Genomic DNA, 144179 nt, shown 5'->3' with positions numbered 1-144179 from the left:
TTGATATCAGCCATGGGCAGAGAACTCAGTCAAATCTGCCCAGACTTCTGGCCTATGGAACTGTGGGCTCCGAAATGAGTGTTGTTCTAAGCCACTAAGTTTGTGTAATTTGTTACACAATAATAGAAAACTACTACATGCATGAAAAGATAATATTACAAGAAAGCTTTCATGTCAGACATGCTACTGTATTACAAGTGGAGCTGCCTCTATCTCTAGAGCAGGTTATATGTGCACATAGTGTGAAGGAGTCTGGAGGATTTTTTTTTTTTTTTTGATTGTGTGTCTATGTTATTTTGCCCAGGCTGGACTCAACTCCTGGACTCAAGTGAGCCTCTTGCTTCAGCTTCCCCAGGAGCTGGGACTAGAGGCATGCACTGCCGCACCCTCTGGAGGATATTTTTGAGAGTCTGTGTTTAGTAATTAAGAGCTCAGGCTTTGCAGTCAAAATGAGCAGATTTATATCCTGACTGTACCTCTTACAAAGCTGCTTGATCATCTATAAACTACATAACATCTAGGAATATTGTGAAAGGTAAATAAAATTATGCTTACAGAAGCCTTAGGTAGTGACTGCACAATACATATAAATATATATTTTAAAATGAAACATTTGTGGTGCAATCATGCACACTGCAGCCTTGACCTCCTGGGCTCAAGCAATCCTCCTACCCCAGCCTCCTGAGTAGCTGGGACTCCAGGTATGTGCCACCATGCCTCGCTTTTTAATTTTTTCTTCTTCTTTTGTAGAGACAGAATCTCACTATGTTGCCCAGGTTGGTCTTGGACTCCTGGACTCAAAGGATGCTCCTACCTCAGTCTCCCAAATTGCTGGGATTATAGGTCTGAGCTGCTGCACTCAGCCAGAAATATTTATTAAGTGCCAAATTATTGTTGTTTGCTAGAGTTTCCCCCATATGGTCTTTAGAACACTCATCTTGAAAGACAGGCTGGGTGTGGTGTTTCATGTCTGTAATCTCAGCAACTTGGGAGGCCAAGGTGGGAGGAACACTTCAGCCTATGAGTTTGAGAAGAGCCTGGGCAACATGGTGAAACCCCATCTCCACAAAAAAATTTTTAAAAATTAGTCAGGTGTGGTGGCACACACCTGTAGTCCCATCTTCTCTGGAGGCTGAGATGGGAGGATTGCTTGGGCCTGGGAGTTGAGGCTGCAGTCAGTGAGCTGTAATTGTGCCATTGCACTGCAGCCTGGGTGACAGAGTGAGACCCTGTCTTGAAAGAAAGAAAGAGAGAAAGAAGAAAGAGAGAAAGAGGAAGGAAGGATGGAAGGAAAGGAGGGAGGGAGGGGAAGAAAAAGAAAGAGCAAAAGAAAAAGAGAGACAGGGGCTAGGTGCAGTGGCTCACACCTGTAATCCCAGCACTTTGGGAGGCCGAGGTGGGCGGATTGCCAGAGGTCAGGAGTTTAAGACCAGTCTGGCCAACATGGTGAAACCCCATCTCTGCTAAAACTACAAAAATTAGCTGGGTGTGGTGGCTGGCACCTGTAATCCCAGCTGCTTAGGAAGCTGAGGCAGGAGAATCGCTGGAACCTGGGAGGCAAAGGTTGCAGTGAGTTGAGATTGCGCCATTGCACTCCAGTCTGGGCAATAAGAGTGAGACTCCATCTCGAAAGAAAGAAAGAAAGAGAGAAAGAGAGAAGGAGAGAAGGAGAGAAGGAGGGAAGGGAAGGGAAGGGAAAGGGAAGTCAGAAGGCAATTGGATTTGGGAGTTTGGAGCTCAGAAAATATTAATAGATTTAGGCTAAATAGTTCAATTTTAATTTGCTGATATATCAATTAAGAATTACTAAAATTATAGTAACTGAAAAAAATCACTAGTGGGTATTAAGAAGTTAATCACCAACTTTTGTGCCTTTTCTAACCAGGGGAAAAATATCTGAGTGTGTCTTTAATTTAATCTTTTAGATGGGGGTCTCACTATGCTGCCCAGGCTGGTATTGAACTCCTGGCCTCAAGCGATCCTCTCGCATCAGCCTCCTGAGTCTCTCAGATTACAGGCATGAGCCATCATGCCCAGCTTAATTTAGTCTTATTTTCCCTGAAAAAGAACAAAGCATATTCTAGTGATTAATGCTTTTAAACCTCCTGGGAATCCCAGCTGGCAGCCATAATAGCTGTTCTAAAGCCAAAGAGGAAAAGTATTTGCTTAAAAGTGGAGTAATTAATGATGTGGGAAAATATTTTTCCTTCATTTGCTACTCAACACGGTACATTTGTATGGCAAAAGATGAAGTATTACGGTTCCATATGAATACTATGAGGCGAAAATATGTGAGTTGATATGCCTGAGTTGTATGAAAATGTTTAGATGTGTCACAGATATGCTGCAAAAATCAAGATGGCATCTTAAAACATCTAGAGAATTCTCAATATAGGCTAGGCATGGTGACTCATGCCTGTAATCCCAGCACTTACGGAGGCTGAGGCTGGAGAATCACTTCAGTCCAGGGGTTCGAGACCAGCCTAGGCAACAATGTGGGACCTTGTCTCTACAAAAAATACAAAAACGTATCCAGGTGTGGTTGTGCGCACCTGAGGTCCCAGCTACTTGAGGGGCTGAGGTGAGAGGATCGTTTGAGCCTTGGGATGTCGAGGCTGCAATGAGCTGAGATGCACCACTGCACTCCAGCCTGGGTGACAGAGCAAGATCCTGACTCAAAATACATAAATAAAAGAATAAAATAAACAAATAATAAAGAAAATTTTCAGTTTAAAACTCTTAGAAAATGATAACATCCATAAGATGCTTTGGGCATCTAAGAATCGAGAAACTAAGGCTATTGAAAGGAGATGTGGCTGGACAAGTTTTCCTAGTAACAAAGTAATGGTGGGAATATTTTTGGTGGGGGGAAAGGATATGAGAATGTTGGAGCTGAAAGCACTGGAGATGAGACATAACTGCTTGGACAACATCCTTCATCAAGTTACTTCATACTCATCTTTGAGATCTGAGCTCAAATTCAAGGAAGCCTAACCCAATCGCCTGCTGCCCCCTTTTCTCCCAACAAGATCAGATGCCCATTATAGGCTCTCATGAACCCCAGTCCTTCTTTCACAGAGCATAATACCATTGTAATAGACTCATTAACTGAGTGTAGGAGTAGGGGTTTCAGCTCACCTCAGGTGAGCAAGAAATAGAACATAATTTATACTTTGAGATCCCATTCAACCATGGTGATGGAAACAGAATTTCAGTCAATCTGGGGGTCCCAAAGGTTTTTGTTTTTGTTTTTGTTTTTTTTTTTTTTTTTTTTTTGAGACAGAGTCTCACTCTGTCACCCAGGGTAGAGTTCAGTGGCATGATCTCTGCTCACCGCAACCTCCACCTCCCGGGTTCAAGCGATTCTCACCTCAGCCTCCCAAGTAGCTGGGAATACAGGTGTGTGCCACCACACCCGGATAACTTTTGTATTTTTAGTAGAGATGGGGTTTCACCATGTTGGCCAGGTTGGTTTTGAACTCCTGACCTCAAGGGATATGCCTACCTCAGCCTCCCAAAGTGCTGGGATGACAGGCATGAGCCACCCTGCCTAGTTCCAAAAGGTTCTATAGCTACATAGGACTAAGCCTCTATAGTTGGAGTGAAGAGAAGAAAGGAAGGTGTCGGGGGTGCCCCCCTTATCTTCAGTGTTACTTGTCTATGAAGCTGTCTGTTAAGATAATTTAAAGTCCTATGTGATTCTACTTAAGTACCTAGGCTATTGGACGCCACAGCCAGAGAGACCATTGGAAAAGGCTTTTTGCTGCTAACACCTCCTCTGAGCAGTGAACACAGCCTCACTTTTTTTTTTTTTTTTGAGACAGACTCGCTCTGTGGCATAGGTTGGAGTGCAGTGGCATGATGGTCGCTCACTGTGACCTCCATCTCCCAGGTTCCAGTGATCCTGCCATCTCAGTCTCCCTACTAGCCAGGACCACAGGCGTATGCCACCATGCCTAGCTAATTTTTCATATTTTTTGTAGAGACAGGGTTTTGCATGTTGCCCAAGCTGTTTTTTGGTAAGAGATGAGAGTCTCGCTATGTGGCCCAGGCTGGTCTCAAACTCCTGGGCTCAAGTGAGCTTCCTGCCTCGGCCTCCCAAATTGCTGCAATTACAGGTGTGAGCCACTGTGCCTGGCCAGCCTCGCTATTTAAATGGGGAGAACACAGGGAGAGGAAGGAAATAGCTAGAGAGAAAAAACAATGGTTAATATTTTAAAAATAGTAGTTCAAATATATATTTACTTTGTCTGGGAATGTGTAGTTAAAGTTATGTGAGAGGAATAATTTCCCAGTGTTTACTGGTTCTATAAATCTAGTGTGGAAACTCAAACCTCTTTTTAAAAATTTTTTAAATACCTCTTTTTCTTTTGAGACAAGGTCTCACTCTGTTTCCCAGGCTGGAGTGCAGTGACAGAATCATGGCTCACTCGACCTCTCTAGGCTCAGGCTCCCACCTCAGCTTCCCAAGCAGCTAATTTTTTTTTCCAATTTTTTGAGAGCTTGAATGGAGGTTCTAGCAGGGGAGTGCAGTTACTTGTATACCCTTGACCGAAGACCAGTTCTCCTCTGTCGGGGATGTTCGTCCTCTTTGACCAAGCGCACAGCTTCGGGAGGGACGCACATGGAGCAGTGAGGGAGGAAGGGGACACCCTCCTAGCCAACCCTGGCGATCAGTGGGGTGACAGATGTTGCAGCCAGATAGCCCTTACATCCTCTTTTTTTGGTATTTTTTGTAGAGACTGGGCCAGCTAAATTATTTTTGGTATTTTTTGTAGAGACGGGGTCTCCATATGTTGCCCAACTAGTCTCAAACTCCTGTACTCAAGAGATCCGCCCACATCAGCCTCTCCATGTGCTGGGATTACAGCTGTGAGCTACCGTGCCCCGGCAAAAATAGCTTTAAGATATTATCCAAAAAGTGGAGGTGACCCAAGTGTCCATTGTCAGTTGAACGGATAAACAAAATATGGTGTATACCTACAATGGGATTTTATTCAGCCTTCTAGAGGAAAGCTGTTGTGACACACAGTACAACATGAACGAACCTTGAGGACATTACGCTAGGTGACATAACACAAGAAGACAAATACTGTGACTTCACTTGTATGAGGTACCTAGAGTAGTCAGGTTCATAGGGATGGGAAAGACTGGTGATGACTAGCAGGTGGAGGAAGAGGGCAGTGAGTTATCGTTTAATGGGTACAGAGTTTCAGTTTTGCTAGATGAAAAGAGCTCTGCAGATGGACGGTGGTGATGGCTGTACAACAGTGTGAATGTGCTTAATACCTCTGAACTGTACACCTACAAATGATTAAGATGGTATATTTTGTGTGTATTTTATATTTATTTATTTATTTATTTATTTATTTATTTATTTATTTATTGAGACGGAGTCTCGCTCTGTCGCCCAGGCTGGAGTGCAGTGGCCGGATCTCAGCTCACTGCAAGCTCCGCCTCCCAGGTTCATGCCATTCTCCTGCCTCAGGCTCCCAAGTAGCTGGGACTACAGGCGCCCGCCACCTCGCCCGGCTAGTTTTTTGTATTTTTTAGTAGAGACGGGGTTTCACCGTGTTAGCCAGGATGGTCTCAATCTCCTGACCTCGTGATGTGCCCGTCTCGGCCTCCCAAAGTGCTGGGATTACAGGCTTGAGCCACCGCGCCCGGCTTTGTGTGTATTTTACCCCAACTAAAATAATATTATCCAAAAGCATGCGTAATTCGTTGTTCACTATTTTTTCCTTCTACTAGGCGTTCTGTGAGAATGGGATCTTGTCCACCTTATTCCCTGGTATGTGCCCCACATCTAGTACAGTGCCTAGCACATAGCAATAGCTCTATAGATATTTGCCAAATGAATAAATCGTCCTAGGAGTGGGATTTGGGGGCAGAGGATGCTCCAGAAAAGCAATATCTCACATAATTAATTGCCTTGGAAACTTTGGCAGAGGAATAATTTGCTACTGATAATATTCAGTTACCATAGAGTTTGAGAATTTGTGAACATATATTTTGATTAACTACAGAAAGAGAGGAAAAAATAGGTATCATGTTACAAACCTGTAGTCACATTGTTAATTACTTGGTCTCATGTAGAAAAGGGCTTCTTTCTTTAAGCCTTTTAAAACATTGGGGATTTCTTTATTATATAATATGTATTGTATTTTTATTTAGTAGCACAAATGTCTTACATTTTAGCCTGTAAGTTGACCTAAAATAAAACATTTCAGCCTTTTAATTTAATTATGGAAAATAGAAGCAAGAAAGGATGTAGCAAGGAAGAGGGGAAAATGGAGAATTGTAGGAAGCTAGGGAGAAAAAAAGGATGATGTGAGGGAATCAAGACATTGCAATTGAAGATAATGTTGATTAAAATTAAACATTCATATTGCTTTTGACCCAGCAAGCTCATGCTTGGGAATCTATCCCACAGAGATAAAACCACTAGTTCATAAAGACATATGAACATGGATGCTATTGCAGCATTATTTGTTGTGACAAAAAGCACAAAACAAAGCCCATGGCTGAAGAATTTATGGCATATCAATACAATGAATTATTATTCAGCCGTTAAAAATAACAAAATAAATCTAAACCAATGGATTTAAACAGATGTTCATGAGGTATAGTTGAATGAGAAAAGGAAGATGCAGAAAAGTGTATATAATACGTTCTCACTTTTTTTTTTTAAATGGAGTTCACTCTGATGCCCGGGATGGAGTGCAGTGGCACAAACTTTGCTCACTGCAACATCCGCCTTCTGGGTTCATGCAATTCTTCTGCCTCAGCCTCCCAAGTAGCTGGGATTACAGGCGTGCACCACCACGTCTGGCTAATTTTTTGTACTTTATTAGTAGAGACAGGGTTTCACCATGTCGGCCAGGCTGGTCTTGAACTCCTAACCTCAAGTGATCCACCCATCTCGGCCTTCCAAAGTGCTGGGATTACAGGTGTGAGCCACCGTACCCAGCCATGTTCTCATTTTTATAAAGAAGAAAATGTCCAAACTCCCAATTTCTACACAAGATTTTGTAAGCATGGAGAAAAATACAGTGTGCATACTTGGTTGGTGATCTGGTTTGTTGTGTGTGTTAGTGGAGCAATGCCTGGTGCTGGAGGTGAGAAAGGAGAAGTAGAAGAGAAGGGGGAAATCAAGCAGGAAAAAAAAAAAAAAAAAAAAAAAAAGAGAAACCATTGCGCCCAAATAGCCAATGATGTGCATCTATGTAAAATTATATGTGGTCAGGCGCGGTGGCTCACACATGTAATCCCAGCACTTTGGGAGGCCGAAGCAGGTGGATCACTTAAGGTCAGGAGTTTGATACCAGCCTGGCCAACATGGCAAAACCCCATCTCCATTAAAAATACAAAAATTAGCCGGGCGTGGTGGTGCATGCTTGTAGTCCCAGCTACTCTGGAGGCTGAGGCAGGAGAATTGCTTGAACCCGGGAGGTGGAGGTTGCAGTGAACCGGGATCATGCCACTGCACTCCAGCCTGGGTGATAGAGCGAGATTCCGTCTCAAAAAGCAAAACAAAACAAAAAACAAATAAAATTATATGTGAAACAGAAAAAAATAAATAAATTATGCAGAAAAAGCTGACTACTTGCTTCCTGATATCAGGAGGCTTCTCTTTAGCTTTGGTTCCACCATTCGTGGAATTTATAGCAGCATGGTGGAACAGCCTTGAGTGATGCTGGCCTCCAAGAGAGATCAGGACTCTCTATCATGGTCAGCTTTCCTTTCTCCTGGGTGTGATGGGGTGGGGGTGAGGGCGTGCTGGGAACCAAGTTACTTATTAATAATAATAGAAACAAAGGTGGTCCTGAGGACCTTATCAGAGGCTCTCACGGCTAAAAACATAGATGGAAACTGAGTGAAAAGGAAAAAGTACCGCAAACAACTCTTGGAGGGCACCATATTCACTCTGGGATCTAGGACAGATCCAGGAAGTGAGCCCACCTTCATCAAAGGGGTCTGCGACATGATCTGTGAAATGTAAGATGTATATGTAACATGTACAATAGAGAAGAGGCCCATGGTGTGGAAAACATCCTGTGGTGGTCATTCAGAGCTTGGATTCTGAGATCAAGTGGCTCTGGGTTCCAATCTGCTTTTGCTAGATATCGGCTACTTTCATGAGACTCAGTACAGTGGCTTAAACGGGAAAGTCATGGCCAGGCATGGTGGCTCACGCCTGTAATCCCAGCATTTTGGGATGCTGAGGCAGGTGGGTCACTTGAGACCAGGAGTTTGAGAGCAGCCTGGCCAACATGGCAAAACCCTGTCTCTACTAGAAATACAAAACTTAGGCTGGGTGCGGTGGCTCACGCCTGTAATCCCAGAACTTTGGGAGGCCGAGGTGGGTGGATTGCCTGAGGTCAGGAGTTCAAGACCAGCCTGGCTAACATGGTAAAACCCCGTCTCTACCAAAAATATGAAAAATTAGCCTGTGTGGTGGCAGGTGCCTGTAATCCCAGCTACTCAGGAGGCTGAGGCAAGAGAATCATTTGAACCCAGGAGGTGGAGGTTGCAGTGAATTGAGATCACGCCATTGCACTCCAGCCTGGGTGATGGCAGGTGCCTGTAATCCCAGCTACTCAAGAGGCTGAGGCAAGAGAATCATTTGAACCCAGGTGGTGGAGGTTGCAGTGAATTGAGATCACGCCATTGCACTCCAACCTGGGTGATGGCAGGTGCCTGTAATCCCAGCTACTCAGGAGGCTGAGGCAAGAGAATCATTTGAACCCAGGTGGTGGAGGTTGCAGTGAATTGAGATCACGCCATTGCACTCCAGCCTGGGTGATGGCAGGTGCCTGTAATCCCAGCTACTCAGGAGGCTGAGGCAAGAGAATCATTTGAACCCAGGTGGTGGAGGTTGCAGTGAATTGAGATCACGCCATTGCACTCCAGCCTGGGTGATGGCAGGTGCCTGTAATCCCAGCTACTCAGGAGGCTGAGGCAAGAGAATCATTTGAACCCAGGAGGTGGAGGTTGCAGTGAATTGAGATCACGCCATTGCACTCCAGCCTGGGTGATGAGAAACTCCATTTCAAAAAACAAAACTTAGTCCGGCATGGTGGCACACGCCTGTAATCCCAGCTACTTGGGAGGCTGAGGCAGGAGAATCACTTGAATCCGGGAGGCAGAGGTTGCAGTGAGCCGAGATCACACCACTGTACTGCAGCCTGGGTGACAGAGACTCCATCTTCAAACAACCACCACCACCACCACCACCAAACCAGGAAAGTCGTGCAGTTCTCAGGTTCACAATCCAGACAGTGAGTGGAGCTGTTCTGGTGGCTTGATGGTGATGGACACCCAGGCTCCCTTTTTCCCTCTGCTCTCCTATCCCTTATCAGTTCACCATTACATTTGCCTTCAGGCTGTTGAAGGGAGAAACAGAACAGAGGAGGCTCCCCTCCTTTCCTCCTAACTGCTACACTCAGAAGTCGAATGCATGTCATTGGCCAGATACCAGTCACGAGACCACACCTAGCTGCAAAGAAGGCTGGGGGATGGGGTTTCGGACAAGCAGCCACCCAGCCAAAACTTCCATGACTGAGTAAGACAGGAGATAGGACTTAATCCCAAAATCACACAGCAATAGCCTTATAAGCCCAAGAAGGAGTGGCAGCGTGAACTCTGAAAGTATATAACAGGGAACCCTGATTCAGCCATAGGGGTGGGGGTGAGGAGGTTTAGGGAACTGACTTTTTCCAGAGGAAATGATTTTGAGCGGAGATCTGATGGAAGTCACTGAATGAAGCAAAGAAGAGGGTTCCAGAAGGAGGAACACTGCACAAAGACCCCAAAATGGGAAAGACAGGGCGTGTTTGAGGAATTGAAAAAAGGTTTAATTTAAGGAGAAGCATAGATGGGGTTTCTTCCCAAGGAATGGAGCCTGGCTAGTGAAAGATATTCCAGCGTGAGCACCAGCTCTCACAGATACCATTTGTTTTCTGTGGCTTGGAGACATCCCACGGTGGTTTGTCTGGCAGCCCAGAGAAAGCTGACATTGGTTTGAGAAGGTCTAATTATTCCTCGTGTAAGACTTGGGTAAATGAGTAAAGTCTTTGTGTGGGTTGCTTTAGAAGAATTTGGCAAAGTTGTGTGCCTCGTTTGTGTTATTTATAATTTTAAGAAAGCTTAGGAAACAGCCTTAGCATCTTGTCTATAATACATTGAAATGCAGTGGCTTTGAAAATCATTTGCCTTTTTGAATTAAAGGAACAGATCGGCAATTGAGTAATGGATCCACCCTGGGACGTGGGAGGTGAGAGCAAAAGTAGTTGTTGACTCATCTCCATGTATGTGTGGTAACACATGAAAATCAGTTTCATTACTTTATAGCTTCACCTCCTATTAAAGCCCTGTAAAGTGTGAGTCACAGGAAACTTGAGGTACTAGAATTTGAGAGAGCCCAGTATAAAAATTCATGAAATCTTTCTGCAACACTTACTCTACTTTTACTTATTGCAACTGGGTAATCGTTTTTTAAAATTTTAATGTGCTTCTCCTTTGCTTTCCCAAGGATACAACCTCTACTTTAGCTGGCTCCATGCATCTGTCTGATTGGAGAAGATGAACATCTGTTATGGGAGGAAAGCTGAAAGAAAGACTGGGTAATTTCGAATTTTTGGCACTCAAAACCAGGATCAGGCAGCTGGCTTTCATCTTGAAGGTAGATTTTGCACTTCAGCATCTTTATCACACCCAGAAACCAGGGCCTGGCTCAGTTTAGGAAAGGGCAGTGCAGCGTAGAGAAGATACTCCTAAGGCGAGCTGCCAGAGAAGATACAGAATGCCCAGTTAGATGTGAATTTTAGATAAACAATGAATAATTTGTTAGAATAAATATGTTCCAAATATTGCATGCAACATAATTACGCTGAAAAATTTGCTGTTTATTTAAATATAACTGGGCATCTTGTATTTTTTTTTTTTTTTTTTTTTTTGATAGGGAGTCTCACTCTGTCACCCAGGCTGGAGTGTGGTGGCGTGATCTCAGCTCACTGCAACTTCCACCTCCTGGGTTCAAGCAATTCTCATGCTTTAGCCTCCCGAGTAGCTGGGACCGCAGGTGTGTGCCACCACGCCTGGCTAATTTTTTGTATTTTTAGTAGAGATGGGGTTTCACCACGTTGGCCAGGTTTGTCTCGAACTCCTGAGCTCAAGGAACCTGCCTGCCTTGGCCTCCCAAAGTGCTGGGATTACAGACGTGAGCCACTGTGCCCGACCTGTATTTTTATTTGTAAACCTGGCAATCCCACCCCTAAGGTGTAGGACAGCTAGATAGGTGCCACTCTATCTATAGTGGGAAAATAAACCAGGAGGAAAGAGTAGAGTGTGCTAGTCACACTGGCAGGCCAGCCTTGAAAGCCCCTTTCTCTATTTGAGCAGAACCCATTCCCACTAGAGAATCAGAAAGTACCAGATCTTGCTTTTCCAGCTCCTTGAGCACAACTGAAGGCACACGCCAGTCAGGGACATCTTCCCTAACCTTGATTGATAAGATATCAGGGGCTTGGAAGAAGAAGGTGCAGTGCAGAGCAGAATACGGCAGTGACCATAGCCACATTATTCGTCACGCGTTGTCAGTGGTGGAACCTGTGGGGTCCAGCACCCATAGCAACGGAAGTGTTTCTAAATCCTTCTCGTGGGCAATTGTTCCTGGCTACAGAGCCTCAGTGCCTGGCTCTGGGTGTCTCAGGTTCTCTGCAAGCCATCCAATATCCTTTGGATAAATTCCTTTGCTCCTTAAGTCCAGCAGTGTTGGTTCTGTTCCTTGCACCTAAAAACTGAGTGATACATGAAATAAAAGCCTTTTGAGGAGTGAGGAACTGTGGAGATAACAAGAGGAGGGAGATGGGAGAACAGAGTGGGCAGAAAAGGGCCTGGAGAGCAGGTGGTATACAGTAAATCAGGGGAGGATAGGGGCCTTCTTACAGGACGCCCCGTACCATTCTTCACTCACAGAGTCACTTGGGGAGGTGGCAGCCACTTTTGATTCATAAAGACCAGTTTCCATGCTGATTGTATGGTGCTTGTACTTTACGGGATTTTAAGTATTTCGAATGACTCCTGGGTGCACACATTTCATCTTGGAGAGTCTCTGAGAGTTAGTTGTCTAAAGCCTCCCTTGATACCAGTATGTTACAGATAAAATCTAGAGTTTAGCTGAGGAGTTTGACATGGTGGAGGAGAGGTAGTTCCACAGCAAAGAACTGTGCAGTGAACAGCACTCAAGCCCGGGTTGAATGGGAAACACAGACAGACTTCACTGTGGTAGGGGGCCCGTAAGTGTTCATAGTCCAGGCAGCGCCCCTGGGCCGGGTCAAGCTAAGTTAGACTAGGATAGCCATGGACTTTCAGCCTCAAATGCCAGCACAGCCAGCATTACCCTGGAGGAAAGAGATGCTGCCTATGTTCTTGAAGTCCCCAACTCTTTTTGGCCATCATGAATTTATAAAAACCATAATCTTCCATGATCCCTTAGGGAGAGAAGCAGAGGGCAAGGTGGGCATAAGACACATACATGGACGTAGGTGACCTACATGGATGGCCAAATTATTGTATTAGATATTTAGTCACTTCTGTGGCCCATGCCTGTAATCTCAATACTTTGGGAGGGTGAAGTGGGAGGATCTCTTGAGGCTAGGAGTTTGAGACCAGCCTAGGTCACATAATGAGACCTCTGTCTCTACAAAAAATTCAATGGGTGTGGTGGCACATGCCTGTGGTGCAGCTGTTTGGGACGATGAAGTGGGAGGATTCATTAAACCCAGCAGTTTGAGGCTGCAGTGAGCTATGATCAAAACACTGCACTCCAGCCCAGGTGGCAGAGCAAGACCCTGTCTCAAAAAAAGAAAAGAAAAAAAAAGTTTTCTTTCTGCACACCTGAATAATGACATGTATTAACCTTGGTAACCCTGTTTTCTTCGCTTGCGAATGCATATCTTTTGCCCCAGCCATCATTCTCCAGACCCTGCACACGTCGCCTGTAGGGCTCACGAAGCCGATGTTCTCATGTGGAATTCGGGGTAGTGGCTCAGCTGCTGCTGCTTGTGACCTGGGAAAATCAATGGTTTCCAAGGTGCCTCAGCATCGAAGCCTATGTCCTCCTTTTCGTTCTGTTGCCTCGCTGTGGAACTCTCTCTTCTACACTTGAAAAAACCCATTAGTCCCTCAAGAGCCAGACCGAATGTCACGACTGAGAAATTTCTTAAGACCTGTGTTCCCTTTCTAGACAGAATTAATGGCAGCCCTCTTTCCCTGCCCTTTGCATTTGAAGGCTGCGTGGCTGTCTGCCTTGCTGGGCCAGGAGCATACGGAGGGCAGAGACCACATGGTTTTCGTTGTTCCACCCAGCTTCCGACATTGACCCAGCAAAGAGCTGGTCCCTGACAAATGTCAGCTGAGCTAATTGAATGAGTACTCTCCTTTGTCTTCTCCTATTTACCTACACAGTCTCATATTGAAATGGCCTTTAATTGTATTTGTCTTTGATCTAAATATTGGTAAGTGTTCGTTCCTATCCATTTATTACAGCATTTAGCGCAATAGCTTGTGCGTCATAAGTGTGCACATGGTGGTTGATTTAATTGGATGTCTTGGTTTAATGCCTTCATTCACAGGATGTGACTTTGAAGAGACCTTAGAAGTCATCTAGTACTAGCCGGGCACTGTGGCTCGTGCCTATAATCCCAGCACTTTGGGAGGTCGAGGTGGGTGGTTCACCTGAGGTCAGGAGTTCAAGACCAGCCTGGCCCCCATGTGAAACCCCATCTCTCCTAAAAATACAAAAATCACCTGGGCATGGTGGTATGCACCTGTAATCCCAGCCACTCCGGAGGCTGTACCAATGAGTGTACATCACACACGTGGGGATACTATCTCTACTAACTTGGTCTAAGTTACGACATGGTCAGGTGTCTGTTCAGTTACACAGGCATTTGGTGTGTGCTTTCTGATGTTGATAGTGGTGATGATGATGGAAGGTGTTAGCTGCCAAGGCAGTTTCACTCTTGTCTCCTTGATAACAATATTAATATATAATATTTATGAAACATCTACTGTTGTCAAGAAATTTTGTGGGGTACTGACGGGACAAAAAATACAAGGACAACAAATAAGTAGTACTCGTCCTTGAAGAACTAGTAAGTCTAAGAAGGAAAATAGATGAGTCCAACAATTATAGTACACGCAGAGAATTTTTGGGGGAGAGTTTGTTAAAGGCACAAGGAAAGCCAGGCCTGTGAGGGAACGGGCGGTGGCAAAGAGGAAGTAGAGAATACGGGGGAGGAGTCTGCTGGATGAACACCCTAGGGAAATAGTTCCAGAGAGAAGGAATGGATGTGCCAAGTGGGGAGGTGTGAGAGACATGCTTGGGGCCATTCCATCTGGCCCAGTACTGTAGCCACAGTGCTAGAAAGGCAGGGGTTAGGGAGGTGGCCAGACAACTGGTGAGGCTGGAGAGAGAGGTGGGAGTCAGGTCATATGCAAAGGAATTGGTTTTCATTATATTGGCATTAGGGATCTCTGGCAATTTTGTGGAATGGATTGAGATGTATATTAGAAAGACCTCACTAGTATCCTTATGGTTGAGGCTTAAGGAGAAGGGAGACTGGTAAGGAGGTGTTTTTAATATTTTAGGAGAGAAAGGATGACTAAGGCAGTGTTGGAGGGGTCAGGACAAGGAACAGAAAGCTACACATAAGGGGTCATGGAGATGCCTGTCAGAGGGATGAAGGGCTGGAGAATGACTTCAGGTATTGTGACTTGGGCTTCTGGGTGGATGCAGTGTTCAGCTGAGAATGGGGAGCTCACAGATCATCCAGCTGAGATAGGCAATTGCCATTTTTGTCTATTAATGTGAATTCAGAATGGAGGTTTAGCTGAAGATACAGACATGATACTGACAGTGCCCAGAGAGAGGAAGAGCAGGTTAAGGGTCCAGAAGTTTACCCCAAGGTAATGATAGGCCATGAGGGAAGAGCCAGTAAAGGAGACAGAGAAGGAAAATCCAGAGTGGAAGCACAGAAGAAGGTCAGGCCAAGGGAGGTGAAAGTTTTAAAGGGGAGAAAGTGATTAATAAAGTTAAATGTTACAGAAAGGAGTGGGACTGAAACTTTTAAAAAGCTGTTTATTTTAGCAACTTTGGGGGCCACCGGGAGAGCAACTGCAGTAAAGTGAGGAAGCCAGACCTCAGAGGGTGCAGCACCCATGGGAGATGAATGGGTGGAGACAAGCATAGACAACTTGAGCCAGGAGCTTGGCTGGGGAGAGGAGAGAGGATAACAAGCAGCGAGATTCAAGTGGTGTTGAAAAAAGTAAGGTAGGGGCTGGGCGTGGTGGCTCACACCTGTAATCCCAGAACTTTGGGAGGCCGAGGTGGGCAGATCACTTGAGGTCAGGTGTTCGAGACCAGGTTTCACATGGTGAAACCCCGTCTCCACTAAAAATACAAAAATTAGCCGTCATGGTGGCGGGTGTCTGTAATCCTAGCTACTTGGGGGAGGCTGAGGCACGAGAATCGCTTGAACCCGGGAAGCGGAAGTTGCAGTGAGCTGCACTCTAGCCTGAGCAACAGAGTGAGACTCTGTCTCAAAGTAAATAAATGAATAAATAAAATACACAAATAAAATAAAATTTAAAAAGTAAGATAGGACATTTCAACCAAGTTCAAGAATAGGGAAAAAATATACAAGGCAGGATGGGCTTGCACCTGCTGACATACTGAGAGGAAGGTGTCAAGTGAGAGGAAGGATTGGGGATCAGAAACAAAGGGGTAACTGAGGGAGCAAGGAACTTGAAGTTGACGTGGGAGGATTAGAGGAAGGCTGTTTTTCTCTTCTGAAACATGGACTAGGGGCTGATGAAGATGCTGGTTAGTGCAGCAGATGTTGACGTTGAACAGGAGACATCTGAGGGAATTCGTTCGTACCCATTGGACTCTTTATTCACAGTGAACATTATCACTGGAGAAAGCCTGACTATTGAACAGTGACTGAAAGGGCAGACTTTGGAGGCATTACTAGGGTTCAAAGGCTTTTTCTGCCATTCTATAGCTTATGACCTTGGGAAATTTCCCTAAACACCATGTGCCTCAGTTTTCTCATCTGTAACATGGAGATGACAATAATCCTCAATGGACTGTAGTAAGAATTAAGTGAGTTAAAATATGTGAAGTGCTTAGAACAGTGTCTAGTATCGAATAGGCCTCATGTAACAACTGTGGTTGTCATCATTGTCTCCATCATTTTCCGCTGAGACAGATGGTCATTTGTTTTGTTGTCTTTTTGAGATAGGATCTTGCTCTGTCACCCAGGCTGGAGTGCAGAGGTGCAATCTTGGCTCACTGCAACCTCCACCTCCCAGGCTCAAGTGCTCCTCCCACCTCAGCCTCCTGAGTAGCTGGGATTAAAGGCACACTCAGCTAATTTTAAAATTTGTTTTGTAGAGATGGGTTCTCAGTAGGTCTCACCCAGGCCATTCTCAAATTCCTAGGCTTGAGTGATCCTTGAGCTGCCATGCTCGGCTGGTTTTGAATGCATTGTTGGAAGCTGTACACATTTAGACCACCTGTTGAGTAAGCTAGGAGAAAGGGCTAAGAACATGAAAGACTGCTGAGTGATATTGGGAAGCAAAGATAAAACCAGAAGATAAAACTCTGTAGCAGTCTAAAGTTTCACAGTTGTGTGAAGTTGTCACTGAATAACCTAGAGATTGGTTTTATTTCCCCTTTACAGATGAGGAAACTTGAGGCTTAGGAAGGTTTAATAGCTTGTTTAGGGTAACACACGGGTAAGTGGCAGGCACAGGTGATTTGACACTGCACTCTACCTTTTCACCACACTGGTGTTCAAAACACACAACAAAGCAGTTCCGCCGACAAACTGTCATCAAGGCCTTTGAACCTGTGGTTGCTGGAGGAGTGATGGGGTTGTAATGCACACAGGGAAAGAAGAAAATAAGTGGGACAGAAAGAATGGTCTGACTTTGTGAAGGACTTCTGTGACATTGGAATAATGAACATTTCCTTCAGAATGAAAGAAATCTAGTTCTCGTCTCACTTACTGAAACCACAAACCCAAATTCTGACAGATTCTGATAAAGAAGACTTGTGATAAATTTATACTTTTATTCAGGATTTGCCTGGGCATTAAAGCTGCTAGGACAGACGATGTATATGAACTGGGCTATATACAGATAATGTATATATCTGTATACACCATATTATATAACGTATGTGATAGGATCCAGTAGTGCCCAGCACACCAAGGTGATCACAGGGTAATTAGCATGTGTCTGCTGAATGAATGACAGATTAAGTCATGACTGGAGGTGTGGTAAGAGGGTTGGGGAGAAAGATGTGGAGGATCCTTGAGAAATTAGTCTGACATAGGAAGCCCTATGAAAACGCTTTCTCTCGAACATTTTAAAGCATTGGCAGTACCCAGAAATTACTTAAATGTCTGTAAAACACTTACCTAAACAATTGACATCACTTGACCATATTAACTAGGGCTAACAGTCTTTCTAATTGCCACAGCCCCACCAGCTTCTAGATGGTAATGGCCCAGCGGGTTTCAATGGGTCTCCATGGTTACACTCATGCTCTGGTTTCCATGGTTACATTTCCCGGTCTCTCATAGGAGTTAGATATGTGTTTGAAATTTAAAAGGATTTTTTTTTCTTTCTTGTCAGCCTACACAGAAATCTAGGGTTCAGAGGTCCCGGATGAAAGTTTCAGTGACCTCTTGGGAGGTTACCAAGGAGGAAATGGTAATAATATTTGTGACAGCTGTGATCTATCACGGAATGAGCACTCAATTGGGAAATACTGTGGAGCTAGAATGATAACCCAGTATTTTATGAGCCTTAGTGTTTAGCTTAATTAGAGGAGGCGGAAAAACTGGGCTGAGAAAACAATATCCTATTGTTTGGATGGGTGGCTCCCAGGGCTGGGAGTAGGATGTTGTGCCGAGGTGGGGCTGGGGGGCTCTCTATTGAAGTCCCTTTAAAATGATCATTTCTTTACCATAACAGTGTTGTGGCCTCTCTGCATTCATTCCTCCCTCCGTCCTCATTTCAAATCATCTTTCTTAGCTTACTCGGCTAAAGCAGGCATCTGTTAAAAGGTATCAGCCGAGGCAAGACTTAGTTGGCTCCGGCTGTGCTTGGCGGAGGGAGACAGGTGGAACTCTAGTGCCTCCTTGTGGAATCTCTAACATTTCCGGGTCTACCTCACCTAGAAAAGAACTCGTTTGTACTCAAGATTTTAAGAAGTCTTTCTCCATTTCTTTTAATGTATCCATCCCTCCCTCCCTCCTCCAAACATCACTGAGTATCTATTATATTTCAGCTAGGCCCTAGAAATAATACTAATAAAAAAGATAGAATATTACCTTCACACAGTTCGTAATCCGTTGCAAAACAAGTCAACAGCTCATAACAGTCCCAAGAGCTAATGGAAGAATGACAGTGGGGTGACCTATTGGCTGGGAGGTCAATAGATTAAACATTTAATCTATTGACTTTTTTTTCTGAGACGGGGTCTCGCTCTGTCTCCCAGGCTGGAGTGCAGTGGCCGGATCTCAGCTCACTGCAAGCTCCGCCTCCCGGGTTTACGCCATTCTCCTGCCTCAGACTCCCCAGTAGCTGGGACTACAGGTGCCCGCCACCACGCCTGGCTAATTTGTTTGTATTTTTAGGAGAGACGGGATTTCACCGTGTTAGCCGGGATGGTCTCGATCTCCTGACCTCGTGATCCGCCCGCCTCAGCCTCCCAAGGTGCTAGGATTACAGGCGTGAGCCACCGCACCCGGCGCTAGAGGACATTTTTGAGCTGGGTGTTCAAGGATTCTGTCCCTCAAGGTTGAAAGATGAAATAATGCAATGTTTTATCAGTAGGGGGACTTTGTCATCAGAATAAACCAGAGGATAACATGTAGTAATTCCTGTCTCTATTTGGGTTCATATATGCTTGCTACCTTCCAAACAGCTCTTCAGGCAGAAGCAGGCAGGCAGAAGCAGGTACACAGACAGCGCTGGTGGAAAAACCTGAGAAGCAGCTATCAGTATTAGACCACATACGAAAGCCTCTTCGGGACGTTTGCTAGCATCCAGAGCAGAGATGGTAGGCACCTCCTTGCAGGAACAGGCTCTTCACTGGGCAGGGGGAGGGAGGGAAGGAGTGTGAGGAGGGGGGCAGAAATCAATGACTTTAAATAGGCGAGTAATGTCATCAAATTTGAATTTTACAGATTTGTTTCTCTGGCATTACATTCATAACCAAGTTCCAGAATGACTCTCCGGCCCTGGATTGGGTGACTTCCTTGTCTGTGCTTCTGATTCATAGAAAGAGGGAATATTAGGGGAACAGGTTGTAACATGACAGCTACACTTACTGGTTTATTGTGCCTTCTCCCAGAGACATTTTCTTTGCTTCTATAGGCAGATTTTGATTTAAAGCAAATATTGAATTTTCCTTTGGTCCTGTCGTGTGTGTTTCAAGTGCTTGCGGATCATCCAAGTGGAGAGAGCAGCAGCAAGCAGGCCCTCCTTACCTTTATTTTTGGAAACACATGATTCTACACTTCAGTCTTCTTACTATATCTTGGAGATGGATATACAAAACTGACTCATTCTTTTAAATAGCAGTGTAGAATAGAGGTAGAATGGAGGTAACAATGTATTTAACCAGGCCCCTTTTAATGGGCTTTAAAAGGCCACACCACAGGATGCGGTGGCTCACGCTTGTAATCCTAGCACTTTGGGAGGACAGGTAGATCCCGAGGTCAGGAGTTCGAGACCAGCCTGGCCAGTGTGGTGAAACCCCGTTTCTACTAAAAATATGAAAATTAGCTGGCGGCGTGTGCCTTTACTCCCAGCTATATGTTTATATATGTATTTATATATATTTTATATATAAAATACAAAAACTAATTCTCCTGTGTTTTCTATCAGACTTTTATGGTTTTGCTTGCTGCATTTATAAATGTTTAATCTAGCCACTTGCGGTGGCTCCACAAAGCCACCACTTTGGGAGGCCAATGCAGGTGGATCACTTGAGGTCAGGAGTTTGAGACCAGCCTGGGCAACATGGTGAAACTCTGTCTCTACTAAAAATGCAAACATTAGCCAGGTGTAGTGGTGTGCACTTGTAATTCCAACTACTGGGGAGGCTGAAGTAGGAGAATCGCTTGAACCCGGGAGGCGGAGGTTGCAGTGAGTTGATATGGCGCCACTGTACTCTAGCCTAGGAGACAGCGAGAATCTGTCCCAGGGAAAAAAGGTTTAATCTATCTGGAGCTTATTTTGATTTATAGAGATCTAATGTATTTTCCCCCCACATGTCTACCCGGTAGTCTCAACACCATTTATTTGAAATGCTATCTTTATATGTGTGTCTGTTTCAGAGTTTTCTATGGCAGATGAGTTTGTTTTTTTTTTTTTTTTGGACGAAGTTTCACTCTTGTTGCCCAGGTTGGAGTGCAATGGCATGATCTTGGCTCACTGCAACCTCCGCCTCCTGGATTCAAGTGATTCTTGTGCCTCAGCCTCCTGAAGAGCTGGGATACAGGCGCCCGCCACCACACCTGGCTAATTTTATATTTTTAGTAGAGATGGGGTTTCACCATGTTGGTCAGGCTGGTCTTGAACTCCTGACCTTAGGTGATCTGCCCGCTTCTGCCTCCCGAAGTACTGGGATTACAGGCGTGAGCTACTGCGCCTGACCAGCAGATGAGCTTTAATTCCGTCTAACCTTGTCCTTGAAGCAAGGTTCATTGTTTCTGTTGTTTTGGTTTTGATGTGGGAAAGCCTTGAGCATGTTTGTATGTGGAGGGAGAAGAGCAGGTGGTCGGGGAGAGGTGCAGAGGAGATCCGGATGCCACTATGAAGGGAAGATGGCTTATGACAATTAGTGACAGATCCAAAGAGCTGACGGGTGTGCCCACCTCAGCAAGGGAGGAAGTGCTCTGCATGTTTCCAGGAGTTTTTGGTATCATGTGAGGTAGCACCCCTTCCAGCTAACGAAGCCCTCTCTCCCAGTTTGTCAGTCCCCTCCTGGGCTCTCTTCTTCCCTACCTGCTCTGGAATTCATGTTCATCACTTCGATCTTTCCTAATGGGCCTTCTGCTCTCTTAAGTTCCCAGCCTGGGTCAATGCTGCCATTCACCTTGGCACAGTTGTGCTGACAGACATGTCACACCACTGTTTCTAACCCAGGCCAGGAACTTTAGCTCTGCCATCTGCTTCTCTTTGTTTTGGTCCCTCTCACTTGGGCTGCAGTGTTTATTCCAAACCTTTAAGCACCCTCTGTCCCCCCAGTTCCTTACTCTCAGCAAATGACCTGTCTTACCTGGATAGAATGCAGCCTCTCCACCTGGTGTCTGTGGTTGGGATTCAGCAGGTTGAGAAACTAAAATTATATGTTAAAATTTGGGTAATGTGCCTTTTTTTTGAGATGGGATCTTGCTCTGTTGTCCAGGCTGGAGTGCAGTAGCGTGATCTTGGGTCACTGCAGCCTCTGCTTCTAGGTCTCAAGTGATCCTTTCACCTCAGCTTCCCAAGTACCTGGAACCACAGGCATGTGCCACTACCCTCAGCTAGTTTTATTTTATTTTATATTTTTGTACAGATGAGGTCTCACTATATTGCTCAAGCTGGTCTTGAACTCCCAGGCTCAAGCAATCCTCGTGTCTTGGCCTCCCAAAGTGCTGGGATTATAGGCGTGAGCCATGGCTCCCAGCCTAATGTGCCTTTTTGAGAGAAAAACGTGTAGTTTTCATCAGATTCTCAACATCTGGAAAGGCTAAAAATCTCTACTCCAACAAATTGAATATGCCAGGTCTGATCTCCCTTAACTTTCTGGCCCTCCACCTCCAAGCTTATCACTGCTCATAACCATCTTTATCTGCTCTTCTCTGGGTTTGGAGGAGGTTGGGCCCCTTTTCCTGTTTATTCTGGGCCCACCTGTTATACATCATCCCGTAACTCTAGCCTTCCTGCTGGATCTGTTTTCTCTCTTAGTTACTCCAGCTCTCGCCTTCCATTGCTTCTTCTTTTCAAACTGGCTTCTCTCACTCCTAAATGTACACGTAACAATAGCAGAAACAACACCCACAGGTCCCTTTGTATTCCTGTCTCGTTCTGTCTGTTTTCAGCTCATCCCTAGCCATTCCTGGTGCCTCCCCTCTGTGACCTCAATCAGTGTCCTGTGCATATTTCTGTTCTCTGCTCACCACATTGCATAATTAGAGCTATTTCTGTGTCTCTGTCTCTCCCATTAGACTGTGAAGCTGAAGACCACGTCTTTTTTATCTTCAGACCACTCTCACACATGTGGAAGCTCGATAAATATTTGTAGACAAGAACTACTAATCAATTTAGTTGTTGTTCTCTAGATCTTCTTTTCTTACCATGTTTTTTCTTGAGGTATCAAAACTAGAATAAGAAACAGGTTTTTGTTTTTGTTTTTTGAGATGGCGTCTCGTTCTGTCGTCCAGGCTGGAGTGCAATGACGCGATCTCAGCTCACTGCAACCTCTGCCTCCTGGGTTCAAGTGATTCTCATGCTTCAGCCTCCTGAGTAGCTGGGATTTCAGGTATGAGCCACCACGCCCAGCTAATTTTGTATTTTAGTAGAGATGAGGGTTTCACCATGTTGGCCAGGCTGGTCTCAAACTCCTGACCTCAGGTGATCCACCCGCCTTGGCCTCCCAAGGTGCTGGGATTATAGGCGTGAGCCATTGTGCCCGGCCAAGAAACAGTTTTCTAGATAGACCCACCATAGGTTTGTCCAAGTGTAGCACAGTTTTCTTTTGTATTTCTTTTCTCTCTTCTATTATCCAATATTCTACTAGCTTTTTTTTTGGCTATAGCTACATCCCCTGCGCCGGCCTTTTTTTTTTTTTTCATTATGACTGAGAACTCAAAGCTCACACTCTAATAGGTATAATTTGTATTATTATTATTTTTGAGACGGAGCCTCGCTCTGTCACCCAGGCTGGAGTGCAGTGGTGCCATCTCGGCTCACTGCAAGCTCCGCCTCCCGGGTTCACACCATTCTCCTGCCTCAGCCTCCCGATTAGCTGGGACTACAGGTGCCCACCACCACGCCCAGCTAATTTGTTTGTGTTTTTAGTAGAGACGGGGTTTCACTGTGTTAGCCAGGATGGTCTTGATCTCCTGATCTCGTGATCCACCTGCCTCGCCTCCCAAAGTGCTGCGATTACAGGCGTACGCCACTGCACGTAATAATACAAATAATAATTTGTATTATTAAATGCCTTAAATTAATGTCATTATTGCTCACACTGAAGTTCAACTGCTTACTAGGCAGTATAAACAAAGCTCATTTAGGAATATTTACCTATGTAAGAAAAAAATACTTCATTTTTTTTTTTTTTTTTTCCTGAGACAGAGTCTTGTTCTGTCACCCAGGCTGGAGTGCAGTGGCGTGGTCTTGGCTCACTGCAACCCCCGCCTCCCAGGTTCAAGTGATCCTCCTGCCTCAGTCTCCTGAGTAGCTGGGACTACAGGCACGTGTCACCATGTTTGGTTAATTTTTGTAATTTTGGTAGAGATGGGGTTTTGCCTGTTGGCCAGGCTGATCTTGAACTCCTGACCTCAAGTGATCCTCCCGCCTCTGTCTCCCAAAGTGCTGGGATTACAGGTGGGAGTCACCACACCTGCTCTTCTATTCTCTTTAGAAGAATACATTTACAAGTTATCTAATGGCCATGTATGAGAGGCCAGCGGGATTATAGCATCATATTTGATTGCTAATTATATGATAAACAACCATTTATTAAATACCTACCTCTCTATAATGCCTTAAGAAATCCTTTTCAAACTAGTCTATGTCAGGCTTTTTATTGATTTTAGTTTCCTTTTTCTTCTTTATGTTTTGCCTACCCAGAATATGTTATCTTCTTTTGGTAACAATACCTCCAGTTTCCTTTAGGGAAACATTACAGTGCACACAGGGTAGAGAACTGTGGAGCAAGCTGAGGAATCCAGTGGCCTACCAGTGGCCTCAACCAATGATAATGGTTAGCTGGGAGTTGCTAACTCTAGGCCCCTTGGGCTTGAAGTGACGGCGAATCTGGTTTCGACTTTGGCTAACCTCTCTCCAAGCCTCTTGTCATTGGACATCTCATATCCAAGAGACACGATTAATTGGCAGAGTCAGGCAGACTTCCTTGCTATTGATTGGGATGGAGCTGGTCATCCTTCATATTTTTTTCATTTCCCTGTCTTCTTCTTTTTTTTTCAGATTGAAAGGCTAAATAAATCATTTTGAATTGTACTGTGATTTATAAATTGCAGCAGAATGTGCTGAATAAACTGTGACAGCTCATTTCTTATCTACCTTGTTTGTGCTAAATGTACTTCTTGATGTCAGAGGATGTGATGGAAGCAAATCAGGATGGAGGAGCAGGCATTTTAGAAACAGTGCCATCTTACTGGGCGGCACCTACCCTGGCTGAGTCATCTCTGAAGCATGTCGATGTGTGCATGGGACCCATCCCCTCTGCACTTGAAAATTCATAACCATGAGCCAGGATTAGCAGATATCGAATGAAAAGGGGGTTCACAATGGCCAGATGCTAACCCTGGTAAACCTGAGATGAATGGACAGGTTAGGTGGGTGAGACTCCAATTTGGTAAACACAATGTCGGCATTCTCATTAGAAAACTGGTGGGAATCAAAGGTTGAGACACAGCCATAGCATCAGATGTTTTTGTCATTATAGTATGTGTAATCTTTGTTTCCAATGATAACATTTCCACTTTCTTTTAGGGAACTACCTTACCAAGTTTTTGTTCCAGGTGGTTTAGATAGAGTTTAACCCAGCCTTTGGCTCCACGGGTGGAGATAGGAACTAGCCTGGGCTGCTGGGTGTTTTATCTCCTGTCCATGTGGTTAATTTAGGGTGAACAAGTGACCAAAGGTGAGCCGATCAGCATCAGTTCTTGGATTTGGCAGGAACTACTGGGAAAGAGCAGCTTTCTTTTCACTGGTTGGTTACACTGGCAGAATGCCACTTTAGGCATGCTACTATCCAGCTTGTCACCGTCTAGGAAGCCCACCTGAGGATGAAGCCCACACAGAGGAAGGCGGGCCAAGGAAGAGAGACAGAATCCTGTGACGCATTCTGGGCACCCAGATCCAGTTGTACCAAAAGCCAGGGCTACAGTCTGGACTTTTCATTACATGAGTGAATAAATCTTTATCTTATTTTTTCTTCCTTTTTTTGTTTCTTTTTTTCCTTTTGTTTTTTACTATTTTTATTTTTAAAAAATCTTTTATTTTTAGTTTTTTGAGAAGGGGTCTCACTCTGTTGCCCAGGCTGGAGTCCAGTAGCGTGAACATGGCTCATTGCAGCCTCAACCTCCCATCTCAGTCTCCCAAGTAGCTGAGATTACAGGCACACAACACCGTGCCCAGCTAATTTTTGTTTTGTTTTTGGTTTTTTTTTTTGAGACAGAGTCTTGCTCTGTCACCCAGGCTGGAGTGCAGTGGCACAATCTTGGCTCACTGCAACCTCCACCTCCCAGGTTCAAGTGGTTCTCCTGCCTCATCCTCCCGAGTAGCTGGGACTACAGGCGCCCGCCACCACGCCTGGCTAATTTTTTTTGTATTTTTAGTAGAGACGAGGTTTCACCGTGTTAGCCAGATAGTCTTGATCTCCTGACCTTGTGATCTGCCCGCCTCTGCCTCCCAAAGTGTTGGGATTACAGGCGTGAGCCACCACACCCGGTGCCCAGCTAATTTTTAAAATTTTTTGTACAGACGTGGTTTCCTATGTTGCTAAGGCTGGTCTTGAACTCCTGGCCTCAAGCAGTCCTCCTGACTTGGCCTCCCAAAGTGCTGGAATTATAGATGTGAGCCACTGTGCCTGGCCACATGAGTGAATAAACTATCTTTTCTTTGATTAAGCCAATTTGAGTTGAGTTGCTATTACTCACCGCCAAGAGTCCCAATACAGGAATCTTCTGAGGTCTTAAGAAATTAGTGAGCCTGTGTACCAAAGTTGTCCAAGTGCATCTATTAGCCAGGGGGCTACAATAACAACCACCATCATTTATGCTGGATTTTGTGCTATTTAAATATGTCATCTCATGTAATCCTGGTAACATCTTGTGAGTTATTATTGCCCCACTTTAGAGACAAAGAAATTACAGTTGAAATAGGTTAAGAAACTGTCAGGTTTACATAGCTAGTGTTTCCATAGGAATTGACTGCAGGCTGCTGTCTCCAAAGTTTATACCATGGTTAACTGGCATGGTATAACTTCGATATGTTAGTCAGGGCTTAGTTGCAAACAAAGGAGTATACTCCGATTAGTTTAAGCCGACCCAGAAATTATATAAGCAGGAATGTGTCCACCCACACTGCAGTGCTCCTCTAGAGAAGCCCGTCTCACAGTCACAGCAGTTGACACCACGGATGCTTGGGACTGGGTGCCAGACATGCCACCTCTGTTGCTGTTGAATATCTGTCCATGCACACTAACATGCCCATCAGAAGATGATTCTGGGAATGCCAGTTTCTTCCCTTTCCTCCCTTGGAATACCAATTGCACGTGGGTGCATCTGATTGGCAGAGGCCAGGCCCCATACTTGTGCTCTAGCAGCAAGGGAGCCTAGAAAAGTGAGTTTTACCTTCTGTCTTTTGAATCAAGGGGCTCAGTGGCCACAATCTGACAACTATCTAACATCTTTGATTCTAGAAATCTTAATCTCGATTTTATTAATCTTAATGTTAGACTCTAAACTGTGGTTTGACTGCAAACATTTTAAACTGTAAGAACCTCTAGGAATGTCATGTTCAGACCAAAACAAGTTGGATTCTCATACTTCAGGGTACACAGAATCACCTGGGCAGCTTGCCCAAAATACATGGCCCAACCATCTATTTGGTCCAACCCCAAACCTATAGATGGAATCAAAACTTCTGATTGGCTGGGCACGGTGGCTCACACCTGTAATCCCAGCACTTTGGGAGGCCGAGGTGGGCCAATCACTTAAGACCAGGAGTTTGAGACCAGCCTGGCCAACATGGTGAAACTCCTGTCTTTACTAAAAATACAAACAACAGCCTGGTGTGGTGGTGCATGCCTGTAATCCCAGCTACCCAGGAGGCTGAGGCATGAGAATTGCTTGAGCCTGGGAGGCAGAGGTTGCAGTGGGCCAAGATGTGCACCACTGCACTCCAGTCTGGGCAACAGAGTGAGACTCTTTCTCCAAAAAAAAAAACAAAACAAAACAACAACAAAAAACAAACAAAAATGTTAGGGCATCTATGCTTGTAATAAGCTCCCAGGGGATTCTGATGAACATCAAAGTTGGAAAGACATCGGTTTTGCTGACTAAATTGGGCATCATTTTTGTTCAACTATCACCTTCCATTCGCCTAAGCCTAGATATTGCTCATTTCTGGTAAACACTCAATAAAGATGCAGCTCCACTGTGTGTTCACATATGCTCGCTGGAAAGACTATAAATGTGATTTTAGAAAGCTCTTTATGATTTGCTGGTAGAAAGAAATACTCTGAAATCATCTTTTCATGTCATTTTCTTAGAGGCAACACAGTAGAATGGATTGATTAACATCTTACAAACTGACAGGTTAAAAGATAGTTTTAAATCTTTATTGATAAACTGTCATTTGACTGCAAACATTTTAAACTTTAAGAACCTCTGTTTTCAAATATGACAATTTTATTAGGCAATATACAAGGCTTTTAGGGAAAAACACTAATTTAAATTCAGTTAAAATGAAGACTAAAGAATAACCACAATTTCTAGATTTGCTGGACAATACTAAAGTAATTATATCTGTATCTGTTATAAAAATGAGCAATCTTAGGCTGATGATAAATTGCTTTTGTTAAGTGTGTAGTGTGAATTAGGTATTATAGTATTATTTATCCTTAGGTGAGCAAAATGTGTTGCTTTCAGCCATCACCTAAAAAGACAAAAATCATCATGTTGTATACGTAAGCAACTTCATTTGTTCTTTTGTACCTAGTGATAAAAAGGGAACGAGTTTATTTTCATCTCAGAGCTCGGATTATATGAAGACAAAACTAGGACTAAATACCTTATCATATAGCCTGTTTGGCCAACATTACCCCATCATAAAGAAAACAAATGGAAGTGCTTTAGAGAGCAGGACAGGGGTAAGTAATCAGAGATAGGAAAATGAACTTTGAAATGCTTTTCAATATTCTTGAATAGGTTCTCGAAATTTATCCAGATCTCAGAACAATGATGCACCCTTATAACTTTTATTATTTGTCTTTCATACCTAGTTCTGCAGAAGTTTGTTGCTTTTTTTTTTTTTTCTTTTTTTAGAGGCGGGGTCTCTGTCTCCCTGACTGGAGTGCAGTGGCACGTTCATAGCTCACTGCAGCCTTCAACTCTTGGACTCAAGTGATCCTCCTGCCTCAGTTTCCTGAGTAGCTGGGACTACAGATGTATACTATGCCACCATGGCCAGATAATTTAAATTTTTTTTTTTTTTTGTAGAGACAAAGTCATGCCATGTTGCCCAGTTTGGTCTTGAACTTCTGGCCCTCAAGTGATCCTCCTGCCTTGGCCTCTTGAAGTGCTGGGAGTACAGATGTGAGCCTCTGTGCCTGGCCTTTTGTTTCTTTTTAACATTCTTTCACCTACTGTTGTCTCTTCTTTGTCAGCAAATACAGAAACTGGTATCTAAAAGTAAACTCATTTGCTTCTGAAGTTAATACCTTAGCTGCCAAAGCACAGTTATGTAAGACCTCAAAGTAACATTAACTGGTTAATTCCCCCAAGGAAAATAGTCATAAGGTAGAGACCACTCTTTGCAGATTATCTATAGCCTACCAGTGCTCCCTTTTTGTGCTCCCTGCCTTTTCAATGTTCTGCATTTCTGAGGCATTCAGTCATCAGGCATCCCTGGCCTCAAGTCAGCCAGGGACAAGGACCTTATAATCTGACTATTCCTCTTAGGGACTTACCTATTTTAAAAGGTGCTGAAGAGACGGTAAAGTGCAATGAAACTGAATTATCATTGGCAGTAGAATCTTGAGCACTGTAGTGGCTGGTTGGTAGATGTTTGAGGGTGAATGCTTTTAGGCATTCACTCAACAGAAGTGACAAACCATTCTTCAAGAGGCAAGTATTGCTGGTACTGGTGTTTGTTGCTGTGCAACGTAAAGTGATTATGTATTTAGGAATATATAATGGGAAAACAGATCATGTAACAAGGGAGAGGGGATTGCTTTTAGGAACACATGTAAGTGCAGTGGTTCTTTTTTTTAAATTTAATTTCTTTTTAGAGACAGGGTTTCACCATATTGGCCAGGGTAGCCTTAAACTCCTGGCCTCAAGCAATCCTCCCACCTTGGCCTTCCAAAGTGCTGAGATTACAGGCATGAGCTACCTTGTCTGCGCGTAAGTGCAGTGATTCTTAAACTTGAATTTACAAAGAATGGCCTGCAATAATTGTTAAAAATGAAGAGTCTCTGATTCTAACCCAAAGATTCCTATTCAATAGGTGTGGGCCTGGAGATATGCATTTAAATGAACTCCTAGGTGATTCTGTTAGAAATAGTTTAAGGATTACAAATTAAGAGACAGACTGATCTACTGTATTTTTCAGTGCCTAAAAACATCCTGCTATGTCCAGAATTCTAAAGACTTGAGTAATAACTGTTGAATTCATCTGGTGCTATTCAGTTCTTAAAAAGAATATAAATAACCCTCAATAACCAGGCCCAGGAGGAAAGCAATTTACAACTTCTGAAAAAAATCTATTCTTAAATATTTATAGTTTTGATGATAAAGTATAGGTTCACTGTTCAGTTCAATGTATTAATGTTCTGATAACTAATGACAGTTATTAGTGGAGTTACATACAGGGTGTTTGCAGAGCAAGGGCCTAAGAGTGAATTCAGACACATTTGGGGAATTCTGGAAGGCCAGCAAAGTAGACCTTTGATGTAAGAACCATCTGGTCAATTCCAATGTCATGTTTATAACTTGGTTAAGAAATATTCTCCACTGGGGGCTGGGGCGGTGGCTCACGCCTGTAATCCCAGCACTTTGGGAGGCCGAGGCGGGTGGATCACCTGAGGTCAGAAGCTCAAGACCAGCCTGGCCAACATGGTGAAACCCCGTCTCTACTAAAAATACAGAAATTAACCAGGTGTGGTGGCGGGCACCTGTAATCCCAGCTATCAGGAGGCTGAGGCAGGAGAATCAATTGAACCTGGAAGGTGGAGGGTGCAGTAAGCTGAGATCGCGCCATTACTCCAGTCTGGGCGACAGACCGAGACTCTGTCTCAAAAAAAAAAAAAAAAGTATTCTCCATTAGGAAGCTTCCTTTCACCTCCCAGGACTGGCTTAGATGCTCCTATATAGGCTTCATAGTATCATTAGATACTATGAAGACCCAACCCTGAGCCATCATATTTCTCACAATATACCCACCACACTGGTGCAGTTCTTCAAACACCAAAGAACTAAAGCTTCAGGGCATTTGCATATGTGACCAGTCACTTTTCACACTGCTAGCTTTTCATTTTTTTAGGTTTCAGCTTAAATGACACATCTTCAGACTTCTTCTCACCCTAACTCGATAGAATGCCCATCCTCAGCTACTTGTTCTAGTCTCTCACTACCCTGTTTTCTAACAGCTATCAACAATGTGCAATTACTTGATCTTTTTTACTCAGATCTTTTTCTGCTCTCCCACTAGAATATAAAATCACAAATCAACAAATCTGCTTTACTTATCTGTGAATATCCTGTAAGTGACCAGCACAGAATCTTCTCCCAGGCAGGAAGATTATGCCTGCCTGGTTCACCATCGTGTCCTTAGCACCTAGCATGCACTGAGGCATTTAATAAATGTTTATTGAATAAATGAACAAACATATAAGCTCCTCAAGAAATACTTATTATAGGGAAATGATCTGAGAAAGCAAAGGTTCTCTTTTTGACCCTACATGTTCAGATTCTTATCATTCAATGCTTAGTTTTTATGTTGCAAAGCATCTCTTTTGGTCACTTTCAATTTGGGAGGTAGAGAGACCAAACCAAACCAAAGAAACTCATACTCAAACAATCCAGAAAAACCTACCCACTGTTACAGTCCTGTGATAGGAAGAACAATGGAATCTTGGTTATAACCCAGTGCCACAGTGCTCTCAAGAGCATTTCCAGTTTGTCTGTCTCGTGTTTCTAAATAAACAGACAATATCTGTATAGTTACCTTAGGATAATGAAAACCTGGCAAACGAGTTGTCTAGAGTTAGAGTTGTTGTTGTTGTTGTTTACAATAGCTTACAATGATCTGGATGGCCAGAATAAACCTTTGCAGAATATTATCTTTACCAATACTGCCTGCTTCAGAAAAGCTAATAATGTTAAAACAAAACAAAAATAAAAACTACAACTTCTCAGATATAGATAAAACTTTATTTATATGTAAAAAATTACATTCAGGAATTCTGTTCCTAAAAACATTCTCTTAGTAAAGCTCAAAATGAAAAGGTTCAAAGGGGCAGTGAACAGCTTTTTAACTGTGTACATACTGCAGTCACAAGCAATTTTTTAAGCTGCAAAAATCACCTCTCCTAAGTAGCATGAGCTTTTGAAACTGAAGACTTAAATCTTATGATGGCATCAAAAGCTAAAGCAAAATAAATCAATATTCTGAAACAGAAGACTTGGCTGTCGATGTTAATTGGGTGCTATCTCCAACCACTTTCCATCATGTTACTTCTTCCTCTTAGTTGTAACTCAACAAATAACTTTTTCTAATAATACCTATCACTGCATGGAAAAAATGAAAAGAGAAGTGATACGGGCCTCCTATTAGTAGTTTAATATTAACATTATCTACCCTCAATAAGAAACAAAAAATGCCATAATGTTTTAGGATAAAATTATTTATATAATAACCAATGATCTATTCTATAGCATGTAAGCCTTGGTACCATGCAAATCACTTCTTTTTTTTTTTGGAGATGGAGTTGCCCAGGTTGGAGTGCACTGGCACGATCTTGGCTCACTGCAACCTCTGCCTCCCGGGTTCAAGCAATTCCTCTGCCTCAGCCTCCCGAGTAGCTGGGACTACAGGCGCACGCCGCCACCACACCTGGCTAATTTTTTATATTTTAGTAGAGTCAGGGTTTCACCGTGTTGCTCAGGCTGGTCTCGAACTTCTGAGCTCAGGCAATCCACCTGCCTTGGCCTCCCAAAGTGCTAGAATTACAGGCGTGAGCCACGGCACCTGGCCAACCTCAACTTCACTTCTAAATAAATTGTTAATTCAAAGAATCATTCAGGCCAGGCGTGGTGACTCACACCTGTAATCCCAGCACTTTGGGAGGCCAAGGTGGGCAGATCACCTGAGGTCAGGAGTTTGAGACGAGTCTGACTAACATGGTGAAACCCCGTCTCTACTAAAAATACAAAAATTAGCCAGGCGCGGTGGTGGGCGCCTGTAGTCCTGCTACTCGGGAGGCTGAGGCAGAAGAATCGCTTGAACCTGGGAGGTGGAGGTTGCAGTGAGCCGAGATCACGCCATTGCACTCCAGCCTAGGCAACAAGAGTGAGACTCCATTGCAAAAACAAAAAACAAAACAAAGAATCATTCGATGTTAAAATGATAAATTAAATGTCAAGTGGTTGCTACATCTAAACAAGATTAAAAACTCTTAGATTAGGGCTTTTCTTTTTTTTTTTTTTAGAGCAAGACTTAATTTACTATGTTGTGCCCAATACAAAAAGGATTTCATTTATCTGGTAAGGCGGTCTTACTAGGGGTGTACCCACCATCTCTCGTGTTTTGTTATATCCCTCCTTACTTCCCCACCTGCTAAACCAAATAACCCCACTATTTACTTACCAGTAATGTGGTTACTATTTGAAGCATCTAAACCTATTGGAGATGACAATTTAGAGAGCTGGACAAAATCATATAATTTCAAGTATAACAAACTTAAATGGCACCTTTGATGGTACGAACATTAAAAGTATCTGCTCCATTATATGAACTTAGTGTTGCTCTTTTTTCTTCTTCATTTTTAAATTTCAAAAGAGGTCACATTCCTATGATACTTAGCCAAAAAATGTAGGAAATTAAAAAGTCCTTATTAAAATGTCTTCTGCCAGATGGAAAGGAGACTTGATTCAATTAGGTCTTTTGCAGCTTCGGAAGTGGGGAGGGGATGAAATAAAGAACACCTTTCCATCCTGTGCAATAACTACTTTATCCTTCAATATTCTTGTATTGGGATTAGTCTCTCTGTGGGGCAAAACAACCTCTGAAACTGGCCTTACATTTTGTCAAAATTATCCTCAGGTTGGCACAAAAGAGCATTAGCTCCAAAGCCAGTAAGGTAGTAACTTCTGGAAGCATTAGGCGGAAAGCAGAGGTTTCTCTCCTTTATGCCAAGGTCATGGTCACTCCAAAGTTGAGGGATGAAATAGTAAATATATAATACGGAAATATCCCTATTCTCTTTAAATGAGGAAAACAAAGAAAAGTAAGTATCCAAAGATAACACTTTTACTTTAAAAAATACAAATTTCTCAAAAATATGTTAAGAATTTACATAACGAAGAGGAGCTAGAAAATAGTTTTTCCTTTCATTGGGAAAAAATTATAACAAATAATATTAATGCAATGGAGATACTCTTGTACAAAATTTTGTGTTCAGAAAATACTGCTCATTAAAAATGACATTTTTAGTCAAAAGGTAGCTCTGTTTAATTTTGAGTACATAAGAAAGTTTTTCAATTTGCTTAGGAGAATAATTCATCTATTTATTTATTTATTTATTTAGAGATGGAGCTTCGCTCTTGTTGCCCAGGCTGGAGTGCAGTGGTGCGATCTTGGCTCACTACAACCTCCGCCTCCCAGGTTCAAGTGATTCTCCTGCTTCAGCCTCCCGAGTAGCTGGGATTACAGGCGACCGCCACCACGCCCGACTCATTTTTATATTTTTAGTAGAGATGGGATTTCACCATGTTGGTCAGGCTGGTCTCGAACTTCTGACCTCAGGTGATCCACCCACCTCGGCCTCCCAAAGTGCTGAGATTACAGGTGTGAGCCACCGCGCCCAGCTAATTCATCTTTTTAATAGCAACGCTCCTTTAGTTTGCTATGGTTTACACTGATGCCATGGAAAAACTATATTGTACTGTTATTATTAGAGGAAGAATAATTTGTACCATCATATAAATAGTTTACTCAGTTTTCATAAAGCTTCCAGGAACTAGGAATCAGAATCTTTTTCCATTAAAAATTTGTGTCTCGGCCGGGCGTGGTGGCTCATGCCTGTAATCCTAGCACTTTGGGAGGCCGAGGCAGGTGGATCACCTGAGGTCTGGAGTTCAAGACCAGCCTGGAACAATATACAGTGAAACTCCATCTCTACTAAAAAATACAAAAATTAGCTGAGTATGGTGGCGAATGCCTGTAGTCCCAGCTACTTGGGACACTGAGGCAGGAGAATTGCTTGAACCCAGGAGGTGGAGGTTGTAGTGAGCCCAGATCACAGCACTCTACTCCAGCCTGGGTGACAGAGCAAGATTCTGTCTCTCAAAAAAACAAAAATAAACAACAATAAAAGTTTGTGTCTCATCAAAACTAGAATACTAGTGGAACAATTGGGATTAATCTGCAAGAAAATATAACTTATAGAATTGCCATTTATTTAACAATAGTTTAATAGTTTAAATAAAATTTATCATCTTATAAATTTACCATCGTAAGAGGCAGTGCTTAAAGCATTACAAACTTATAATACTCCCAATTAGGAGGGTTATGATTATAAATTTTTCATTTCCATTTTTGTATTTAGGGATTATTAATTTTTTTTAAAAGGCTATTCACGATTGATATGACCCCCATAAATTAGCTAAAAAAAAGGTTATGACCCCATATATTAGCTACAAACTGTTAAGTACAGTATATAAATGAGTAAAGTCAGATTGTCCCAAAGCAAAGTTCCAGGACTCAGAAAGCTTTGGTTGAGATCATAGAGATTGAGTCTTACAGATTTCACACTGCCAACAGTTAATGGCATATCTTGTCCTGATTGCCTCCCCTAGAAATACTAACTATTAAAGTTGGAAAAACTAAAATAGTTTTCCCTTAGCACATGAGATAACCCAGAGATCTTTCTGACTTAAAAACAATTAAAAAAAGTAAACAACAAATAAAAAGCCCTGAGTACTAAAACAAGAAAACTGATTACAAAACAGGCAAAACCCACACCCTCTATTTCAAGTAAATTTGTATTCACTGGCTGCAGTTTAAAGGGAAATAACAACACATTTCCAAGTCACGGATTTACAGGAAGGACTTGACACACTGACTCCAGGGCAGGTTAGGTATATTTCACGACGAGGTCCAGGCTGTGGTAGAGATTTGGCAGTCAGTCCTGACCAGACCTTAGAGGGAACTTGTGAGACACCACAAAAATCAGGAGGAATGGAAGCCTCTTAAAATAATTATTTGAAGAAAAGCCCATAATTCCCCATACTTCCACAGAAGCTAAAGGCACGTAGAATATTCTGTTCTATATAAGAAACATTCGTTTTATGTTTCCACATGACCTTAAAAGGACACAAAGAACAAGGTAAATCTGTATGTTTTTTAATATTAAAATAATCTCTAATCTTAAGAAGCCAAAAACAAAGAAATAAAGATGGACAAAGAATATTCTTCAACTTTTCTTCATTGCACAGGGAAATCCCCCTGAGGTAAGAATAAGAAAACTCAGTAAGTTGGAAAATATTTATAAATTTAACTATATTTCCCTCAAAAATCACATTTGAATATTGATATAGGTTTCATACAAGTAAAAATCATAAAGATTTGAAGAAGCAACCTCAGCTTTTATGTAATTTCTTTTCTTTTTCTCTTTTTCTTTCATTTTTGAGACGGAGTCTCTTGCTCCTGTCACCCAGGCTAGAGTGCAGTGGCACGATCTCAGCTCACTGTAACCTCCGCCTCCCAGGTTCAAGCAATTCTTCTGCCTCAGACTCCCAAATAGCTGGGATTGCAGGTGCGTGCCACCACACCTGGGTAATTTTTTTTTTTAAATATATTTTTATTAGAGATGGGGTTTCACCATGTTGTTCAGGCTGGTCTCGAACTCCCGACCTCAGGTGATCCACCCGCCTCAGCCTCCCAAAGTGCTGGGATTACAGGGGTTAGCCACTGTGCCCAGCCTGACTTAACTATTTTTAAAATTATATCTATGTTTATTTATCTATGTTTTTATTTTATTACAGGTGTGAGCCACTGGTCCCCCCTTTTTTTTTTTCTAAAGAGATGAGGTCTCACTTTGTTGCCCAGGCTGGAGTGCAATGGCACAATCACAGCTCACTGCTGCCTTGAATTCCTGGGCTCAAGGGATCCTCCCGCCTTAGGCTGCTGAGTAGCTGGGACTGTAGGTGTGCTCCACTGCACCTGGCTAGTTTTTTGTAGATATGGGGTCTCACCATCTTAAGCAGGCTGGTCTCAAACTACTGGGCTCAAGTGATCCTCCCACACTGGCCTCCCAAAGTGTTGGGATTACAGGCGTGAGCCACTGCACCCAGCTTTATGTAATTTCTTAATCACTATTCTGAACCCTTGTCAGATTGGGCTACGGATGAATATTGGAATAGTTTTGAACCTTAACTTATAGGGGACCTTTCTAAGCAACAAACATTTCCTAGTTGGGATTTTGTTTAACATACAAACTACCAGCAAGCCTTTCTTCATCTTTAATAAAGTGTGCATATTTACTCAAGTATCAGACCACACCTTCCTTTGCCATTTCTCATACGCTGAATTTTTATTTTAACATTTTTAATAGCAATGCCCTATTAGGTTATTATGAAGGAAAGGCTATTTTTCCAGTAAGCCATATTTTTCATCCCACAAGGCTGACTTTTCAAAAATCACTGTTTACTTACAAAAATATAGAATTTTTAATCTATTATAAAAGGAAATAGATTTGAGCACAATATTAAAGACAACAGAGTATTTGTAAAAGTTCACATTGATCAGTATTAAAATATACCTCACTGAAATATACTTACTTATAAAAACATATTGCCTTTGCCATGTGAAAATCTGGTGTTTAGTTCTCTAGATTTTTTTATCAGGGCCTTTTTCTGAGCTTCATCAAACCGATTAACCTTGAGATCCTTATCACGGTCAAATGGTATTCTCTCTTGAGGCTTATTTTTGTCTTCAGCCGCCTTACTCTTTAACTTTTTATGATGTATGTCCATAAGAGATTCTGATCTTTTTGATTCCTGGAGAGAGCAGGAGAGCAGAAATAAAAACTATAGTTTGTATAGATTATTGACAGAATATGATCATGAAATGGAATAATTAGATAGTAATGGTGCACATTAAGGAGGGTTATTTACAAACCCCAATAGTTGCTTTTTTTTTTTTCCCAAATCCAAGACAGCATTTATAAAGAAAATATGTAATGAAAAGCAGTATGGTTATTTAAATACTAAACATCAGAGTACAAACCAAGAACAGGGGTGTGAAAGAAAGAGCAATCATATTGTCACTTCACAGATGTGCTCGTCTTTGAAGGCTAAATGGATGAACAGGAAGGGAAGGCACTGTCAGGCTGAAGCAAAAACAAAGGTAAAAGAAACGTAGTAAGAGCACGGATGTGGCAAAATTCAAGGCCTGTGCAGCATATGTTGGCATGTTCCATAAGCTAAGATAATTTTTGTTCCTTTCAGTTTTTTCTTTTTCCCTTAATTCCCTCATTTTTTTTTTCTTCTTAGCTAGGGTAGGTGTTCACATTTTCAGATGTATCTAGTAAGACAAGGTCTCAGCAAAAACAATTGATTTAATAAACTAGGGATTGATTATAGACCTTTGAGTATTGACTAAGGTAAAGGATAGAACAGTTCTGGATGGAAGGAGCAGGGAGGGAGATGGAAAAGGAGATGCTGGTAGTACAGACCAGCAGCCTTCAAACTGGGGTATACGTATCCCTGGGGGCTACACAGAGTAGAGTCCATGGAGTATGAAGGAATGGGTAATTTTAAGGTTATTTTTCCATGGTTCTCTACTTCTTCATGTAGTCTTTCTTACAACTGATTTGGCCTGGACTACCTCTTGTGAAGATGCCATCCCTTTCATTATAGCCCTTTCTCATTTAACAAAGGAGACTATAGAATATTATTTAGGAAAGCAAAAGTCTTCAGGGTATGAGACAAAAAATCTAAAATACCGGTATGACTGAAACTTCCTTTAATCAAGAAACTGTAAACACAGGAGGGCTCTGTGTCCTTCTGTGTCTGAAGCACATTTCTCCTAAGAGCGTAGGGTCCTTTAGAAATGGGTTTTTTACCTTTTATTGAAATGTTCTGAATTCAGATCTATTGAAAAGTGGATAATGGAAGAAAAGACAATTTTTGCTTAACAACCATACCTTTTCCAGGCCCTTCCTACTGCCAAATAATGTACTTGAGGGGGAAGGAGTGAAGAAAGTTCAGTAAAAGCAAAATAACAAGGCATTAGTAAAAAATGCTGAAAGTGACAGTATCTTATTTTACCCAGAAGGTAAAATGGCACCTAGATCAGAATTCAAAGTATCACATGAATGGTCATTAACACATTTATTTGAATGGAAAAAGCGAATCAGAGAGTCTGGTCTGGCTGATCTGACAACCAGAAATGACTCTGTCAATTAGATTATGTGACAGACATGTCTCGTAAATTAACTGAACTCAATCTGGCGCCATAAGGTTTTAGTAGAATGTACAAAAGATAAATTAGTAAATATGTATTTAAATTGACACTATTTGCATAATTCTCATTTCTGCTCAATATGCTGGGTTACTCTTAATTATTTTATAAATATTGATAAAGTCTTTAGAAACAAACTGATTAGCAAATCAAGTGCTTTCCAGTTCTTTATGTTCAACAAAATTGAAGGAGGTTAAAAAAAAAAATCATCAAATATTGCTAAGAAAAAATAGGTAATCAAGGTTGGGCGCGGTGGCTCATGCCTGTAATCCCAGCACTTTGGGAGGCCAAGGTGGGTGGATCACCTGAGGTCGGGAGTTCAAGACCAGTCTGACCAACATGGAGAAACCCCGTCTCTACTAAAAATACAAAATTAGCTGGGTATGGTGGCGCATGCCTATAAACCCAGCTACTTGGAGGCTGAGGCAGGAGAATTGCTTGAACCCAGGAGGTGGAGGTTGCGGTAAGCCAAGAGCATGCCATTGCACTCCAGCCTGGGCAACAAGAGCAAAACTCTGTCTAAAAAAAAAAAAAAAATAGGTAATCAATACATGGAGCATGGAGAAATAAAACAAGTTCCAAATTCAGAAAAATCTGCATTGTAATGATGGTCCTGCTGCTTTCAACACTGGTAACAATGGGCAAGTAATTTACGTCTCATTCCCCCAGCAGTAAAATGGTAGTAGTCATAATGATAATTTCTAAATATTTGAGGGAAGAAGGGAGGAATTAAATGATCTAATGAATACAAAGGATTTAGTACAGTGTTGGCTATATAAGAAACAATAAATCAATGCTAAATGTTAGATTTATTGAGCATTTACTATATCCTCACAACGAATTTGTAAATTAAATGTTGCTATTCTCATTATACAGACTTGGAAAGAATGAGAAAACTTATTAATAGGATCAATGTGGAAAAAAAATCAAATGAGATCCTAATGACTTGACAGTTAAGAGACTATTAATAATAGTTTTTGTAAATAGATCAATATGAGGTTTAAGAGAATAACTCAAATTGTTCAAAGAACTGAATGACATCGCTATAACAAAATAGGTTCATTCTCATTCACTTCTTTATAAAAACCTGGTTTCTTAACTCTTAGAAGTACAAAAAAATGCAATTGATGGTAAAATCTGTCTTAATTTTTTTTGTTTCTATTTTTATTTCAATAGCTTTAGGGGTACAAGTGGTTTTTGGTTACATGGATGAATTGTACAGTGGTGAAGTCTGAAGTTTCAGTGTACCAGTCAACCAAATAGTATACATTGTGTGAAACCTGTCTTATTCTGGCAATAAGTAACATTCATCCAAAGACCAGGAACTAACTAGAAAAAAAGTCTTTCATTAAAAGAATAAATTAAATCTACATTTTACTTTTTACAGAGTCTTGCTGTGTCTCCAGGCTGGAGGGCAATGGTGGGATCTCGGCTCACTGCAACCTCTGCCTCCTGAGTTCAAGTGATTCTCCTGCTTTAGCCTCCTGAGTAGCTGGGATTACAGGTGCCCACCACCATACCCAGCTAATTTTTGTATGTTTAGTAGAAAGGGGGTTCCACCATGTTGGTCAGGCTGGTCTTGAAATCCTGACCTCATGATCTGCCCGCCTTGGCCTCCCAAAGTGCTGGGATTATAGGCATAATCCACCATGCCTGGCCCTTATGACGAAAAATTTTAGATGTCAAATTAAAAAATACACATTTTTAGGGCCAGGTGTGGTGGTTCACACCTGTAATCCCAGCACTTTGGAAGGCCAAGGCAGGCAGATGACCTGAGATCAGGAGTTCAAGATCAGCCTAGCCAAAATAGTGAAACCTTGTCTCTACTAAAAATACAAAAATTAGCCAGTATGGTGGTATGTGCCTGTAGTCCCAACTATCTGGGAGTCTGATGCAAGAGAATCACTTAAACTCAGGAGGTGGAGATTGCAGTAAGCCGAGATCGCACCACTGCACTCCAGCCAGGGCAATGGAGCAGAGCGAGACTCAGTCTCAAAACACACACACACACACACACACACACACACACACAGACACACACACACACACAGAGTTTTAGGGGATACCAAGCAGAAACACTTGAAGATTGCTGGTCTCCAGCACTGACAGGTTGAAAAGAAATATAAATTGCCTGTCCTATCATAGATTTAGTGAATCAAAACTGCCAACTGTGGGTCTCAGAAACCTCGCTTTTACTGCCCAAGTTCTGACAGAGGTGATCCATGGGATGTGGAACCCACTTTTGGATCATTCTTTCTAGTAGTTTGGTATTAATAGGAGATAGGATGCCAATACAAAGGAGTGTAGTAAGGTGAATTTTAGGATGGAAAACTATATATGTAGCATTATATGTATGTATAAATGTAAAAAAGCTACGCTATCAAAACTTGATCTTTTAGCTCCATTTCTCCACATTTCTCCTTCCTTCCTTGCTTTCACATCTTTCCTTGCTAATGAGATAATAACTCCTTAGTGAGGTGGTAACGATGAAGGTTGACAGGCTAACAAGAGTTGGAAGGGGAAAGCCTAAATGTATAACAAAGACCTGGAGAAAATTGAGAACAAAGTTTGAGCAGATGTGTGGAGATGTGAGAAAGAATAGAGTTGTGGGGATCTTACTACTTCACCTAAAGCCACTACTGAGGAAAATGATTTATAACAATGAGCGAAATTGTATGTAAGGTAACAAAAAGCAAACAAAAATGGAGAAATAAAGATGTCAGGTTTCAATGTACTGATTATTCCTTATATTAGCAAATGAACCATCAATAGGGACAGAGGAATACATTAAATCACTGGACTATTACTATACAATCAATCCAAACAATTCAAGTGCTCAAACTCATGATGCTAAAAGAAATAAACTTTTATATCAGTTGTTTCAGGTGTACTGCTGCTGGTCTGATTTAGGATAATTTGCACATTGTGACACACAGGACCAAACTAGAGCCAAAATATAATAAAATAATAAATAACACCTAGAAGCAGTCAATTCACTGAAAATCAAAAGCTGAAAGCCGATTCATGTAAGAGATTAATCTGCTAAATGACTAACTTGCTGACTTACCACATTTAATCATTTAACATAAATGTTTGCATTTTCTAACAATATATAATATTTACAGCATTTTTTATTTATTAAAAAAATTTTTTTTAGAGACAGGGTCTTGCTCTGTGTAGACCCTGCAGTGGAGCGCAGTGGTGTGGTCCTAGCTCACTGTAACCTCAAACTCCTAGGCTCAAGTGATCCTTCAACTCCGGCCTCCCAAGTAGCTGGGACTTCGAGTGTGTGCCATCACACCTGGCTAATTTTTTACCTTTTTATTTTGGTAGAGATGGAGTCTTGCTATACTGCCCATCTCTTGGCCTCAGAAGATCCTCCCATCTCAGTCTCCCCCAAAGTGCTGGGATTACATGTGTGAGCCACCATGGTTGACCAACAGCAATTCATTTTTGAATAAGATGGGTTTGTAACAGCTTTTGAAAACTAATGCCAAACTTCTACTTGATTGGTTTTTGTCTTCATTAAAGTATTTTAAAGACTGCTCGATTTATCAAAAGCTATGGTTTCTAGAGTGGCTTAGTCTTAAGACTATATTAATACTTTGAATAGAAAGTATCTGGAATTTCAGCTTTCAGGGTTCAGATTAGAACCCTAATTTTTTGGATGCATTTTAAAGTAAACTGTAAACATCACTACATGTCCCCCTAAATACCTAGGCATGCATTTGAGTTCAATATTTGTTTATATATATATATTTTTAAGATGAATATACATATGATAAAATACATAAATATTAAGTGTATATTCAATGAGTTTTATAGCTCAAAATCCAATCAAGATCTGGAACCTTTCTATCACTTCAGGCATATGCTGTTTCCTAGTCAAATTCCATACTGCAATTCCAACTACTAGCATTCTGATTTTTTTCCCACCATAGATGCATTTTGCTTATTGTACAGCTCCATATAAACATAAGAAGTATGTACTTGTTTGTGTAAGATTTCTTTCACTCAGCATGACTTTGAGATTCATCCATGTTGTATTTGTTTGTAATGCGTTCCTTTTTATTGGTGAGTAGTTTCATTTATACCACGGTTTGGTTTTCTTTCTCTTACTGATCAACATTTGAGCTGCTTACAGTATTTAACTATTATGAACAAAGCGTCTATGAACATTCTTGGATAAGTTTTTTTGAGGCTATTAAGAATAACACATTCAACTCTTTGTGTGGATGTGTTTTCATTTGTCTTAGGTAAATACCCAGGAGGAAAATAGCAGGGTACGTGTCTGTTTAGTTTGATAAGAAATGCCAGTTTGGAAAAAGGCTTAGCTTATTTATCTTCAGCCATTGGTCTTTTCTTACATAACTCATTATGGCTCTAAAATACCACTTCATATGGCATCCCACACATTGTGATATGTTGTATTTTTGTCATTCAGGTCTACATTTTTCTAATTTCCATTATCATTTTTTCTTTGATACAAAGTTTAAATTTTGAGTTTTTCTGATTTCCAGTTTTTTAAAAAATTTTTATTTTTTTGAGACAAGGTCTCGCTCTGCCATCCAGATTGGAGTGCGGTGGCACAACCATGGCTTGACTCAACCAATCTGTCTGCCTCAGCATCCCAAAGTGCTGGGATTATAGACATGAGCCACAACTGGTCATAGTGGGTTTTTAAGTTATTCTGAATCCAAACTTCAATTCTTTGTGGTCAGATAATTTGGGTTGAATGATAGTAATTCCTTCGATTTTGTTGATACTTGACTTCTGAGCTGGTCAGTTTTCATAAATACTTCAAGTGAGCTAAGTTTCTGGTCAATTTCCAAAAATGTTTTAAGTGTGCTTCACTGTGGTACTGGTCAACATATATACAATAACTCAAGCTAACTATATTTTAGAGCTTATGGAATCTTCTTTAATACACTGGGAACAGAAAATAATTTTCCTAAACACCTTTCAGGGACCAATGGGTTCACTAATTTACATTTATTCTTTGAGCTGGGACATTTATCATTTTCCTTTTCATTTTGTGCAGGCACCATCCAACATTTACCTTTTTTTTTTTAAGACAGAAGATAACAAAATAATATGCCAAATGAATACTGACGGTTTAGTTTATAAATTTAGATTGAACTACATTCAAAAAACATTTTTTCTCCCATATTTAAATATTTACATCCAACATTCCAAATCTGTTTATAATTTAAACATTTATAAATGGAAGATCTCCATGAGTGAGTAAGGGTCTTGCTTTCTCTCATCAAGTGCTACCTATCTCTAATAATTAGATTTCTGCTAATTTAATATGTAAAATGTGAATTGGAAATATCCGCGAAAAACACAGAGGAATTTTATAAAAACATATATATATATGCAACAGAGTTTATTTCAGGATAGATGTATAAAAAGTGCATGGTAAAGAGGTAGACATATAAAAGAAACAGAAATAAGCAAAAGAGAAAAAAACAGAGAACTAAAAGATAGGGGAAAAAAGGCTATATATTTTGTTTCTGGCTTTTTTTTTTTTTTTTTTTTTTTTTGAGGCAGGGAGGCTTTCAAGTGATCCTCGCAACTCAGTTGGCTCATTAAAAAAAAAGTTTTTAGAAACAAGGTCTTGCTATGTTGCCCAAGCTGGTCTTGAACTCTTGGCCTCAAGTGATCCTCCTGCCTCGGTCTCCCAAGTAGCTGGGATTGTAGGCAAGAGTCATCACACCTGGCTCTATATATCTTATTTTCTTACTTACATTGTATGAAGATACCTGCTCAGCCAGTCTCTTATCTCTTCCTGATAATATATGTTCTTCATCTTTCTTACCGGATGACTTCTTTGCTTCTTGTGTTTCCTGAGGAATGAACACAGATAACACACTACTGAATCATAAAATTAAGATAAAACAAAAAATAAATATTATTTTTACTTAGATTAAGTAACAAGAGACACAACTAAGCCAGGTTTGTGAAATCCCTTCTGATTAGAAATATTAACATACTTGGCCGGGCGTAGTGACTCACACCTGTAATCCTAGCACTTTGGGAGGCCAAGGCAGGCGAATCACCTGAGATGAGGAGTTCGAGACCAGCCTGGGCAACATGGTGAAACCTCATCTCTACTAAAAATATAAAAGTTAGCTGGGCGTGGTGGCGGGCACCTGTAATCCCACCTACTCCAGAGGCTGAGACAGGAGAATCGCTTGAATCTGGGAGGCAGAGGTTGCAGTGAGCTGAAATCGTTCCACTGCACTCCAGCCTGGGAGACAGAGTGAGACTCGGTCTCATAAAAAAAAAAAAAAATCAAAATATTAACATACTTGATAAGGGATCAGTTACTGCTCTAGTCTATGATTTTCTTGAAAACAAGGAAAAAAGAAAACCACCCCACTCAACCTATTTATTGAACTCAGGATGAGTTTGACTAACAGTGGTGAGAGGTGGAAGTGAAAATAAGGTTTAAAAAGATATCCTACATTACTGTTTTCAAAAATAATAAAATCACCCTGTAGGAAAACAAACAAACAAACAAAAAACAAAGAAAAGGAAATAAAAGGTGTACATTTTGAAAAAAAAAAAAAAAACAGAAAAATTGTGTTTATTCACAGATCCTAGCACTGTGTAGCAAACTGTGGACTGTGTAGCAAACTCCAAAGAATTTACCAAAAAACTCCTGGAACTACTAAGCAAGTATAGCAAAGTTGCAGGATACAAGATCAATATACAAAATAGAGCAGCAAGAGGCTGGGCGTGATAGCTCACATCTGCAATCCTAGTACTTTGGGAGGCAGAGGCAGGCAGACTGCCTGAGCTCAGGAGTTCGAGACCACGCTGGGCAACATGGTGAAACCCCTGTCTCTACTAAAATACAAAAAATTAGCTGGGCGTGGTGGCGAGTGTTTGTGGTCGCAGCTATTCGAGAGGCTGAGACACAAGAATTGCTTGAACCTGGAAGGCAGAGGTTGCAGTGAGCTGAGATGGTGCCACTGCACTCCAGCCTGGGCAACAGAGAAAGATTCTGTCTCAAAAAAAAAAGAAGAAAAAAAAAAAATATATATATATGTATATATCAGCAAGAAACAACTAGAATTTGAAACAAAACTATCATTTACATTAGCACACACACACACACACACACACACACACGAACTGTCTAGTCTAACACATTTTATTTAGAAAAAATGTTAGAGTAATATTTTAGAGCATATGCTCCCAAGCAGGAATGGGGAAGGCCCATATAAAAACTACTGAAAACCACTCGTCTCTAAGCATATTCTTATTTTTATTTGCTTAGGAGGCCTCATGGACTAAAACAACACTGTATTTAATAAAGTAAGTTAAAAACATAGAAATAGTTCATTTCTACATTTTCCCAGAAAATAGATGTTTTACTTATAAAAAAAGAAAAGTGATGTTATGATACAATGGAGATAAAAACCTAACCATTTAATATTAAGAGGTAGTAGATATTGTCAAGACTGGAAAGTGAGGACATAACTGATCTCATTCAATTAATGTATATAAAACACTTTCAATACTTTCTAAAGAGCAATCTTCTTTTGTTTTTTTTTAGAAGGAGTCTCACTCTGTTGCCTAGGCTGGAGTGCAGTGGCGCAATCTCGGCTCACTGCAAGATCTGCCTCCTGGGTTCATGCCATTCTCCTGCCTCAGCCTCCCGAGTAGCTGGGACTACAGGCGCCCGCCACCACACCTGGTTAATTTTTTGTATTTTTAGTAGAGACAGGGTTTCACCGTGTTAGCCAGGATGGTCTTGATCTCCTGAGCTTGTGATCCACCCACCTCAGCCTCCCAAAGTGTTGGGATTACAGGTATGAGCCACCATGCCCGGCCAAGAGCAATCTTCTTTTAGGCCATATTGGCTAAATTAATGTGAGAACAGTAGAGGTATGAGAGGTATGCTGGAAAATCAAATATAAGAAACAGGATGGAGTGGAGGGAACCTATCAAGAAGGAAATATGTCTAAGATCTGTTATAAAAATTAGTCATGAACTTTACACAGGATCAAAGACAACAGAAAATGAATAGTTCTGTGATACTATATAGTTTGTGACATAAATATATGTGTGTGGTACTATATTCTGTAATGTAGTATTATATAAAATTTAAGACTTACTAATAATCCCTTTATGAGTTCACTGTAAATACTAAACAAAACATTTCAGCACAGAAAAGAATGACCAGGTCTAAAGAACTCAGTCACAGGGATTAAAATCTCTTAAGTTCAAACACTATAGCCTGGTTTCCATGTGTTCCATTATTCCATGATATTTTCCTCCAAGGAAGACTCTCTACATATCTGGCTGTAAGCCAGACATCTATTCATCTACAATGAGAAATAGGATATAAAAAAGAACAAATAAATAAGGACACAAATAAAAAGGCATGTAAGCAAGGGAATTAATTGTCTTTTTGAAGACAATCTTAAAGGCTAAATTATAAAAACTGCAATAAATAATTATTATTTCAAAACCTGCTAAGAAATAATAGGCATTCCAACACCAGCCTTTCAAGGTTTTTGTGGCTCTCTTGGATCCACATCCTTTGCTGCCTCTTCTGCCCCTATGTGTGTTGGTTCACCTCACCTTCCTACTATAACTCTCAGATTCTCTTTAATCTTAGGACAAAAAAGAAATTATGCATAATGTTGCCTACTATGCAGGCAGGGTGCTCAGGTGTGGAGACTGCAACACGCCCTCCACACTTTAACAGTACCACTGTTTATTTCACAGGCAATTCTCCAGTAAAATGGAAAGTCCTTGAGGAGCTCTTGCCTCTTTCTATCACCTGCAACCAAATACAATTCCTGATAGAACAGGAAAATTGATCATTCCAGATTGAAAAGAGAAATCCTGATAATTCTAGGTATTGATGAGTAATATAAACAGAGCTAGTTCATTCCAGATTGAAAACAGAAATCCTGATAATTCTAGGTACTGATGAGTAATATAGACAGAGCTAATGGAATGAACTAAGTGTGGAACTGCTTTAGTCAGAACTGATGAATTTATAATCATAAGGTGACAATTAGTCAAGCATTTGGGAATTGAATGGGATGTCTTACAGAAATTAAAACCTTCAGAGAGAGACTGCGCATAGTGGCTCACACCTGTAATCCCAGCACTTTGGGAGGACTGCTTGAGCCCAGGAGTTTGAGACTAGCCTGGACAACATAGCAAGGCCTTGTCTCTACAAAAATAAAAAATAAAAAAATTAGTTGTGTGCCTGCAGTCCCAGCTCCTCAGGAGGCTGAGGCAGGAGGATCACCTGAGCCCAGAAGTTTGAGGGCTGCAGTGAGCTATGACTGCGCCACTGCAGTCCAACCTGGGTGACAGAGACACCCTGTCTCTTAAAAAACAAACAAACAAAAAAACAAAAAGAAAAAACCAAAACCCACAGATGGATTAAACTGAAGGAGTAGTACTGGGGATACTGGTTTAATTCCTGATATACAATGAAATATTTTGTAACAGAAAAAGGTTCAAGAAGAGAAAATTAAAAATAATGTATTTTATGCATACAGATTTTTGGGTTTTTTTTTTTTTTTTTTTTTTTTTGAGATAGAGTTTTGCTCTGTTGCCCAGGCTGGAGTGCAGTGGCGCAATCTTGGTTCACTACAGCCTCCGCCTCCTGGGTTCAAGTGATTCTCCTGCCTCAGCTTCCCAAGTAGCTGGGATTATAGGCGCGTGCCACCATGCCCGGCTAATTTTTTTATTTTTAGTAGAGACAGGGTTTTACCATGTTGACCAGGCTGGTCTCGAACTCCCGACTTCAGGTGATCCGCCCGCCTTGGCCTCGGAAAGTGCTGGGATTACAGGCATGAGCCACTGCCGCCAGCTGGTATTTTTTGGATAACTTAATGTATTAATGACAGTGGTTCTTGTCTATCTTGACAGTAACATGAAGTTTAGTGCACCTGAGATACGGTCATTTTGAGAGAGATCCTCTAGGCACCATTTAATTTGCTTGGTTAATCTGCAGCTTTTTTTTTTTTTTTCTAAAATATTTTAAAAGATATATGATCATAGAGATAGTATGGTGTAAAAAGACCAGGGAATCTGGTCTTTTTGACCAGGTCTAAAATGAGATTGTTTTTCATCACTTACTAGCTTTGTGACCCTAGAAACGTTGACCTCATAGAGGATAGTTTCTCCATCTATAAAATAAGGTCATTATACCTACGTCTCCGAGTTTTCCTGAGGTTTAAATGAGACCGTTTATTGGGAAATAGTAAGTAAACAGCAAGCAATTGGTGTCACTTTCCTTCCTCATAATCTTGCTCCAGAGGAAAATCTGTATTATCTTTTTGGAATCATAATTAAAAAAAAAGTACCCTTAAATAATTTTGCATTGTATCTTTTCAAAATCCAGCCAACATGAACAGAAATACATGAACAAACAAACAAAGCCTCTCACCTTAGCTTTCCTTTCCCTATCAGCTGGAGTATCTGTCCAGATTGATCGATCTCCAGATGTGTCATCAGCTCTTCTCTTAAAAGTCCTTGGCCCAAGACCAAAGTCTTTCATTTCTGGAGGAAGTTCAGTCATCCATGACTCTCTTACGATGGGTTTAGATGAATCCTTTAACAGAAAAAAAAAAATGTAGCATGGAAAGTATGTATCGTGTATAAGAGGAGTACATATGTATGTACAAGCAACTATGTCATGCAATTGAAGTTTTAAAGTTACTTATGTTTTTGTCACATATGTTTGTCACATACGTTACAAAGACTTTCATCCAATTTGTTACTTTTCTTTTAGAGTTTCTGGGTTCTAACTCCTAAATTAAAAAAAAATATTATACATAAAAACAAAATATATTAAAAGTTATATAGTTTAGTGTTTATTTCTAAAATTTAGATTTTTAATCTATTTAGTGTACTTCTTAAAGTGTTTTTAAAACTTACATCATCTCCTTTGGTCAGTTTTTCTTTCATTCTCTCGGCCCTTTTTTCAAACTCTGTCGTTACGTTATAGTTAACTGGTCCTTTTGCAGGCATTGGTCCAATAATATCCTCATCTTCACTGCTGTCTGTTTCCTTTTAAAACAAGATATTATCTTTAAACCAAGAGCAGAGCTACAGGTATAAAAAATAATTCTAAATTACCTGCATTTAACTGAAACTTATCCATAAAAAATTAAAAAGTAAACCATGTATTGCTGGCTCATCACTGAACCATGAGGACTTTTTCCTCACCTTCCTCAAGTGCCTAGCACAGAGATGACAAATCCATGGCATGCAGACTCTCTCCCACCTCCCACCTCTCTTCCTGTGTCCAGGACAGACCTCACTCTCTTCCTGAAGGACATAGATGTAGACTTAGAGCTCTTCTCAACATAGTACAATAATTAGACAATTATATACTGTGTTGTGGCTTATTCTAACACACACACAAACATATTCTTAATAACTATGGATTTTGGCATACACCTCATTTGATCCTTGTAACAAAACTGTAAAATGGCACTATTTCTGGTTTCTTTTTTTTTTTTTTGGAGGAGACTTAGGCTTAGAGTGTAATTAGAATAAACAACTTGTCTGATTTTATAAAACTATTATCTAAGAATCAAATATTCCAAGATCAAGGCCAGCATTTTTTCTGTGTATATAACAGTGACCCCCTATCATTTTATCTCAACTGTTAGTGATTTAGCTTTAAGTGTTTCTAGCTTATATCTACAATAGTAAGCTTCCTGATGTTACAGACATTATGTTAAACATATTTATAACCCACTACAGATATAAATATTTGGTGACGTAAAATGTTCAGATATAAAAGCTATAATGAAAATTTAAAACTATGAGACATGAAAACAGAACAAAACACTAACTCTGAGAGTCATGGCACCAATACGGTTTTAGTGGAATAAGCTAATGATAGTCTCACTTCCATCTTAACATGAGATGGTTTCATAAAGGTGGAATTTCAGCATGTCCTGGTAGGATGATGCCTACAATTTTTAGAAATAAGTATCACTTATGTTCGGGGTAAATAAAAGCGGAGATGGAGAAGCAAACAGAAAATTAGGCCAAACACACTAAACTGAAAATCAGAAACAGAATAATATGCCCAATTCCTATTTATGGGTATTAAATTATTTTGGTGTCCTGGATGAGTTATTTCTTTAAATAAAAAAAGTTGCACATTTTATCCAGAATTACGATAGAAATTAGATACCCTATTGATTTATACTTTGGGTTGATTTTGTTGAAGGCCTCACTTGCCATTGTACTAGTCCTGTGACTTCAGGCATGTTATTTAACCTTTCTAAGCCCTGGTTTCCTTGTCTTTGACAAGAGAATTATAACAGCTTCTACCAACAACTATTGCCAAGAGAACCCTGCATTTTGTTTATCCTCTTTAAAGCCACACCCTTCTCAGGCAACTGGGACCTTCTCTAACACCTGGGGAAAAATATTGATAATTCTAGGCCAGTCACAAAAAAAAGTATAACTATTGTATGGATGTGTTTACAAAATATTACAAAGTAGTCACTTTGGTCTTCTTCTTCTTGCTCAGCTGACTGGTTTAGGCATGGACACATGACACAATTCTTGTGAAATAAACACAAAAGGCCTATAGGAAACTGGTAGAGGTTTTCCTTCCTCTACAAAAGAGGCACAGGGAAAGGACCATTCCTCTTCTGTGTCTGGACACTGCTAGCTGCTTTTAAGTCTTAGAACTTTGGCAGGCTTCTTAGTATGATGAAGGCAGTCAGCCTAAGTCTTAGAACTTTGGCAGGCTTCTTGGTACGATGAGGGAGGAATTAACATACTGTTAATTCTCTTATAGAGCAGGAAGGTAGAAAAACTGGAGCCTTTGATGATATCATGAGGCAAATGAATTAATCAAGCTTAGAATCATCTTACCTCTTGATCTCTTATTATGTATGAAACATATTTTCCTTATTTTGAGAATAGAGAACATATATCACCAAGTAAATTAATCCATTTGCTAAGTAAGTAGGTTAAGATAAAGTTCCATTTTGAGTTGGATTTTCTGTTATTTGTAGCTGAAGGCATTCAGTTGATACACTACCTCCCTGGATTGTTGTTTGGATTAAGTTAGGTTTATACTGCTGTTGCAGTGTCTGGCTTGTGCTAAGTGCTCAAGAAATGTCAAACACTAGTATCATTATGTCTTAATTTGGGGGTATATGCCGGGAATGAGGCTAAGAGAAGCCTATCTTTGAGAAACGAAAATCTCAAAACTGAAAAAAGGTCTTTTGAAAAAGGTTCAATTAAAGGGAAATTAAAAGGCAAACAATCAGAGCGAGAGTATTTCACACATGGACCTACAGTGTAACCTCTCTCAGCCTGACCCTCGCCTTCCACCAAAAGAAGCTAGGGAATGTAGAATGTGTAGCACCTAGGAAATGATGTAAGCTATGCATTTGCTAACTAGGTAGGTTAGGACAAAATTCCAAGGGTGAATAATGCTGAATTATGCTACTCCTTCGAAAATTTTTTCCCCAATTTTTTATTTTGAAAAATTTTGAACCTATAAAAAAGTGCTAAGATGAGTACAATAAACACCAATATGTCCTCACTCAGATTTACCAACTGAGTAGCACATGTCATTTTAACACATTCATTCTTTTTGGTTTGTTTTCTTTCCCTCTCCCTATGAAATAGACACACACACACTTTTATTCAGAACCATTTGAAAGTAGGTTACAGATAGTATGACAAGGCTCTAGGCAGAAGCAAATTTCCTTGCCACCTTCCTAGGGACAGTGGGTTACATTTCTCTAGTCCTCTAGTCCCCTTGTCCTCCTTTTACAGACACAGCAGAACTTTGAGGCTGCAGGCTTTATGCAGGGGGCTCAATGATTTATTGGAAAGATAATATTCCAGCAAAAAAACGAAGGTCTAGGAGGTCAGCCACATAGATATGTAGGGGAAGACCATTTTGCATAGGCTTGGACAGCAGGCATAAAGGCTCAGAAGTAGGAGCTGGCCTGCTGTATTTGAGGAGGAACAGCAAGGAGCCCAGTGTGGGCACATCAAAGCAAAAGATAAAATCAGAGTACTAATGGAGGCCAGTATAGGGCCCTAAAAGGACTTTGGCTTTGACTTAGGGAGAGGAGGAGTAATTTGGTGGTTTTGAGTGTTAGTGACATGATCTGACTTCGATCTGCCTTTGTTTCATCTGGACCCCTTCAACTTTTGTGTTGAGAAGGGGTAGTAGAGGAGAAATGGCTACATAAAGCATGAAGACCAATAAAAGGGGTGAAATTTGATGGTCACTTGGACCAGGGTGGGAGCAGAAGTGGCTGAGTCCTGGATGTCTTATGAAGATAGGAACAAACTAATTTGTTGACAGATTCACTTCTGTGACTATGTGCCTGCCACACTGCAGGTGTTCTATAAGCATTTGTTGAAAGAATAAGTAAATGACCCTGAAATTAATAATTTTAACCACTGCATTATACATCCTTTGAGTAACAACCTCAGTGTAACTGTTGAATTCTTAGTGGAAATAAACAGGAGTCTCTGGAATATATGAATTCATACATAGGAAGGCACTGCAGTATAACAGACTGAAGTGATTTAAAGTCATAAGAACTGGGTTTGTGCCATGGGTTTGATCAGTAAAAATTGTGTAATCTTGGGTAAGGTACCCAATTTTTTTGGTCTTTAGAATTTGTAAGGTGCAGATAATATCTATTTCATGAAACTGTGGAGAAGATAAAATAAGGTACACATATAGGAAAAACGCATTACAAATTATAAAGTACTCTACAAATCTCAACTCTTGTTAAGGAGAGAAACAGCCTTTATACTTTACTCCAAAGTCATTTGGTCTATCTTTTCCTAAAATTACTTATCCACCAGTGTATTTTTTTATACACAGGTACTAGAGCTTGGTTAGGAGAAAGTAAATTTCAAGGTAAAGACCATTGTTAAAAAGCTCTTCAACCTTCTCTCCTCCAGCCCACATCACAATAATTTCTTAAACTTTTCTTCATGTTCCATCCTTCTAACACTTTAAAGCCCCCCTTCAAAGATAAGAAGCATGAATAGTAACACCCCGTCAACCCTGTTATTTTCTTAACAGAATCTCAGGTTTGTGAATAGCTTTTTATTTCATCTACTTATGTTACAATCTTAAATTAATCTGAATATAACTGAGTCTTACATTACAGTTGAGTCCAGTGATTGTAGTAACTGCATGCATAAAGTTTGGAGTTTGTTACAATACATCTTATTCTTTCAATGAAAACTTTCCAAACCTTAGAGTTGAAATGGGATGATGATACCTGTTGTCCTGGATCATCTCTGCCCTTGTCACTTTTCTGTGTAGATTTAATGAAACCAGGTGGCAGTGCAGGACCTATTATGGGCCTGAAAAATAAAATGTACTTTTATCATTCTCCCTGACTTTAAAAAGCAGTTTTCAGAACAAAAGTTCACAAAAATAATAAAGCCAGATAGTAACAAATGTTGAAAATAAGAATTTTATTTAACACTTTATTTTTACTAGTATTACCTAGTATCTTTCTGCTAGATGTCTTTTAAAAACCTAATTTTCACATTTGAATTTTCTACTTATTAGTCAATAATTAGAGACCAAGCCAGTAATTCTCAATCTTTGTGACACTGGCATATGCACACTTCCTAAAAAGAACTATATTAAATAAAAATGGCAATGTTTTAAAAAAATTGTACTAAAATCTGTGATGGTCTTTTTTTATTTTGTGCCTTGGCTTTCCTTCAGTTTTGAGATTCACTATCCAGTGAAAGATACCTTAGGGGCATTATAATTATGGTCAGAACTACCAAAGTAGAAATCGAGTTCTTCAAGGACATATATAGCATGTGCAGACAATGCCAGCAATCTGTGGTCTATATAACATGGCAGTATTAAAAATCTATCCATTGTTCTCACTTGATAATACAATGAGGGACTGTAGAAGAATGCAGCTAGTTCATTAAGACACATAGAAAGGGAAAAAGGTACTGTGCTAACCACATTTCAAGCAGGGCACTGGTTCCTTAAAACAATCCTGGTCAGTGTCAGTCACTCCACTTTTAAGATGAGCAAAATCATGTCCAAGATTAACACAATTAGTAAGTGGCTGAGCTAGAGTTCAGACCCTGGTCTACTTGATGTCAAAGTGCGTTTTCTTTCCAGCTGCCCTACTGCCACATAATGAGGCAACTGTCATCACTTCAGAAGAGAGACTTGCCTGAATACTGGGTCTTAAAAAGAGACAGCCTTACTTTATGAAGGAAAAAATTAAAAAGATAAAAATAAAAAATAAAAAAATACCCTCTTTCATACTTTTAAGATACTTCATCCTTGCTTTTGTACCAATGTTTTTTCCATAGTTGTCACTGTGCCAGTGTTACCAACCCAGATGGTAATGAAGTCCTAAGCTAAAATTTCCAGGTTGCACCTTGTTCTATTAGAACCCCACAGACAGGCATCCTGGCAGGGGAAAAAACAGTACTGACAGTCAGAAACTCTGGGCTCCCATCCTGACCATTTAATAATCTCTTGTCTTGATTCACGAAACTTCTTTGAGCAGAACAATTTGCTTATGAAAGACAGGGAAGTTTGGCACTGTTAAAAAGACAAAATTAGGTATCATTTATAAGCTATGAGTACAGCATAGATTTTTTCTGAGTACAATTTTTAGCAATCTACAAATGCAATTAAAACTTAACTTTCTGGCCTCAGGGGATTGGTGGTAATAAAATTACCAGTATATAAAATCTTAAAACACAGTAAAGGAATATAACCATGGCATGTTATGATACTATAAAAGGTTTATAACTCCAATATATAAAGCCAGCTGTTTATTTTACACATGTATTTTATTATTGCCAAAATAATACTCTCAAGAAAAAAAATTGCTATACATTTAAGTAATGTGTTTTCTTAAAAGGAATGCTACATCCTAGGGGTCAGCAAACTTTCTATAAAGGGCTAGATAGTAACTCTTAGGCTTTGAGAGCCACACGTGGCTCTCTGTGGCATATCTGTCATCGTTTTTTTAGCTACTCTCAAAAATGTAAAAATCATTTTTAGTTTGGGGTCTGTAGATTGCCTATCTCTGTATATCTAAAACAACCAAAGTTAATGGAAGTTAGGAGCTGCCAAATGTGATTATAAACTTTGAATATAAAATAAACAGCCTTTTCTGCTTGTTCTTGCATATTGGTATACAGTATTATGAAGTATAAACAATTTAACGTGCAATCTTATATTTGGCATTTAAAAATTTTACAATTCTGGGAGGAAGACAGGAATAAATATTTACTCTATACTTACTCTGTGCCAGGCTCCATGTAAATTAAACACACACACACAAACACACAAAGTCTAGGTATACAATTATGAAACCTCAATCATCACAACAATTCTGTAAAGTACATGCTGTTATCCTAGCTTACAGATAACAAATTTGAGATTCAGAGAAGTTAGTCCAATTGTCTAATATGGCACATGGGGATTTGTTTCTTCTACTGATAAATAATTAAGAAAACAACTGAATTAAAAGTCAGAACATCAAGATTCTAGTCCCAGGTCTGCTACTATGTGTGTGTGACCTTACCTGTTTATAAAGTGGGGAGAGGGATGATCCACCCTGCTTACCACAAAACACTTTTGTGAATATCAAATAACAGATGTGGAAGTTTTCTGTAAACTGTGAAAGTGTCATAAACATGTAAATAATTATTTTTATTATAGGAAACAACTTCTTTTCCCTATGAATGACCCATTTCAAAATGTTATATAAATATTTCAGTAAAACCTTATTTCAGACAATTCTTTAATTCATTAAAGATTCCTTAGTTAAAATATTTAAAGAAAGACTAGCCTAAAATATTACACATTATCACCTTGGAGGAGAATCATCCTGCTTTTTAAATCCAGGAGGAAGGGCTGGTCCAAAAAACCCATCATCATCATCATCATCATCATCCTTATCCTGATTTTTCCTCTGTTTTCTGAAAACACAGTAGTATAACTTTATGCATATATGTCAAATTTTTTTTGACAAAAACACACTTTAATTTTTTTATAAAAGCATTAAATCTAGTTGTATAAACACTGCAACAATAAATTAATTTTGCCAAATAAAAACTGGATACTATGATAGTTCTTTTTATTTTTATTTTTTTATTTTTTGAGAGGAAGTCTTGCCCTATTGGCCAGGCTGGAGTGCAGTGGCGTGATATTGGCTCACTGGAACCTCCCACTCCTAGGTTCAAGCAATTCTCCTGCCTCAGCCTCCCAGGTAGCTGGGATTACAGGCAAGCGCCACCACGCCCAGTTAATTTTTGTATCTTTTTAGTAGAGATGGGGTTTGACCATGTTGGCCAGGCTGGTCTCAAACTCCTGACCTCAAGTGAGCTGCGCACGTTGGCCTTCCAAAGTGCTGGGATTACAGGTGTGAGCCACTGCACCCGGCCTATGACAATAGTTCGTAACTAGTCTTTTCCTGGAATTTATTTTTGGCCTAAAATACAGATTGGTTATTTCTTTACAGCAGTAACATATCACTATTCTATACTTTCTGTGGTATTAAAGATTCCCCTCAATGAAGTTTCAAAGTCTATTGGTCAGATGTTTCTAAGTAAAAAGTTTGTGACTGTGACTTTTATTCTCATTTAAGGAAGGGGTTTAAGTTGCTCTTTCCACCTGATAATATTTAAAATGAATTTAAAAAAAGCTTGTTACTCAATAATAAACAAAGATTTGACTTCTCATTTACATAGACCCATAGTGGTAAGGCTAGATTAGAAGAAAATCATTCAGCTGGGTGCGATGGCTCACGCCTGTAATCCCAGCACCTTGGGAGGCCAAGACGGGCGGATCACTTGGGGTCAGGAGTTCAAGACCAGCCTGGCCAACATGGTGAAACTCTGTCTCTACTAAAAAATACAAAAATTAGCCAGGTCTGGTGGCACACGCCTGTAGTTCCAGCTACTTGGAAGGCTGAGACAGGAGAATCACTTGAACTTAGGAGGCAGAGGCTACAGTGAGCCGAGATCATGCCACCGGATTCCAGTCTGGGCTACAGAGCGAGACTTCATCTCAAAAAAAAAAAAAAAAAAAAAAAAGAAAAAGAAGAAATCATTAGTTTATTTAAAGAAAACATATACCGCATGTATAATTTTAAGAAGAAATTCTATGGTTTATGTAGCCTCCTTCGTCACTTCAATGACATCTTAAGAAAAATCCTTTATGTAAGAATTTTATTGGCTGGTGTGGTGGCTCATGCTTATAATCCCAGCACTGTGAGGCTGAGGCAGGCAGATCACTTGCGTCCAGGAGTTTGAGACCAGCCTGAGCAACATGATGAAACCCCATCTCTACAAAAAACACCAAAAAAATCTACAAAAAATACAAAAATTTGCTGGGCACCTGTGGTCCCAGCTTCTCAGGAGACTGAGGTGGGAGGATCGCTTGAGCTTGGAAGGCAGAGGCTGCAGTGAGCCAAGATCACGCCACTTCACCCCGTTGTGTGTGCCACGGTGAGCCCCTGTCTCAGGGAAAAAAAAAATACACTGAAATTCTAGATATCTCTATAGCTGCACCCTACTAGAATAAATTTCTTTGTAAAAGGTATAGTTCAGGATGAAATGCCATACAAAAGGATTTCTCCCTGTGCTGTATAAATGGAAATTTGATATCCCCTTATTAGTTATCTGTTCCAGCCAACTTATACTAGCTCTGAAGTTTGGTCTATCATTTAATTTAATTAAATGACTGACCTTGCAGTTGGACCAGTGTCATCTTCTTCAGATTCTTGATTTCCTTCTTCATACAAAGAACTACTGTCTTCATCGCTGTCTGATGAATCTGAACTACTGCTTTTATAATTAGGGGGCAGAGCTGGTCCTGCAACTAAAGAAGATTTGTTGTTTGTCATCACTAGCCACTACTGTTTCAGTGAACCCTTCAAGCCGATATTTTCACTTTCTTTTCTGAAATAAACAGCACTGGCTGTCTATCATTTATTATTCGCTTTAATTTCACTTGCTGTTTTGTGTACAGTGGTTTTGTCTTTCCAGCTCTAGGAAGGCAGAAATTATGTCTTACACAATCTCTTTCATGAGATTCACAAAAGCTTTGTTAATATCTGAACTTATAAACCCGAACTTATGGCAATAGCATGTAATTTCCTTGATAACGTGCAGTTTTTGCATTGGTTGGTGCACCTGCCAAAAACAAAAAACAAAAAAAACGGCTTCATGATTTTTTTTTTCTTACAGACAGTTTAAGGTAGAATCACTACTTAAAAAAAAAAAAATCTTTCCTGGCATCCCCATATTTCTTGGTTAGTTTTCTTTTTGAGATCATTTTCCAAGCAGAAATAAAATTAGAGTCACTCTAAGTTTTACTGCTTGCCAACAGAGATACAGGGAAGAGAATGAGGCTGCACTGTAATGGGGATGTTAGGGAGAGTGGTAAGGGTCTTCTAGGTCCACTTATCAGGATGACTTGCTCTCACTTTACATCTCAGCAAAATTACAAATTACTGCATGGTGTCACTGCAGTGTCATGATGTCACTGATGATGTCATACAGACACAATTGTCCAGGTTGATCCTACACAGTGATGCTAAAAGGCTACTGTCATAGTTCCCAAGGTTGGATATTTATCAGACTCCCTAAAAAAAAAAAAAAAAATATATATATATATATATATATATTTTTTAAAGATTCACGGGCCCTTTTCTCAGATATTCTGACCCAGTTGGCCTGGAGGAGGGCCTGGAAACATGACTTTCCAAAGAGTATTCTGGGTATGCCCTTCATTCAATATTATAATAATAGTAATATTTGTTACTACAAAAACGTAAGTGTAATAAATAAAAAACAAATAACATGGTTTGAGTTTTTAGGTGTTATGAATTGTTTTAAGAGACATACACATTATTCTATTTAATTCCGATAACAATCCTATGAGGGAGGTATTATTTCTATTTTATAGATTAAGAAACTGAGGCAGAGAATTGTTAAGTGACTTGCCTAACTTCATACAACTAAAGAGTGGGGCTGGAATATGAACCCAGGAATCTGATTTCAAAGTCTGTATCCTTAACCACTATACTAGCCAATATTCAATAGTCAGCAACCATCCATCCAACAACAGTTATTAAGTAAATACTTATAGAGAAACAAACATTAACAGAATTAAGATCAATTCAGATATTGTAAGTGCTGCTATGAAAATAGGAAAAAGGTGACACTGTATATGTGGGAGAGTAATTTTAAAGACAGTGGTAAGGCAAAAATCTCTCTGAGAAAAAGACATTTGAGTGGAGACTTAAATGATGAGATGACAGACGCCATGGACAGAGGAACAGCCAGTGCAAAACTCCTATGCAGGGAGCAAGCCTGATGTGCTTGAGGGAGAAAAAGGCCAGTGTGGCTTAAGAAAAGCAAAATGACAAGATCGAGTTGGATGGTATAGAAGGGCCAGACCCTATGCTTTGGAGTCAGACTCTGTGCTTTGAATTCCAGGTTGGCCACTTACTACCTGTGTGATTTGGATAAGTTACTTAACCTTCCTATTACACTCTTGCAATAAGGTTAATAATAGTTTCAACCTCACAGGACTGTTGTGAAGATTACATCAGTTAATATATGCAAAGCACCTAACAAAGTCTTTGGCATATAGCAAGTGCTCAATAAATGCTAGTATAGGCTACAATAAGGAGTTTGGACTTCCCTTTCCCTTTCCATTTTCTGTTCCCTTTCCCTAAGAGGCAAGATCTCACTGTGTTGTCCAGGTTGGAGGGCAGCGGCTATTCATGGGTGCAATCCCACTGCTGACCAGCATGAGAGTTTTCACATGCTTTGTTTCTGACCCGGGCTGGTTCACCCCTCCTTAGGGCAATCTGGTGGTCCTTCACTCCCGGAGGTCACCATACTGATGTTGAACTTAGCGTGGACACCAGACTGCATAGCGTACTATAGCCCAGAACTCCTGGACTCAAGTGATCCTCCTGCCTCAGCTTCCTGAGTACCTGGGACTACAGGCATGCACCACCACATCCAGCAGGAGTTTGGATTTTTAATTACAACAGGCAGTCATTGGGAGGTTGTGGGTCAGGAGAGACATGATACGAATTACCAAACAAACAAAAAAACTGTCTGCTTATGGACAATAGACAAGAGAGATCAGCAACAGGGGATATGCATTAGAAAGCTGATAAAAAATGGTATGGCCAGGTGTGGTGGCTCATGCCTGTAATCCTAGCACTTTGGGAGGCCGAGGTGGGTGGATCACCCGAGGTCAGGAGTTTGGGACCAGCCTGGGCAACATGGTGAAACCCTGTCTCTACTAAAAATACAAAATTAGCTGGGTGTGGTGGCGTGCGTCTGTAATCCCAGCTACTCGGGAGGCTGAGGCAGGTGAATTGCTTGAACCCCGGCAGTGGAGGTTGCAGTGAGCCGAGATCACGCCATTGCACTCCAGCCTGGGCAACAGAGCGAGAATCCATCTAAAAAAAAAAGGAGAAAAAAAGGTTTGATTTGCAACATACTCTGATGGAAGGGCAAAGAGGACTGCTAATGGTTTAGATGTTAGAGGTGAGAAGAAAAAAAAAGGAATCAAAGACCAAGGATAGGTCTTAGGTTTTGTGCCTGACTAGCTAGGCAGGTGGATGGCAATGCTATTCTCTAATATGGAGAAGGCTGGGAAGAAAATAGGCTGGGAGGGGAGAGTTGAGAGTTTGTTTTTCACATTTTAAGTTTCATACAGCCTTAAAAATTTAGGTGGTGCTATCAGTGGCACTTGGGCATACTAGGGTGTATAGGGTGTGTAAGTCTGTTCTCACGCTGCTAAGAAGAAATACCTGAGACTGAGTAATTTATAAAGGAAAGAAGTTTAATTCACCCACAGCTCAGCATGGTTGCGGAGGCCTCAGGAAACTTACAATTATGGTGGAAGGGGAAGCAAACACATCCTTCTTCACATGGCAGGAGGAAGGAGAAGTGTGGAGAGAAAGGGGGAAAACTTGTAAAACTATCAGATCTTATGAGAACTCACTCACTATCCCAAGAACAGCATGAGGGTAACCACCACCATGATTCAATTACCTCCCACCAGGTCCCTCCCACAACATGTAGGGATTATGGAAACTACAATTCAGGATGAGATTTGGGTGGGGACACAGCCAAACATTATCACAGTATAAAGCTCAGGGGAGAAACTAAGGCTAGTTTTGGAATCACCAGCCTATTAAAAATTTTTTTTTCCTATCTGTCTTGGTGCATTACTAAAGAACAGGTACATAACATGCCTTAGAAAAGAATAACTAAGGCATGCTGCATTACAGCAAAAAGAGGAAAACATCAAGCATCATGGATGGGATTCCTGTCTCCAACTGCTGTTTAGGGTTTCCTGAAGAAGACTTAATGTCTTAGTATATAAGTGTTCCCCAATTATAAATAGAGACTATATGTGACCTCTAACCTCAATGAATAATGTGGCCCCATAGGAGTGATTGTCTCTTTTCATCTTCTTGATTCTAAGTACATTAAAGAGGGAAGATATGTTTTCTCCTCTTCTGCTTCTTTCTCTTCTTACATGTGACTGCTATCAATGTAATTTGTCAATTGTATACTATTGGCCAATTTTGGATAGGTGTGTATCAAGAAAAAAATTTATTATTGTTTTATATATTTTAAGCAATTAGATGTGTAATATGGTCTAAATATGTGCTGTTCTTGGTATTATAACATACATACATACATTTTATTTATTTATGTATTCATTCACTCATTTATTTATTTAGTGATGGGGTCTTGCTCTGTTTCCTGGGTTAGAAAGCAGTGATCTGATTATGGCTCACTGTAACCTTGAACTCCTGGACTCAAGCGATCCTCCCATCTCAGCCTCCTGAGTGGCTAGGACTACAGGTGTTTGCCACCACGCACAGATAATTTTTAAATTTTATTTTATTTATTTTTTTAAAACCAGGGTCTCACTATGTTGTCCAGCTTAGTCTTGAACTCTTGGCCTCAAGTGATCTTTCTGCCTTGGCCTCCGAAAGCACTGGGATTACAGGCACGAGCCACCACACCTGGTGCTATTACAACTAAAAAATTGCCTTGGATTTTTAAAGAAACAAATGGGTATACCTTGTTTTAAAAAGTTAATAAGCAGATGAAGATAAAACTCATCTAAGAAAACCTGGCCTTGTAAAAATAATCACAGGAAAAATAGTACAAAAAAGTAACATTCAGCACATAGTACCATTAATTTCTTTTTGAGTTGTGTCAAAATAAACAACTATTTCATCATGAAATGACAGAATACTGAGATGGTGATATAAAAAAGAAAAAAGAGGTCAGGCATGGTGGCTCATGCCTGTAATCCCAGCACTTTGGGAGGCTGTGGCAGGCGGATCATAAGGTCAAGAGATCGAGACCATCCTGGCCAACATAGTGAAACCCCATCTGTACTAAAAATACAAACATTAGCTGGGCGTGGTGGTGCGTGCTTGTAGTCCCAGCTACTCAGGAGGCTGAGGCAGGAGAATCACTTTAACCAGGAGGCGGAGGTTGCTGTGAGCCAAGATCATGCCACTGCACTCCAGCCTGGTGACAGAGCAAGACTCTGTCTCAAAAAAAAAAAGAAGAAAGAGAAGAATATTAAAAGTATCAGTCAGTATACACCACAATACAGACCTCCTAATAAAAGTAAGGACATGTCTGGCTTAACTTTTTTATAGATCGATATCCTTCTGAACTATGAATAATCTCAAAAAACTATTTTGGGAACATGTAATGAACTATTCCATATCTCTCCTAAAGCAGTGATGCTTGTCATCATTAAAGAGGCTCTCCTATTGCAATGATAATTTTCCAAACAGATTATAAATTCCATGAGAACAGGAGTTATGCCTTCCTTATATTTCACTTTATTCCCCTTTTCATATCACACGGAATTACGCTTACAAAAAAATGAAGTCAGTATAATACATAAAATCTCATTACAGATCAGCATTAACAGATGAACATCTGCAACCGATTTTGATGACTAGGAACGCTAACTTGAACCCCGATGAAATGATATGTCACTTCCCCAAAACCAATTCTATTCTTCTCATTAGTAGACCTGTATTACAAAAAAATTATATGGTATTATGTTTTGGATTGCAACAATAAAATTTTGTGAAGTTTGCTTCCTTCTTGTTACACACATACTTTCACAATCATCTTGACTTTGCCTACTGACCTGCAAAGTCAAAAGTATAGTTGTTCGTTGGTATTCTCGGGAGATTGGTTCCAAGACCAGCTCCCCAGTTTGCAGCTACCAAAATCTGTGGCTATGGCCTTTGTTCCACATCCCTTGAATATTGTACTTTCAATCTAGAGTTGGTTGAACCTGAAGACTGAGAACCCACAGATCTACAGGGTCAACTGTATTTACTATCAGGTCCTTTACAAGAAAAGTTTGCTGACCCCAGGACATGGTTAAGTCATGCAAATATAAAGAAGGGGCACCCAACCCATCTTTTACAGGCAGTAGGCAGTTAACATCAAAGAATGTCTCCTAGAAGCAGTGATGTAGGGGTGGGACCTGAGTTAGCTGGGCAAAGGAGACTGGAGGAAGAGTAGTCCAGGCAGAAAGAAAAGCATCTACAAAAGCCTGAAGGCAAAAGTCACCACATTTAGAAAACTGAAAGGTGTTTAGGATGGTTGGAACCAAGAGAAGATAGAAAGAGGGGCCAAATGTTGCTGTGAGGTCAAGGAAGACTAGGACTGAAAAGGGAGCCTTGAATTGGTGAGAATCTCAGTGGACTGGTGAGAGAAGAAATGCAATGAGTTAAGGAGAAAACGGAAGACCCAGAGACAGTAAGAAAGAAAACAGAGCAGCTAGAGGGGGATATGAAGTGGAGTTTTCTTCAAAGATGGGAAAGATTTGAATGTTTTGGTTAAATGCTAAGGGCAGGCGGCCCTAAGGACAGGGAAGGGAGTTGGAGTAAAAATGGAAGGATTAGCTTTAGAAGGAAGCAGTATACCTCTTCCATTATTACCAAAGGGCAGACAGAAAGCTTGGCATGGATTCAGGAAAGTTTTTAGCTATAGTAACAGAAAATTGAGGAAGTTATCTTATGATGGCATTTACTTGTTCAATGAAGTAGACAGAAAAATACAAATTTAGAAGAAAGGGAAAGTTTTAAAAACCCATGGTTGCAGACTGGGGAAGAGAAGGGAGGTGAAGCCTGTGAAGATTACTGGACAGACCTATGGACCCAGTTAGGGAACAGGCTAACTTTTAGCAGCATGAGTTCGTGGAGGCATGAGGTTTCTTCTAGCAGCACTAGGCAGCCTGGCTGGAGGCTCACAAGGGGTAAACACTTGGACTGATCCAGGGCTGGGCTTTCATTAGATGGGTTTGGCAGAATACTCAACGGGATAAAGCAGTTGAGAGCACCAGCAAGAGAGTGGATGAATGGATGGACCATGGAGTCTAACAGGAGTAGGGATGTAAGCACTCCTCTCAAATGGAAGTGCTTAAGGATAGAAGTACTTACGGATGGAAGGCTCAATGAGGTTAAAAAACAAAAATAAAAAGCAAATGAAATGGGAGTAACTTGAGTGGGAACAATGAATGAATAAGGGGTTCTTGCTGAGAATGAGATCTGAATTTAAGTTTTTGGAGCTGGAGTAGGGTAGACTCCCTACTCCAGCTTCAAATGTAGGTGAAATTAGTGGAGGTGAAGGTCACTGCAGATAAAGAGACTGGAGTTAGAGTCAAAATGGCCAAGGCTCCACTCAGCTTCCACAGAACAGAATATGGAGTGTGTGGACCACTCTTGAGAAAATATTTGCACCCCAGGGTTTCTAATGACATGACTTCAGGGTCATTTCCCAGCAGTCAATTTTCAGAGTATTCAAATGAAGTTAAGTTGTTCCATCTCAGACCTGTGTGCTCCCTCTCTCCTCTTTACTCTGGTCATGCTTGTCAGATCTTTCTGGGACAGCAGAATGTGAGGAACACAGGGCAGATATCAGACTGGATTCAGGAATCCTCACTTGAAGGTAATTCTGACACCTGCTATAACATGGATGAACCTTAAGGACATTATGCTAAGCCAGTCCAAATAGAAGGACATTATGCTAAGCCAGTCCACATGAAAGTCCAAATAAGCCAGTCCAAAGAAAAAAAAAAGACAAATACTGTATGATTCCACTCAAATGATGTACTTAGAGTAGTCAAATTCATAGAGATGGAAAATAGAACAGTGCTTGTCAGGAGCTGGAGGGGGGAATGAGGAGTTATTGCTTAATGAGCACAGAGTTTCTTTCTGTTTTATAAAATGAAAAGAGATGTGGATATGGTGGTAATAGTTGTTCAACCATCTGAATATATTTAATGTCACTGAACTGTACATTTAAAGATGGTTAAGATGGTAAATTTCATGTTATGTGTATTTTATCACGATTTGTAAAAACTGAAAAAAAAAAAAAGGCTGGGCACAGTGGCTCATGCCTATAATCCCAGCACTTCGGGAGGCTGAGGTGGGTGGATCACTTGAGCCCAGGAGTTTGAGACCAGCCTGGCCAACATGGTGAAACCCTGTCTCTACTAAAAATACAAAAATCAGCCAGGTGTGGTGGCACATGCCTGTAATCTCAGCTAGTTGGGAGGCTGATGCAGGAGAATCACTTGAACCAGGAAGCAGAGGTTGCAGTGAGCTGAGATCATGCCACTGCACTCCAGTCTGGGTGATAGTGAGACTCTGTTTACCAAAAAAAAAAAAAAAAAAAAAAGGCCAGGCAAGGTGGCTCAAGCCTGTAATCCCAGCACTTTGGGAGGCCGCCAAGGTGGGCGGATCACCCAAGGTTAGGTGTTCGAGACTAGCCTGGCTAACATGGTGAAACCCCATCTCTACTAAAAATGCAAAAATTAGCTGGGAGTGGTGGCAGGCACCTGTAGTCCCAGCTACTCGGGAGGCTGGTGCAGGAGAATGGCATGAACCCGGGAGGCGGGCTTGCAATGAGCTGAGATAGCGTCACTGCACTCCAGCCTAGGTGACAAAGCAAAACTCTGTCTCAAAAAACAAACAAACAAACAAACAAACAAACAAACAAAATCCCCTTCCCTGCCAGCCATTAGGTTTCTTCCAGACTCCATACGAAAGATTATGGTTAGCTGCATTCATGCAGGTCCTGGCTTCCCCAACCCCCATAAATCCTGGGCCCCTCTTACGGAATTTTTTTTTTTTTTTTTTTTTGAGACAAGGTCTTGTTCTAACTCTCAGGCTGGAGTGCAGTGGTGTGATCACAGCTCACTGCAACCTCAAACTCCTGGGCTCAAGCAATCCTCTTGCCTCAGCCCCCGGAGTAGTTGAGACTGCATGTGCATGCTACCACACCTGGCTAATTTTTAAATTTTTAGTAGAGATGAGGTCTTACTATGTTGTCTAGGCTGTTCTTGACGTCCCGGGCTCAAGTGATCCTCCCACCTTAGCCTTCCAAAGTGCTGGGATTATAGGCATGGGCCACTGTGCCTGGCCAGGAATTTTTACTCTGTCCTCTTGTTGGCCAAAAGGAATCTACTGAGTACCCGCTTTGTGCTGGGTACCCTGCTAGTATTGGGGATTACAGAGGCTTAGCATGTGGTTCCTTTCCTCATGGTTTAGTGGGCAAACCAGCAAACAATCCAGCATAATAACTGCAGATAGAGAAAGCCACATGTGCTTCCATCCCTCACCACAAACACTGGTCTTGGCAACAGCAGGACCAGCAGCAGCAGCAGCAGCTGGGAGCTTGTCAGAAATGCAGAATCTCAGGCCTCACTCACATCACCTGAATCAGAGTTGGCATCTTAACAAGATGTCTGGGTAATCCATGTACATGTTCAAGTTTAAGGTGCACTGCTACAGAAGACAGAAATAGGGTGACCAACTGTGCCGGTTTGCTTGGGATTGAAGGGCTTCTTGGGATGTGGCATTTTTAGTGCTAAAACTGGGACAGTCCCAGGGACTGAGGGGGTAATTTAGTCTTTGCTCCTGAACTTGGAATACATTAAAATCCTGACAGGGGAGGAAAGAAGAGACCGGCTAGAACATTGAAAGATTTGTTTTAGAAGTTCATGTCCTTTTTTAAAGATTCTTTAAAATCTTTAAAATTTTAAAGGAACTCTCATTGGGAATCATTAAACAAAGATGTCAGATAAGCATCTAAGTTCTTATATAAAAACTTTCACCCCATGGGTGGGAATATCATCACTTAAAAGAGAGAATAGAGTATATATATAAAAAAAGAGAGCTTAGGAATCAGCTTTCAGAATCTTTAACACTTGAAGGTTTAATCGAAGATAAACTATTCGAGATGAAGAGGAGCTGCCCAAAGAGAAGACAAAAATGAGGGGAGTATGGTATCACGGAAACCGACAGAAGAGAAGGGGTGTGTGTGTGTGTGTGTGTGTGTGTGTGTGTGTGTGTGTGTTTAAAGATAGGGGCTTGCATCTGGGCGCCGTGGCTCATGCCTGTAATCCCAGCACTTTGGGAGGCCAAGGCGGGCGGATCACCTGAGGTCGGGAGTTTGAGACCAGCCTGACCAACATGGAGAAACCCTATCTCTACTAAAAATACAAAATTAGTTGGGCATGGTGGTGCCTGCCTGTAATCCCAGCTACTTGGGAGGGTGAGGCAGGAGAATAGCCTGAACCCGAGAGGCGGAGGTTGCGGTGAGCTGAGATCGCACCATTGCACTCCAGCCTGGGCAACAAGAGCAAAACTCCGTCTCAAAAAAAAAAAAGGGAGGTCTTGCTCTGTGGTCCAGGTTGGAGTACAGTGGCATGATCCTATCTTCCTGCAGCCTTGGCCTCCTGGGCTTAAGTGATCCTCCCACCTCAACCTCCCAAGTAGCTGGGACTACAGGTGTGCACCACCACACCTAGCTAATTTTTAAATTTTTTTAGTAGAGATGTGGTCTTGCTATGTTTCCCAGGCTGATCTCCAACTTCTGGGCTCAAGAGATGCTCCCAGTTCAGCCTCCCAAAGTGCTAGGATTACAGGTGTGAGCTACCGTGCCCAGCCGTAAGAGAGTTTTAAGAGGAGTAGGTAATCCTAAAATACTATTAAGTAATAAGAGAAAGACTGAAAAAGTTCCATGTGATTTAGCAGCATGGAAGGATCTATATACATATTACACTTGAGTAAAAATGTAAAAAAATAAAATAAAACTTCAGTGATATCTGTTGCTCTTGGAATAGAGACCAAGGTCTCTCCAGTCCTCCTTTGCCTTCCTGCCAGAATGTGGCCATCCAGGCAGCAGCAGCAGCAGTGATTTCACCTACCCCTCGCTTTCTCTGCTTCTGTTACATGGTCTTCTCTGTTCCTGCTGCCCACCATGTCCCATCCTGCCTTAAAGTCTTCACACATGTTGTTCCCTCAGTTTGAGTGTTCCCTCCCATCCCTTAGTTTCATTCATTTTGCTAGTTTTCAGAGCTCAGTGCAAAACTTAATCTTGGGATTCAGGTGTTATGGGCCTCCTCATGTGATAAACATAGTCACACAGTTTTCCAAAATACATGGTTTTCTTCTTAATAAAAGTATTCTTGAAATTATTTATTCGTGTTTTTGTTGTTGTTATTGACGTAGGGTCATTGTGCAGAATATCACATCATATATATCGTTAGATAATTAGAAATGTAAGGCATTGGAGAGAGAGCATTTTTTTTTTTAGAAATTAGACTCTAAATTCAAGTTTCTTTTTTTCTTTTTCTTTTTCTTTTTGTTGAGACAGGGTCTCACTCTATCTTCCAGGCTGGAGTGCCATGGCATGATTGTAGCTTACTACAACCTCCAACTCCTGGGCTCATGCGATCCTCCCACCTCAGCCTGCCAAGTAGCTGGGACTACAGGCATGCACTACCTGTATTTTTTGTAGAGATGGGGTTTTGCCATGTTGCCCAGGCTGGTCTTGAACTCATTCGATCAAGAATCTGTCTGCCTCAGCTTCCCAAAGTGCTGGGATTACAAGCGTAAACAACCATACCTGGCCCAAGTTTCTTAAAACTAGATGCACAAGCCAATAAGCACATGAAAAGGTGCTCAACATCACTAATTGTTAAGGAAATGCCAATCAAAGCAATGAGATACCACTTCACACCCATTAGGATGACTATCATAAAAAAAAAAAAAGACAAATTAACAAGCAATGGGAGGGTGTGGAGAAACTGAGACCCTTGTACACTGCTAGTGGGAACATAAAATGGTACAGCTGCTGTAGACAACAGTATGCTAGTTCCTCAAATTGCTTTTTGTTTGTTTTTGTTTTGTTTTGAGACAGAGTCTCGCTCTGTCACCCAGGCTGGAGTACAGTGGCGCAATCTTGGCTCACTGCAACCTCTACCTCCCAGGTACAAGTGATTCTCATGCCTCAGCCTCCCCAGTAGCTGGGACTACAGGTGCAAGCCACCACACCTGGCTAATTTTTGTATTTTTAGTACAGACGAGGTTTCACCATGTTGGCCAGACTGGTCTTGACCTCCTGACCTCAGGTGATTCATCTGCCTTGGCCTCCCAAAGTGCTGGGATTACAGGTGTGAGTCACCGTGTCCAGCCTCTCAAAATGTTGGAGAATTACCACATGGTCCAGCAATCCCATTTCTGGGTATACGACCAAAAGAAATGAAAGCAGGGACTTGAACAGATTATTTGTACACCCATGTTCTTAACAGCATTATTCACACTAGCATACATAGCTACCCAAGGGTCCAGCAACAGATGAATAAACAAAATGTAGTCTGTACAGTATATACTTACATGGAATATTGTTGAGTCTTAAAAAGAAAAGAAATTCTAACGTGCTACAATAAGTGAAGCTTGAAGAAATCATGCTAAGTGAAATAAGCCAGTAACCAAAGGACAAGTACTGTATGATTCCATTAAATGAAGTACCTAGAAGAGTCCAATTAACAGAAAAAGAAAGTAGATGGTGGTTACCAGGGACTGGGGGAGAGGGGAGAATGGAGAATTATTATTTAATGGGTATAGGTTTCAGTTTTGAAGGTGAAAATAGTTCTAAGAGATGGATGGTGGTGATGACTGCACAACAATGTGACTGTACCTAAGTGCCACTGAACTATATGCTTACAAATGGCTAATATGATAGATATGTATATTTTACCAGAATAAACAAGGAAAAAAACCAGATGCATATATATGGTTGCCTGATGGAAGGCGATAGTGGAGAAAGGATGGTCTGTTCAATAAATGGTGCCAGGATACCCTTACAGCGGCAAAAAATTTTCATCCCTATCTCACACCACACACAAACATCAATTCCAGATGAATTGCAAATATAAATGTGAAAGCTGAAACAATAATGCTTTTAGAAGAAAATATAGAACAGCTTTAAAACCTTGGGGTGGGCAAGATACCTCAAATAGGGTGCAAAAAATTCTACCGTAAAAGAAGAAAATTAAAAGTCAGAATATATTAAAATTAAAATCTTATGTTAATCAAAACATACCAACATGAGTGAAAAAACAACCACAGAATTAGAGAAGATATTTCTGATACACCTATCTGGAAAATGACTCATATCCAGACTATAAAAAGAACTCTATAAATCAATACGAAGACAGACAACTCAATGGAAAAATCAGCAAAAGACCAAACACAGCACGTATCCATATGGTCAAATAACACATGAAAAGCTGGTCAATTTCATTTGCCACCAGGGAAATACAAATTAAAACTACCATGAGATATTGCTACAAACCACCAGATTTAAAAGAAAAAACTATTAGAATGTGGAACAACCAGAATTCTCATACATGCTGAGAAGTTTGGTGACCTTGGAAGGTGGGAGTATCCACCATAAGACATATACTACAATGCAGAGCAGCACGTTTTATAACAGCCTCCAAATGGAAATTACTCAAATGTCCATCCAATGTAACATGGATAGATTGCAGAATATTCATCCAATGGATGACTATGTAGTAACGTAAAGAAACAACCTATAATAATTCTATTTGTTTAAAGACCAGATTATGAACTTCAACAATCTATAATAATGCTGATCTACATGAATGAATCTCACAAAGTAAATATAGTACCAAGATAGGAAGCCAGTTATGAAAGAGAAAACATGCAGTTACCCTTTGGTTGTAGGAGGGGTGGTGATGCAGGCAGTAACTGAAAGATGGTCCAAGTGCAGTTTCTATGGTGTGATATAGTGGATTTGAAAACCACTGGTACTGGTTAACTTCTTAAAAATCCAGATAGATGAAATAAAAATGATATGTGAAGATTTTTTGGCAACTGTTTTAGGTTCAGCCATCTAGGAGGTTATGAAGGGAATGGAATTATAGCAGGGGGGATTATGCATTAAAAATGACACACCACGTGTAAGATACTGTGCTTGATGAAGAGAAGTCATTCAACAAATATATACGAAGTTTTTTTTTTTTTTTTTGAGGTATAGTCTCACTCTGTCGCCAGGCTGGAGTGCCGTCGCGCAATCTCGGCTCACTGCAACCTCCGCCTCCCGGGTTCAAGTCATTCTCCTGCCTCAGCCTCCAGAGTAGCTGGGACTACAAGTATGCGCCACCATGCCTTGCTAATTTTTGTATCTTTAGTAGAGACGGGGTTTCACCATGTTGGCCGGAATGGTCTTGATCTCTCACCCCGAGATCCACCGGCCTTGGCCTCCCAAAGTGCTGGGATTACAGGTGTGAGCCACCGCGCGTGGCCCCAAGAATCTTTTATGTGCCAGGCAGGTTGTAATGCAACTCCTTCAAGTAGAGGGCAATACACACATGCATGGCCTTAAGTGCTGGGGGAAGCGGAGAACTAACACATAAAAGAAACAGAAGAGAGCAGACAAAGAAAGATGTACTTGACACAAAAGCTGGTAGGATGATGGAAGCAAACCATAACAGAATTATCTATGCAGGAGTTGGTGGTTGCTTATCTGCAAATCCTGCCTTGGTTTAAAATCAGGGAATATGGGCCGGGTGTGGCAACTCGCGCCTGTAATCCCAGCACTTTGGGAAGCTGGGGTGGGCAGATCACCTGAGGTCGGGAGTTGGAGACCAGCCTGGCCAACATGGGGAAACCCCGTCTCTACTACAAATACAAAATTAGTTGGGTGCAGTGGCCTGCGCCTGTAATCCCAGCTACTCAGGAGGTTGAGGCAGGAGAATTGCTTGAACCCGGGAGGTGGAGGTTGCAGTGAGATGAGATTGTGCCATTGCACTCCAGCCTGGGCAACAGAATGAGCCTCCGTGTCAAAAAAGAAAAAAAAAATCAGGGAATGTAGTGAACCAGCAACAACATACACATAGGAACCCAACTAGCTAAATTGGTTAACCACACCTTTCTTCAACCTTGGTCGAATGGAACTTTTCTCGCTAAAATGAAATCATTATTTTTGTTTGTTTATTTATTATTTATTTTTGAGACAGAGTTTCGCTCTGTTGCCCAGGCTGGAGTGCAATGGCGTGATCGCAGCTCACTGTAACCTCTACCTCCAGGTTCAAGCGATTCTCCTGCCTCAGCCCCCTGAGTAGCTGGGATTATAGGTGCATGCCACCACGCCCAGCTATTTCTAGTAGAGATGCGGTTTCACCATGTTGGCCAGGCTGGTCTCGAACTCCTAACCTCGTGATCCGCCCACCTCGGCCTCCCAAAGCGCTGGATCACAGGCGTGAGCCACCGCGCCTGGCCTTATTTTATTTTTTTTAAAGCTATCTCCTACAGGAAGGAACGCATAATTTTTTATTTTTACTTTCTTTTTTTTTTTTTTTTTTTGAGACTCTCGTTCCGTCACACAGGCAGGAGTGCAGTGGCGCTCTTGGCTCACTGCAACCTCCGCCTCCTGGGTTCAAGAGATTCTCCTGCCTCAGCCTCCCGAGTAGCTGGGATTACAGGCGCCTGCCACCACGTCCGGCTAATTTTTGTACTTTTAGTAGAGATGGGGTTTCACCAGTTGGCCAGTCTGGTCTCGAACTCCTGAGTTCAAGTGATCCGCCCGCCTTGGCCTCCCAAAGTGCTGAGATTATAGGCTTGTGCCACCTCGCTCGGCTGGAAAGCATAATTTTCAAAATGGTTATAACAGAAATTAGATTGGAAAGGGGTCTGCAGTAGAAACATGACCTCCGGGTAGACCAGGAAGAAAAATTAGATTCAGAAATGGCAAGGTTACTCTTTCAGCTTTACTCTTCTCCAACTGGGTTGTCGGTGCTAGTCCACAAATGTGAATAAACATTAAAGCAGATAGGTATGCATGGCGGAATCTGAGAAGCATTCGTTTCGTATATACAAAGCGCCTGTTGCGTGTTCAGGTAGAAGACCATAGTGCAATGGTGGAGACAGATTATGTCGACAAATTATTCAAATACAGTGTACTAAACATGCAATGTAATTAGGAAAAAACCCGAGGGCAAAAAGAAAGGCGTGACAATGCTTTGGGGAATTTGGAAAGGTTTTATTGGTGTGACACTTAAGTTGGGCCTTGAAGGATGGGGAGAAGTTTGTTTGTCAGTTATGTTTAGAAATGCAACCAGAGGAAGCCCAGAAGCCTAGAGCGTAAAGGAACTGCGCAGCAACTCAGGCTGAATTGAGTATTGGGCTGATGTGTCAGATGCAATAACAGAATGAGAGGCAAGGAAAGCAGGTCGGGGGCTGGAGAGAACAGGATCTGCAAGGTTCTTGTAAATCAGAAGGCAATATGGCACAGACGTTAGGAGAAACGCTTCCTTCTAAGTCGCGCTCCATCACTTGCTAGCAGTATGATCTAGACGCTGGCATGGGCTTGGGCGTACCCATTTGCAACATGGGAAAATAGTCTTTTCCTTATATGGCTTAAATGACTGAATGGGTATCAGTCAGTTAGGGCAGCGTGCGGCTCTTATTAAGCGCTAAATGAGAATGTATTATCATCATGAAGCCAAATCACGCAAAAGCTCGGTTTCTAGGAGGGTCCCCCAGCCTCCTCCCCACTGCTACCGTTAGGGGAAAAAAGTTCTCTCGGGTCGGGCCGCGCCCACTCCCCACTCCTCAGCCCTCCTAGGCCTCCTACTTTCTTCAGCGAGCAGGGCCGGCCCAGGGAGTGGGTAGATGGGCCTGGTGGGCAGCGGAGATGCAGCCGCTTACCAGGGCTCGGGTCCCGCTCTTCGTCCTCCGCTGTTCCGCGGGCCTTGAAGCCGGGCGGCAGGGCCGGTCCGATTAGGTCTCTTGCCATCCGCGGTGACTGACACTGGTCACAGACACGAGTCTATCCACGAACGTCAAACTACCCAAATGGAATCCCGCGATCAGCAGCAAAGAATGGAAGGTTTCCCGTCGCCGACCAATGACGTAAGGCCTGTGGTTGGCTGAGCAGCGTAGTTCACGGTAAAGGAAGTGACGCCTAATGCTTGCTCCACAGTCGCGTGCTAGACTCCGGACCCGGCAGGTGGTATGGCTGAGCCGGCTAGTGATTTCGTGACTCCTACCGGATGGCGTGCGTCTCCCGAGCTGACTCCCACGTTAGGGCCCCTGAGCGACACTGCCCCGCCACGGGACAGCTGGGTGTTCTGGGCAATGCTGCCGCCGCCGCCGCCACCGCTTACGTCCTCGCTTCCCGCAGCCGGGTCAAAGCCTTCCTCTGAGTCGCAGCCCCCCATGGAGACCCAGTCTCTTCCTGGGGCGCCGCCCCCCTTCGACGCCCAGATTCTTCCCGGGGCGCAACCCCCCTTCGACGCTCAGTCCCCTCTTGATTCTCAGCCTCAACCCAACGGCCAACCTTGGAATTTCCACACTTCGACATCATGGTATTGGAGACAGTCTTCTGATAAGTTTCCTCGGCATCAGAAGTCCTTCAACCCCCCAGGTAGGCTATTTTTCCACGTGGGTCGATCCCTTTACCTTTTTTCCCCGTTCTTTCATCTCCCCTTTCTCCGTTTCCTCTCTCCACTCTGCCTTGCCTCTGCACTCTTGGAGTCTGGTCATTAGTATCAAAATATATCTGGTTAGAATGTTTTCCTGTTGCCTGTTAATTCCATTTAGCAGTTGTTTATTGAATTCCAACTATGTACCAGAATTTAGGTATATAGCAGTGAGCAGAACATACAAAAAATATTATGGAGCTTAATATTAATATCTCTCTTGTGTAGGCAGACAGACAATAAACAAAATAAAATATTGTGCATTAGAAGGTTAAGAGTGCAGTGGGGAGAGAGATAAAACAAAGAAGAATGGTAAGTAGTGCAGGGTTTTCTTTTTCTGGAGACAGAGTGCCCCTGTCGCCCGGGCTGGAGTGGAGAGTAGCGCAATCTACTTCCCTCTCAGCCTATGCAATGTCTGCAGAGAGACTCACTGCAACCTCTGCCTCCCGGGTTCAAGCAATTCTCGTACCTCAAACTCCCGAGTAGCTGGGACTGCAGGCCCGCGCCACCACGCCTGGCTAATTTTTTATATTTTTAGTAGAGATGGGGTTGCGCCGTGTTGGCCAGGCCTGTCTCGAACTCCTGAGCTCAGGCATCCGCCCGTCTCGGCCTCCCAGAATGTTGGGATTACAGGCGTGAGCCACCGCGCCCGGCCGGGTAGTGCAGTTTTAAATATCATTCTTAGTCATAAGGAAGGTAACACGTGAGCGAAGACTTCAGGGAGGTGAGGGATCACAGCCCTGCATACATCTGGGAGAATAGGGGTATAGGCAGAAGGAACTGCAAATGCAAAGGCCTTGAGGCTTAGAAGCTATACATCAAAATGGGAACCAGCGTGGCTACAGAGGACTGAGTCTGGAGTATAATTGTAGAAGATGGGGAAAGAGGGTAAGACCTGGTATGTCTTTGTAGATCGTGGGACTTTGACTTCTACTGTTGTGAGGTGGGTAGTACAGGGGATTGACATGATCTGGTTTACTTTTTAAGAGGATTAATGTGTCTGTTGGTGGGAACTGACTGAAAGAGAAACCGGTTAGGAAGCTATTGTAATTACTTGTCTAAATGAGAGATACTGGAGACTTGAACCAAGGTGAAGCCCAAAGGATGGTGAGAAGTAGTTGGATTCTAGATCTAGGGATACCTTGGAGCTCTTGTGTGTTCAGTTACAGACCACTGCAGTAAAGCAAGTCACACAAATTTTTTTTTTTTTGGTTTTCCAGTGCATGTAAAAGTTATGTTTTCCTGCAGATCATATGGGTCAAAAAAGTTATTTTTACATTATACCATAGTCTGTTAAGTGTGCAATACCATTATGTCTTAAAAGACAACTTACATACCTTGATTAAAAAATACTGTAGGGCCGGGCGCGGTGGCTCAAGCCTGTAATCCCAGCACTTTGGGAGGCCGAGACGGGCGGATCACGAGGTCAAGAGATCGAGACCATCCTGGTTAACACGGTGAAACCCCGTCTCTACTAAAAAATACAAAAAACTAGCCAGGCGAGGTGGCGGGCACCTGTAGTCCCAGCTACTCGGGAGGCTGAGGCCGGAGAATGGCGTGAACCCGGGAGGCGGAGCTTGCAGTGAGCTGAGATCCGGCCACTGCACTCCAGCCTGGGCGACAGAGCTACACTCCACCTCAAAAAAAAAAAAAGAAAAAAAAAAAAAAAAAACTTTAGGCTGAGCAGGGTAACTCACACCTATAATCTCGGCACTTTATTTATGTTTTTAAATTTGTTGAGACAGAGTCTCTGTTGCTCAGGCTGGAGTGCAATGGCGCGATCTCGGCTCACTGCAACCTCCACCTCCAAGGTTCAAGTGATTCTCCTGCCTCAGCCTCCGGAGTAGCTGTTATTACAGGTGCCCGCCACCACGCCTGGCTAATTTTTGTATTTTTAGTAGAGACAAGGTTTCACCATGTTGGCCAGGCTGATCTCAAACTCCTGACCTCAAGCGATCTGCCCCCCTTGGCCTCTGAAAGTGCTGGGATTACAAGCGTGAGCCACTGCACCTAGCCTAATCTCAGCACTTTGAGAGGCAGAGGCAAGAGGACTGCTTGAGCCCAGGAGTTTGAGACCTGCCTGGGCAACGAAGTGAGACCCCCGTCTCTACAGAAAAAAAAAATTAACCAGGCATGGTGGCATGCCTGTGGTCCCAGGTGCATGGGAGGCTGAGGCAGGAGGATTCCTTGAGCCCAGGAAGTCGAGGCTACTTTATCACCTAAGTTTATATAATATTATAAATCCTTTGTTGTAATTTCAACAGTGTTCACCAGGAGTAGATTCCTCTCAAAAAAGCACTTTCTTTCCTCATCTATAAGAAGCCACTCCTCATCCATTAAAGTTTTACCACGAGATTGCAGCAAATCAGTCACATCTTGTGGCTCTACTTTTTTATTTTGAGATGGAGTCTCGTTCTGTCACCCAGGCTGGAGTGCAGTGGTGCAATCTTGGCTCACTGCAAGCTCCGCCTCCCGGGTTCATGTCATTCTCCTGCTGCAGCCTCCCAAGTAGCTGGGAGTACAGGCGCTGGCCACCATGCCCGGCTAATTTTTTTGTATTTTTTTTTTTTTTTTTTTTTGAGGCGGAGTCTTGCTCTGTCGCCCAGGCTGGAGTGCAGTGGCCGGATCTCAGCTCACTGCAAGCTCCGCCTCCCGGGTTTACGCCATTCTCCTGCCTCAGCCTCCCGAGTAGCTGGGACTACAGGCGCTTGCCACCGCGCCCTGCTAGTTTTTTTTTTTTTTTTTTTTTTTTGTATTTTTTAGTAGAGACGGGGTTTCACCGGGTTAGCCAGGATGGTCTCGATCTCCTGACCTTGTGATCCACCCGTCTCGGCCTCCCAAAGTGCTGGGATTACAGGCTTGAGCCACCGCGCCCGGCCATTTTTTTGTATTTTTATTAAAGGTGGGTTTTCACCGTGTAAGCCAGGATGGTCTCAATCGCCTGACCTCATGATCTGCCCGCCTAGGCCTCCCAGAGTGTTGGGATTATAGGCGTGAGCCACTGTGCCCAGCCCCTCCACTTCTAATTCTAGTTCTCTTGCTGTTTCTACTGCATCTGAAGTGACTTCCTCCACTGAAATCTTGAACTCCTCAAAATCATCTATGAGGGTTGGAATTTCTTTTTTCAAACTCCTGTTAATGTTGATCTTTTGACCTCCTTCCATAAATCATGAATGTTCTTAATGGTATCTTGAATAGTGAATCAAAACCTCCTTTCTAGGTTTTTAATCTACTTTGCTCAGATCCATTGGAGGAATCACTATCTATGAATCACTATGAATTTCTTTCAAGAGCTTTTCAGCCAGGCACGGTGGCTCACAACTGTGATCCCAGCACTTAAGGAGGCCAGAACAGGAAGATTCCCTTGAGCCCAGGAGTTTGAGGTTGCAATGAGCTATGACTGCACCTTTACATTCCAGCCTGGCTGACAGAGTGAGACCCTTTCTCAGTAGTTGCATTCACAACTTGGCTAGCTGTTTGGCACAAGAGGCCTGGCTTTTGGCTTGTATCAGCTTTCAACATGTCTTCCTCACTAAGCTTAATCATTTCTGGCTTTTGCTTTAAAATGAGAGACATGCGACTTCCTTTTGCTTGAACACTTAGAGGCCATGATGGGGTTATTAATTGGCCTACTTTTGAATATTGTGTCTCAGAGGATAGGGGGTCCTGAGGAGAGGGAGAGGAGAACCACCGGTTGGTAGAGCAGTTAGAACATACACAGCATTTATAAAGTTCACCATCTTATATGGCCATGATTCATGGTGTCTCAAAACAATTAGAGTAGTAGCATCAAAGTATAACAGATGTAATAAAAATGAAAAAGTTTGAAATATTTCCAGAATCATCAAAATGTGACACAGAGACAGCACATTGTTGTTGGAAAAATGGTGCTGATAGACCTGCTTGATGTAGGGTTGCCACAGACCCTTAGCTTGCAAAAAGCTCAGTAAAACGAAGTGCAGTGAAACAAGGTATGCTTTTATACCTTAAAGGTGCGGACAGCATGATTTACTGAAAGATAGGTATATGGGATGCAAGATAAAGAGGAGAGAAGGATAATTTAAAGCTTTTTGCCAAATACTTGGAAGGGTGGAGTTGCTACTAACTGAGATAGGTAAGAATGTAGATGGAGCAGATTTGGAAGGAAGTCCAGGAATTGAAATTGGAATATATTTGTGTCAGGTAGAGATTCTGAATAGGCTTTTAGCTATTAGTCTGTACTTTCAGGGGAGATTTGTGGCTGGAGCTATAAATTTGGGTGTTGACACCATATAGATCATATTTCAAGCTACAAGATTGTTCACTTAAAACCTTTCTCCAACTTTGCATAAAATTCAATTCTGCATTAAACTGAATCCAAACAATTAGTGTTTTATTTATTATTTTATTTTATTTATTTATTTTTTAAATAGAGTCTCTCTCTGTCACCCAGGCTGGACCAGTGGCACCATCTCAGCTCACTGCAACCTCCACCTCCTGGGTTCAAGGGATCCTTCTGCCTCAGCCTCCTGAGTAGCTGGGACTACAGGCACGCACTACCACGCCTGGCTAATTTTTGTATTTTTAGTAGAGACTGGGTTTCACCATATTGGCCAGGCTGGTCTCGAGCTGCTGACTGCAAGTGATCTGCCCGCCTTGGCCTCCCAAAGCACTGGGAATACAGGAATGAGCCACCCCGCCTGGCCCAAACAGTTAGTGTTTATTGTATGGCAGATGCTGGAAATACGGACTTGGCTGAGTCAGATAAGATATATTCATAAGTATGAACCAAAATACAATGTGACTGATGATAGAGGCATATAACAGCTGATTTCAGAATGTAGAGGAAATCGGGAAAAGCTTTTGGAAGAAGTGTCTTAGGAGATGTATAGAATTTGGGAAGAGATGTTTCTTAGGTAGAGAAGGAAGTGTCAGTACAAGGCAAGTTTTGGAGATTGCAGGGTTCTGCTGTGACTGAAGCAGAGTATGTAAAAGGTATGGGGGAAGAGTAGGGTAAGAAAGTAAATTAGAATCTCATGGAAGGTCTCTAGGAAGCTGTCTTAGTCCCTATTGTGCTACCATGACAGAGTATGACCTGTTGGGTAATATATAATGAACAGAAATTTATTTGACTGATAGTTCTGGAGGTTAAGTCCAAGATCAAGTGGCTCTTGAGGACCTTGCTGCATTGTAACATCAAGGAAGGCATCTCCTGATGAGAGAGAATGAGAGAAGGTCAAACTCATCCTTTATTATTATTACTTTTTGAGACAAGGTCTTGTTCTGTCGCCCAGGCTGGAGTGCAGTGGCACATATATGGTTCACTGCAGCCTCGACCTGCTGGGCTCAAGTGTTTCTCCCATCTCAGCCTCACAAGTAGCTGGGACTACAGGCACACACCACCAAACCTGGCTAATTTTTGTATTTTTTGTAGAGACAGAGTCTCGCCAGGCTACTCAGGTTGATCTCGAACTCCTGGGCTCAAGTGATCCGCCCACCTTGGCCTCCCAAAGTGTTGGAATTATAAGCGTGAGCCATCATGCCAGCCCCTCCCCTCCCCCCTTTTTTTTTTTTAAGAGACAAGGGGCCAGGTGCAGTGGCTCACGCCTGTAATCCCAGCACTTTGGGAAGCCAAGGCACGTGGATCACTTGAGGTCAGGAGTTCAAGACCAGTGTGGCCAACATGGTGAAACCCTGTCTCTACTAAAAAATACAATAATTACCCAGGTGTGGTGGCACATGCCTGCAATCCCAGCTACTCGGGAGGCTGAGGCAGGAGAATCGCTTGAACCTGGGAAGCGGAGGTTGCAGTGAGCCAAGATCGTGCCACCGCACTCTAGGCTGGGCAACGAGCAAAACTCCATCTCCCCTCGCCGACCAAAAAATGAATAAATAAATAAGAGACAGGGTCAGCTGGGCATGGTGGCTTATGCCTGTAGTCCCAGGACTTTGGGAGGCTGAGGCAGGCAGATCGGTTGAGGCCAGGAGTGTGAGATCAGCCTGAGTAATGTAGTGAGACCCCATCTCTATAAAAAGAATAATTTTTAAAAAAGAGACAGAAACAAGGTCTGTGCTATTGCCCAGGCTGGAGTGTGGTGGCATGATCATGGCTTACTGCAGCCTCAAAGTCCTGAGCTCAAGTGATCCTCCCACCTCAGCCTCCACTGCAGCTAGGACTACAGGTGCATGCCATCATGCCAAGCTAATTTTTAAATTTTTTTGTAGAAATAGGGTCATGCGAGGTTACCTAGGCTGGTCCTGAAGTCCTGGCCTTGTGCAATCCTCCTGCCTCAGCTTCCCAAAGTGCTAGGATTATAGGCATGAGCCACCATACCTGGCCCATATGCAGATTTTTGAGTCAAGTTGTGACAGGATTGGAGAATTTTTTTTTTTTTTGGTAACAGTATGCAAGGTTTGTTGGAAGAGGGGGCTTAGGAACTGGAAGACAATCTATGAGTAATCTGGTGGAAGATCAGAATTTCTGACTTGGGGCATGGTAATAAGAATAGAAAAGTATAGTGGGATTTGAGAGGAGATATATTTCACAAGGTTCTGTTTTCCTGATGTGAAATTGATGCTGAAGGAGCTGTGTTGGGGATTTTACTGGTTACATTTCTGATATTTGAAATAACCGAAGGAATTTCATCAGGTTAGGTTGTCCATTTCTGAACTTCGACGCCTAAAGCATCTGTGGACATATCACAGCAGTCTTTGTTTGAAAAACAGTCATTTGGCAGACTAATCTTAATCTCTGTTATTTTGTTTGAACTACTATTCCTCCTAGAAGGGTGGTTTAGCAGTGTTTTTACTGAAATATTTGTAACATACTATAGTAGATAAAATTTAATTATAATTTAAATAATTATATTGTTTCAAACATTTATGGATCTCTTTTTTTTTTAGTTAAACATTCTTATTATCCACGAAAGTATGATGCAAAATTCACAGACTTCAGCTTACCTCCCAGTAAAAAACAGAAAAAAAAGGTATTTGAAAGATGTTCTTGAGTTTGACCCCTTGGTCCCTATGTTACTGTTTTATATCTTGCATTTCTGTCATAACTGTCTTCAGTGTTTTGCTTCCATTATTGACACAGTGGAGCCTTGCTATAAAAAGGAATTTTATGGTTAAACATGAATATAGCAAATTGGGATTCAAAAATAATATTTACCTAAATTTTTTTTTCTTTTCTGTGGTTTTAAAAATAGCTATGTATTTGGTACTTTCATTTTATTTATTTATTTATTTTTTTGAGATGGAGTTTCACTCTGTCGCCCAGGCTGGAGTGCAGTGGTACGATCTTGGCTCACTGCAACCTCCGCCTCCTGGGTTCACGCAATTCTCCTGCCTCAGCCTCCCAGAGTAGGTGGGACTGCAGGCGCACACCACTACGCCTGGCTAATTTTTGTAGTTTTAGTAGAATTGGGGTTTCACTATGTTGGCCAGGCTGGTCTTGAACTCCTGACCTCAAGTGATCCGCCTGCCTCTGCCTCCCAAAGTGCTGGGATTACAGGCATGAGCCAACAAGCCTGGCCATATAGTTGATATTTGAACAACGCAACAGTTAGGGGTGCAGTCAAAAGTTTGTATATAACTTTTGACTCCTCTAAAACTTAACTACTGATGGCCTACTGGTGACTGGAAGTCTTACCAATAACATAAATAGTTGGTTAATATATAAATAGAATAGTGTCCACATATATTTTGTACTTTCCTAACATACTTAACTATTTCTTTTTTTTCTTTTTTTCTTTTTTTTGATATTTCTAAGGCTGTGTGGTTTATCTGTTTTTCCAAATTGTCACAAATCTCCAAAAAAATTTTTGCAATATATTTATTGAAAAAAATCCTTTTATAAGTGGACCCTTGCAGTTCAAACCTGTGTTGTTCAAGGGTCAACGGTAGTTATTTTTTTCTAAAAGATGAGCTGCTGTTTTTACTCTATTTTCAGGTCATTTCAACATATTCTGTACTGAGTCTTAATTAGATAACCAATTTGCAATCTGCTCATAATTTATATTAGCACTATTTGGATTTTAAAAGTTTAAAATTATGCCTGGATTTTACTAATATATTTGTTAAAAACAAAATGAAAGAAAGAAACAGAATAATCTCTTCATTGGAAGTATACTTACAAGTTTCTCCCACATGAAAGGGTTATTGGAAAATCAGAGTATGTATTACTAGAACAATAGTTATGTTTTTATTATTGATTAGAGATTTTTCACCAAAAGCCTAATTCCTCTCTGTTTTTGTTTGCAGAAAAGAAAGGAACCAGTTTTTCACTTTTTTTGTGATACGTGTGATCGTGGTTTTAAAAATCAAGAAAAGTATGACAAACACATGTCTGAACATACAAAAGTAGGTTTTCTTAGTTGTCCTGAAACTGATGTAGCAAAGTGGCCTTCTTTTATATGAATATTTGGTAGAAATTCCAAGCTTGTTTTCCTTTAAAGTTTATAGTTTCCATAGAAATATAGTTTGATGACTTGACAGACGGGGGCAGTGACCCTGGGGTTTGAAAGTGGCGATCCCACTGCTTCAGGGAGGAGGTAAGGTGGTAGCAAAGAAGGGAGCTCTGGCAGCTTTTTGTATTTGTGTACCTCTACTGCTTGGGAAGAGGCTGTCGTCCCCTCCAGTTACCTTGTGCATCTTGATGAATTCTTTCGCCTTTAAGTCTGCCCTTGAACCATACTGTGTAATGTGGCCGTGCCTGTCACCCTCAAAGGCTGGTCCACACCTTGTCAAGTACTTTCTAGAAAACTTTAACCAAAATGTTTTAAAGGTTAAAAAGGAAGCCTTTGGTTTGGAAAGGTTCTTTTTCTGCTTTTGGGAATGCCCCTCAACTTTAGGAATTAACATTTCACAGGTTTACCGATGTATGCCTTCACTCAAGTGGAGAAGTAAATAAGATACATTATTGTGCCATGTACTCTGAGAGTGTCATTCCTTTGCCTAAAGGCAGCCCTGTTTTGGAATCATTTTTGTTTTACTACTGACATAAGTATGCAGAGATAATACCATGTAGATGGGATAACTATGTAATACAGCCAGAATATGTCTGTGTATGTATAGTGCGGTAAATGTAACATGGAAAGATTTATTAAATAGTGTTTTTTTTTTTTTTTAACTCTTATAGTGCCCTGAAGTAGATTGCTCTTTTACTGCACACGAGAAGATTGTCCAGTTCCATTGGAGAAATGTAAGTTCTGTTTTTTTATCCTATTTTTAAATACATGCTCTTTTTATTTTATTGATCTGTTATCTTCACAACTGTTCATTTATATACCTAATAATAAGTAACATTCATGGAGTTCTTTGTAAGGATTTGGGCATCATTTATTCAAGTTTTTCCTCACAAACAACTGTGGTTGTTTACATTGGCCCCATTTGAAATATTTTAAAAAATGAATTGCCCAAGTCCTGAGAACCGATTCTTGGACCTCAGTTTCTTGACTCCAAATTGTATACTGCTTTACTACACCATGCTGCTACAGATTGTCACGTCTACTCATATCTTTAGTGACCTCTCTAGGTTTTGGTTGGTAAGTCATTCATTTGGGTGTTTAATGTGGTTTGAGAGAATGGGTGACATATCTACTTTGTAATCAAAATTATGTTACCCCTTTTCCCTCTATTAATAGCACTCATTAAATACATGATAGATTCTTCTTCCTTTAAGGAAAAAGTTATAGTAGATAGATACAACCTCCTTACTTAGTTTTAAAATTGTATCCAACATAAGTTTACTTGTAGAAACAAAGTCTCCAAATTAGTCAAAAGCATATGATATTTCCTCCTGATGTTCAGCAGGCTTTTTCCCCCTAGATGCATGCTCCTGGCATGAAGAAGATCAAGTTAGACACTCCAGAGGAAATTGCACGGTGGAGGGAAGAAAGAAGGAAGTGAGTAGAGTTCAAAACTGGTGAAATAACTATTTTACTGTGGCAAGGCTTATTAATATAGTTAAATTCATTGAATTCCCTTAGAATGTTGGAACTAGGGAACAGGACCATAAGGCATATTATGTAAGACTATTATTGAATGTAGTTTTAGGAAGACCTAATAAGAACTCTTCATTTAAGTAGCGAATGTGTCATAATGGGACTGTATGGTGCTCTTTGAGGGGGGCTACTACATGTCACCTGTTACGTGTTCAGTGGTTGAGGCAATAATGGGTGGGTACTCTTACCAAAAAGTGTATTATACAGAAGTGTATTATCACAGAACAGTACATCTGGTACATCACCACATACGTCAGTGGATTTAAACCAAAACCCTTAAGGTGAGCCAAGTACAAATGTAACCTGTTGCTCACAAGAGTTTGAAGTGTCTTTCTTGATCTTTAAGGATAGTTCTTGTTTTCATCCCAGGCTTACCTCTAAATAAGATATACAGGTGCTAAGGCTAAGATATACAGGTGCTTTTCCTTAACAATGAGAAGATCAGGAATTCATTCCTGTAATTAAAGAAATTTGAGCATCACTATGTAACTTGTGGTTTTACACTTACTAAGGAAGAAAGTTTAGTTGATGTCTAGCTGTAATATACTTGAAATTCCACTAGGGCCCTGTTATACTGCCTTCTCAGAAAAGACTAGAACGCTTCTTCCTGAAGCAGAAGACTATGCAGAACTACTCTAATGATCAGTTGCACTTTTAAAGTCAACTGCTCTTTTCCTGGAATTAAAAAACAAAGAGAGCCTGGGATGAAAACAAGAAGAACTATCCTTAAAGGTCAAGAAAGTACTTCAAACTCTTGTGAACAGCAGGTTACATTTGTACTTGGCTCACCTTAGTTTAAGGTTCAGTTTAAATACACTGACATGGGTGGTGATGTGCCAGATGTACTCTTCTGTGAAAAAGTTAGATGCTGCCCTTTACAGCTTTAGAGGTAATTGTGAGGGAGACCAGCAGAAACATGAAGATTCAGAACTAACTGAGAATAAATATAATTCAACAAATGTGTATTAATACTATGTGCAAAGGAAAGAGTTGGATGAGGGTGAAGGGACAATTAGACAATTAGGACAATTAGAAATCAATTTTTGTTTGAGACAGTCTCACTCTGTCACTCAGGCTGGAGTGCAGTGGTGCAATCTCGGCTCACTGCAACCTCCACCTCCTGAGTTCAAGTGATTCTCCTGCCTCAGCCTCCCAAGTAGCTGGGATTACAGGTGTGCGCCACCACACCTGACTAAGTTTTGTATTTTTAGTAGAGACAGGGTTTTGCCATGTTGGCCAGGCTGGTCTCGAACTTCTGACCTCAAGTGATCCACCTGTCTTGGCCTTCCAAAGTGCTGGGATTACAGGCGTGAGCCACCACGCCCAGCCGAGGAATTCAATTTTTAAACAAGTCGGGTCTAGCCAGTCAACAGGGACTTGGTGGACATAACGTAGCATTTCAAGAGCATCTGTGGCTAACAAATGAAGGAATCTAGGCCACCTGGAGTAGAGTACATTAGAATGCCTTTTTCCTTTGATCTCTTTGGCAAAATCTTATTTATCTTGTAGGCCTGTTTTAAAGGTTGCCTGACTTACCACTCTCTTCTTACTCTTCACTTCCTCTATGTCAGTGCTACCAGAGTGCCAGTCTGTAACAAAAGAGCTTGTACCAGAATGTAAATCAGTATGTTACTTCCTTTATTGATAAGAACAAAATGAAAAAATGTCAGCTGCACTAAATATCATGCTTAGTGACGTAGCTGATTTCTACTCTGGTGTGTGTGGATTGGCTGGTTGCCAGTCCCTGAAATACACTACCCTAAAGCATTAGTGACTACCTCCTTTGCAAACACATAGCTTATTTATACAACCATAGTTCATTTGTCACATTACGTTATAGTTGGCCCTGCTCTTATACATCTTTGATTCTGCTGTGCTTTGCACAGTGCCTAGAATTTAGTATGTGAGAAATACATATTTGTTGACTGAAGTACTGTTAAATAGTGTAGAGTGGGAATACTTAACTGTGGCAGTGATAAGGGAGCCATAGCCAATTGCAAGGCCAAACTTAGAAGCTGAAGGAATTTGGACCATGCTGTGGTTTGAATGTGTTCCCCAAAAGTTCATTTGTTGGAAACTTGGTCCCCAGTGTGGCAGTGTTGAGAGGTGGGACCTTTGGGAGGTAATTGGATCGTGAAGGTAGAACCCTCATAAATGGATTAATTCATTCATGGATTGGTGGATTAATGAATTAAAGAATTCATGAATTATCAAGGGAGTGGGCTTATTATCATCAGAGTGAATCAATTATAAAGATCAGTTTACCTGTCTCCTGTGAACCCCCTTGCCATGTGATGCCCTCTGCTGCCTTGGGACTCTACAGAGAGTCTCCACCCAGCCACCAAAACTGTAAGAAATAAATTTTTTTTCTTTATAAATTATCCAATCTCACTTATTCAGTTATAGCAACATAAAATGGACTGAGACCATGAAGTAGTCTGACTTAGGAATTTTGAAGCACGGGATCTGAAGCTCCTTGCCTTCTGTAGGTAGCTTCTTTGCAGATACAAGTTTTTCTCCTCATGACATCACTCCCCAAGTAGCTGGGCTTTTTTTTTTTAATGTTTTGTTTGTTCTCCTTGTTTCTTTTCTATCTGTTGATTGTTTCTTCTTCCTTCTCTTGTTCTTCCTCTTCTTTTTCTTCTTCCTCCTCCTCGTCCTCTTCCTCCTCATCCTTTTCCTCCTCCTTCTCTTCCTCCTCTTCCTCCTCCTCTTCCTCCTCTTCCTCCTCCTCCTCCTCTTCCTCCTCCTCCTCTTCCTCCTCCTCCTCTTCCTCCTCCTCCTCCTCTTCCTCCTCCTCCTCCTCTTCCTCCTCCTCCTCTTCCTCCTCCTCTTCCTCCTCCTCCTCTTCCTCCTCCTCCTCCTCTTCCTCCTCCTCTTCCTCCTCCTCTTCCTCCTCCTCCTCCTTTCTTCTCCTTCTCTTTCCTTCTTCTTCTTTCATTTTTTGCGTAGAGCAGTAATCAAACAAGAGGTTAACTCCACTTCCTTTCTGACATGTACATTATAAAGAGCTGCTGCTGAATGTATGAAAGATTGTATCCTGCTAGATGGGATGGAAATGGCCTAACTGCTAAGACACTAGGTTTCTTCCCCCTGCTACTTAGCCTTGACTTTGATCAGTTAGAGGTTGGTTCAACTCACTGGTGTCAGTCCCTTTTATAAATGTTTAATTGTCTTGAGGGGAATGGTAGCAGTTACTAGTCAGCACTGATTGTAAAACAACTCGAAAGTTATCTGACTAAACTTTAATATCTGAAGCTTTGAGTTTACTGAAGGGTATAGCAAAAGTCTGAAGTGACTTCTCGATTTGCCAACTTTGGTTCTTCTATCTTGTGGTTGTATAAATTAAATCATTTAAACTGGGAAATGTGGAACCACTATTAAATTAATGGTAACCAACTTTACTCTTTCTACTTTGTCTATAGCACTTTCACTCTCCCATGACCCTCTACTATTCCCTCCCTCAGCATATAAGAGGAAGGGGACTTCTGTAATCCCAGAACTTTGGGAGGCCGAGGCGGTTGGATCACAAGGTCAGGAGATCGAGACCATCCTGGCTAACACGGTGAAACTCCGTCTCTACTAAAAATACAAAAAAATTAGCCGGGCGTGGTGGCACGCACCTGTAGTCCCAGCTACCCGGGAGGCTGAGGCAGGAGAATGGCGTGAACTCGGGAGGCGGAACTTGCAATGAACTGAGATTGTGCTACTGCACTCCAGCCTGGGCGACAGAGCGAGACTCTGTCTCAAAACAAAAAAAAGAGGAAGGGGATTTCATCTAGTCTAGAAGATTAGGGTGTTTCATGACAAAGGGTGGGGTAGCTGAACTCAGAACTAACTAGGAAAAGATAAGGGGAGGCAGGGATTAGTGGTCAGACAGAGGTTAGCATGTTCAAGGAACTGTGAGTATAGGTAAGAAAAAAAGATGGCAGTTGTGGGGGTGGAGAGAACTAGGTGGATGTAGAACATTTGGGAGGTGAAAATGGACAGTGGAGATTAAATGATTATGAGGTTGAAGAGGAGAAAGGTTTTAGGAGACTTCCAGGTTTCTGGGCTGAGCACCTCTGTGAAAGGTGGTTCCTCTTACTGAGGCAGGGAACACTGGAAGAGGATGGGGTTTGGGATTGGTTTGGACATTGTTGAGTCTGAGGAGATCCTGAGGCATCTATTTGAAGATGTTGAGTAGGCATTGGGACTTGGACCAGACTAGATTGGAGATAGTTTTCTGAGTCATGAAACTGTGAATATGGAAGAGATTCCCCACAGAGACAGGGTAGAGTGGAAAGAGAAGGTAGCCTAATATTGAACTTTGAGCCCTTCCAACATAAAGGTCTAATAAAGAATAAAATCCAACAAGCCTGCTGAGTGGGAACCAGAGAGGTTGAAGAAAACTTCTCTGGAAGCCAGCAGAGGGGAGAATTTTGAGAAGGAAGATATGGTTAGCAGTGCAGATTGCGATGGAAAGGTCAAATAAAACGAGAACAGAAAGTGACTGATGTTGTGAGATACACAGGGCCTCCTTGATGAGGGTTCCAGGTGATTCCTCCTTGGCCCTTCTCCTTTGTGCTCTGTGCCATCTGTCTTCAATTCTCATACCCTCCCCAGGAATTGACTGCCTTTGTCACTCGCCCTTGGCATGTTAGATGCTGCAGTGGAATTGTATATATTTTGAATTCATTCAACACCTTTTCACTTTCAGATTTCTAACCGCCAAGCCTGGGCAATCAAGTGATACCCTGTATCTACAAAAATAAAAATTAGCCAGGCGTAGTGGTCTGCACCTGTAGTCCAAGCCACTCAGGAGACTGAGGCAGGAAGATCCCTTGAGCCCAGGAGTTTGAAGTTGCAGTGGGCTATGATCACGCCACTACGCTGCAGCTTGGGTAATAGAGCGAGACCTTGTCTCAGACAAAACAAAACAAAATAAATTTCCAGTGCCCTTCACCTTCATTCAGTTTCAGCCACTTACTTTACATCCTGGATTCTAAAGTTGGACATACTCCTCTTTCCATCTGTCCAGCTCACTGTCACCTCTACCAGGCTTGGAATAGTTGAGGCTTCCCATCCTCTTTACCTTGTTTTTCTGTCATATTCCTTCTTCCTTCACTTCCCTACCCAGCCTAGCTCACTTCAGCTGCTCCTATCAATATCTCAGCTTCCTTCTTCCTTTGTCCTCCATTGCACTCATCTGGCAAAATCCCAGCTCTGGCTCAGTTGCTACATCCTGTTCAAGAAAACCCACACAATTGAAATGTAATCTGCAAGTGAACACTTGGCAGTGCTATCTGACTTAAGAAGTTGGCTTGACCAAAGAGAAATTTAGGGTATTTTCTTTGTGTTTGTTGTTTAGTGGTGCAAAATTAGATGTTCAATATGCATATGTTTCTTAGTTATATGGATGACTGTGTAGTGTAAAATTTAAACGTTTCTTAAACTGATTTTATTTTTAATCAACTAAAATGCCCATGAGAATAAAACTCTGTAGAACTAGCAACCAGAATCCTATAATGTGGGCTTAACTTGTCTTTTCTGGTTATTTCCACATTATTTGCTTATAGGGGCTTTTTGTCTCAGCCAAACTTGTTATTTATCATATCTCATACAGGGTTTGTGAACTTTTGCCCTTTTAGTTTTGTTCATGGTGCTGCTTCTGGAAGATCTTACCTTCTCCATCTTTTCTTTTTTTTTTTTTTTGAGACGGAGTCTCGCTCTGTCGCCCAGGCTGGAGTGCAGTGTCACGATCTCGGCTCACTGCAAGCTCTGCCTCCTGGGTCCACGTCATTCTCCTGCCTCAGCCTCCTGAGTAGCTGGGGCTACAGGCACCTGTCACCATGCCTGGCTAATTTTTTTTTTGTATTTTTAGTAGAGATGGGGTTTCACCATGTTAAACCAGGATAGTCTCAATCTCCTGACCTTATGATTGGCCCGCCTTGGCCTCCCAAAGTGCTGGGATTACAGGTGTGAGCCACTGCGCCCGGCCTTACCTTCTCCATCTTTAAAGTTCTGCTCATTGCTCTTAGCTCATCTGAAATCCATCCACTTTTGGGGATATTTTTTCTCATCTGCCTAGAGAAATGTCTTGCCCTTCTTTGAATATAGTACCTCCTTTCTGCCTCTTTAGCACAGATATCCTTTATTATGACCCTGTTGGTGAACTTCTTTGCATTTGTGTCTTTTATTCTTGAATTAAGTGTGAGCTCTGAAATGTAAGAACCAACTTTTACCTGGCTGTTTCTATCCCACAGTGCCACAGTTATAGGGAAGGCTTGTAAATGTTATTGTGTGTAAATGGGGCTTGAAGATATTTTTATTATGGGTATAATTCTGTTTTGGTACACACAAGTAAGTGGTTGGAGAAATCTTACTGAGACTTGTATTTATAAGTAATGTTTGAGCTGTAGCTTTGTTGTTTTTAGAGAAATTGGGCAGAAATGTGTTGATATGATTAATAATTATGCTTGGAAATTATAATGTAACTAATAGTACTTAAACTGCTGTGGTTTTGAACATTAAATTCTCACTACATAGGGTAGACCATCACTGAGACAAACCAAATTGATCCGTATTTTAAAGTATTAATGACTTTTCCCTACGTGAGTGTGAACTATGCCCCCTTGTGGTTTTGTGCAACAAATGTTTAAAGGAAAAATTTTCCACTGGCTAGAGAAACTTGAGGAATATTAATATTTGAAGATGAAAACTAGCTTAGGCAGCATGTATTTATATAAAGTTCCTGTAGAAGACTAGTTTGATTTTCTAATGTTAGCAAGAAATCTCAGCAACCTTTCAATAAATGTTAATAGACATTTTGCTTATCTCTGAATAACTTCTTGACAGTAGTTTAGTTTGAAAATTAGAGGTGAACATTCACTATTTGAAAGGACAGAGATTTTGCTATATGTGGCTGAGTTCACCAAAAACAGACACAAGTAACCTCTTGCCTTTAGGATTCTCACTGTAATATGAAATGAATAAATATATATGAGGTGGCCATAAGACCACAGGTAACTGAAGCATTAATTTTAGCTATGTAGGGATAATCCTGACTGGTCAAGGAATATTTGAGTTTTTGGAGGGGAGGGCCATCAATTTGTTTTTCAAGACTTCCTATAAGAGGTGATGTGTCTCCCTCCCCCAATTTATTTTAATGTATATTGTACATATAGTGAAATTCACCCTTTTTAGTGGATAGTTCTGACAAATATATACTGTCATGTAAATACCACCAGAATCATGATATAGAACAGTGTTTCTTCACCTGGAAAAATTGCTTTATGCCCTGATGGCAGCCTCCCCTCCACCCACTGGCAACCACTGATTTATTTTTTGTTCTTATATTCATACTTCTGCAGAAACATCACATAAATGGAATCATATAGTATGTGGTCTTTATAGTCTGACTCACTTATTTTTAGTCTGCATTTGAGAGTTATCCATGTTGTTCCTTGTAGCAGTTGTTTGTTTTTTATTGCTGAGTATTACTCTTTTCCATTGCGTGGATGCATCATAGTTTGTTTATCCATTCCCAGTTGAGTGTTGTTTCCAGTAGTTAGCCTTTATGTAAAGTCTTCATAAACATTCATGTGTAGGTTTTTGTTTTGAATATAGGGTTTTATTTGGCTTGGATAAATATCCAGGAGTGGGATTGGTTAGTCATATGGTAAGCATATGTTTAACTTTATGAGGAACTGCCAAACTGTTTAGGAGGATAGTTTTAAATCAAGATATGCCTATTTGAGCATAGAAAGTATTCAGATAAAAGGAGATGGTAGGGTGCAGTGGTGCTTGCGTCAGCTAGTCATGCTCTAGGAAATGGAATGGCAACCTTACTACCATGGCTTAGTGCAAAGAGGTGTCGTTTTCCCAAGGTTAAAAAAAAAAAAAAAAAAAAATCAGGGCTGCTGTTGCTGCATGACAGTGCCATGGACGTAGGCGGTCTCTTGTTGCACCGGAGTAGGTGGCTCTCCTCTTGCCTGTCACCAGAATGTTCTTGCATATGCAAATATTAAGCCACAGAATAGGCAGAAAGAGAAAAAGGCAAAAGGTATATGTAGCCTTGTTTCCCCCCTTTTCATTGGGAAAACAGTAGCTTTGTTTTTAGTTCCAACCAGGAGATACTTATATGGATCTCATTGGCTAGAAGTGGGTTGCTTGACCACCTTCAATGGGAGTAGAGTTGATGGGATGCCCCAAAACAAAATTGCCAAGGAATAGGGGAGAATAGGCTATTAGCAGTGTTTGCTTTAGTTCTTAGTGGCACAGTGGAATTTCAAAACTGTAGGTGAGTTTTGGAAGCAGCTCTATCCTTCTGAATAAAGGATTGGCTTGAGCAAGTGTTTGGTAGGCTTGCTGGTGATTCTTTTTATGTAGGACAGGTCGGGGCAGAGGGGATAGAGTCTAGCTCTGGTTTCCAGAGGTATGCTATATGACAGCAGGCAGAAGTGCCTTGGAAGAGAAATGGGCAAAATCTGTTGGCAATAAGTGAGGTTATAGGTTTGTGAAATTCAGAGGTGTTTAAAGAGAATGAGGAAATGGGGTGAAGATGACAGTTTTGGATGAAGTTTATTTGTACCTGTGATGTTGCTTTGTTAGTAAGTGCTCTGAAAATTCTTTGGGCACTGGCTGAGTTCATCTGAGGTTCTTCCATATTTTGTTTCTCAGGTTATTGCTCTTTAACATATTCTGAAGTTTATGTTATATATGTTTTTTCTATATGTATATTTTATTGGAGGATATGGGAAATACTGCTCTTCTTTTGGTATGTTTGATAGATTTCTCAAAAATACACAAATACTATCCCCACTAGCAATTTTTAAAAGACCTATTATGGGCCGGGTGCGGTGACTCACACCTGTAATCCCAGCACTTTGGGGGGCCGAGGTGGGCAGATCACTTGAGGTCAGAAGTTCGAGACCAGCCTGGCCAACATGGCGAAACCCTATCTCTACTAAAAATACAAAAATTAGCCGGGCATCGTGGCATGTGCCTGTAATCCCAGATACTTGGGAGGCTGAGGCAGGAGAATTGCTTGAACCCGGGGGGCGGAGGTTGCAGTGAGCCAAGATTGTGCCACTGTACTCCAACCTGGGCAACAGAGTGAGACTGTCTCAATAAAAAAACAACAAACAGCGGGGAGGGGAGAGGGATGGCATTGGGAATTATAAATGACGAGTTGATGGGTGCTGACAAGTTGATGGGTGCAGCATACCAACATGGCACAAGTATACATATGTAACAAACCTGCACGTTGTGCACATACATATACCCTAGAACTTAAGGTATAATTAAAAAACAACCAACAAGCGAACAAAAAAAAAAACCTGTTACGAAAATGTACTTACTTTCTACATTCCTGTCATTCTCAATTTTTAAAAAATATTACTTGAACTCCTAAAAAGAGTAAGCTCCACATTGGCATGGCAGAATAGTCCTTATTTCATGAATTTAGTCTTTCTGCGAGAGCCACATTCTTTCTGATGAAGCCACTATATTCTTTGACATGCAGGAAAAATAAGGTCTTTATGTAACTGCTGTGTTAGGAAAAGCTTGTGAAAGAGTTCACAGAGTAAGAATTTTAAAGCCTAAAGAAAACTGTGAAGGTTTGCTTGGCATGTGGCTTCTTTATCTTTAACAAAAGTACATCTTTGTCTTTATTTCTTCATCTCTGTATTTTTCAGGTTAGTCAGACTCAGAGGTATCTAGTGTATTTAATTTGGTAACTTTTAAGGCTTTCCACTAATAATCTGCTTTCCCCTATCTCCCCAAAAAAGCTACCAAAAAAAGTGATTCTTTCTTAATTCCTGACCTGTGCGGTACCAGTGCTGTATGATTTGGCTTTAGGGAAAATGAGTAGTAGAGGTTTGTTTCCAAAACCTTGCTTTTATTGTAGAAACAGTGGAACATTTTTCACAGCAGACTGGGAGTCCACTAGGTGGAGTAGTTTTACAATTTATTTCAAGGCTTACCATGACTCTGAGGAAATCCTTTTGTTTCCCTGGTTCATGCAGAATTCCAACACAGGAGATCTGCTCCTAAAGAATGCTACATCTTTTTGATGTTCAGAAAGAAAGAAAAGTACAGTAGTGTAGCTTGTGTGGAAGCAGTTGTGGTTCAATGAGAGTGGGAAGAGTAACTATATTTTATAGAACAGGCAGATGGGAAAAGCCAATAAATGGGTCGTGATTTGAGCATAGGAAAAAATTGGAGAGAATAATGTAACCAGAATGATCTGTGCTAAGATAATGGTTAGCACGGTTTGCCCATGTGTTGGTTCTGTAGTGCTTAAAGATTGTCACTGGAGGCATAAGGTATAGGCAATGGGGAAGGTGAAGAAGAGGTAAAAAATGAAAGAGAGAGAAGAGAGGAAGGAAAAAAGCATAGTTTCAGGGCCATTTCCTCTTAGTGAACTGGGGAAAGATAGACGTATAGGGAGAAACTGATTTTAGTAGATAAAAATATAGAGAAACCAACTGTGAAAATTTCTGTTGTCATGGTCTTTATAACTTTATGTTATCCATTCTCTAACAGGAGATATTGGACTAAGCTTTACATGTATGTAACTGCAATGTAAGACATAATTTATGTTTTTTTCAATAGTCTTTGGATTTGTTATTTCTTGTACTTTAGGAACCTTGAACTCCTTCATCAGAGCTTTTTTTTCCTTATTCATTTATCTCAGCTTCATGTTGGTGGAGTGTGGCTTCCTACTGTTGTTTATGTGTGTAACTAGGTCTTGTGTTTCTGATTTTTCTCTTTTGGGATAATTTGCTTTCTAGCAACCTTCTTCCCCCTAGTTTTAAATATCTGTATTCTATGTAAATAAGAATGTAATAAATTTTGGAAGAATGTATTTAATTTGGTAACTTTTAAGGCTTTCCACTAATAACCTGCTTTCCCCTACCTCCCCAAAAAAGCCACCAAAAAAAGTGATTCTTAATTCCTGACCTATGCAGTACCAATGCTGTATGATTTGGCTTTAGGGAAAATGATTTCAGCACCAAGAAAAATAAAATCTTACAACTTTTTAAAACTCTAATCTTACTTTTAGGAACATGATACTTAATTTTAGGAATACAAGTTTCCTTACCTTTAGGAACATGATACTTAACTTTAGGAAGATAAGTTTCTTTGCCTTTAGGAACATGATACTGCAGTCTGCCAGAAAGAGAAAATTCGCTGTTTTAGAAGGCTTCCATCAAAGGAGTTTCTACACATCACATCTTTGATGTTTCATTTAGCGAATTCTTTCTTATGTCTTACCTAAAATCCACTTGCAATAACACATTTAAATTCTTTACCATTGAAAAGCAGTTACTTAGCATCTGCTCTCTGGTACATGGTACACTGTAGTGCCAAATTTTATCATGTAACATATAGCCCAGCATGGTAAGAGTCTGCAATACTCTGCAAAAGTGTTGAAGAAACTTAAGTAATAAGAAGTAAATTTGAAAGTTGTGGAGGGTGTTGAGTAGCTGTGAGTTACATGTCTCGCCACTGTGAAGCCTGTGAAAGTCATCACTGTTTTTCTCATTTCTACTTCTGCATATTCTCTTCAGTTTGAGAACAACTGGACCATCCTCTCTGTAAAACTATTTTTATTGTCACTTCTCATCTTCTTTTAAAGGCTGCAAATAGTTCCTTTCATCTTTCTTTGGAGGTTTTATTTTTCATCCTATTAATCATCCTTGAGTCTCTTCTGAATCCCTTCCAAGTCTTTTTTTTTTTTTTTTCCTTGGCGTTCCTTTAGTTTGGAAGTACAGAACTGGAAACAGTACCCTGAGAGTATCTGACTGCTTTTGAGTATCCTGGAGGAAGATTTCACACTCATACAAGTGCCAGAGTCTATTTCATATAACCTTAGATTATGTTTGCTTTCTAAAAATGTAGTCATATATTGCTGACTGACTGTCAGATTTTTATCTCCTATGACCTTGATTGTTTCCTTTTATGTTTATTTATAGTTTGTACATTCATCATCTTTTTTTATTGAGTCTATTTTTCTTGACTGGATATATATTGCTTCACACTGTCCTCATTGAAATTCATTGCATTTTTTTCTGATTACTAAACTACTTACCCAATGTCATTTCCATTCCTGTCTTTCAGTATGCCCCACCCATAGGCTTTATATATTGTCTGTGCTATTCAAGTCAGTAATGAAATTATTAAAAATAGGAAGAAAGTAGAGAAGTGTCCTAGAAGCAATGGCAGAAAACATTTGTTGATGTTTCTCAAAACTTACTCTGATCAGCAGCCAGACTGAGTAGTAGAGAGCTGTTCCCCTCCTTCTGTGTTTTTGATACTCCTGGAATCTATTGCCCTCACCCTGAAAGTTTGTTGTCTGCATCTCCACACAGCTGTGTAGAGAAACAAAGCAATTAATCTTGCACACTTCTGTCAGATTTCATCTTAATCACTGCCTTGTACATATCTCTCCCTGTTCATAACTTTCTGTGGCTCTCCATCACCTGCTGAATTAAATATAAACTTTCTAGTTTGGTATTCAAGGCATATTTTGGCCTGAGTCTTCCTTTCCAGTCTGATTGCCTATAACTGTTTCCTACCATATTAATTACTTGTCATTCTCCAGATATCTCTTTTTTTTTTTTTTTTTGAGACACAGTCTCGCTCTGTCGCCCAGGCTGGAGTGCAGTGGCCGGATCTCAGCTCACTGCAAGCTCCGCCTCCCGGGTTCACGCCATTCTCCTGCCTCAGCCTCCCGAGTAGCTGGGACTACAGGCGCCCGCCACCACGCCCGGCTAGTTTTTTGTATTTTTTAATAGAGACGGGGTTTCACCGTGTTAGCCAGGATGGTCTCGATCTCCTGACCTCGTGATCCGCCCGTCTTGGCCTCCCAAAGTGCAGGGATTACAGGCTTGAGCCACCGCGCCCGGCCGTTCCAGATATCTCTTTCACTTTTTTTGTTTTTGCTTTTTTTGAGACAGAATCTTGCTCTGTCACCCAGGCTGGAGTGCAGTAGCGTGATCTCAGCTCACTGCAACCTCCGCCTCCTGGGTTCAACAATTCTCTTGTCTCAGCCTCCTGAGTAGCTGGGATTATAGGCATCTGCCACCATGCCCAGCTAATTTTTTGTATTTTTAGTAGGGATGGGGTTTCACCATGTTGGCGAGGCTGGTCTCGAACTCCTGACCTCAAGTGACCCACCCACCTCGGCCTCCCAAAGTGCTGGGATTATAGGCATGAGCCACCACGCCCAGCCTCTTTCACTTTCTGAAGTCTTGGTTTGTTTGCATTGTTTGGCCTGTTTAGCACACTCTCATTTCTGTTACCATTTAAGACCAATTTCTTTCATTTCTTTTCTTTATGGATTTTTCCAATTAGATATAGTCTTTCCGTTCCACACCATCCCCTGCACAAATCTTTATACCCTTTGGGGTACTTTTGTCTTATGTTATCGCTATTTGTGTGTTTTTCTTATTCTCCTGGTAGACTGTATAGTTTTTATTTTATCTATTTATTTATTTATTTAATGGGAGGGAGTCTTGCTCTGTCACCCAGGCTGGAGTGCAGTGGCACGATCTCTGCTCACTGCAACCTCCACCTCCTGGGTTCAAGCGATTCTCCTGCCTCAGCCTCGCAAGTAGCTGGGATTACAGGCGCCTGTCACCACACCTGGCTAATTTTTGTATTTTAGTAGGGATGGTGTTTCACTATGTAGGTCAAGCTGGTCTCAAACTCCTGACCTCAAATGATCCGCCCACCTCAGCCTCCCAAAATGCTGGGATTACAGGCGTGAGCTACCATGCCTGGCCTGTATATTTTTTGAGAACTGTCTCTTCCTCATCTTGGTAATTTCGATATACCTAGCATGTATTTGCATAAGAAATTGAATAGACTTGGCCAGGTGTGGTGGCTCATGCCTGTAATCCCAGCATTTGGGGAGGCTGAGGTGGGTGGATCACCTGAGGTCACGAGTTCAAGACCAGCCTGGCCAACGTGGTGAGACCCTGTCTTTACAAAAAAATACAAAAATTAGCTGGGCGTGATGGCAGGTGACTGTAATCCCAGCTTCTTGGAAGGCTGAGGCAAGAGAATTGCTTGAACCCGGGAGGCTGAGGTTGCAGTGAGCTGAGATTGTGCCATTGCACTCCAACCTGGGTGACAGAGTGAGATTCTGACTCAAAAATAAATAAATAAATAAGAAAGAAATAAAAGGTAGTTACTAGAATAAATTGAATAGACTTAAACTTTTTTTAAAGCAGTATTTATAGGTACATGCCATATAAATGAATTAGATCAGTTTGAGCACATTGTATATTTGATTTAAATTCCGGTGTACCCTTCTTATCTAGTTGCAGACTGCTAGCAAAGTTTGTGGATCAGCAGCTGGTCCACACTTTGAGTAACATTGTTATAAGTACTTTTTTCCCTCTTAAAAAATTGTAGAAGCAGTTAAAGGTTTATAATTTGCTGTGTTAGCTGTTAAACAAAATTGCTAAATTCAGCAATTGCTTGATTGCTTATTTAAAGTTGTACTGTAAAAGCCATATTATAATGAACTTTTATTATTTTCTAGAAACTATCCGACTCTGGCCAATATTGAAAGAAAGAAGAAGTTAAAACTTGAAAAGGAAAAGAGAGGAGCAGTATTGACAACAACACAGTATGGGTAAGTTCCTCATGCTTATGAATAATGAAAAGGAGCACAAATCAAAATCTTAAAATCCTTATGTACTCAGTTCTGAAATCTTTGCTTTTATAACTTATTTACTTAAAAAAGATCAATTTATCTTTTTTTTAACACCAACCTGATAGCACAAATAGTTATATCTTAAAATAAGGATTACCCTATATTCATATGGTTTTCAAAGGATAGATAATTAATAAGACCTTTCAATCTTTGTCTCCCAGCTAATTAGTTTCCTCCCAGAGGCGATCCATTTTATCCTTCCAGAGATACCTGATGTCTATACAGCAGGTAGATGATAGATACAGTCTTTCCCCTCCTTTTTTTGATACTATATTTGCTTTGTTAGCCATGCAGTATACTTAGAGATTGTCCCACATTAATGTGTAACAAACCTCATTGTTTAAGGATGTGGCTGGGCACAGTGGCTCACACCTGCAGTCCCAGAACTTTGGGAGGCTAAGGAGGGAGGATCACTTGAGCCCAGGAGTTCAAGACCAGCCTGGGTAACATAGCAAGACCTCGTCTCTACAAAAATAAAAACAGAAAAATTAGCTGGGCATAGTGGCATGTGCCTGTAGTTCCGGCTAGTTGGGAGGCTGAGGCAGGAGGATCGCTTGAGCCCAGAGGTTGGAGATGGGTGCTGCTGCACTCCAGCCGGAATGACAGATCAAGACCCTGTCTCTTTTAAAAACAAAACAAAACAAAAACAAAAACAGGATGTGTAGGAAGCTTAAGGATGTCCCACAGTGTCGTTTTTTTAAAAATTAGCTTCTTGTTGATGGACATTTAAGTTCTTACCAACCTTTTGTTAATAAAAAATGTTTTCATATTGCCCTTATACATAACAATATTTTACATATGAGTATTTCTGAAGATACATTACTAGAAATTGATTTGCTGAGTCAAAGAGTTATGTGTATCTGTAATATTCACATATACTACCGAATATCTGTTATGGAGCTGGACCAGTTTACTCTCCCACCAGCAATGTATGAGCTATTTTCCCCCCCTAACTCCCTCACTTTCATAGAAGTTTTAAGAATTTTTTCCATTTCATTTTTTATTGAAGTACATTATAATATATGAAAAATATAGAAATCTTAAATGCGCTTGAGGAATTTTTATACACATATACACATACACCCCTCCCATCCCATACATCCATGTAACCTCCACACAGGTGAATGTACGTAACTTCTTCACCTCATGAAGCTCTCTTAAGCCCTCCGCTGTTCAATGCTTCACCACAAAGGTAACCCCTTTTCTGATTTCTGTCATCATAGATTATGTTACCTGTTCTGGGAACTGTAGATAAATGGAATTATATCGTATGTATTCTTGGGTGTATGAGTTCTATGGCCCAAAATTATTTTGTGAGATTTATCCATGTTGTGTATAGTTGTAAAATGTTTTGTTTTTATTGCTGTATAGAACTTAATTGTGAGAATATATATGTATTCTACTGTTAATGGACATTTGGGTTATATGGGCTAATATAAATAAAGCTACTTTGAACATTCTTTTACCTGTCTTGTTTACATAGGGCTCATTTTCATTGGTCATATAAATATGCTAGGTCATAGGGTATCCATATGTTTAGCTTTAATAGATATGGCCAGTTTTCCAAAGTAGTCGAACCAGTTTAACACTTCTACTAAATGCATCTTATTGCTCTGTGTCCTGGTCAGTGCTTGGTAAGTTACACCTTTTCCTCTTGTCGTAACATTTTCCTCCTGTCTTATGGTGTTAATCCCTTTTCATACGCTTATTGACTATTTGAATATTCTCTTGTGCAGTACCAGTTCAAGCCTTTGACCAGTTTTTAATTGGGGTTGCTTTTCTGATTTGTAAGAGTCAGGTACTCAGATACAAATCTTACTTTGGAGTATATGTATTGCAGATACATCTCACAATATGTGGCTTGTCTTTTTATTGTCTTAATGGATATCCTTTTTCCTTTTTTTATACAACAATAACTGTTCATTGCTCAGATATTTGGGATCAGCTAGGAGTCAGGCATATCTGCTGATCTTGACAAGGCTCCATTAAAGCCGAGGATTGGTCAGTGATAGTGAGGATAGCTATGTAGTTACTATTTTTAGGGCTCTTCCTTCTTTTGTGTAGTTCCATCTTTCCATCTGATGTCATTTTTCCTCTGTCTGAAGGACTTCCTTTAATATTTCTTGTAGTGAGAATTTGCTGGGAATTACTTGTTTCAGCTTTGTGTGTCTGAAAAAGTATTTTGCCTTTTTGAAAGATACTTCTGCAGGATATGTAATCAGTTAACAGTTTTTCAAATGTATAGTACTCTAAAGATGTTATTCCATTGTCTTCTCATTATCATTGTTTTCAATGAGAAATCTGTTGTCATTATTATCTTTTTTATCTATATCAATTTATCTCTGGCTTCTTTTAAGGTTTTTCTGTTTATCACCAGTTTTGAGCAATTTATGATGTGTCTCGGTATAGTTTTCTTTATGTTTCTTGTGCTTGGCATTTGTTGAACTTCTTGGATTATAATTTTTATCAGATTTGGAAAAATGTTGGCCATTATTTCTGCAAATGTTTTTTCTCTACCTTCCTCTCCCTTTCAGACTCCAGTTACATGTATAATAGGCTGTTTAAAGTTGTCCTATCGCTTACTGATGCTCTTTTCATTTTTTAAAACTTTTTTTCCTCTGTGTCTCATTTTAGATCATTTCTATTGCTATGCCTTCATGTTCATTAATCTTTCTTATGCAGTGTCTAATCTTTCATTAGTCTCATGTGTATGTATATTTTGTCTCAATGTAATTTTGCATGTCTCAGACATTGTAGTTTTTATTCTTAGACGTTTGATTTGGGCTGGGCATGGTAGCTCATGCCTGTAATCCTAGTGCTTTGGGGGGCCAACGTGGGAGGAGTGCTTGAGCCCAGGAGTTCAAGACCAGCCTGGGCAACATAGCAAGACTTTCTCTATACAAGAAAATTTAAAAGTTAGCTGAGCATGGTGGTACACACCTGTAGTCCCAGCTTCTCGAGAGGCTGAGGCAGGAGGTCACTTGAGCCCAGGAATTTAAGGCTACTGTGGTCTGTGATTGTGCCACTGCCCTCCAGCCTGATTGACAGAATGAATCTCTGTCTTGTTAAAAAAAAAAAAAGGTTGGTTTGGTTCTTTTATATCTCTACTTAACTTTTTAAATATAAAGAATACAGTTATAGTAACTTTTAATTTCTCCCTGCTAATTTTAATGTTTGTGTTGTTTCTGGATCACCTTTTAATTGATATTTCTCTTTATTTTGTGTTATATTTTCCTGCTTTGTTGCATGCGTGGTAATTTTTTTTCTTTTTTTGAGATGGAGTCTCGCTCTGTCCCCAGGCTGGAGTGCAGTGGCGTGATCTTGGCTCACTGCAACCTCTGACTCCTGGGTTCAAGTGATTCTCCTGCCTCAGCCTCCCGAGTAGCTGGGACTACAGGCATGCGCCATCATGCCCAGCTAATTTTTTTATTTTTAGCGGAGACAGGGTTTCACCATGTTGGCCAGGATGGTCTCAATCTCTTGACCTCGTGATCTGCCCACCTTTGCCACCTAAAGTGCTGGGATTACAGGTGTGAGCCACTGCTCCTGGCCCCATGCCTGGTAATTTTTTATTGGATACTTGACACTGGAAATTTTACATTATTGGGTGCTGTATTAGTCGATTTTCACCCTGCTGATAAAGAATACCTGAGACTGGGCAATTTACAAAAGAAAGAGGTTTAACTGGACTTACAGTTCCACGTGGCTGGGGAAGCCTCACAATTGTGGAGGAAGGCAAGGAGGGGCAAGTCACATTTTCTGTGAATGGCAGCAGGCAGAGAGAGGAGAGCTTGTGCAGGGAAACTCCGCTTTTTAAAACCATCAGACCTCATGAGACTCATTCACTCACTATCACAAGAACAGCACAGAAAAGACCCACCCCCATATTTCAATCACCTCCCACCGGGTTCCTCCCATGACATGTGGGATTGTGGGAGTTACAATTCAAGATGAGATTTGGGTGGGGACACAACCAAACCACATTAGGTGCTGTATATTTTTGTTGTTTCTATAAATGTTCTTGAACTTTTTTCTGGGAACACAACTGCGTTACTTAGAAACAGTTTGATCCTTCTGGGTCTTGCTTTTAAGATTTGGTAGACGAAACCAGAGCAGTGTGTAGTCTGAACCTAACTACTCACTACTGATGTAAGATCTTACTGGGTATCTTACCCCATGCCCTACGAAATATGAGGTACAAACAGGACCTAGTATATGACTCCGAGTGAAGATGAGGTGCTGATAACTCTGATGCTTTTGGATGGTTTTTTTCCCCCAACTTTGGGTAGTTTCCTGACAAATACATGCTGATCATTCTTCTGCTAAATAGTCCAGGGTAAATCCTCTGCAAATCTCTAGAGTTCTCTCTCTCTCTGTAGTTTTCTCCTCTCAGGTACATCCTGCAAGCTCTAGATGTCTTGCTCTCTCTGGTGTCTCAACTCTAGTTCCTCACCTGAGGGATTCTACCAGGTCCCATCTGGATTCTTCTCTGCAGTCTGGAAACGCTTAAGGCTGTAAGCAAGGGCAGTTGCAGCGTTCACTATTCGTTTATTTTCCGTCTTTCAGGGATCACTGCTCTTATTGCTTGATGTCCTATGTCATAGAGACTGTTGTTTCTTCATTTTGGCTAATTTTTTTGGTTATTTCAGGTAGGAGGATAAATTCAGTCCCTGTTACTTTATTTTGGCCAGAAACAGAAGTTCTTAATGGTGTCTTTTATAAATAAAAGTTGCAATTTTCATGAAGTCTGATTTATTCATCTTTTATTTTTATGGTCAGTGCTGTGTGTATTCTGCCTTAAAAAATATTTGCTTACTTGGAGATCATAAAGCTATTTCTTTATGTTTTCTTTTAGAAGATTTATTGCTTTGCCATTCTGGTATATGTCTAGAATTAATTATTGTACATAGTGTAGGGGTTAAGGACCTTTAAAATTTTTTCACGTATGAATTACAGTTGATCCAGCACTAATTGTTATACCATGCAGACCCCAACCAAAAGTAACCTGGTACAACAATATTAATATCAGACCAAATAGATGTTAAAGCAAGATATGTTATTAGGGATAAATAGGAATATTTTGTAATGTTAAAAGAGTCAGTGCAACAACAAGAAGACATACCAATTCTAAATCTGTATGTGTCTAGTAATATAGCTTTAAAATATGTAAAGTGAAAATTTTGAAACAAGCACAACTCTTGAGCAGAGAGACAAAAATCCTATACAAAATGTTAGCAAATTAAATCTGGCAGTATGTAAAAAGGATAAACATCATGACTAAATGGGACCAGGAGCATTCCAGGAGCATGTTTATTTATCACATTAACACAGTGAAGGAGGAAAATGCTATTAACTTAATGAGTAGGGAAAACAGTTTGATAAAATGTACCACCTGTTCATAAAAAAAGACATATCAGCAAACTAGTAATAGAAAATAATTTCTTTAATCTAATAAAGGATATCTATCAATACTCTATAGCTATATCATACTTAATGGTGCAGTAGTGATCACTCCCCCACCTCCCCTGAGATTAGAAGCAAGATAAGGATATCCAGTGTTACCACTTTTATAAATGAATTTAGCAAGGTTGCCAAATACATGTAAAATCAATATTTTAAAAATCAACTCTATTTCTATAAAGTAGCAACAAACAATTAAAAAGTGAAAATTTAAAAGATACCATTTAGAATAGTATCAAATGCCTAGGAATAAACCTAACAAAAGATCTGCAAGACTCTACGCTCAAAACTGCAAAATATTGCTCAGAAAAATTCAAGGCCTGCATAAATGGAGCAATATACAATATACATGGACTGGAAAACAGTATAATTATCTTAATTCTCCCCCAAATCTAATTGATTACAGTCAAAATTCCAGCAAGTTTTTATTTTTATTTTATTTATTTATTTATTTATTTATTTAGGTGGAGGAGGGATGGGGGAGATTGATAAGCTTTAAAATTACAGTGTGTCACTTAATGACAGGGATACATTCTGAGAAACGGGTTAGGCAATTTTGTTGTTATGAACATCATAGAGTATACTTACACAAACTTAGATAATACAGCCTACTACATACCTAGGCTGTGCAGTAAAGCCTATTGCTCTTAGGCTACATCCCCATACCATGTGTTACTGTATCCAGTTGTAACACAATGCTAAGTATTTGTGTATCTAAATATAGAAGAGTTTCAGTAAAAATACACCATTAAAAGTAAAAAATGATATACCTGAATGGGACACTTACCATGAATAGAACTTGCAGGACTGGAAGTTGCCCTGGGTGGGTGAGTCAGTGAGTGAGTGGTGAGTGAATGTGAAGGCCCAGGACATTACTATACACTAAGACATTACAAACATTGTACACATAGGCTACACTAAATTGTTTTGTAAAAGTGATTTTTTACTTTATGATGATATGACATTACTGGGAATTATTTAGCTCTGCTATAATCTTATAGGACTGCTGTCATATATGTGGTCCATTGTTGATCAAAATGTCATTATGTGGCACATGATTGCATATGAAAATACAAAGGATCTAGAACAACAACTAAGAAAGCTAGAGTAATGAAGATAGTGTCTTGTTGTCCAAGGATAAATAGAGCAGAATAGAGCCCACAAACAGATCCACTGAGAATCAATCACCTAACTTACGATAAATCTGGCAGTATAATGCAGTGCCGAAAGGATCGTGTTTTCAACAACCTATTCCTTTTAAACTTTTTGTGTCTCTATATTTAAAGTGTATCTCCTATATATTATATAATTTTGTCTTCTTAGTGATCCAAACTGAAAATCTTTGCCTTTTAACTAGTGCTTAGTTCATTTACATTTAATGTAATTCCTAATATAGTTGGGTTTTTAATTTGTTCTTTGTTCCTTTCTTGCCTTCTTTTGGATGGAATCTTTTTTTATTCCTTAATCTCTCCATTTTATGTACATCTACATTTTTATTTACATTATACCTTTTATAACTATTTTTAGATGGTTGATTAAATAAACTTTTCCTTTCAAATGATTGTCAAGTGGTATAACAGAACTACTCCCTCAAAGGTGAAATAGAGTACAAATAACAGATACACTGCTTTCTCAGTTAAGTCTTATAAATGTCATTAGTGAAGGATCTTTTTAACTCATTACTTATTAGTGAATACCTTAATGATGATCATTCAAGCTAGCTGTGGTCAGATGCTATAAGAGAAAAGATACAGGGAAGGCATCTGTGAATGGGAGCTCAAGGAAAGTGGCATCTCTTCATTATCCTTATGGGGCCAGTGGGCCAGAGGCAGAAACTAGACCTGTTTTCTTTGCACTGACACTGTTAGGTTCTTAGCCTGACATCTGTGGATGGACGCTGGAGATTGGTCCATGGCGTTCTGCAAAATTTGAATTATACCTATATATTAATTTTTATAATGAGATTCTCCCAGGGTTATTATGACCCTAAAGGGATTAATAATCTCTGGGTTGCAGATTTGCAGATACATAAATTAAACATGTTGGTTTAACAAATTATTTCAAAAATGTTATGATAGTAAACTATCATTAGGCTTAATGTGTTATCTTGCTCTAACTGTGAAGTACTGTATATTAATTCTATGTCCCTATGATTCCCATTCTGTTTAAAGGAATAAACAGGCTTAGGCATACAAATATTTGTGCAGCAGACACAGCCTATAAGTGACAAAATTGAGATTTAGATGCAGATTTCTAATTAATCTGTTTATTGCATCCTCCATTATTAATGAAAAATGGGCCGGGCGCGGTGGCTCAAGCCTGTAATCCCAGCACTTTGGGAGGCCGAGGCGGGCGGATCACGAGGTCAGGAGATCGAGACCATCCTGGCTAACACGGTGAAACCCCGTCTCTACTAAAAATACAAAAAACTAGCCGGGCGAGGTGGCAGGCGCCTGTAGTCCCAGCTACTCCGGAGGCTGAGGCAGGAGAATGGCATAAACCCGGGAGGCGAAGCTTGCAGTGAGCTGAGATCCGGCCACTGCAGTCCAGCCTGGGCTACAGAGCAAGACTCCGTCTCAAAAAAAAAAAAAAAAAAAAAAAAAAAAAAAAGAAAAATGAATTTTGCCCAATAAATGACAAACTGTCAGAAACCTATCTTTGTGAAAACTCAGTTCCACCAAAGAATACCTTATGTTATTGTCTACTACAAAGGAACCTTTTTTTAACTGTCTTTCCCGCCCCTGCACACACACACATAGTTTAAGTTAGAAGATGCTCACATAAATACTTGCTTTCTTTTTCTTTTCTTTTTTTTCTGGAGACAGTCTTGCTTTGCTCATGCTGGAGTACAGTGGCACAATCTCGGCTCACTGTGACTTCCACGTCCCAAGTTTAAGCAATTCTCATGCCTTAGCCTCCCGAGGAGCTGGGACTGCAGGCGCCTGCTACCACGCCCAGCTTATTTTTTATTTTAGTAGAGACAAGGTTGCCCAGGGTAATTTCGAACTCCTGAGCTCAAGTGATCCGCCCACCTTGGCCTCCTAGAGTGCTGAAATTACAGGCGTGAGCCACCGCACCCGGCCAATACTTGCTTGCTTTCTGAAAGTAGTTGTGGCTGTTGAGAGGGCACTTGATTTGAGCTGGCTGTGAAATTGCAATAGCTTATGTGTTGTGATAGGCCTATAAAGTAGAAAAAATAGTACCTGTCTTACCTATTTCAGAGGGTTCATGAAGGTCAAACAAGGCATATTTGTAAATGCTTCAGAAACTTTAACTCCTTAAAAATGAGTAGACAAGGCCGGTGTACTCATGCCTGTAATCCCAGCACTGTGGGAGGCCGAGGTGGGTGGATCACCTGAGGTCAGGAGTTCGAGACCATCCTGGCCAACACAGTGAAACCTTGTCTCTACAAAAATACAAAAATTAGCCAGGCTGATGGTAGGTGCCTGTAATCCCAGCTACTTGGGAGGTTGAGGCAGGAGAATCACTTGAAACTGGGAGGTGGAAGTTGCAGTGAGCCAGGATCATGCCATTGCACTCCAGCCTGGGCGACAGAGCAAGACTCCGTCTCAAAAGAAAATAAAATGAGTAGACAAGAGTGAACATACTTTATAAACTCTAAGAAACACTTTCAGCTGGGCGCGGTGGCTCACATCTGTAACCCCAGCACTTTGTGAGGCAGAGGTGGGCAGATCACGAGGTCAGAAGGTCGAGACCATCCTGGGCAACATGGTGAAACCTTGTCTCTACTAAAAATACAAAAATTAGCTGGGCGTGGTGGCATGTGCCTGTAATCCCAGCTACTTGGGAAGCTAAGACAAGAAAATCGCTTGAATGTGGGAGGTGGAGGTGGCAGTCAGCTGAGATAATGTCACTGCACTCCAGCCTGGCAATAGAGCGAGATACTGTTTCAAAAAAAAAAAAACACTTTCATGTACAATAGAAGAATTAAAACAATGCTGCCAGTTAAATTGGCCTTTAATGATGATACTATGCAGCCCAATTTCAGAAGGATAACAATATGGGTAGAAATTTGCAGTGTAGAATCAATAAGGTGTGGTATATTGTGGTTGCTGTCCTTCTAAAGTTCTATCATAGGCTTCCCTGTCTTTGGAAGTCACTGGAATTTATTTTGGTCTATTTAATGTACTAGGTTACAAGTGATCAATTTTACAACTAAGTTTCTTTTGTATTTAGTAGTCTTTTTCAAAATTTTCTTGGAAGGTCAGTGCCTTTTCTGTTAAAAATTGCAATTTTCTTACTCCAGAAAGATGAAGGGGATGTCCAGACATTCACAAATGGCAGAGATCAGAAGTCCTGGCAAGAATCACAAATGGAAAAATGACAATGCTAGACAGAGAGCAGTCACTGGATCAGGCAATCACTTGTGTAATTTGAAGCCAGAAGGTCCACCTGAGGCAAATGCAGATCCTCTTGGTGTTTTGATAAACAGTGATTCTGGTAAGCTGAACAGGAAAATAACATAAGTGTATAGACAGTGATGCTGAAGTTGATTATTCACAGCCTTGTTTGTGGAAAGTTTAATATCAAATGTGTAACAATGCAGAATGATGCTTTTGTTTTGTTTTTAATAGGAGCATCTTGTTTAAAACGTCATTTCAGAACATCTTTTCTGAGTCTTGGGTGGGTACATGGGGAAGGGAGGCTATAGGAGAAAGACTGTTGTTGCTGGATAATTTTCATTAGTATGATGTAATCTTAGAAATTTCTTAAGATTGTTTTGAATGTATTAATGCTGTACATTCAAGTTTGCTCAAATATGTGGATTTTCCCTTTACCTATAAAGCAGCAATTATAATGGAAGTCAGTATACTTTATGCTACTGAGCATGAGCATGATCTCTGGGCAAAAAGTACTAATTCATTATGTTTGATGAGTACTGTTCTTCTTCAGAGCATAGGTTATATTTATATATATTTGTCCTTGAATTTCCTTTAAAACGTATAGGGCAAGTTACCTTGCTTATTAGTTGAAAAATAAAAGCATTAAAATGCTGCTATCACATACAGATATCATTTAGCCTTTGAGACTCCATTTCTCTTCCTGAAAAATGAAATGTATATGTAAATATTTATACTACCTTTTCCTCCAGTAACATTGTGATGCTTTATCTAATTGCATATGCTTTGTACTGCAAAGGAATACCCAAAGATTATTAGTGAGTGAACTGACATTACTGACATTGTAGATTTGATTGTAGCCTGTTTAACTTGGATGATGTTGGCTTCTATGATAATCACATGGCAAGTTTTTGAACTTATGAATGGCAAGGAAAGAAAGGATAACTAATTCGCTGACTGAATTAAGATGGAAAAAGATGATTGCATAAGGGAACATTAGACTAAGTGGAAGATAAAATTTAGTAAAAACATTAATGATAAGTTAATATTAACTAACACTTATTGAATAAGGCACTTACTGAGTTCCATATGCTTTAGATAGATGAAGTCTTCTCATGACAACCTTTTACACATATACCATTATTGTTTCCATTTTAGAAATGAGGAACATAGAGACTACGTATGTTTATGCCGTTGAAAGTAATAGTAAAAAATGCAGTTACTTTTGCATCAGCCTAATAGTTTACCTGAGTCATTCTGCTCATTAGTGGCAGAATGAGAATTTGAACGTATGAGTCTCACTCCGCCAGTACACTGCACATCCTTTAAATATGAAGTCTGAATTTGTGTAAAAAAGTATTGTTTGAGTCTAGGGTAGTTGAGATGTGAGAGAGAGCAAGAAGAAGGCAGATGGTATTTTGAGCCAGTGCTGAGTTGACTCTTGGGCACTGATTTTGTGTTGTTGTTGTTTTCTTTCAAAAAATTTTAGAGAGAGATCACTTGCTTCTTCAGACTTGTAATGTGTGGCCTTGATGACAAAAGACCATCTGTACTCAAATATAAGCTTTTATGTCATTAAAACACTTAAAACACAAATGTGAAGACTACCATTATAATCAGTAAGTTACTAATTTGAAAATTATGTAATTCTTTTACTTTGTGCAATTTTCTAAATGAACACTTGAAGGACTAAGACTCTGATATTGGATAATCTTTGTTGTCTTCATTTTGTTAACTTAGCTTTGGTAGATGGTTAATACTGTTTTCCCTTTTTTTAAAAAAAAAAGTATTTCAGTATGTACTCATCTAGTAAAACACCAACTGGAAGACGTTTGTATCTTGCTTCTATTTAAGCTTGTCTTAGTCCTCAATAGATGCCTTAGACATGAGAAACAGTGGTAAATCCTCTCATCCTTATTGGTAGAAATAACTCAGTTGGATTCTGAGAAGCAGTTGAAAGAGAGATCTCAGGCCGGGCGTGGTGGCTCACGCCTGCAATCCCAGCACTTTGGGAAGCTGAGGCAAGTGGATCAGCTGAAGTCAGGAGTTCGAAGACCAGCCTGGCCAACATGATGAAACCCCATCTCTACTAAAAATACAAAAATCAGCCGGGCGTGATGGCACATGCTTGTAATCCCAGCTACTTGGGAGGCTGAGGCAGGAGAATCGCTTGAACCCACGAGGTGGAGGTTGCAGTGAGCTGAGATCACACCATTGCACTTTAGCCTGGGTGACAGAGCAAGACTCGGTCTCAAAAATAAAAAAAGAGAGATCTCAAATAATTTTGTTTTGGTTTAAATGTTGAAACCCTTACCTATAATGAGGGTCAAGGATGGGAACATGCCTGTTTCGAGTGTCAAAGATGAGAACATATATCTTGAATATAAAAATTACCCATATAAGCTACAAATTTATAATTTTGAATATTTAAAAATTTATTAATTTTTATAATATTGTATTATAACCAAGGAAATCACAATGCCAATGATCAAATTATGGTAGCTTAATTTTGTAGGAAAGCTGTCATTTAAATTCACCTTATCTTGTACCTGGGATTTCCTCTGGACTTTGATATTTTCCAAATCTGTTTTAGGCCAGGTGTATACTTCCTTGGCCTATTAGGAACCCCAGCGGGGAGCGGGGATAGGGAGGCGGGGAGCAGCGTGCAAGCATGGCTTCATCTGTATTTACAGCCATTCCCTATTGCCTGCCTTACTACCTGTGAGCTCCGCCTCCTGTCAGATGAATGGCAGCATTAGATTCTCATAGGGGCGTGAACCCTGTTGTGAACTGCACACGAGGGATTTAGGTTGTGTGCTCCTTATGAGAATCTAATGCCTGATTATCTGTCAGTGTCTCCCATCATCCCAACATGGGACCGTCTAGTTGCAGGAAAACAAGCTCAGGGCTCCCACTGATTCTACATTATGGTGCATTGTACAATTATTTTATTATATATTACAATGTAATAATAATAGAAATAAAGTGCACAGTAAATGTAACGTGCTGAATCATCCCGAAACCATCCGCAATCCACCATGCACCCTCTGTCCTTGGAAATATTGTCTTCCACAAAACTGGTCCCTGATGCCAGAAAGGCTGGGGACCGTTGTTTTAAGCCATAGGTTCTTTAACTTTTCACTGCAGGTATAGTTACAGACAATCCATCCGCCTGTTTTCATATGTCCTAAGTCAGGCTTGTCCAAACCATGGCCCACAGGCCGCATGCCCCCAAGGATGGCTTTGAATGCAGCCCAACAAAAATTTGTAAACTTCCTTAAAATATGAGATTCTTTTGTGTGATTTTTGTTTTTTTTAAGCTCATCAGCTGTTAGTGTATTTTATGTGTGGCCCAAGACAATTCTTCCAGTGTGGCCCAGGGAAGCCAAAAGATTGGACACCGCTGCCCTAAATATTCTCTACTCTCCAATATATGTTTTCCACTTGTTTGGAGGCAGCTTCTCTTACCTTGGGCCAGAACCAGCCAACCTTAAAATCTGGTTATTCAAGTTGTCAGTGGCAGGCCAGCGGCCAGCATTGTGATAACATGACCCACTGTTCTCATATGGCAGTTGACACTTTTTAGCACTAAGCTCACTTTAATAATAAAGTTCTCCCAATTGCTTCCATTTTTTGCCTTTTTCTGGTTCAGAACTTAATCCAGACATCAGCACTCACATTTTAAACAAGAGTCAAGTTCTAGAGGATTTTCAGAAGTTTCAGATCATGCTTAGAAAATCATTGCCTGGGCTTACCTTTTCTTTATTGTATTTGGTGCTATGTGTACTCTCAGTAATTGTGCAGCTACTTTGAATTGAGAATTGACGTTGTTTTGATGGGAAAGCCTTTTATTTAAAGGAGTTTCCCAATTTATCAGTTTTGAGTGTGGTTTATTGTCTGTCATTAGATTTCCTTACTAGCATATGTTTTATTTCCTTGTATTCATATTTTTTATTCTGTGTATTCTGCTGACTGGCCTAACTTAAGGATTGATTTTTCTTTGTTTGATTTGGTATCTCATTAGTTAGCATCCAGTTCATTTTGTTGCCATTGTTTAAATACATATGCAACAAGTTTATGGCTTTCCTGGCCTGTAGTTTTAAACAATAAGTCAGTTGTCTGAGCTAGAAAGAAAGCGGGTCAGTAAGGTGGCATTGAGCATCTATGACTGAAGTGCCTCAGTATCCACAAGACAAAGGCAATCCAACTTATTAGTCATTTGTTAAAATATAGCTGTTGTCATAGAACACTGGGACATAAGTCTAACTGCACACTCACATAACCTAGGTTGTTTTAAAGGTAGGCATTAAAATAAGAAAATAAGATGGCCCAGCACATCAGGCGTCATGGATAACCATTGTTAACTGCCTTCTTTGAGAGTTGGAGACTATAAAGCAAAGTCCCTATTTTTGAGGGTGACTTTTAAACATTTAAGCATTATTATTATTATTATTAAACATTTTAAACTTTTAAGCATTTTTTAAAGAATACTTAATTACAAATCTTGGGCTCGAGCATATTATTGTGCTTTGCTCCATAAAGACAATAGGAAATAGTGGGATGGGGTTGGTGGGCAGGGGGTACGGATAAGTAAGTAAAGAAATAAGTTACAGAAAGAAGCCAGATAGGAAGTTTTACAGCTGGTGTTTAGAGTGGACAAGACATTCAAAGGGCAATGTTATTTTGCTACTTTCCTTTTGGTGGGGATTTATAAGGTCCTGCGTTTGGCTTACCCAGCACTGTAATTCACTGTAATGCCGAGGATTTCAAAGGAGTCTCCCTGCCTTCCAGAAACTTATAGTCTAAGGATAATTTTTAAGATGATTGCATTAGACTATTTTTTGGGGATGGTGGGAACATGATGTGTATATATGAGAGAGAGAGGTGAGATTTACCCTAAGAACAGTGTCGCTAATGTTTTAATGGTAAGAGAAATTGAGCTCCTATTTTATAAAAATGCCGAAGTCTGGTTTTATCAGATCAATTGCTGCTATCTCTATACTAGTATTTTCAGTTTAGAAAGATGTTTTAGCAGCTTTTTAAAAATGAAGTTTCTTGAGTATTATTTTGTCAGCCAGTACAATGCCTTCAGCATAGTCTTTACAGATAGGTGCTAAAAATGCCTGCATTGGAGCTGCTAGGTAGATCCCAGGGACGGTTTTTTTTTTTTTTTTAAGATGAAAAGTCACTGTAGAAGATATTCTGATAGTGCCAAAAGGACAGTATTTTTCGAAGTGTTATTACATGTGGTTTGTCCCTTAAACGTTTAACTGAGTGGAGAAGAAAACATAGGGAAAGAGTTATTTTGTGAATTTGTAACTTACCCTTTGGGTAAGTCAAGTATAGTGAGCTTTGACACTCTTAGGAACAAGTCCACCTAGGTCTCTAATTGTGGTTTCCAAATGCTGTTCTCCAGGTAAACGAACCAGAGCCTCTTGGAGAAATGGCTAATTCTGGGGTTGGGACAGGGAAAATATAAACTGAACCTAGAGCATCTCATAGTGCCAGAAAGTAAGAAAATACTCAAAAAATGTGAAGGTGTGGGCATGTCAGAAGGATACTAGAAAGAGTTCTCAAGGGCCAAAGTTGGAACAATTGGTGCCGCAAAATAAATAATAATAAATTATAACCCTCAGAATAGAATAAATATCCATGAGTCTATACTGATATCAGTGCCTAAATAAATAAATAAATGTGGGGGAGGAGGGACAGATCTTTCTTACAAAAGAATTCTAATTATTAAATGTAGAAGAAATGAGAGAAATAGCAAGTCAGCATTAGAGCACCAATAATTGTTTTGGGCAAGATCCACTGATGAATGGTAAAATTAGTGGTGAAATGTTAAAATGAAACAATATTTGCTATAGCATCAAAATATCTCCCCCCAAAATATTTATTTATTAATTATTAATTACCGTGGTTTTAACATATGTCCAAAATTCTTTGATATTCCTTACTTGAGTTGAAACTTAATTCTTCTTCCCAGGAGTGTGAGCTAAACTTAGTAACTCATTTCAAAAAATATAATAATGAAAGAGAAAAATTGTAACTTTGTAGTAGAGAAAGCAGGCAGACCATCAAGCAGTCAAAGTCAACATTACCAGTAATAAGTCTTACTGATATCATGGACCTGGGATGTGATGAGAAGGGCACATCTCTGTGGTATCCCTCCCCAAAATCCATAGTCTCAGTCTAATCTTCAAAAATGTCAGACAGACCCAAACTGAGGGACATTCTAAAAATACCTGACAATAATCTTCAAAGTGTCAAGTTTGTAAAAAAAACAAGGAAAGACTGAGAAACTGTCACAGATTTAGAAAAGATTAAGGAGTCATGACAACCGAATGCAGTGTAGTATAGCAGATTGTATCCTGGAACAGAAAAAGGACGTAAGGACGTTGCATTACAGTCTGTAAATACTAGTGTGGTACCAGTGTTAACTTCTTAGCTATAATAAGGTACTTTAGTTATGTAAGATGGTAACATTAGGGAAGCTGCATGAAGGGTATATGGAGACTCTGTACTATCTTTGCAACATTTGTATAAATCCAAAATTGTTTCAAAATACAAAGTTTGAAAAAGAAGCCAGGAAGGAAAGGACATTAAAGCCTTGCCCTCTGCTTCATGAATTGGATTGTGAGGAATACAGTTTTCCAGAGTCAGTTTCCCTATGTTTTTTTTTTTTTTTTCCCTGTTATTTTCTGATTATAAAAGTAATACAGAAAATGTGGGAGCTGGGCATAGTGGCTCACGCCTGTAATCCCAGCACTTTGGGAGGCCAAGGGGGGCAGATCACTTGAGGTAAGGAGTTCGAGACCAGCCTGGCCAACATAGTGAAACTCTGTCTCTACTAAAACTACAAAAATTAGCCCGGCGTAGTGGCAAGTACCTGTAATTCCAGCTACTCAGGTGGCTAAGGGGAGAATCGCTTGAACTCAGGAGGTGGAGTACACTGCACTCCAGCCTGGGCAGCAGAGTGAAACTCCATCTCGAAAAAAACAAAAACAAACAAACAAACAAACAAAAAACAGAATTATAAAGATGAGTGAAGCTGAGTAAAATAATAGAGAATAGTGGTCTGTTATCTGAAGGGAATATGCTCTTTTATCTGAAGTGATCAGTAAAGGCATTTCTGATAAGGTGACATTAAGACATCTGAATGAAATGTGGGGCCGATACCTAAAGGAATAGCAGTCAAGGCAGAGAGACTGCCACAGTCACCCCAGCCTTTAGTGACCACAACCCTGATCAGTCAGCAGCCAGCAACATCAAGGCAAGACCCTCCGTCAGCAAAAATATCACAACTTCCTGAAGTCTCAGATGAGTTTTAGCATTTTTTAGCAATGAAATATTTTTAAGTTAAGGTACAAACATTATTTTTTAAGACATAATGCTATTGGACATTTCATATGCTACAATGTAGTGTAAACATAACTTTTATATGCACTGAGAAACCGGAAAATGTGTGTGACTTGCTTTATTGCCATATTCACTTGATTCCAGTGGTCTGGAACCAAATCCACAGTATCTCCAAGGTATGATTGCCTATCAAATAACAGTTTGCAGTTTTACTATAAAAGGGAAGAAAGAAATGGAGCTGTAGCTGGGAGACATTGTTAGCATTATTGTGGACCATAAAAACACTTTGATAGGATGGCTTCATTTTAAGAAGACTTTATATGTCTGTGGGAAGCATTCTAGCTCACTGATAACAATTTGGATTTGGAGTCAGATAGCCAGGCTTTAAATTTTACCCAACTGATTTATAATTATCTTAAGGAAAAGTACTCAAATTCTCTGGATTTTTGTTTTATCACTCATCACTACCTCATAAGGATTAGGTCAGATCATACTTTTGAAGAACATAATATTCAACTATTACTGTAATTTTTGTTACCTCTCTTTGAGTCTTGGAAATAAATGCTACAGTTTGGTCTTTCATCATTCAACCAATGAATGGAAAGTCTGCATACTAACACTGTGGTAGATTTCTGCTTAACCTACTCGTAATTCACATAAACTGCATACTTTCCTTTCCCTTTATTAATCAAGGAGAAAAGGTAATTTAGCTTAAAATTGACAAGGAGTACTTTTATAGGTATGATGGTGGGTAGTGAGGAGAGAGGATTTAGCTTCATCCAGCAGAAGGTGGCAGTTGAACATTCATACAGAAAGATACTCCCATTTCCTACTGGCATGCTTTGGTTTCCCCTAGACTGGCTTGGTGAACATTAAATGCTTAGTCTTGAAACATTTTATCTTGGTTTTGGGTTGAGTTGGTTAATTAAATAGACAAATTACTTATTGTCTTCAGTGAGGCCTTATTTTTATTGGTTGTCTAGAATAGAGTTAATAGATTGTTAGAGCTGCCAAAAAGAAATGTAATAGGTGGTGTCCTGGGGCTACAACTAGGCTTGCTGGGCCTGGATCAAACACTTTACATTTGGCAGGCACTTTAGTATTATGCTTGGTAAATTCTCATGGTTGCCTTGTTTATTTAAGTTCTTGTTTATTTAAGTTTTAAATAATAAAAACTTTGGGTGGGCTGGTCACAGTGGCTCACACCTGTAATCTCAGCACTTTGGGAGGCCATGGCAAGTGGATCAGCTTGGGGCCAGGAGTTTGAGACCAGCCTGGCCAACATGGTGAAACCCCATCTCTACTAAAAATACAAAAAATTAGCCGGGCATAGTGGCACACACCTGTAATCCCAGCTACTCAGGAGGCTGAGGTAAGATAATTGCTTGGGCCTGGCAGGCAGAGGTTGTGGTGAGCTGAGATTATGCCACTGCACTCCAACCTGTGTGACGGAGCAAGACTCTGTCTCTAAAAAACTTTGGGTGGATTAATTTCAGCATTACTGTTTGACTGAGCCTATAGAAATGCTTTGAATATTATTTGGGTCCTGAAAAACAGTCCTAAAAACAGTTAAAAGCATAGGTATGCTAATATTTCATTTATTTCTAAACCTAATTTTCAGAGGCAGTGATCCCAATCCAGTGAAGTTAAATAAAGTTTGGGCCTTCCTACTACTTGTAAATGAACAGCAAAGACTATGTAATTAAGTTAATTTAGAGTATGCTCAGATTGTATAACCTGTGAAGCATGCTGAGTAACTGAGCTCTGTATAGTTTCCTTTTCCCCCACTGTCTCCTCTGGGGCAAATGGTTTCTTGGCCCATGAAGATGTGTAAACCAGGGGGAAGTGTTCCTGGCCTCCTAGAATTCGTTTTTTGGAAAGATTAAGGAAATGATCAGAAATTACTTAATTTTCACTAACAAGTGTGGGAGTGGGGGATGGTCAGCTTTTTTATAGTGGTCGATGTTTTGAATCTGAGTTCTTTTCCCTTCAGAGTCTGATAAGGAGGAGAAACCACAACGCTCTGTGATACCCAAGGAAGTGACACCAGCCCTGTGCTCACTAATGAGTAGCTATGGCAGTCTTTCAGGGTCAGAGAGTGAGCCAGAAGGTAAGTCATGGTGTATGTTGTTACAGGGTTTTGTTTTGTTGCTTTTTGCCTTTGGTGCGTGCTGCACATTAATAGCATCCAGGATGTGCATTCTTTATTTGGTCTTCAAATTCCTTTTTCATTTGAATCAGAAGTAAAGTTAACTTGGGTTAAAGGAACTCTGGAGTAATAAATAAATGTGTTACTACTCTGCGAATAAAAAAGCAAAAAATACAATATAATGAAAGAATTGGAAGGAAAACAGAAAATATCCACTAATGGAACTGAAGAAAATTCTAAAAGAAATGGCAGAAAGAAAATTCATTTTTTTCTCTCTGCTCTCAAGAACCCTTATTATAACGTGTTTGTAGCATCTTTGGTAGGTGGAGAGAGATCCTTTATGACAAAGAGTGCGATACAATTTTTTTAATGCATATAGGGCATTGTTCTTCCTAGAGCATATTTACATAAATGATCTCACTTGGAATACACAACCTTATACTTGTGGTTGCATTAGCTTGTGCATTTTAAAGGTCAGAAGAAACTGAATCTTTTCAAGAGTCTTTCTGAGAAGTCAGTAACATTCAGGATACATGTCTTACTTTTAAAGATGATGTTACAGATGGTAACGTGTGTGACTTCATTGTGAAATTTAATTGTGATCAACCAGTTTAATTTCCTACAGCATCTCTTTCAGAGCTACTTGAAAGAGCCGTGAGTAGGCTCTTGATCTGATGCAGTGTAGCAGTTTTTAATCCAAGGTTTATATCAATAATCCAGCATATGTTTAATGAATAAATCTGTGTCCTACTGTTGTGGATACCTGGCTCTGTGTGGTAATTTTATTTAGACTTTACTGGCCGCGAGAGAATTCACGTGTATGTGTAATCAAAGTAGGAGCTGTACTGAGGATAAGAATACAGGTCTGTAAGTGTTTATATAAAATGAAGAGAAGATTCAAATGTAATTGGATGGGCAGGGCATGGTGGCTCAACGCCTGTAATCCCAGCACTTTGGGAGGCTGAAGAGGGTGGATCGCCTGAGGTCAGGCGTTTGAGACCAGCCTGGCCAACATGGTGAAACCCCGTCTCTACAAAAAATACAAAAGTTAGCCGGGCATGGCAGTGCGTACCTATAGTCCTAGTACCCAGGAGGCTGAGGCAGGAGAATTGCTTGAACCCAGGAAGCAGAGGTTGCAGTGAGGCGAGATCATGCCACTGCACTCCAGCCTGGGCGACAGTGAGACTCTGGCTCAAAAAAAAAAAAAGGAAATGTAGTTTGATGGAGATGGCAGCACTTTTAATATGTTGACTAGGCTAGAGATAATCAATGTTTATGTATTTGGAAGATGTTGAATAAGGAGCCATTAGGCTTTAATATGAAAAATGATGTTTATATGTATCTGTAACATGGGAAGTTTTTTCTTTTTTAAGTGGGCCATGGCTTACTATGGTAGCTTCTTAATAGCTACTTGAATTTTGAAATATAAGCTACTTTGGCTTTATCAGAGTATTCCTTAACAGATGGTTGCCTCATTTTAATTTTAAGAAAAACAGCGTTTTTTTGTAGTCTTGTTTCTCATACACTGGTATGAAGATGGAGTTATTCTTTAAACACATATTACATTTCCTACTTACCAGTTGTATTCATAACAGGTGATAACAAAGAAAACTATTACCAGAATTACAGAATCCCATAACAACAGGCTGGACTAATGCTTGCTTATCTGTTTCTTAAGATGGAACAGTATTTTTATACTCATACCTTCATTTTGAGACTGCCATCATTTTAAATTGCAAGAAAGGAAACTGGAAGGGATCTTTGAGATCACCTCTTTATTTTATAGAACCTTAAGCATAGAAAGGATAAGCTTGGTTGGGCGTGGTGGCTCATGCCTGCAATCCCAGCACTTTGGGAGACTGAGGCGGGCGGATCACCTGAGGTTAGGAGTTCAAGACCAGTCTGGTCAACATGATGAAACCCTGTCTCTACTAAAAATACAGAAATTAGCCTGGCGTGGTGTTGCACGCCTGTAATCCCAGCTACTCGGGAGGCTGAGACAGGAGAATTGCTTGAACCCAGAAGGCGGAGGTTGCAGTGAGCCAAGATCACACCACTGCACTCCAGCCTGGGCAACAGAGTGAAACTCCATCTCAAAATAAATAAATAAATAAATAAAATAAAAAAATAAGATGGAAAAAACTTGGCAAGCTATTATGTAGCAGACCTGACATATAGGTTTGGAGACTTAAAAGTCCAAAGAAACCAACTTACCTTGCCTTCCATTATAGTCTTTCTGTCTTTGGCATTTACTGTCATCCTGCACAGTAATGTGTAGACTTTTATAGATAATAGAGGATATTATCTGTTAAATTATATATGATTTTGTATGAATTTATTTTGACTAATTGTTAAAATGTCCTGCTTTAAGGAAAAAACCCTTGCTTCACATTCCTAAGTCTTAAGAATTATTTTATGTAGTTTGAATTCAGCTTTATTAAGCCATCAAGGTCACTAGCAAATTTCTAGCTTTCAGTATTAATTCTGGGATCTAGGATGGGATATTGACACATAGGGAGTTTTAAATTAATAAACCAAGGAAACAAAGTGGTCTTTTAACCGTGGAATAGTATCTAGAAGACTGCTTATTTACCTGGATTCTAAATGTATAGGAACAATCTGTTTCTTCCTAACAGAGTTTAACAATTGTGTCTTCATAATTAAGATCTGTCTTGACTTAAGAATTAGCATAAAAGTGTTTGGAATCTTAAACATGAATAGCATTTTTCTGGAAAGATATTTAAACAAAGAAAGGGTCCCTCAAGTAAGACTGAAGCAAAGAAAGAGGTAATACATCTGGGACTGTAAGAATCACTAAGATATAAATTTAATAAGAAATATTTCCAAATGGGTTGATTTAATATCTGTTCTGCATGTTAGCATTTTAGCATTTTTTAAACTGTAGTAGAATTTAAGCACAGTTTTACAACTCCCCAGAATTATGTTTCCTTAAACTGATTTGGCTATGATGGGGAGATTTCCAAATTAAAGACTATTTCAGAAGGCCACAAACCAAAAAGTGTGTTAAGCATTTGATAGAACCGAATGGGCTATATTTAAAATTTAATTGGTCAACATTACATTAATATATGACACTTAGCTGGGAAATGTTGTAAATCTCAAGAAAGAGAAAAATATAAATGTTAGTCCCTGTCCTTATTTCTTAGCAGAAAATTGGCAGTTATAAGCTCTGATTCATTTGACTTTGTGTTCCTGATTTGAGTGATTGATACTTGAGGTGGAAGGAAATAATAGAAAATAGTGTCCTGGTTTTTCTTATTTATCATCTCTGTTTTATAGATGAAGATATTTAGGTAGAGATAAATAGCTTGCCCAAAGGTCACACAGCTAGTAAATGATGGAACTAGGACTTGAACCTAACAGTCTGGCACCAGAGTCTGCTTTTAACACTTGTCGCTATACTTCTTTTCAAATATAATTTCTACACTCAGTCGTATGTAATGTTTGAGTATTATGGGTTTTGCCACTCTTGTCTAGGCAATTGAACCCTGTCTCCCAACTTCTAGAATAGAATTCTTTATCTCATATCACATTCACTTATAGTAAGTAAGTAGTATAACCATTGGTGAAGGGGGAGAGGTGAAGATTCTGAGCTTAAAATTTGTGAATTTTCAACTGTTCATATGGTTTTTCTCCTTTATTCTGTTAATAATGGTGAAATGTCCATTGATTTTTCAAATGTCAAACCAGCCTGTATTCCCAGGATAAAATCTACTTGGTCATGGTCTATTACTCTTTTAATACATTGATGGATTTGATTTGCTAATACTTTATTAAGGAGTCTTGCATACATGTTCATGAGGGATATTGGTCTTTGGTTTTCTTTTATTATAATAGATTTGGTATGAGTAAGGATCTGTTTCCTTCTCTTTTTTAAGGTTTTGTTTAGGATTTCTACCAGTTTTTCTTTTCTTGTTTGTAGAATTCAGTAGTGAAGCCATTTTGTTTTTGGGAAGGTTTTAAATTATGAATTAAATTTCCTTAATAGGTACAGAACTATTCATATTTTCCTATTTCTTCTTGAGTGGGTTTCAGTAATTCGTGTTTTTCAAAAGAATTTACTTCACCTAAGTTGTTAATTTATTGGTATATAGTTCATAATATTTCCTGTGATATCTGTAGGATCTATGATGATGTCCTCGTCTTTTATTTCTCCAAGTTGTTAATTGATTTTTTTCTCAAAAAATCTTGGTGCATTTATTAATTTTATTAATCTTTTCAATGAAGCAACTTCTGGCTTTGTTGGTTCTTCTCTGTTGTCATTGATTTTCACTCTAATCCACTGTTTTTCACTTTTTAGTATTTCCTCTTTCCTCAGACCCTACCACATTATAATAGAAGCTTAGATAATTGATTTTAGACTTTTCTCATTTCTGATTTAAGCATTGAAAGTCATAAATGTAACTTCATGAACTGCTTTAGCTGTAGTCCACAAATATGATACATTATGTTTTCATTTTTATTTATTTCAAAATATTTCCTAATCTCTCTTACAATTTGTTCTTTAACTTATGGTTTATTTAGAAGTGTGTTATTTAGTTTCTAAATATTTGTTTGTTTGTTTGTTTTCTAGCTAGTTTTCTGTTAATGATTTTAGTTTAATTCTGTTACGGTCAGAGAACATACCTCTGTCCTTTCAATTTCTTCAATTTATTGATACTTATTTTATGGCCCAACACAAGGTGAATGTTCATATGAGCTTGACAAGAAAATATATTAGGTCGGGTGTTCTTTGTCAATGTGAGTTAATTCTTTGTGGTATTCTGTATCCATACGAATTTTTTGTCCAATTTTTCTTTAATTACTGAGATTGGAGTGTTCAAGTATTCAATCATAATAATGGGTTTGTCTATTTCTCTTCTCAGTTCCATCAGTTTTTGCTGCATGTTATATTGAAAATCTGTTTTTAGGTGTTACTGTTTTGTCTTATTGATGAATTGACCCCTTTAGCATTATGAACTGTTCCTCTTTATCCCTGGTGATAGTCACTATTCTGAAGTCTTTTTTTTGTCTGACATTAATACAGCCTTTCCAGCTTTCATGTGATTGGTGTATGCTTGCTATCGTCTTTCATCCTTTTAACTTCTTTGTTTTTCTTTTTAGGAGTTGGTCTGTAGTTTATAGTGTGCAGCTTAACTTTTCATAGTGTACTTTCAAATGGTATTATCTACTTCACATGTAATTTAAGAATTTTACAGCAGTATGCTACTTAAATATTCCTTCTCCCTTCCTTTTTACTATTGTTGTCATAGATTTTATTTCTATAGATGTTATAAATTCCACATACACTTAATATTTTTGCTTTAGTTTTAAAAATTTTCCAATGAGGAAAAAAAGTCTTATATTTATTCACATATTTACTTTTTCCAGCACTTATCATTCCTTTGTATAGATCCAAGTTTCCATCTGGCATGATTTCCTTCATAGAAATCACTTTCTGTAGCTCTTCATGGTAGTCTCCTCAATTTTTGGTAGTTTAGCTTCCAATTTGAAAAATACTAGAATACATTATAAATGCCTTGCAAAAATCTTTCATAGTTTTAAGTTATTAAGTGGACAATATTATGGCTAGGAGGATTATTATGGATTTTTTGGTTGCTTTTGAAAGGTCTACCTGTTTTGTTTTGTTTATTTTTGTGTTTGTTTTTCATAACACTTAGAAACTCCCATCAAGACTGAAGCAGACGTTCTGGCAGAAAACCAGGTTCTTGATAGCAGTGCTCTTAAGAGTCCAAGTCAAAATGTTAAAGCAACTGTTAGAAATTTTTCAGAAGCCAAGAGTGAGAGCCAAAAGAAAAGTTTTAAAAAGACAAACCCTAAGAGGAAAAAAGATTATCACAACTATCAAACATTATTCGAACCAAGAACACACCATCCATATCTCTTGGAAATGGTAAATTATTTTTCTTTTCGTTCTAATCTTTGTGTTCTCATGTCATAAAGATAGAGCCACTGGGTGTGTGTGTGTGTGTGTGTGTGTCTGTGTATGTTTTAAGGTTACCAGAGACGCATTGTCCTTGGAGACTTTGTATCTTAATTCTGCAGCTACATTTGGCATATAGCTGGTATGTTCAGTGAATGTGGAATAATGTAATTTTTACAACCACTTAAAATAAAAGAATTTAGGTTTCACTAGTTGGTAAGGAAGTATCTATTGAGGTTTATTGATTTTCTTTTAAGTTTCCAGTGAGGCCGGGCGCGGTGGCTCGAGCCTGTAATCCCAGCACTTTGGGAGGCTGAGACGGGCGGATCACGAGGTCAGGAGATCGAGACCATCCTGGCTAACACGGTGAAACCCCGTCTCTACTAAAAAATACAAAAAAACTAGCTGGGCGAGGTGGCGGGCGCCTGTAGTCCCAGCTACTCGGGAGGCTGAGGCAGGAGAATGGCATAAACCCAGGAGGCGGAGCTTGCAGTGAGCTGAGATCCGGCCACTGCACCCCAGCCTGGGCGACAGAGCGAGACTCCGTCTCAAAAAAAACAAAGTTTCCAGTGAAAGCACAGCTCGAAGTACAATGGCAAGCTGAAGGGAAAAAAGATTTTTAATACAAATGTGTATGGAGAACCAAAAGTAACAAAAAGGAAAGGCCTAGGGTTTTCTGACAGTTCTCACTTGTTATCTTCTGGGGTTGTCTTCCTTCCCTTCCTAACCTTTTTTTTTTTTTTTTAAAGAGTTGGGGTCTTGCTTTGTCACCCAAGCTGGAGTGCAGTGGCGTGATCATAGCTCACTGCCACCTCAAATTCCTGGGCTCAAGTGATCCTACTGCCCCAGCGTCCCAAGTAGCTGGCACTATGGGCATGCACTACCATGCTAATTTTTTTTCTTTGTACACCTTTATTTATTTGTGTTTATTCTGTGCATTCTTGGCTTTACTCTCAGCATTATGTGCTCAAAAATCTAACAGCTTTCTTCAAATTATAAAGAGGAAGCAATGCATCTTTGAGTTCTCAGTAGTGGACATGAAGCTGTTCAGAGATCAAAGATTTTCATGTCTCAGCAATAGAAGTATTCCACATTTTTTAGTTGACATTCTGTGAAAAGTCTGTTTGGTTTTGACTTACAAGGTAAGTACTTATTTTGTAGCTAAAGTGTTCAGTGGCTACACTCTTGAGGTGCTAGGTGCAAACACAGTTGCTTCCTATTAAAATGGATCTGAAATATACGCTCCATTTTGTATAGATAGTAAATTACATTTAAAAAGTTAGTTATAATTGGTAAATTAAGTAATCTTTCCACTGAAAGTTTCTGTATGATGTTTCTGAACTCAATAACATCAGAAAATAAAATCCTTTTTGGCAAATTACATATGATTCCTTGATTATGTGCTTATTCTAAATACCAGGGAGTTTTAGCTTTTTTTTAAATACAATAAGCACAAAAATGGAAAGTTATAAAAGTCTAGGAATGTTGGAATTTTTTACTGCTATTTTCATTGTTACATGTAAATAGATATACTTATCAGTTTCTAAACTGCCTATGAATTTGAGTTTGGGCAATCCTCTTTGACATTTTAGATTAAAGAATTGCAGACTTTTTAGCCAGATGTGGTGGCGCATGGCTGTAATCCCAGCTACTTGGGAGGCTGAGGCAGGAGAATTGCTTGAACCCGGGAGGCAGAGGTTGCAGTGAGCCGAGACTGCACCATTGCACTCCAGCCTGGGTGACAAGAGCGGAATTCTGTCTCAAAAAAAAAAAAAAAAGGAGTTGCAGACTATTAAATACTTTCATGTCCTATGCTAGATACTGAGAGAGGACTCCAAATATAAGCATTAGTACTGTTTAAAAAGCTAGATAGTCTTGATGTAACTTAAAAGGACATGTTCTTGCATTGTTTTTTAGCAAAATAGTAAATATAATACATATTTCTTATTGTTCTGTCTTCTTTATGAGGAGAGGGTACATGCAATATTTTAGATTGTATTTCCCAGATATAATTTATTTACCAGCTAATCTTTTTAAAAATTGTCTTTTAGCTTCTAGCTCCGGACATTCGACATGAAAGAAATGTGATTTTGCAGTGTGTTCGGTACATCATCAAAAAAGACTTTTTTGGACTGGATACTAATTCTGCAAAAAGTAAAGATGTATAGGCGTCTGATGTTTCAGCATGCATAACTGAAGCATGTGAAACAGTATCATCCTCGTTAGTAGAGGAAAACCAAAACCCTTTTTTCCCTCAAAACTGGATTTGTAATTAAATTGTAAGCCTCATAGGGTGTATGTTGGAATTTTAAGTCTTTCCTTTGGTTCTATGCAAATAAATACATAACTGATTTTTAAGACTGTGTCCATATTGTTGGGATTGAATCTAGTATTTGCTGGGAGAATTTTTTCTTTGTATTTATTTTAATGTATTGTTCTCATGTAAGAATGACTGATGTGTCAGTTAAGAATTGAAGATAGGTTTAGCAGTAAAGAAGAAAACTTGTAAAAGGATTGATTCAGCTAAGCAAAGTTGGGCAGAGAAATACAGCCATTTTGTTTTTAATGCAGAAAAGGAAGATGTTCTGTAGCAAGGGGGAATATTTTAAAAATAAACCAGATCAAATTAATACAGTCAGAAGGTTTTGAAATGTCAGTATTCCCTGTTTAAGACATGTTTAAATTCACCTACTAGCACGACTTACATAGCTCAAATATTGAATGTTTAAAATATTAATACAGATTTTATATTAATATGTTTAGATACAATTGGAGTACTTAATTGAAGCTTTTTAAAAATTGTAAAGTAAATGAAAGCTACTGAGATCTTTTTGTGTCCTATAATACCAGGGAATTTGAGCTTGTGTTCTAGTCATTGTACTAACTGTAGCTATTAGTCTGCCCTTTTGACATACAGCTAAAAGGGACTAAATTTTTTTTAAAAAATTAGTCTGTTATAGCTGAAGATTAATTTTTCCTAACGTTGGGATTATTGAAGTTCATGAATCTTGCTGTCAAGGAAGAAAGGTAAGAAATCTGATAGCTCCTCCATGTTGGTAAATCCTCTCCAGAATCCTGGAACACCTGGCATGTGACCCTAGTGACGTCACAGACCTGGGGTGAAGATTCATGTTTAGCCAGTGTTTTCCAGCCTTGTACCCACCATACAGATCTGTTTATTCTGTTTCACCCTACTCCTCCAGTGAGCCCTATATTTTGGGAAATTATCTGCCTCATACATTAATTAATTCAATTCATATAACACTGTTGAGGGCTTACTCTATGTACCTCTATTGTGCCTATATTAAAGTTATACAAATAAATGAGGCCATGTCTGACTTCAAGGAACTCAGTTTAATTTTGATATATTCAAAGATGTGATTCCCAACCATCTCATCAGGATGAAGTAACTAGTGTTACAACTGAGTTGATACTCTAAAATATAACACAGTTTGCACTTTTATTACTGGTTAGCATATACATTTTACAGGCTTATGGTTAATAAATGAATTCACGGGCTCCTGGACTACTTTCGTTGATGACCGTATCTCCAGGGATGATGTTGATGTCCACACTGCCTTAAGGTGTATTATATAAACGGTTTTCTTTTCCGTTTTTCTTGTTTCCTGATAATACATGTATTTAGGACTGAAAATACTACTCTGAGTACTCCGTTGGCTCTATGTCTTTAGCTATGGTAACTATTGTTTATTTTTAATGGGTATTTCAGATTCAAAGTGTATTTAAAATTTCTAAGCAGATACAATATAACCTGTATGGTTTCTACCTTATGGAATTATATGGTCAATATTTGTAAATATTCTGTGAGTTTTGGGTGGGTAGAGGGGTGCTTTGCCTGTTTTGGGTACAGGTTTTTTTGGATTTAGCTTGTTAATTGTTCAAACTTTCTGCCTTCTACATTCTTATCTTATTGTTCATTTAATCAGTTTCTGAAATGTAAGCATTACATGACTATTGGTGAGTTGTGCCTTTTATAACTGAAATACTTTACTTTTTCTCATATCCTCTATAATTGACTTCTATTTTCCTTAATTAGTCAAACCAGCTCTGGGAAATTTAATCCATTTATATTAATTGAGATTATTAAAACATTTGGACTATTCCTGGCTGTCTTATATTGTATTTTCTGTATATCATGCTTTCTTGTTTTTATTTTGTCATCTTGTTGACTTGTTATTTTTTTTCCTCCTTGTTTTTCCTCCAGTGGTTTGGAAGTAATTAAACCTATTGCTATTTCTTTAGTGATTATCTTTTTTTCTTTATGTTTAGAGTTAATTAGTAGCCATATCTTCCACCCATCTTCCAATTAAGTCAGTAACCTTAGCATTGTTTCACTTCCCCACCTCAGCCTTTTCTTGTGATGTAATCAGATTCAATTTTAGTTTTAGATTAATCTCTAGGATCTTGGCCTGTATGTGTAAATAGTTATTAGGCCACTATGAGTTTTACTGTTTTCTTCTGATTGCTTTCTCTTGCATCCCAGGATTAGTTTTCTGGTGTGCTGCTGCGTATCTTCAAGTAATTAAATGTTGAATCTTCAATTTAAAATTTTTTAAATTGAGTTACGGTTTTAGACTCAAAGTCATTTTCCTTCGGAATTTTGAAGCTATAACAATCGTATGCTATTATCCTATCCAGTATTGCTGATTAAAGTCAGACACCAATCTGATTACCTCTCTTTATTCATTGATAAATAACCTATTTTTTCCTCATGAAAAACTTTTAGGGTTTTCTTTTTATGCTTGGAGTCCTAAAATTTCACCAATTTGTGTCTAGATCTCTGGGACATTTGTTATTCATGCTGCTTATCCCATGGTCTTTTCATCTAAGTCATTGTACCATTCTTGTACTAAAGGCAATTTTAAATATGATTTTTAAAAATAGTTTTCTTAGGTGGATATCAGACCTACTAACTTACCCTCTTCACTATACTTCTGTATTTTGTCTTCATCTATTTATTCTGAAAGATTTCTTCAAATATCACCTTCCAGACCACTAATTCACCCTTTGAACACATCCATTACCTTATTATTCAGCTCTTCTATTTCATTTTAAATTTAGTAATTCTTTATTTTTTTAGAGACAGGGTCTCACTCTGTTGCCCAGACTAGAGTGCAGTGGCATGGCCATAGCTCACTGTAATCTCAAATTCTGGTGCTCAAGTGATCCTCCCACCTCAGCCTCCTGATTAGCTGGGACCACAGGCACACACACCACTATTAGCCTGGCTACTTTTTTAATTTTAATTTTAATTTTTTGTAGAGATGGAATCTCTATGTTGCCCAGGCTGGTCTCGAATTCCTGGCCCCAAGTGATCCTCCTGCCTTGGCCTCCCAAAGTGCTGGGATTACAGGTGTGAGCCACCTCGCCTGGCTAGTAATTTGTATTTAAATATTAAAGATATCTGTCTCTAATTCTTTCTCTTCTTTTCTTTTCTTTTCTTTTTTTTTTTTTTTGAGACAGTTTCATTCTTGTTGCCCAGGCTGGAGTGCAATGGCTCGATCTCAGCTCACCGCAACCTCTACCTCCTGGGTTCAAGCGATTCTCCTACCTCAGCCTCCTGAGTAGCTGGGATTACAGGCATGCACCACCATGCCTGACTAATTTTGTATTTTTAGTAGAGACGGGGTTTCTCCATGTTGGTTAGGCTGGTGTCGAACTCCCGACCTCAGGTGATCCGCTTGCCTCGGTACTGGGATTACAGGCGTGAACCACCATGCCCAGCCCCCCCACCTTTTTTTTGAGACAGGGTCTTGCCCTGTCACCTAGGCTGGAGTGCAGTGGCACTATCTCGGCTCACTGCAACCTCCATGTCCCGGGTTCAAGTGATTCTTCTGCCTCAGCCTCCAGAGTAGCTGGAATTGCAGGTGTGCACTACCACGCCCAGCTAATTTTTCTATTTTTAGTAGAGATGGGCTTTCACCATATTGGCCAGGCTGGTCTGAAACTCCCGACCTCAGGTAATCCGCCTGCCTCAGCTTCCCAAAGTGCTGGGATTACAGACATGAGCCACCATGCCCAGCCTCTAATTCTTGTTTCATACATGTAGTACCCTTTCCTCTCAGAAGAGATCAATCAGAATTTTCACATTTTCTGTTCCTTGTTTTCCCCTTGGATTATCAGTGGCTCTGTGTGCTATCTGTTGTCCTTAAATGTTCCCTCTTAGCTAGGAAAGAGGGATTCCCTCTTGGTAGTTGGCGTACGTTTTCCCTGCATTTGTATAAGTTGTCTTTCTGCATTTACCTTGATTGAGAAGGGAGCTTGTTAACTGGCCGAAGATTTAAAGCAGTAGTCTCCAACCTCTTTGGCAGCAGGGACCAGTTTCATAGAAGACAATTTGTCCATGGATAGGGCAAGGGGATGGTTTGGGGATGAAACTGTTCAACTTCAGATCATCAGGCATTAGATTATCTTAAGGAGCGCACCTAGATTCCTCGCATGCACAGTTCATAATAGGGTTTGCACTCCTATGAGAATCTAATGCTGCACTTAGATTCATGTACAGTCTAATGGCAAAACCCTGTCTTTACTAAAAATAAAAAAGTTAGCTGGGCATCATGGTGCATGCCTGTAATCCCAGCTATGCGGGAGGCTGAGGTATGATAACCACTTGAACCCAGGAGGCAGAGGTTTCAATGAGCTAACATTGCACCACTGCACTCTAGCCTGGGTGGCAGAGTGAGTCTCTGTCTCAAAAAAAAAAAAAATTAACAACAATAAAAAAAAGTTTGAGAAACAGTATACTAGAGCATTGTCAAACAAATCCACCTAGTGGGTAATTACAATATTGTGACTATGATTTACTGTCGATTCGGGCCCAGACTCTAGAGCTAGATGTTAACTTGTACAACATTGGTAAGCTGCAAATGATGATCTGGTAGAACGGTATGTTATTTTTCTGTGATAGAAAAGAGGTTACAGTTTTTTAGCCTTGTAGAACATTAACCACATTAGCATTTAACTATGAGATCTTACAGCATTCTTGTGTGACATTCTCTTTTGTCATCTTGTGGGGTCCTTTGGTAATAAGGTCCTTTGGTTAATAAGTCTTTTGACCTGTGCTTACTTTGTTATGTTTTTTACTTTCTGAAAACTATTATTTGACTAGTACATGAGAATTTCTTTTTACCCATGTTCTTACCAATATATTACAAATCTTTTTACTAGTTTTGCCAATGCATGAAATGTGCCAGTGTGTAAGATGTATCCTAATTTAGAAAATAAAAATTAAGTATTTCCTCAGAGTTCAGTTGGGGTTTATCATTCAGGCACTTCAGGAGAATGTGAGACTGGAAGAAGGACCAGGTAGTATCCAGGCCTCCTTTTTCATACCCCACATGGCTTTTGACTGGGGAGTTGTGCCTTTCCTTCCAGAGCTCCCCCTACCCTGAGGACTGATCCAGTCAGTCAGCAGCCCCCAGTTCAGAACAGCAGTGCAGGGATCCCAGTGTTGGACTTTTCAAATGCAAAACAGGTTACATTTAGATGACCTTACTGAGAGACAAGAATATCTCGGGAGGCTGAGGCAGGAGAATGGTGTAAACCCGGGAAGCGGAGCTTGCAGTGAGCTGAGATCCGGCCACTGCACTCCAGCCTGGGCAACAGAGGGAGACTCCGTCTCAAAAAAAAAGAAAAAAAAGTTCTGAATTGGGTGCCTATTTGTATTACAAGGCTGGATGATTTTGATATTTTGAAACAGACATTTTCCAGAACAGATTTCTAGACTGCAGCTAAAAGCATATGAATTTGGTAAGCATTTATTAAGTCTCATACAGTATGTGGTGACTGTGATGATACGAGACTGAGAGACAAACATAAATTTCTCAATAAATGTCAAAATTGGAAGTGTCTTACATTGTTTTAAAATTGGGAAGAGCTAAGGAGATGGAAGATATCAATCAAATAATGTAGTGAGTTGGACTGGCAGAGCCTGAGGTACTTACTACCCTTAATTACTTGGCAAAGACAAATGACACTTGAAATTAATTGCTCACCGTGTCAGACACTGTTACTTTGATATAGACCAGTGGTTCTCAAATCAGGGTGATCATCTCAATATAGATTCCCAAGCCTTGCCCTGAGATTTCAATTTTTGTAGGTTTTGGGATGTAGCCCAGGAGTAGTTTAACAAGCTCCCAGTTGCTTCAGATGATCAGACAGGTTTGGGAAGCACTGATTGAGACTATTGTCTGTGCAACAGAAGCCCTTTTTGTGGGGCTTTTTGCTTGTTAAAATTCAGATTGCTGAGCCCCACCTCCGGTGTTTCTGATTCATAGGTTTTGAGTGGGGCCTGTGAATTTGCATTTCTAGTAAGTGTTCAGGAGATGCTGATGTGGCTGGTCCTGGGACCACACTTTGAATACCACTGACATAGACCATCCCCAAGACTCCTGGGCACACTCAAAAAAGAAAAATTCCATAGCGAGGTCTTCAGTTTTTGTGGCTTAAGTTTTTGCATTTCCTTTTTATGTTCTACTTTCTGATTTCTTTTTTACTCTGGAATGAGCATTAACTGATGTACCTCTGTCCCAGGGGAAGGTTTGGAGAGGAAAGAAAATGATGTCTGTTGACTAGGAAGGTGGTAGTATAAGGAAAGTATCCCAGAAGTTGTGTAGCTGTGGGCAAAATCCTCGTTCTGTGACCTTGGTTTTACTGTTATTTGGCAGGCCTCCTCATCTTCCTGAGCTCCAGCCATGCTTCCTCAGTGTCCTTCTGCCTGCCAGGAAGTGTTTGCTCTTCTGTAAGTCTAGAAAGCTCTTCCCGTTTCCCTATTGTCTTATTGCTTGCTTAAACTTGGGTCTCTGCTTGCTCATCGCTTCCTCAGGAAAGCCTTTGATGACCTCCCTCAGTGGGTCAGGTCATCCTTTTATACACACTCAGCACCATGTACTTGCCTGTCTCAGCAGTTACCACAGTGGCGGTTTTTTATTTCCTTGCATGATAATTTGATTTGTCTCTCTCCACTAGACTGTAACCTCTGTGCTTTACAATGTAAAAAACCGTATCTGTTGTGTTTCCTATTGTGTCCCGGCCTCAGGCACTGTGCCTGGCACATAGTGGCTGAATGAGCAGCAATGAATGGGGTCATACTGTGCAAACAGAGTGGCAAGGGCAGGGCAGATATTCCAAACTTGGCTGCATTTCTGCCTGCAGGTTTCTAGAAGATACTGTTATTCTTATAATTTCCTATTTTTTGCTCAGATTCATTTCTCTTATTTTCCAGAGTCCTGACAGTACGACTACTATTTATTGAGTGCTGACTACATAGGCCAGGCATTAGCTATGATCTCACATTTGACACTGATTTAGGAGGTCAAGAATCTTAGTCTACTAACATTTAAGGTAGCATTTTTTTCCCTGAGATTCTAAAAACCACAGTGTGTGTTGTAAAGATATAATCTATAGATAGAAGTATTTTTTTTTTTTTTAGTTTTATATTAAGGAAAAACAGCAGAAAGCAATTTTAGTTTTTAAACTAAGGCTTTTTTATGGAATTGGGGATAGGTGGTGCTAAAGGATAGATAGTAAGGTAATTTTTAGCAACTTGGAAATAGGACTGCCCTCTAAATCTCATAATTGGTAATGTCCAGAAAACGCACTCACTTTTATAGAGACAGGGTAGTTTAGTTACTGGTCAGAACAAGACTTGACTAACAATACTTACATATCCAGACCATATCTATGTCAATAAGAAAGGGATCGGGGCGTGGTGGCTCATGCCTGTAATCCCAGCACTTTGGGAAGCCGAGGGTTGGGCAGATCACCTGAGGTCAGGAGTTCAAGACTAGCCTGGCCAACATGGTGAAACCGCGTCTCTACAGAAAATACAAAAGTTAGCCAGGTGTGGTGGTGCGCACTTGTAATCCCAGCTCCTAGGGAGACTAGGCCAGGAGAATCGCTTGAACTTGGGAGGTGGAGATTACAGTGAGCCAAGATCACGCCACTGCACTCCAGCCTGGGCAAAAGAGCAAGACTGTCTCAAAAAAAAAAGGGGGGGGGGTAGGGGGAGGGTAGTTGATATGCTGTAATTAAAAAAAAAAATCTAGATTCAGAGAGTCCCAATGGCACTAAATAAGAAAGGATCGGGGGGACCCTGACCCAAAGACTCAACTGCTCTAGTTCCTATAGATAGATCTTTGCTATGGAAACCAACTGAATTGTCCAACTAATTACCCTCACCGGAAGTTCATGTTTGCATGCAAGCTCTAGATGAGTGTTGGGAGATAGTTCTCCAAGGGTCCCTCATGCTTCCTTGGTGCTGGACTGTCTTTTCAAGGATGTTTGTGTAGCACACAACCTTGGAAAAGAGACGTGGCGCTCTGTGGACCACAGGGCAGGCAGGCCTACTGCCCATTATAAAATATATGAGTTTCCTAAGACCAGGGTTCCCTATGGAATACGATCCACTGCATATGCACATGTCACCTAGTCCTCTTCACGGTGTCATGTGGCAATTGGGACTTGAGGAACCAGTACAAATACACTCCGGCTACTGCTATGGCCATGAATAGAAAGCCCTTTGTCTCTGACTCAGAGGTTTTGTGCCTTCCAGCATCCATGAAATTGTGGCAGGCTAATTGTAGTCATGCTGGCCCAGATGTCTCTTTCCTCATGACAGTGACATGAGGGACAGACTTCCTTTTGTTTTTTGCTAACACAGCCAATTTCTGAGCCTAACAAGTTGAGGACCAGTCCCAGGAACAGGAATTAATAAAGCAAAAGACCTCCTGGGAGACTGCAACAGCAGCTGTATTCTTAATTGCTCACATGAAAGCAGATGGAAAGAGTTCCTATAAGGGACTTGTATCAGTCTGAGTCCAGTCAGGAGACAGAAACCACGACAGGAATTTCAACAGATAACTTCATAGAAGGGATTGTTAGCCAGGTATTAGGGAAGAGAAAGGCAAAGCGGGGATACTTAGGTATCACAGAGGTAAGAATAATAGGAAACAGGCCGGGTGTGGAGGCTAACACCTGTAATCCCAGCACTTTGTGGGGCGGAGGTGGGCAGATCACTTGAGCCTAGGAGTTCGAGATCAGACTGGCCAGCAAGGTGAAACCCCGTCTCTACTAGAAATACAAAATTTAGCTGGGTCTGCTGGTGCCCGCCTGTAATCCCAGCTACTTGGGAGGCTGAGGCAGGAGAATCGCTAGAACTCGAGAGGTGGAGGTTGCAGTGATCACGCCCCTGCACCCCAGCCAGAGCAACAGTGTGAGACTCTGTTGAAGAAGAAGAAGGAGGAGGAGGAGGAGGAGGAGGAGGAGGAAAAAGGAGGAAGGAGAGGAGGAAGAGGAGGAAGAAGAAGAGGAAGAAGAAGGGGAGGAAGAAGGGGAAGAAGAAGGAGGAGGAGGAGGAGGAGAAAGAGCAAAAGGAGAAGAAGGAGAAGAAGAAGAAACAGCAATCACCCTTGGGGCTGGGTGAACAAAAGTCAGAGACCAAGATTTTTTTAGACTTAGGGGCTTGGAGCAGGGCCCTGCAGGGTGAGGACTCAGCCTTCTGGGCTAGGAAGGTCCCCCTTGGCTGGCCCCAATGCCTCATGCTGAGCCAGTAGGTGCTGGTGTCTCTGAGTGGAAGGAGGTGGTGAGGCTGATTCTGGAAATCCTGGAAAAACTGGAAGCAACTGCTGCTGCCAGGATGAGGTGTTTTGATCATGGTCACTCTTAGAAACAGGAAGCCAACAGCTCCCTTCCTCTAGTAGGAAGGGAGAGAGCCAGCTGCCAAAAGGAGCCTGGACTACAGGATCCCAGTCCCAGCACCCCAAAGGCTAAAAAATAATCAGCACAGGATTTTAAAAGAGTGTTTGACTACAGGTTAGAAAGTGGGAGGAGGGAATGGCCTGGGAGGGAGTTGGGCATTTGCCTGGGGTCTCCAGCATTAACTTGAATCTTTCTTTAGGTCAGGGAAGGGAGCAACCATGGACGGCTGACTTGGTAACATGGGCGATTACCGGGACTATTTTGTAGAGCATGCTGGAAGGAGGCAGAAAGAAACATGTTCATATGCTGCGGGGAAGATGACCCCGTTGGTTACTTTTTAAGATTGCATACAATTTTATGGGCTTTGCAGAGAACTGTGCAAATTCCTGTGTCTGTCCCCTACCCTGATAATGACTGCTATCTTGTAAGAGAAAGAACTCGGCAGATGTTTGATTATGCCTCACCCACCATTTGTGGCCCACATGACTTTCACATGAACTGATTTGTAAACTATAAAGCAGGATGCAACTGAGAAGTGGTATTTATTACTTGTATCTTTTCAGGCCATTGGCTGAGTTCCAGGGAGATGATGGGTTTCTGTCTTCAACAGAGGATTTCAGAGGAGATCAAGATTACAGAGAGTAAACACCAGAACTTATAAATTTTTGTTGTTGTTTTGTTGTTTTGTTTTTTGATTTGTTTGAGATGGAGTCTTGCTCTATCGCCCAGGCTGGAGTGCAGTGGCGTGATCTTGGCTCACTGCAACCTCCACCTCCTGGGTTCAAGTGATTCTCCTGCCTCAGCCTCCCGAGTAGCTGGAATTACAGGTGCCTGCCACCATGCCCAGCTAATTTTTGTATTTTTAATAGAGATGGGGTTTCACTGTGTTGGCCAGCTGGTCTCGAACTCCTGACCTTGTGATCTGCCTGCCTTAGCCTCCCAAAGTGCTGGGATGATTACAAGTGTGAGCCACTGCGCCCAGCCAGAACTTACAAAATTAACAGGATAGTTTTACACTCTTCGGATTCGGTGTTTACGCATAATGGCCCTCCTGACTATTCTTTTGAATCTAGAATTTGAACCCAGATAAAATGGGTGAATATCTTAAAAGAGAGATCAGTAGTGCATGTATTGTTGCAGTTTTAAAATAGCTGTGAACTGATTTTGACCATATATGTATTTGAAAGTTTTATAATGGACGGTTTAAAAATTTATTTTACTTTTTAAAAAAAATTTTTATTTTTTGAGATGGAGTTTCGCTCTTGTCACCCAGGCTGGAGTGCAGTGGCACCATCTTGGCTCACTGCAACCTCCACCTCCTGGGTTCAAGCGATAGTCCTGCCTCAGCCTCCCGAGTAGCTGGGATTACAGGTGCACGCCACCGTGCCTGGCTAATTTTTGTATTTTTAGTAGAGGTGGGGTTTTGCCATGTTGGCCGGGCTGGTCTTGAATTCCTGAACTCAGGTGATCTGCCTGCCTCAGCCTCCCAAAGTGCTGGGATTACAGACATGAGCCACCATGCCTGTATTTATTTTAATTGAATAGAACTTATGATAGTGCTGGTACTGAGTATTGGACAACAGCTCAGGCCACATCAGGCTTTCCTAGTGGATAATCCAAGGTGTTTCAGGAGCCAATCTGAATCTAGGTAAAGGGCATTGTCATATTGCGATGCTGTTATGTTCGTCTTTATTATACTTGCTCAATTTATTTTGTAGTTCTGATTGTGAATGTGGAAGGCTGATTTCATTCCTGTTATTGCCATGTGGCTTTAGTTTAATAGCTATCATGGGTGAAAATTTAATTAAATCAGTACCTGGATTTCATTTACAGATCCAGATACTGATTTAATTAAATCCTCACCTATGATAGCTATTAAATGTTATTTAATATTTATATACATATGACATCGGGTGTTATATATAATTTTACCACTCCCCAAACAGAGCTGGGAAACTGTTTTTCCAAATGTAGAGGATGCACACAGTTCTGAAATGCCTCTGGTGTGTTTCTAAATTTAAAGTAAAAGAAGGTCTGAGGAGAAAAGCTATCACCCAGGGTCAAGCAGATGATGTGAAACTCTTCGGTCTGGTTGACTGGCATTGCTCTTGGTTTTTCCAAGGCATAGCTCTGTCTTTTATCCTTCAGAACCATTTACTAAGCACTTCTCTGCATGTGACACTATCCCAGGCTCTGAGCAGTCTTGGGAAACAACATAGCCACTGTTATTTATGTTAATACCCCATGATAAGTATGTGTACCTGTAAATAAATAATGGACTCATAAACACTGTAGAGAGAAAAGGGGAACCGGAGTTTTTTGGGAGAGGGCTGGTGTCGGAGACTGCATGAAGGTGATTTTCCTTCTTTCTTTTCTTTCTCTCTCTCTCTCTCTCTCTCTCTCTCTCTCTCTCTCTCTCTCTCTCTTTCTTTGTTTTTGAGATAGAGTCTTGCTCTGTTTCCAGGCTGGAGTGCAGTGGCGTGATCCAGCTTACTGCAACCTCCGCTTCCCAGGGTTCAAGCAATTCTCCTGCCTCAGCCTCCCTTGTAGCTGGGATTACAGGCACCCGTCACCACACCTGACTAACTTCATATTTTTAGTAGAGACGGGATTTCACCATGTTAGCCAGGCTGGTCTCGAACTGCAGACCTCAGGTGATTCACCCGCCTCGGCCTCCCAAAGTGCTAGGATTACAGGTGTGAGCCACTGCACCCAGCTGAAGGTGATTTTCAAAAGGATTTTAAATATAAAAGAGATATCTTGCTCAAATAGCTGAGGTAGGAGGGATGCTACAGTGAGGAAAAAGCAAAGGGAAGATTTAGCATTGTTGGGCCTTAGGAGAGGGGCATGGATTGGCAAGTGGAAGAAGTGAGGGGACGCTGGAGTAGATCTTGTCGTGCAGAGGAGTTTTGAAGCTGCAGGCAGACTGCTGACCCTCTTGGAAATGAGAGACTGTGTACACATATGGGCAATGGCTGGACCACATGTACAAATGGAGCTCTGGCCCGCAACCTGCCCAGGAAACAGCCCCGTCTCCATAATAAACAGCCCAGGAAACCAGCCTGCTCTAAGTCAGACTTGGAGTCACACTGCTATCTCTAGAACAATCCAGGAAGCTAAACAGTAGCTTCTGTAATAAGAAGCCCTACGACTTGATTAATAATTTACAGCCTCTTTAAGTTTTTGAAATAGGGTGTTTTTTTTTTTTTTTTTTTTTTTTTTTTTTTTTGAGACAAGGTCTCCCTCTGTCACCCAGGCTGGAGTGCAGTGGTGCGTTATTAGTTCACTGCAAACTCTGCCTTCCGGGTTCAAGCGATTCTCCTGCCTCAGCCTCCTGAATACACGTGCCACCACAGCCAGGCTAATTTTTCTATTTTTAGTAGAGATGGGGTTTCACCATATTGGTCAGGCTGGTCTCAAACACCCGACCTCAGGTGATCTGCCCACCTCAGCCTCCTAAAGTGCTGGAATTACAGGCGTGAGCCACCGCGCCCGGCCTGAGATAGGGTCTTGCTCTGTCACCCAGGCTGGAGGGCAGTGGCACAATCTTGGCTCACTGCAGCCTACACCTCCTGAGTTCAAGCCATTCTTGTGCCTCAGCCTCCCAAGTAGCTGGAACTACAGGCACGCGCCACTGCACCCAGCTATTTACATGTTTAGTAGAGATGGGGTTTCGTCATGTTGGCAAGGCTGGTTTTGAACTCCTGGCCTCAAATGATCTTCCCGCCTCGGCCTCCCCAAGTGCTGGGATTACAGGGCGTGAGCCACCGCGCCCAGCCTCTAATTTTTGTTCTTACTTTTAATTTAGGACCAACCAGAGAAAGTCAGATATGCCCCCACTAACCAGTCCCTTAATATGTTCCTCTTCTAGTTAGCCTGCCCTCATACAGACAGCCTCCAATCAGGGCATACCTGAAACCTTCCCTTTTTCTCACTTTAAACTTTCCTGCTCCTCTGCCTGCCTTGAAGTCTCACCAAAACACAAGCAATGGTGTCTGGCTCCCTCGCTATGGCAAGTTCTGAATAAACCGCTTTTAACTTTTCTCATTTAGTTGTCTTTGTTTATTTCCATAGGAATATTGCTGCTGGTGGTTCTGATTCATCTGCTGCATAGCTTCTCTCTTGCATTTCTGCTTCTACTTTGACAGGCACTGTTCCTTGCTCAACGTTTTGTCCAGGGAAATAGGGGAAAAGATTAACAGCAATGCAGATGGGTGTTTTCAGGATCACTAGGAAATGTTGTTGATTAAACGTTTACTTGTAGGTAGCATGGAAAGACCCTGAGCTTTAACAGAACAGGAAATGGGAGACAGTGCTGTTCTGATGTAGTCTGAATAGCCTTTTCATTTTAAAGGATTGCTAAGAGGAGATTCAGCTCTTGTGCCAGTAATCAGCAGCTGACTTAATCTGTACTCAGTAGTATATCCCAGTCCCCTTTATAAAATTATTATCCTCAGAAGAGCTCCAAAGAGAGATATTATTGTTCGACAGTTTCTCATGGTAGGGAACTGTCTATCGACTGCTCGGAAATTAACGACATGTTCTAATGAATGGCCCCTCTCCAAACTGCTTCCGAGTTATGCTCATGCTACACTCCACGTGCTAGGTTCTGTCCACCACCTGGAGTCCTACCCTCTTTTTGACATTTGTGTGACAGCCCTCAGCAGAAGTGATCTTAATTCTCTTGGTGAGAGTTAAGAATTAATGCCTCTTAATTCTCATGGTGGTCATTATCACTCAGCATACCCTTGAATGCTGTCATCTGTGTTACTGTCCTCATTCATTCATTTGTTCAACAAATATTTATCGAATGTCTACGAAATTTCAAGTTTTGTTCCAGGCAGGGAATACAGTAGTGAACCAAACAGCAAAAATGTCTGTGCCATGGTAAAAAAGACAGACAACAAGCAAGATAAATGTAGTGCACACACAGTATGTCAAATACCAGTACGCGCTAGTGAGAAAGAGCAGGAAAAATGCAGAACATTTACCGAAACTTCAGATAGGGTAAACAGAGAAGATCTCACTGAGAAGATAATTTCTAAAGGACCTGGGGAAGATGAGGGAGCAAGCCATGCAGGTGGCTGGAAAGCTCTTTCCTCCCCAAACAAGTGCAAAAGCCTTGAGGTGAGGACATAGCTAGAGGATTAGAAGAACGGCAAGCGGAGCCTCGGTGCATGGGGAGGGAGGAGAATGAATGGGAGGGGGTGGTTGTCATGCAGGACCTTGCAGATTATAGTCAGGATTTTGGTTTTTATTCTGAATGAGATGGAAAGCCACTGGAGGATTTTGAGAAGTGGCATAAGCTGATTTGTTTTAAGATTCCTTCTGCTTGCCTTGTTGAGGATAGGCTGCAGAGGTGGGGAAGTGGTGCACAGTCTAACCCAGGTGAGAAAGGATGGTGGCTCAGGGGAATGGGAGAAGTGATCCAATTCCGGGTCTATGTTCATGACGGAGCCAATAGGATTTTCTGAGGGGTTGGAGGTAGGCTGAGAATGGAATCAAGGGTGATTCCAGGGTTCTGGATTGGAACAATGGCAAGAATAAAGCTGCTATTAACTGGAATGGAGAAGATGCAGAGGGAGCTGGTTGGGGAGTGGGGTTGGGGGTGGACTCTCAGGAGCTCAGCTTTAGCTATGTGAATCCTGAGGTCCTCATTAATTGCCCATGTGTGGATGCCAAGAAGGTTGCAGCTTTAGAGGGATAGGATGTTTTATGCGTCATGAATCTTCCAGCCTGGTTTGTTGATTGCATGAATCAATCAATTAACCAATCAGTGAACAACAGTGAAGTTCTTTCTGAGTAGAGGTTGTAGGGGGAAATGATGAGATTTCTATCTCTAGACCAGGTTGAGAGAAACATTAGTTTATTTTTGAACAGCCATAAATGAGGTGATATTTCTGAAAATAGGTAGGTGAGAAGGAAGAAGGGACCAGGGACAGACATCTGTTCCAATGTTAGCATCTACGAAGTCTTAGATCACAAAATGTTTATTTTTATTGGTTTAAGAAGAGGCCATAACCTCTTCCTCATTCTCCTTTGAAGATGCCTTCAGGCTTCAGAATGTATGCTGCCATTGTTGCTGAAGGCATTATTATGATTATTTATGACAGTGCGCTGTTTTGGGCATTATGCTTATAATAGTAGGGGTAGATTTATTAAGGTATATGAAGATACATGAAGACTCCAGAGATGAAATGCCTGGGTTTGAATCCTGCATCTACTATTTATAAGTTGTCAGACTTCGGGCAAGTTACTTAACCTCCCTATGTTTCAGTTTTCTAATCTGTAAAATGGGAATAATATTGGTACCTATCTCATTGGGTCATTGTGAGAATTAAATTGTTAATTATTAAAGTGTTTAGAATTATCTGGCACATAGTGAATCCTATATGTGATAGCTATTGTTTTTATATCAAGCACTGTCAAATATATATCAGGTGTCATGATGAACATTAAACTTGGCATAATCCCTGGCCATGGACCTACTGAAGATTATTCAGATAGATCATCTCAAGAGGAAAGAAGAAAATGAGTTTAAAACGCTCACTCCACTCTGAACTACTGCTGAGAAGTCCAGAAATTAACCAGAAATACCTTTAACCTCCAATACAAGGTCCAACTTGATTTCTACCTAGCATCTAAGGAGCAAAGCAAATTAACTGAGGGTCTCAGTGGGCCATACTTTCAATATTTGAGCAACTGCAACATGGAACAAGAAACTACAACAGTGGGCAAGTTTTCTGGATGCCAGGCCATGAAGTGCTTAGACTTACAATTCCTAAGTGTGTTCTTGAAGGAAAACAAGAAAAGCAC

At 40.5% G+C, this 144179-nt stretch overlaps 2 protein-coding genes across 3 annotated transcripts; one reads left to right on the top strand and one right to left on the bottom strand.

Moving 5' to 3' along the window:
• Positions 1-34903: 34903 nt before the first annotated feature.
• On the bottom strand, positions 34904-75110 carry GPALPP1 (GPALPP motifs containing 1). Of its 2 annotated transcripts, none has more exons than XM_007960318.3 (9): positions 74907-75110; positions 58540-58672; positions 56662-56769; positions 54072-54156; positions 49714-49845; positions 49223-49387; positions 44544-44642; positions 37110-37328; positions 34904-35775 (listed from the first exon to the last, which is right to left on the bottom strand). In XM_007960318.3, the coding sequence occupies exons 1-8, from the start codon at positions 74992-74994 to the stop codon at positions 37110-37112; spliced, it is 1029 nt and encodes a 342-aa protein (XP_007958509.2). In that variant the 5' UTR covers positions 74995-75110; the 3' UTR covers positions 34904-35775. The 2 variants fall into 2 exon arrangements, with proteins under 2 accessions (XP_007958509.2, XP_037842652.2); XM_037986724.2 differs by having other exon boundaries at positions 35658-35775; positions 54045-54156; positions 74907-75105.
• A 51-nt stretch (positions 75111-75161) lies between these two features.
• NUFIP1 (nuclear FMR1 interacting protein 1) lies at positions 75162-128003 on the top strand. The gene is made up of 10 exons (XM_007960317.3): positions 75162-75624; positions 82562-82644; positions 83921-84019; positions 84798-84860; positions 85487-85563; positions 100199-100291; positions 110100-110293; positions 119546-119662; positions 125383-125615; positions 127697-128003. The coding sequence occupies exons 1-10, from the start codon at positions 75213-75215 to the stop codon at positions 127811-127813; spliced, it is 1488 nt and encodes a 495-aa protein (XP_007958508.2). The 5' UTR covers positions 75162-75212; the 3' UTR covers positions 127814-128003.
• Positions 128004-144179: the final 16176 nt, after the last annotated feature.

The sequence above is a fragment of the Chlorocebus sabaeus genome, chromosome 3 (assembly GCF_047675955.1).
Source record: "Chlorocebus sabaeus isolate Y175 chromosome 3, mChlSab1.0.hap1, whole genome shotgun sequence".
Classification (NCBI taxonomy): Eukaryota; Metazoa; Chordata; class Mammalia; order Primates; family Cercopithecidae; genus Chlorocebus; species Chlorocebus sabaeus.
This window is presented reverse-complemented; position numbering and strand designations above follow the sequence as displayed.

Coding starts and splice junctions, on each gene's coding strand:
- GPALPP1 (XM_037986724.2), bottom strand. CDS start 74,994: ATGGCAAGAGACCTAATCGGACCGGCCCTGCCGCCCGGCTTCAAGGCC. Junction 49,846..54,044: donor CATCCCATTTCAACTCTAAG/GTTTGGAAAGTT, acceptor TTGTTTTAAAAG/GAAACAGACAGCAGTGAAGA. Junction 37,329..44,543: donor AGCAGGTATCTTCATACAAT/GTAAGTAAGAAA, acceptor TGCTCTCTCCAG/GAATCAAAAAGATCAGAATC.
- NUFIP1 (XM_007960317.3), top strand. CDS start 75,213: ATGGCTGAGCCGGCTAGTGATTTCGTGACTCCTACCGGATGGCGTGCG. Junction 82,645..83,920: donor GTAAAAAACAGAAAAAAAAG/GTATTTGAAAGA, acceptor TTTTGTTTGCAG/AAAAGAAAGGAACCAGTTTT. Junction 125,616..127,696: donor ATCCATATCTCTTGGAAATG/GTAAATTATTTT, acceptor ATTGTCTTTTAG/CTTCTAGCTCCGGACATTCG.